Consider the following 144,179-nt stretch of genomic DNA (forward strand, 5'->3'; position numbering starts at 1 on the left):
TTCATTTTACAATAAAGGATGTTAAGGCAAACAGAAATTAAGTGACTTGCCCCGGATTACATAGCTAGTGTCTAAAGCTGGTTTTGAACTCATGTCTTTTTCTTAATTACATGTAAAACCAATTTTTAACATTTCTTTTAAAAGAGTTCCAAATTCTCCCTTCCCTCTCTGCTCCTTAAAGAGATAATTTGATACAGATTATAAACATATATCCATGGAAACTTATTTCCATATTAGCAATATTGCAAAAGACAAGACAAAAAAAAAAACACCCGTAACTGTTTTTGATTTCCATTTAGACTCCATTAATTCTGTGGATAGCGTTTTCATCATTCAGTCCTTGGAATTGTCTTGTATCATTGTATTGCTGAGAAGAACTAAATCATTCACACTGATCATCACACAATATTGCTATTACTATGTGTGCAGTGTTCTACTGCTTTTGCTTACTTTATATCAATTCATATCAAGTCTTAGGTTTTTCTGAAACTATATGCCTCATTATTTATTATTTCTTGTAGCATAATAGTATTTCATCACAATCATATCAACTTTTTCAGCCATTCCCCAATTGATGGGTATTTTCTCAATTTCCAAATTCTTTAAAAACCACAAAAAGAGCTGCCATAATTTTTTGTACATAGGTCCTTTTTTTTTATTTTTTGGGGACACAGATTTAGTGATGGTATTGACTATCAAAGGATATGCAGTTTTATAGACCTTTGGGCATACAAACTCAGTCTTTTTGAGAAGATAGAATTACTGCCTTATCATTGTCCCACCAACTACTTCTGAAGTTCATTTTTGCAGTCTTTCATTTCACCACTGAAAGGGATTATTTATTTTAAATTAAGTTTTTATTGATATTTTCTGTATCTTTTATCACCATAGTGTTCTATGGCCCAGTAAGCCACCTCACATGACACAGTATTTTATAGATAGGAAAAAAAGTGTTAGCACAATTTGATACATTGAAAAAAGTTCCAAAAGTTTGCTTTGTATAACACCTGTGGCTCTCTCATCCCCCAAAGGAGAACAGAGGAGTGTCTGTCTTCCTATTCAAGTAGAAAAATATTTCATCTGTTTGCTAGAACTGAGGCTGGTCACTACAATTGATACACATTCAACTGCCTTTCAGTGTGTGTGTGTTGTGCATCAGTTATATTATTGTACTCCATGTTTCTTATTCTTGAGGTTCTGCTCACTATACATCGGTCATACAAGTCTCCTGTATTTCTCTGAATTTAATAGTTGTTTCTTTTGGCAAAATAGTATTCAATTCTATTCATATTATATTACAATTTCATTTTCCAATTGATGTGGTACATACTTATTTTTTCCCTACCCTAAAATAACCACCATAATTTAAAGATTTAGCTTAAAAATTGAGCCCAAGAGAGATTAAATTGTCCAAAAAAATAAAATATTCTGAAGACATAGAAATTACTCCAGCATTAACCCCTAAGACTATCTTTAAACTAGAATTTCAATTCACATTGCATAGATATAAAACAATTTTAGCTATTTCTATGTTTCAAATGAAGATTTAAAGTGTGCTACACATTATATATGTCTGTGTATGTGTATACACACACACACACACACACACACACACACACACACAGATGTCCTCAAATTCTTAGTGCAGTCCCAGACATAGGCTTTTCCAAAAGTCTGAGACAGCCTGTGTATAATTGTATAATGCATGTGTATGCATATATATGTACATGTCTATGTATACATATATATAATTACTGTACAAACTCTTTATAATTGATCCAATTAAAATTCAGTTTTTTCCATTGTTACGATTTTGCCTCCTGAAAAATGTGTAGTTTTGAGGAGTTTATTACAGGAAAAGATGAAGTTTGTGGTGGATAGTTCTTTTTTTCATTACCATAGGAGATGACTTCTTTACAGAGATGATGCCAGTGAGTTATTAGCCATCTCTCCTGTGCCAAGCCCTGGGATGAGTGCTGGTGACACAGAGACAAAAGGCTGGAAAGATGGAAAGAGCAGACAGCTTCTGGATTCCAAATAGAGCGACTAGAACGCCTGCAGTTCGTCAGGAGGGACAGGATCTAGCTGTACCCTGGTGGCTGGATGGAGGAGGGCCTGACGTTTGAGAACCTACTCTGGTGATGGAGAGTCAGAGGAGAGAGGGGGATTTCAGAGATGCCCAGAGGTGCCCACTGATTGGACCCGGAGAATCAGAGTCAGAACCAAGGACCATTCATCAGACTACTATGCCTTGTGCCCTAGTCCTGGCCTTCAGAGTTTACTCAATGGGAGAAGAGATTCTGCTAACTCTCCCCTGCTGGCCTGGGGCTCCATGGGGCCCTGTGGCATAAGGAATTCTGGGGTCTCCAGGCTCCCAGCCTGGATCCAGTGCCCACTATGCTGCCACCATTGGGCTGAGCCATTAGTCTGGCTGCTCTAGAATTCTAGATGAGGAAATAAGTCAATGGACGTCAGTGACCTATCAAGGGTTGCAGAGCTCCCAAGTATTTGGGACTAAGGCTGCACTGCGATCTTCCTGGCCACAGGCCCAGCCTTGCTGGCTGGGGCCAGGGAGTGGACTGAGGAATGAATCCGGCTTCCAAGTGTGCAGAATGGAAGAAGAAATGTTGGCCATAACCCAAGACCCTGGAAACCTTTGCCTCCTCCAAGAGGAGAATGGGAGCCTCTAAAAACACTCTAGATTTCTAAGCTAGTCCTATGCTGGTTTATCAATGGGGTCACACCATTAAACGTCAAATTATTTTGACCTTCTTTGTAACTGTGGCCACAGGAACAGAGGATAATTGTTAGCAGGCATAGATTCAGCATAACTCTTCTTGGAGATAGCATTTTTCTTTTAATAATTTTTTATTTACCAGATATATGCATGTGTAAATTTTACAACGTTGACAATTGCCAAACACTTTCATATGAGTGGATATAGTTTCAATTTCTTCATCTGAGAATTGTCTGTTCATATCCTTTGACCATTTATCAATTGGAGAATGGTTCGGTTTCTTATAAATTATGGTCAGTTCTCTATATATTTTGAAAATGAGACCTTTGTCAGAACCTTTGTTTTTAAAAATATTTTCCCAATTTGTTACTTCCCTTCTAATCTTGTTTGCATTAGTATTGTTTGTACAGAAACTTTTTAGTTTGATGTAATCAAAATCTTCTATTTTGTGATCAATAATGATCTCTAGTTCTCCTCTGGTCATAAATTCCTTCCTCCTCCACAAGTCTGAGGTGTAGCCTATTCTCTGTTTCTCTAATCTATTTATTATCTCATTTTTTATGCCTAAATCATGGACCCATTTTGATCTTATCTTGGTATATGGTGTTAAGTGTGGATCCATATCTAATTTCTGCCATACTAATTTCCAGTTTTCCTAACAGTTTTTTCCAAATAATGAATTTTTATCCCTAATGTTGGTATCTTTGGGTTTGTCAAACACTAGATTGCTATAGATGTACCCTTTTTTGTCCTTTGTATCTAATCTGTTCCACTGATCTACCGGTCTATTTCTTAGCCAATACCAAATGGTTTTGGTGACTGTTGCTTTATAATATAGCTTTAGATCAGGTACACTTAGACCACCTTCCTCTGACTTTTTTTTTTTCATTAGTTCCCTTGTAATTCTCGACCTTTTATTCTTCCATATGAATTTTGTTATTTTTTCTAGGTCATTAAAATAGTTTCTTGGGAGTCGGATTGGTATAGCACTAAATAAATAGATTAGTTTGGGGAGTATTGTCATCTTTATTATATTCGCTCGGCCTATCCAAGAGCACTGAATGTCTTTCCAATTATTTAAATCTATTTTTGTGGCAAGTGTTTTGTAATTTTGCTCATATAATTCCTGACTATTCTTTGGTAGATGGATTCCCAAATACTTTATACTCTCAACATTTGTTTGGAATGGAATTTCTCTTTGTATCTCTTGCTGTTGCATTTTCTTGGTGATATATAAAAATGCTGAGGATTTATGTGGATTTATTTTGTATCCTGCCACTTTGCTAAAATTCTGAATTATTTCTAATAGCTTTTTAGCAGAGTCTTTGGGGTTCTCTAAGTATACCATCATGTCATCTGCAAAGAGTGATAGTTTGATTTCCTCATTTCCTAATCTAATTCCTTGAATTTCTTTCTCGGCTCTTATTGCCGAGGCTAGCGTTTCTAGTACAATATTGAATAGTAATGGTGATAGTGGGCAACCTTGTTTCACTCCTGATCTTACTGGGAAAGGTTGCAGTTTATTTCTATTGCATATTATGCTTACTGACGGTCATAAATATATGCTCCTGATTATTCTAAGGAATAGTCCATTTATTGCTATACTCTCTAGAGTTTTTAGTAGGAATGGATGTTGGATTTTGTCAAATGCTCTTTCTGCATCTATTGAGATGATCATATGGTTTTTATTAATTTGATTATTAATATGGTCAATTATGCTAATAGTTTTCCTAATATTAAACCAGCCCTGCATTCCTGGTATAAATCCTACTTGATCATAGTGTATTATCCTGGAGATGATTTTTTGAAGTCTTTTTGCTAATATTTTATTTAAGATTTTAGCATCAATATTCATTAAGGAAATTGGTCTATAGTTTTCTTTTTCAGTTTTCGATCGACCTGGTTTAGGTATCAGTACCAAGTCTGTGTCATAAAAGGAGTTTGGTAGGACTCCTTCATCCCCTATTTTTTCAAATAGTTTATATAGCATTGGGGCTAATTGTTCTTTAAATGTTTGGTAGAATTCACATGTAAATCCATCTGGTCCTGGTGATTTTTTCCTGGGGAGTTGATTAATAGCTTGTTCTATTTCTTTTTCTGAAATGGGACTATTTAAGCAATTTATCTCCTCCTTTGTTAATCTAGGAAGCCTATATTTTTGGAGGAAGTCATCCATTTCACAAGTTATCATATTTATTGGCATAAATTTGGGCAAAGTAACTCATTATTTCTCTAATTTCCTCTTCATTGGTGGAAAGATCCCCCTTTTCATTTGTAAGACTAACAATTTGATTTTCCTCTTTTTTCTGATCAGGTTTACCAAAGGTTTATCTATTTTATTGGCTTTTTCATAAAACCAACTCTTGGTTTTATTTATTAATTCAATAGTTTTTTTTTACTTTCAATATTATTGATTTCTCCTTTGATTTTTGTATTTCAAGTTTAATTTTTGGTTGGGGGTTCCTGCTGGTCATTTCTTACAGAGCAATAATATTCCAAAACATTCATATACCAGAGTTTATTCAGCCATTCTCCAATTGATGGGCATCCACTCAGTTTCCAGTTTCTAGCCACTACAAAGAGGGCTGCCACAAACATTCTTGCACATACGGGTCCCTTTCCCTCCTTTAATATGTCTTTGGGATATAAGCCCAGTAGTAGCAGCACTGCTGGATCAAAGGATATGCACAGTTTGATAAATTTTTGAGCATAGTTCCAAATTCTCTCCAGAATGGCTGGATATATTCACAATTCTACCAACAATGCATCAGTGTCCCAAGTTTTCCCACATCCCCTCCAACATTCATTATTATTTTTTCCTGTCATCTTAGCCAATCTGACAGGTGTGTAGTGTATCTCAGAGTTGTCTTAATTTGCATAAATTTGCATTTGTTAGTTCTCTAAGTCCAAGAGGGAGGTTAGAAGAGGGATCCAGCTCCTGATGGAACAAGCACAAAAGTAGCATGAACTAGATAAAGGGAAATTGTAAGAAGTCTTGGAGAGTTGAAAATAAAGTCCAAAAAGAGTCAACACCACAAGGAGGGAAGCTGTTCAAGCTGAACTAGCAATAAGTATTGGGACAGAAGCTAGGTTTCAGAAATCTGGGACTACAGACCATATATGGTGGTAATCATATATTAATTTCTTTTCCTTTTTTAGCTTTCTCATGGGATCCTGAGATATCATGGATAATTCTGGTGGGTTAAGTTGGAATGTTTGTTACCTTTCTTAGCTTTAATTTTTCACTGTCTTTTTAAAAAGGATAATCAGGCAATCTTTAGTTGAATTTGTAATTGTAATTGTAATTATTAGGAATAAAGTTAGAAAGAGGATTCTGGAAAGGTGGTGGAATAGGTCAGAAAAGTATGGAAATAGAGAAAATTAAGGTTCATATTCAGAAGATAGTGAAATTTAAAAAAGCCATTCCTATCTCAAAGAACAATGATTAAAATAGTCACAAGCTCAAGAAGAGTTCTTAGAAGAACTTTAAAAAACTTAAAAAATCAAATAAGAGAAATCCAGGAAAAATTAGGAAAAAGAGCATTCCAAGAAAATCAAGAAATTATGGAAAAAATATGAAAAAAAACCTAGAAATGAGGAGGAAGCTAATAATGTTTAAGACATCAAGAAATAAAGCAAAGCCAAAACCATGGAAAAAATAAGAGCATGAAAACATTAGCAAACAATTGATCTGGAGAACAAAATCAAAGAGAAAATATAAGAATTTGTTGGGACTCCCTGAAAGTTATGATCAAAATCCTAGATTGTTCTCCAAAATGGATGGATTCGTTCACAACTCTACCAGCAATGCATCAGTGTCCCAGTTTCCCTGCATCCCCTGTTATGATCAAAATCAATACAATATTCTAAGAAATTAAGGAACTCTGAAGTTCTAGAACAAGGGTGTAAAGTAAAAATAGAAAATTTCCACTAATTAGTACCTGAAAGAGATCCCAGGATGGAAAATTGTAAGAATATCAGAGCCAAATTTCAAAGTTCCCAGAATAAGGAGAAAATGAATGTTATAAGTAAGCTGTTACAAGAAAAAAAAAATTAAGTACTGCAAATCTACAGTCATACAAAATCTAGCAGCTTCTAACAATAATTAAGACCATAGTCTTGAAACATATTTTGAAGAACAACAGAGCTGGGGAGGCATGTTTAAAGAAGGCTGTGTAGGTTAAGATTTAGGAGACTGGGGAAGAGGAGATAAGGTAAAGTGTTAAGAACTTGTGGGTAGAATAAGGAATAAAGACAAGTGGAGAAGATAAGGAAGGGATTCTTTAAAAGGGTGAATTAGAGGGGAAATGGTTAGAAATTAAGTGAGGAGGGATTGGGCAAAAAAGAGGACAATAGGGAAGAAAAATGGGGTGAGGTGTGAAACCTATGATTCCCCTTCACTAAAAATGTTGACAACCAGGTGCAAGGAAGAAAACTTATGTTAACGCCTGGACCATGGAATCAAACAATATCTTTGATAACATCTTCTGCTGTTACTGTCTAAAGCCCCCATATCACATGTGTAGCTGCAAGGCTTGTGCTCCCCTGTCCCATGCTTAGCAAAATTAGTCTTTTTTTTTTTTTTACAGTAAAGAAGTTGGCATAGTTGTAAGTCACTCACATGTTGTACCATCTAGCCATAATCTTTATATAGATGTTTTATTTAGCTGATCCCTAGGTATCTGATAAACTTATATGTATCTTTGTAGGCTTAAGTTTCAAAAGATTAACTTTAGGTGGTCCCTCAATTGCACTCCAGATAAACCTCCAATCTTTCCCTCTATACATATCTACATCTTTCCAAAAATTCTATAAAAATCCATGGTGGTGTCCACTGGTCAGCCAGCCTTAGCCAGAGCAGACGAGTTAACTTGCTCAATGAGTCTGACTCACTAGCAGGATGGGGAAGCCCACAAGACTCCTCCCAGGAGGAGGGCTAGCTCACTTAATGGGATTATTCCATATCCCTATATCTTGGAGGGTTTCCAGCAGACAACTCCAAACGACTGAGTATCACTCTTGATTGGATCTATGTCATGTTTGACAAGAGAAATACACAAATAGTAATTATAACTTTGAATGCAAATGGGATAAACTCACTCATTAAAATGGAAACATAGTAGAATGATTAAAAATCAGACTGTTTGTAAAAATATCTTTAAAAATGAGATACTAGAGTTAAAATAAAGGGTGGAGGAAAATTTATTATGCTTCAGCTGATGCCAAAAAAGGAAATGGTAGTAATAATAATCTCAAAAGTTAAAGCTAAAACAGATTTAATTAAAAGATAAACAGGGAAACTGCATTATTATAAAATGTTCCATAGACTAGGGCTTTTACATGAACTTGGATTGTATAGGCAGATAAAATTTGTTGTATATAAATGAAACATTGATAAATCATAATTTCACTAACCCCCCCTGCAATTTAGTTATGAAACCATGGAGTTGTGGTGAACTACAGTTTGAGAAGCTGGGCCATACACAATATCAATACTAAAACTATAGGCACCAAATACTAAAATAGTTAAATTTTTGAAAGAAAAGTTGAATTACAAGCAGAAATAGATAGTGAGAAACTTTAATCTTTTTCCTCTCAGAAATAAATCTAAAAAACCAAATGTCAAAGAAGTAAAAAGAATTTTAAATAAGCTAGATATGATAGATTATCTAAGAACTGAATTGCAATAGAAAGGAATCCTTTTTTCTCAGTGGTAAATGATATCTTTTCAGACTGACCATATATTAGGGTTTAAAAATTTTATAGTTAAAAGCAAGAAAACAAATATTAAATTTATTCTTTTCAAATCACAACATGATAAAATTTTTTATTTCACATGTAACCAAGGAAACAAAAACTAATTAGAGCCTAAACAACCTAATTTTAAACACTGAGTAGGGTTTAAGGACAAATCATAAAAACAGTAATTCCATTAAAGAGAAAGAACATATCAAAACTAATGGGATACAGCAAAAGCAGTTAAGTAATCAGAGGAAATTTTATATTTCTAAATCGCACATGTCAATAAAATAGGAAAAGTGCAGAGAACTGAATTGGGTATGCAATAGAAAAGCATAATAAAGTTCCCAGTTGAACACAAAACTGGAAATACTAAAAATTAAAAACGAAAATAATAAAATTGAATATAAAAAACATTGGATTAATATATGAAACTAGGAGCTGGTTTTATATTAAAAAACTAATAAATAAATCATTAGTTAATATGATTTAAAAAAAGAAAACCAAATCACTAGTAAAAATAAAAAGGATGAATATACCACTAATGAAAATGAAATCAAATTAATTTTAAGGAGTTATTTGGTCCAATTTTATGTCAATATATTTAATATATAAGAGTATTTACAAAATATATATTGCTTAAGCAGCATGTATTCTGCCTAAGCAGAAGAGGAAATAGAATATCTAAGACATATTTTAGAAAAATGAGAAAAAAGGATCAGGATCAGATGGATTTATAAATTAATTCTATCAAATATCTAAAGTCCAACTAATTTCAGTATTAAATTATTTGGAAGATAGGCAAAGAGGAGGTCCTACCATAAATACGATATTGATACCTAAATACTAGAATAAAATTCAAAGAAAATTGTAGACCAATTTCATTGATGTGTTTGGATACAAAAATCCTATATTATACTCAGTAGATTCTAATATATTACACAAAGATAGTATATTGTGACCAAGAAAACTTTTATCACTTAACTCAGGAATGGTTTAAAACAAAGGAAAACTAATAAAATTGATTACATAAATAGTAAGTCATATGATAGATGTAGAAAAAGCTTTTGATATAAAATATTAACACTCATTTCTGTTTTTAACATTTTAAAGTATAGGTAGAAATGGATTTTCCCCTTTAAACTGATAAGAAGTATTTACTAAAAAATACCATCAGGAGATAAGCTAGAACCCAGTAAAAATCAAGTGTGAAACAAGGATGTCCACTGTCATCAGTATTCTCAAATATTGTATTGGAAATTCCAGTAATAGTAGTAAGAAATAGAAGAAATCAGAATGAAAGAGTGAGGTGATAAAATTGTCTGTCTTGCAGACACAATGATGATATACTTGGAAAATCTTAAAAGACAACTAAAAAGTTGGAACATTTTTTTTTAGCAAAGTAGTAGGATATAAATGATTTATATACATAAATCATCAGTATTCCTATATATCACTAACAATCCTATATATCACACTTGCAAGAAAAGATAGTTAAGTGATACCCCATTTGAAATATAAGACAAAAAATACCTAGAGTACACTTGCCAAAACAAACCCAGGAACTATATTATAAATTATAAAATATATTAAATATATTAAATTAAATATATTAAAATTATAAAAAACCCAACTTTTTATACAAATAAAATCAGATGTATTATGAAGAAGTATTAATAGCCCATAGTAGGCAGGACCAATCGAATAAAAACGATGAATTTTACTTAAGTTAATCTATACATTCAGTGCCATTCCAATTAAATTAACAAAAGTTTATTTTGCAGAGATATAAAAAAATTACTATTTGGAAGAAGAAAAAGTCAATATCAAATGAACGAACTAGTGAAAAAAGTATTAAGGTATTTTAGCAGAACCAGATCTATAAGACTTAAAAGGCAGATCAGTGGAATATGGAATAGAGGAGATATATAGACAAGTATAAAGATTTTAGTTTTTCAGTAAAGCTGGAAAGCTGTCTGGCAGAAATTGGGCATAGACCACTGTCTTTATTTAACAAAGTCAAAATGGGTACATGACAGATAAAAGGGAAATATTTCAAGAAAATTCGAAGAACATGAAATATATTACCTATTACTTACATTAAAATTAATTACATTAAATTCAATTACTATTAATGAATTAACAGTAAGATCAGAAGGAAAACAGAAAATTGAGGAAAAGTTTTTATATATATTATATTTAGATAAAAGTCTCATCTCAAATTATCAAGAATTTTGTCAAATTTCTAAGAATATAAACTATTCCTCAATAAATGGTCAAAAGATATGAACAGGTAGTTTTTCAATGAAGAAATCAAAACAATTTTGATGTATGATAAAATTATCTAAATTATAGAAATGCAAATTAAAAATAACCTTGAGATATTTTATACCTACAAGATTAGCTAAAATGATAGGGGGAAATGAAAAAATGTTGGAGAGGATGTGAAATAATTGGGACATTAAATTTACCAATTGGTGGAACTGTGAACTAATCAAACAATTTTGGAGAACAATCTGGAAATATGCCCATGCAGTTATTAAACTGTCCTTTCCTTTTGACTCAGCAATACTACTTTTAGGTATGCTTCCCAAGAGGGATGGGGAAAAAGGAAAAGAACCTGCATGTTCTAAAATATTTATAACAGCTCTCTTTTGTGATGGCAAAAGAATGAAAATTGCTGGGATACCCATGAATTGGGGAATAGTTTAACTAAAGAAGTTGTGATATACTTGATAGAACATTATGGTGCTATAAGAAATGAACTTAATTTTAGAAAAACATGAAAAGACTTGCACAAAATAGTGAAGAATAATAATCAAGAGAACTTTGCATATAGTAATAGCAATGCTTTAAGAAACTGAGCAACCAGTCATTTTGACTATTATACCCAAATTAATTACAAAGGGCCATTGGAAGAAGATGCTATCTGCATCCAGACAAATAACTGATGAATAGAAATATGTATGCTTTTTTGTGTCTAATATTAGCCATCTTGGAGGGGGAAAGGGAGAAAAAAAGTTATATTATTACATATTTAAAAGGAAAAGCAAGTTGTACATAAAAGACCTGCAATTTCATGTGTGATCCTTTTATTTCCCCTATTCTATTGCTATGGAAACGCTAGTTTTATTTTTTAAGTTCAGAAAAAAAAAAAAACCAAGAACAAAAGGCAGCAAATCCAGAGGTGGTGAGGTGTTGCAGCTGGAGAAGCCATTCAGAGTCTGGAAAGCCCAAGTTACAATCCATCTGCTCAGACACTGGCAGTGTGACCTTGGGCAGCAAAAATCCCTCAATTATCTTTGCTTGAATCAGTCATATTAAATGCCTACATTGTAGACAATGTGCTAAGGATACAAAAAGAGAATACAAATCTCTTGCCCTCAAGGAGCTCCCAATCTAAGGGGAGAGATGTTAAGCAAACAAAACAGGTTATCAATAAGTTATATATAGGATAAAGAGTAATTAGCAGAAGTAACAAATAGGGGAAAGCCTGTGTACAACATAGAAGCCAGGAAATCTGTAGGCAGAGTTGTAGAGAAAGACCATTCTCTCATCTGGAGAGACAGAAAAGATGCTTGGGGCCAGAGAGATGTGATGTTTCGTTTGTGGAACAGCAGCCAATGTCACCGATCCAAGAGTGCAAACTATAAAGTTGAATAAAAAGACCACCAGAAAGGCAGGAGCTATGTTTTGATGCCTTTTAAATGCCTAGAGGGGTTTTCTATTCTTAACACCTGCAGGCGTTAGAGAGCCAATTGAATTGAGGCTGGGAATGATATGGTAAGACCCGCATTTTTAAAAAGTACTTTAGTGACTGAAGGGAGGATGGATTGTATTGGGAAGAGACTTGAGGCAGGCAGCAGATTATTCCATTAACCCAGTGGTGAGATTCTGAAGACCTGTACTAAAGTGATGGCAGTGTCAGAGAAGGCGACATGTTGAGAAAGTGAAATTGACATGTTGCCAATAGATTAGACATGGGGAGGGGGAAAAAAGAAAGGAGTTGAGAATGGTTTCCAGCTTTTGAGACTTGTAGGATGGTATTATTGATAGTAGTTGATAAGTAGGATGGAGAGAATATAGGAGAAAAGAAATCAATGTAATCAAGAAATCAACTGTAAAATGGGGATAATAATAGCACCTAACTTCCCAGAGTTATTGTGAGGATCAAATGAGATATTTGTAAAGTACTTTAGCAGCACAGTGCTTGACCAATAAAGTACTGTAGAGATATTAAAAACAACAATAAACATGCTCAAAGGAGATAAACTGAAGTGTTTTATAGGAAGTTAAGATTTCTGGCTAGAAGCTTGATACTACTTCCCAGAATGAATAAGTTTTTGTATCATGAAGACCCATCTGGACAAAAGATAAAATCAAGAGGGGTAAATAGGAATGGTTGAACAACTTTGGTTACTACACTGCATGCCTTAATTTTATTTAAAAATACTTATTTCACCTACAATTGCTAAAAATGTGAGGATGGAAATAATCAAGGTTGGAAGGATTGTGTAATGACAGGTACGACAATACACCTGTGGAGCTGTGAAGGGAAATGAGTCAATGCATCTGCAAAGTAATTTGAAATTATGATAAACTGTCTGAAGTATTCATACTTATCAATCTATCATTCATCATATGCCTCAAAGGAGATTAAAGAGAAAGAAGTGTCCTATGTGTGCCAAATATTTGTAGCCCCCTCTTAACAGGTGGAAACAAATATGCCCATCAAATTAAGAGTATAACTAAAAATATTGTGGTGCATTAATATAAAGAAATATTACAGTGGAAAGTCCCATCAAAGTAGAGAAGCTGATTTTTAAATCTTACTCTGATGTCTATGACCTGTGAGACCCCAGCCATGTCATTTAATTTTGCTGGGCTTCAGTTTCCTCATCTGAAAAATGAAGCAGTAAGAGGGACTAAATGGCTTCTCAAGGTCCTTCTAGCTTTAAATCTATGATTCTATTTTGAATATGAAGAATGCATACAAGTATGGAAGACATACGAATTGCTGATAACTGAAGCAGAAGTAGAAATAGAATGTATACACAATCATTACAATCTTGCAAATGGAAGAACTAAAATAAATCCAGATTTAATGCTAAGAAATTTAAGGACCACCCTTTGTCCCAAAGGAATAGATAGGAGATTTTACCTTTTTTCTTTGAGGAGCTAAGGGACTATGCATAGTAGGGAGTGCTGCATATTCTGTCTCTGGGTAGGAGAATCATTGCAGCTTTGTGTTTCAAATATAGTCTCATGAGTTTTGTAATAATGCTTAAAGATTTTTGTCAGCTCTCCCCACATAAAGATACTCTTCCTATGCAGAAAGGAGAAATAGGATTAACGAAGATGGTTCTGATGAGACATTCTTTCCTTTTCTTGTATGATGAATTATTGACTTTTATAACCTGTATCAATGTCATTGGAAACTTGCTATCTAAAATAAAAGTCCATTCCTACTACAGATTTTCTTAAAACTGGTTGGCAAGAACGATGAGGTAAGAGTTACATGACCTCACCTGTAGTTCTAGGAAGAAAGTCTCTTTCCTTTTCTAAAGGTCAGCAAACTGAATTTGACATTTATTACTCTCAAAAATCTGAATACAGAAGTTGATAAGCTGTGTAGTAAGCACAAGACAAAAGTGCTTTTCAGTATTTGAGTGAGTTAAGCTATTCATATAGGATCTAAGTGGAAAACAATGATGCCAAAAATACAATTGTTTCTATTTCAGTTTTTATTGTTCATCAAGGAAATAATTATAATAAAATCTAGTTGTTGATTAAGTGGCACAAAATAATGATTGTAGATTTTTTTCATCTTATATGCACAAGAGTTGCTTTGTGTTATATACCACACAAAAAAAATGAGGGAAGTGTAAACTTTAGGATTGTCAACCTATAGCAACTACTTTGCCAACTGTGAATTTCTATAGCTTTAACTTCATCGTCTTTGACTTAAGATCATTAACAGATGTAGACATAGTAATTTAAAGAGTATTAAGTTTAATGAAGTTATTTAACATTGTTATTTATAAATTCATAATTGACATTCATCATTAAATATTTTAGTCAATAATTAGTTTTTGTCATTTAAATATTTTTAAAAGCAAAATCTTTAGTAATATAATCCCTAGTCTCAGATTATATTAAAATATATCTTTAAAGTTTACAAATTGAAAGATGGAAGATAATGTGGTTAGGGCCCATAAAGAAACATTTTCAGTGATTTAATAATTTCTTCTATGCTTCCCCCTTTTGAATAAGAATGTAATCAGCAATTTTTAAATCTTGTGAGGGTATTCATTCCATGCCCTTGCAGTTATATCAGAAATATAATCTTTTCTTTTAAAATCTCTGCAGAATTAAACTTACTTTTTTTATAACTTTCCCTGGGAAAATATAGGCTGAATATTAATTATAATAAAATAGTCTGAAAATTATAATTACTAAATAGTATAATATACCTTTTATCATTCCCTAATAAACTGAAAACTGGATCCATTTCCATAAGTTTTCTCTTATAGGGCCAGGCCTAGGCAAAATTCTTCCTACTTTCTTCTCCTTTCTCCCTTAATTTGCCTTAATAATCAGTTCTGTTAAACCACAGTTTTATTATATAAATTTACAAATGTAAATTTTATAGTTTACAAACTATAAACTATAGTTTTATAGATGAGGAACCCAATGCTTGGAAATATGACTGTCCCAGTGTCATAGAGATAGTGTTAAAGAGTTCAATGTTACTCTACCAAGGTCTTCTGGATATCTTTGTGTTTTCCATTATGTTAATAGTGAAACTGATAAACTAATTTACACTGTCTTAACATTTAATGAAATATTTTATTTCTTAATTGCCTTGTATTTTTCTCCCCCTCCTCCTAGAAAAATTTTGTTTTTAAGGGCAGGGACTATTTTTGTCTTTGTAAGCTCAGCTCCTGGCACAGTTCCTTGCAACTTGAAAGATTCAATATGTAGAATTGTGTGGCATTGACCATCAGGAGAGGGTACTAATGAGTTTTCAAAAGTTGAAGATAAAACTTTAGTTGTGAGATTTTGGGGAGACTCAAAAAGGAGAGCTGAGGAAGCTCTCTTCAGTTTATTCTCAAAGTTAGTACTTCTTTGAAGAGTTATTTTCCCCCCCAAATGCTGTGTATTTACAGATTCACTGACAATTTCTCCAAAGAAGACTGAGAATCCATTTCCTTAAATTTATTTTTAATGAGTTAATGTGGAAGAAGTTATAACAGAAGAAATTCTAATAAACAGATAATGCAGGACATTATAGAAATCAATAAATTTTGAGATTATGTGAATAGAAAATATATGACAAAAGAGAAAATCTCAGGAATACTATTCTACTTTTCAAAAAAGTTTTTCCATCTAAAGATAACTATGAAGATGTAATATAACACAAATTGATTTGGTTAAATTATTTAAGAGAAGAATTGTTTGAAGGATAGCCATTCTTCAAAGTCAGAGAGATCTAAATTCAGGTCTTCTGATACATACTGGCTGTGTGACCCCAAACAAGTCCCTCAATCTCTCAGTGCTCTGGTCAACTCTCAAAGACTAAAATTGGGGGAAAAGTGCCCATCTGCAAGTAAAAGAGGCTGTCCCTCTACCAGTGATATGTATCAGAGACCCCATTCCTATCCCTTAATTATATATAGGTAGCAAAAACATGAAAAAGATAAAGCTATATAGTTAAGATAATAGTTGCATTTTATGTTCTGATTATAATGAATTATTCTTTGTGACCTAATTATCCAAGTTCATATTTTCTTTACAATGTTTTCTTTTGCTCTCTGTCTTCTGTCCATTTTTATCCTTTTCTAAGCATCTGCAATAAATGTCGAAGAGGAAGAAAAATGAGAAATCGATCACCTTGAACTTGCTACATTAATAGGGCTTGTTAAAGGTGTACTGACACCTAAACTAAACTAAACTAAAATTAGGATTATTTTTTGAAACAATTTGACCATGCCACCAGTCACTATTAAGTTACATATTTGGGAACTGATTGCAATATGGTTTTCTGAAACCTTTTGCCCCTCCCCCCCATAATTGGTGGAACAATGGTAGAAGTAGAAACAAGAGAATGGAGAGTTTGGCTCCTCTACAATCCTGAGGATCTATCTGCTTGTAAATTCTTCAGACTATGGGAATGAATTTCAAAGTATATCCCTAAGTAAGAAACCTCTCTCTATCCTCCCTAACTACTATCCCATAACTCTCTTGCCTTTTGTGACAAAATTACTTGGGCTTTGTCCACAGCTGATACCTCTACTTCCTTTCCTCTAAATCTAAATTCCCCATAGTGTGGTTTCTGACTTTTCATCATCAGAAACTGATCTTTCCAAAGTTAGTAAAGATCTCTTAATTGTCAAATCTAATGGTCTTTCTGAATCCTCATCCTTCTTAAATATAATGTAGCCAAAAGGGGTAATTATCTTTCCCCCTGAACTCTTAATCTAAATCTCTAATGAGGTCATTACCATTCTTCCAGTCTTCCACACCCAAAAACCGGGAGAAACAACTACATATCTGTGTGTATGTCATCCTCAACTTTCTATCTTTGATATCCAATCTATTGCCAAGAGTTTGTCAAGTTCACATTTGTAAGACTTCTCAAATATGCCCCTTTTTAATACTGACTTAAAATGCAGCTCTACTCATGTCACCCCCCACTTAACATATTCCAGTGTCTATATATTGTCATATTCTGTCTATACACCAGTTAGTGTATTACCCCACTGATCAAATATTACATCCTCTATTTGGTGTTGACTTAAGCCACCCTCCTTTCACTTCCCCAGTCTTCTTACATCTACTTACAACATGTATCATATTTCTCTACTCCTGTCATATCCTCTTATTATTCCCTCAATTTCTCAGCTCTGGGCATTTTCACTGCCTGTCCCCCTCCCCCCAGGCTTGGAATGCTCTTCATTTTTGCCTTCAAGCTTCCCTAGCTTCCTTCAAATTTCAGCTAAGATCTTATCTTCTGTGGGAAACATTTCTCAACCCCTCATTTCTAGTATCTTCCCTCTGTTGATGTAGTTTGCTTGTACAAAGTTGTTCTCATCTCTATTATATTGTGAGCTCAAATGTGGGGATTGTCTTTTCCCTTTGTATTTCCAACTCATTATAGTTCCTGGCACACATAATAAATGTTCACTGACTAGTTTGTTGAATACAAAAGAACCTAGCAAAAATTCTTATTTCATATTTGTAATCCCCAGAAAAATTTTAAAAGAATGTGTTCCCTTTCTTTGTATTTCCAACTCAATATAGTTCCTGGCACACATAATAAATGTTCACTGACTAGTTTGTTGAGTACAAAAGAATCTGGCAAAAATTCTTATTTCATATTTGCAATCCCCAGAAAAACTTTTTAAAAGAATGTATAGGGTAACAAGGTCATGACACTTTATGAATAAATTGCTTTTTTCACATTGTAGTGTCTTTTATACTTAAAATTCTGGCTCTTTTTTCTTTCTTTCCTTTCTATTTTCATTCTTGCCTGCCTTCGTTCCACCCATCCTTCCCTTTTCTTCCCCACCCCTTCCTTTTTCCTTTTCCATTTTAAGTGCAACCAAAGCTCCAAATTGCCACCTACTGGTGGCTTGCTTAAATGCAATTGCTTCCTGCAAATTCTTAACAGCAACGCATTGAATTTGGGTGAAAAGATAAAAGAATTTCCCCCCCCCCCCCCAGGCCTATATATATGATTAGATGTTCCATCCACAGAAATGTATTAAACTCGACGAAGTATACCAATTGGTATAATAAAGTTAGATTAGGATTTGAATCCTTATCTTGTGAAATCAATCAGAAAAGATATAAATCCGTATCAAAATATAAAATAGCATTATGCTCTAACTCCATAAATGGAGAAGACATCTGGAAAAAAAAATCCAACTTTGAAGGATAAACGTATAAGGCAACATTTTTTAGTTTTAGTAACAGTAGTAAGTTACGAAGCTTGGTTTTGGTGTCAGATACAGACAGTGAAAATAAAAATGTATACATCTGTTTATATGATGTATAATATATATGTAGAATCATTTTACTTTATACAGGAATTACATATCCATATAATTGTATAGGATCACAGATTATCTAGAGCTAGAAAGAACCTTAGAGATCATCTAATCCAGCCCCCTCATTTTACAGGTGAGGAAACTGAAGCCCCTAGAAAAGACATTCAACGGCCTGAATGAGTTTGTCAAAATATAAGTGAAAAGGCTATATTAAAAGTAAGGGGGGGTACTACCTTGCCTAGTACTACCTTGCCTAAAGGATTGCCTTGTGAGGCTGTTATTAGCATTGTTGCTAACTAATATTGTCTTTGCAAATTACTTGCAAGTGACACATGAGGTCTAATGCATAATGCTGCGACCGCTATTAAGTTGCCCTTGGCTCCATTGCGTTGCTCTTCTCAGGACAACGGTTAAAAACGGATGTTCCCCCCGGCAGGAGTGGGTGTGGCTGCGGGGAGGCCGGGTAGCCTGGTATCGTGGCCGGCTAGCCTGGTATCGCGACCAGGTCCTCCTGGGTCTAGTTTCACGCTGCTCCTATTTGCATGACTCAAAAGTCAACTTCATTGACCTTTCCGAGCCTAAATTCCCTAGTTACCTCACAGTTTTTGTGACGATAGGATGCGGTAATGGACCTTACAAAAGTTTGGGATTAACTACTTCTGCCACAGTCCTCAGGACCTCTTGCGAAATAGTAACAGCTCGTCTGTTTCAGACCTCGCTCTCGTCATTTCCCTTCTATATGTGAATGAAGCGCCTTTCCCTTTCTATATGTGAATGAAGTGCTTTGACTTCAGCCGTTTTCGGGCCTCCCCTCCTCAGCGCCTTTTGCGGAGTCTCACCCTCCCACAGCCTGCAACAAGCGCACGTGCCCAAGCGAGCGTTGAAGTGATATAGCTAACCGTCTCTTTTGTCCGGTTGCTGCTACGCGGGAGCAGTGGCGCGCCTGCGCGCGCGCGCGAGCTCCAAGGCGCGGGATTGGGGACAATCCCCTCCCGCTCTTCCTCCCTCTCTCCCTTCCCCCTCCGTGCCGAAGGTAGAACTGTTTGGCGAGCGCGCGAGAGGACAGTTGGAAGCGGGGAGAAACTGGAGTCGGTTTCCTTATTTTTTCCCCCTCGAAGCAAAGCGGTTGGAATCCTTAATCAGCCGCTGGGTAACTCCGGACAACGGGTCTGGTCCAATCCGAGAGCGGCTGTTCTAATCCTGGAGCGACCGCGCGAAAAGGATGTCTTGTGGTTTTTCTGAGAGCCGGGGAATTGATTGAGTGGATAGGAAATTCAGACAAAAGTCTGCTCTACACATCCCAGCTCCTCTTTTGCAACTCTGACTTTGACTGTCAGGATCCCTGCAGGTCCTCCCCGGGGCTTTCCCTGACTCTTTGTAGACTGCAACTTTCCCGACTCCCTAATCCCATTGCCTCCTAATAGGATATTCGCATCTTGATTGGGAAGCCCACGGGCAGACCGACCCTTCAGGGTTATTCAGGGCAGGATTTTATATATAGATAGTAAAATCTGTTTAAATCTTTAAAGGAAACGAGCACAGGAATGAGAAATGACTTCTCCATCACTGGAGTTAAGAAAATTTACTTTTCAGCAAAGTTGTGTGTATAAGTAATACTAGGTATGGTTACTAATTACAAATTTGCACTTAGAAGTCCGAGTGCCCCAAGGAGAAACATTTGGTTAAATCTCAATCTGATAATTCAAGACAGACATAGGCTAAGAATGTTGTTAAAAGCTAAAAAAAAAATGGAGTAAAAAAATGTAGTTGTTTACATATGTATGTGCCTAGTAATACAACTAATACACTAAGTGTATTTTTAGCATTTGTAAGCCTAGACTTAATTCTCAAGATCCCAAAGATTGTATTTTTGGAGTATCAAATTTGAATTTTCACTCTTTTAATTTTATGGTCTTAGTACCATGATGTTAGATAAAAATAAAAATTAGAAATCAGAAATTTATGTAAATATATAAAAACTATATATTGCGTATTTATAATCCAGACAATAAATCTAAAATTAAATTTAACAATTGGAATTGAAAATCATTAATATTTAAGTTCATTATACTGTTTCATCTTTGAAATAGTTAATAACAATAGTTAGATAACTTTTATACACCTGTAAAATTGCTAATTTACGTTTGCTATTTTATTGGCTAATATTTTGGCTGTTAGTGATGAGATTTTTGTCAGTGTTTCTATTGAAAGGTTTTATTTCAGTTGAAATCAATATTCAGTTGAACCAATGTATTGCAAATAGGATTCTTGTAGGGGTGAAATCTAATTGCTAGTCAAAACCAGCGATTAAGTTGTAGCTCGTTTGACTTTTAGGACAGCCTTACTGTCTCTGTAATGGTTTAAATCTTTACAATGGAGAATTGGGTCAAAGATTTTCTCTTTTCATACATTTAGATACTGTGGATTGTAAATCATCGTTTATTAATGGGGGACTTCTTGGGAACGAATAAAAGATTGACATTTAGAAGGCTTTCATAGACATCCTGTACCAACTCTAACCACGCGCTACATCTTTTTTTCAACATAAATTAAGATTCCATTCCTTTACAGCCTTATTTGGGCGGCCATTTTCAAGTTTTCCAGATAATCTCTTCCCTTAAACACTCCCAATATGAATTCATTTTCGTTTATAATCATGTCCCTTGCTTTTTCGGCTCCTAAGTTCCATCTATCTCTTCCAGTTCTCCTGTACCCGATTCTCCATCACTTTTCTCTCTAAATAGTAATAGACTGCCATAGTTTTGGGGAGAATACGATAATTTATCCAATGGGTCAAAGAACGAAAGATGCTTCCATGATATTCTCCAACAGAGTGGTGGGTTTTGTTGCGGGTGGGAGTAGAGAAGGAAGTAGGCATTTATTAAATGAGGGGGAAAAATCAGAAGACGTTGTCTTGAATCGAGTTTAAGTGATTTTAAAAGTGCAAAAAGGCTTTCCAAAAAATAGAGAAATGGGATTTTTAATATAAAATCTATGGAACCAGTCGCGGAAGCTGTCAGATCCCCCCCAAAAAAACTGTGGCGGAGTATGGGGTCTGTGTTTTGTGTTTTTTTAAGCTGAAGTGATAAGAAACCTTAGGACCCGCTTCTTGTCCCGCCAAACTCCTCGCCTCCTGCTGCTGCAAGAACTTCATTGCACTCAGCGGGTCCCGAAGCCCGCCACTCGTCCCGGCCGCCTTGGCATCCCTGGTCGCGCCTCCACCCCCTTACAATGAAAAGGCGGCGGCTGAGGCGGCAAAGCTAGGCTGGGTTTGGGCTCTCCGCAACCGCAGTCCCGGGTCCCCATATTCCTAAGCAAAAGGGGAATCCCCTCCTGTGCTCACGCGTCACTGGGTGATCAGCCAATGAGATTTCCGAGAGGGGAATTCCCGCTCCGGTTGCCGCTCGCGGCAGTTCTTTAACCCCAGGCGCTTAGCAGCCTCCAGCAAAGCTCAGCAGAAGGCGCTTTGGAGCAGAAACGGCAGCTTGTAATGGGGGAGATCCGGCGGGTTTAAGTGGCGTGTCTGAGAAAGGGGGGGCCCAAGATAATAGTAGCTGGTTGGGCTGGAAAGTCTCCAAGTAGCTTGTGAGTCAGTGGGGATGGAATGGAAACTGGAGCGAGACGGCTTTCGGAGGGTCCCAACCGAAGAAGAGAGATTGTGGGTGAGTGACGTCCCCCTCCGTTCCTTCCCTCGGGCCTCCCAGAAAGGTAGTAGTTAGAAGGTTGCTACGGGATTGGGGGCAGCGCACAGTGCTTGACTCTCATTTTCGAAATTGTTTCTTGAGCTTTATTGCGTGGCAGAGGGCATTTTGGGACATTGGGATTTTGAGATAACCAAAGTGTGATTATAATCCAAATAACTAGCCTTTTATGTTCATATGTTTCAAAGGAGAATATCATGAAGACGTTTGCAAAAGGTATTAAACGGAACAGAAACCAAAGCCTACAGAAAGTTAGCAAGGTAAGTTTCCAATGTTGGGTGTTTGCATTTCTGTGGTTCAGGAAAATAGTTCTTGCATAGTGTATCTATCTGGGACAGGTCGGCAATGTAAGAATCAGGAAATCTAAACTAAGCTGAAAAGATAATAGAATGCCCTGATGTTTCCTTTTTTTTTTTTTTTTTTTTTTTTACTGCTTGCTTTATAAAACAAGTATATTTTAAAGATAAAAATTAAAAAGTGTTAATGGAAAGTAGTTAAAAAAAAATCCTTGGAGTTGAAGAGACTGTAAAGTGTACTGGATAGAGAGCTTGGACTTGGTGTCTGGAACACCAGAATTTGATATCTTATCCAGTACTATTTACAATTATGAACAAGCCATTCAACCTCTCAAAGCCTGTTTTCTTATCTGTAAAATGAGGGCATGATTGACTGGACAAACCATTTGATAGAGGCAATGATACTTGAATTCCCCTCCTCATAAGCTCTTGTGAATAAAATGCGTTCTTTTAGGTAGTATAAATGCAAACTTTCCCTCCTCTCCCCCTCTCCCCCCATTATTCATGGTTATACTCTCTCAACCTTTGAGAGAGTTTTGGACAAACGTTCGTTCCCATGGTCTTTGCCTTTTCTGTGCACTATAACAAAATTATTTCATTTGTTTGTCAGCCTTCTGAGAGAGCTAGGGCAGATACTTTGATTTGCAGACGAGCAAACTGAAGCTAAGAGACTTATCGTGAGAGATGGGTTAATGGCCAGACCTGGGATTAGAATTTTGCCTTCTGATTCCTGGCTGGTCCTTTGCAGTCTTCTCTCTGTAAATGGGTATAGAAGTTTCTGTAAGAAAGATATTTTATTAGAAAAACATTTTTTAACATGGGTATTACCATGGACTGTGGTAGATGGATACAAGGTAAAAATTACATGGTTTCTGTGGTAAAGGAGTCAACATTCTGCTGGGATCAATCAAGTTTATTAGCACTGGAACTGGCTCTGCATCCAATGGACCCCCACCCATAATAACTATAGATTTTCTTGGGTTTCACTTTCTTTGTAAAATGAGGGATTTGGTTTAGATGGCTTCTGAGATCCTTTTCACTTATGACTCTATGAAATGTAGTCTATCCCAGGAAATTTTGGGGAGAAAGTACTTTTTGGAGTGAGAAATGTGCTTGACAATACATGAAAGGATTGGTTGAAGCTGTGTTTGAAGATAAAAAGATTTTGCAAAACACACATGAGGAAGTATACTTTGGGTTTAGGGAATATTAGTGGTTTTGATAGTATAGAGTATAAAGTGGAAGAGTGTGAAATAAGAAAAGTAGGTTGGAATCATAAAGTGGAGGGCTTTTAAGTTAGATTAAGAGTATTTATCCTACTATTCCCAATAAGATCAGGAGTGAAACAAGGTTGCCCACTATCACCATTACTATTCAATATTGTATTAGAAATGCTAGCCTGGGCAATAAGAGTCGAGAAAGAGATTAAAGGAATTAGAGTAGGTAGAGGAAACCAAATTATCACTCTTTGCTGATGATATGATGGTACACTTAGAGAACCCCAGAGATTCTACTAAAACTCTATTAGAAATAATCCATACCTTTAGCAAAGTTGCAGGATACAAAATAAACCCACAAAAGTCATCAGCATTCTTATATATCACTAACAAAATCCAACAGTTAGAGCTACAAAGAGAAAATTCTATTTAAAGTAACTACTGATAGTATAAAGTATTTAGGAATCTTATCTGCCAAAGAAAAAATCAGAAATCATATGAGCAAAACTACAAAACACTTTCCACACAAATTAAGTCTGATCTAACCAATTGAAAAATATTAAATGCTCTTGGATAGGGCAAGCAAATATAATAAAGATGACAATACTACCTAAATTAATCTATTTATTTAGCACTATACCAATCAAACTCCCCCAAAACTATTTTAATGACCTAGAAAAATAACAAAGTTCATATGGAAAAACAAAAGGTCAAGAACCTCATGGGAATTAATGAAAAAAAAAATCAAATGAAGGTGGCCTAGCTGTACCAGATCTAAAATTATATTATAAAGCAGCCACTTGCTATTGGCTAAGACATAGACTAGTTGGTCAGTGGAATAGCTTAGGTTCAAAGGACAAAAAGTATTTATTCTTTGTTATTATGGAAGCTTTGTAGCAGGTGAATGACATGGTCAGATCTATGCTCTGGAAATATTATTTTGGGAGCTGTGGCTCAGATTCAGGGAAAGGAAAAAGTCAAATGTGACTGATTTTGAACTGGGGTGATTGTGAGGTTGGTGATGACATCACCAAAATATGGAAGTATGGAGTGGTGGATTTAATAAGGGAGATCTGAAGTTCAGTTTTGTAAAAGTTTGAGATCATCAGGACATCAAGATACAGATAATATGACAGTTGGAGATGCAGAACTAAAGGTCTATGGATGTGAATCATCTGCATAGGAATAATTTAACCCATAAATATAACCTAGAACAGAGCATAAAGGAGAGATACGGATCCTGGGGATATCCATAGTTCATGGGTAGGACATAATTCAGCAAATAAAGACTAAAGTAGGCAGGCAGGAAGAGAACCAGGGGAGAGCAGTGTCAGTAAAATAGAAGAGAGCATATCTCCAAGAAAGGGATGAAAAATCAAGCAGGATGAGGACTGAAAAGCCATTTGATTTAGCAATTAAGAGATAATCGGCAGTTTTTGAGAGTAATTTCTGTAGAGTACTGGGATTAAAGCAAACTGGAATGGATTCAGGAGGCAATGGAGGCAATGAGAGTGTAAGTATTCTTGGAGTTTAGCCTTGAAAATTTAATGGTATGGCTAGGACAAAGGAAAGCTTTTTTTCAGTATAAGAGAATCCTGAGCTTGTCTGTGAATGTCAGAAAAGGAGCCAGTACACAAATTCATGAACAACTGATAGGGTAAACTTCCCAAGGACATGGCAAGAGATAAAGGATAAAAGTGAATGGATGAGCCCTATTTGTAAACTTGGATAAATTAAGAAAAGGAAATATATTTTGACAAATTTGAAACATTAAATAAAATAATGTAATAATACATGAGTGGAATATATTATTTTTCCTGCCAAGATAGGTGATTTGTGTTGGATTATGACTTTTAGAGAAGCAAAACTATTAATTTTTGGACATCATATACAAAGTATGAGAGGAAAAGCAAAAGTGTGTCAACGGTTCATTGCATTGCTAGGTGATTCACATTCTATAATATGCTTCCTTTATGTGTGGCTTTTACAAATCTGTCTTCTCCCTCCTCCATGTAAGAACCTTCTGGTTATTAGTTTGCTCTTCCTCAAGTGTCTCCTCATTTCAGTCCAGCCTCTATTCAGCTGCTAAAGTGATCTTAAAGTACAGGTCTGACCATGTTACCTCAGGAAATGTCAATATTTCTCTGTCACCTCCTCTGTACAGCCCCTCATAGCTTGGCCCTTTTCTGCTTTTCCAGTCTCTTACTCCTCACCACATAACCCCATGAGGCACTCCTTCCTCTCTGCCATTATAAACCCTCCCTCTTTTGTCTCCTTGCCTATCTTTGCCTTTCACTGACTGTCCCTCATCTCCACCTCCTGGCTCCCTTCAAGACTTGAGCTCAAATTTCTGCTTCTGCAAGAAGCCTTTGCTGGTGTCCCCCACTCCCATTTCTATTGTCTATGCTTTGTTATATACACACATACATGTGTTTTCCCATAGATGTACGAATGCAAGTTTGTGCATTGTCTCATTAAAACCTAAGCTACTTAAGTTCAGGGACTATGTTTTTGCCATTTCCCCCCTTCAATGCTTAGGTCAGTGTCCATTTCATTTACCATCAGAAAAAAAAGTGTATATTCCGCCATCTGGTGGCTCTCTAGGGAAAGCTGTAGAATCCAGGGTTAGAAGTTACCTTCTTCCCTTATCTCAGGTGTTTCCTGGATTGCCATGACAGCAAGCCATTCTGGAAAATTGTGCATCTTTAAAGCGGAAGGGTTTGGATGCATGATTTCTTGTGTCCCTTCCAATCTTTATGTCTATGATTAATTCCAATCCTTTTAAACTTTTCCTTCTAGATTCTAATTTCTGACCCTTTCATTACATTCCTTACATTTCTATGTACCCTTTCTCACTATTCCTGTATTTCTAGCTGTGGAAATGTCCATTACGCTTTATGAAATGTTTGACAATTAAGTAGAATATTAAAAAATTGTATACAAGAAACTTGTGCTCACCTTTAATGAATGAACAGCATGGAGATGGTTTTATCTTACGAACTCTGAATGGAAGCTGAAATGTGCTTGGCATAGAGAAGTAACTTTGAGAAGCTGCCTAGTTATCTTTGTAAAGCAGCATTCTTTCTACTGTACCATGCCACCTTTCCCAATGAAAACCGTGTAAGGGCATGGTCACCATCCAAGGTTATCATATAGTAATGGGTGTTAGAGCTTTGACCCTACTGTCTTAACCACTAGACATTTGAAGGTAAGGTGTTTAATGGAGTTTGTTTTTCATTGTCTTTTTTTGTTTCCTTTCTGCAGAGCCTAAAGTTTGTAGATTCAAAACTCAGAACTCAGTAAGCTCAGAACTTAGAATTACTAGATCCAATATTGGAGAGCTGGGCTACTGATTTTGTGTAACATAGTATTTAATATTTAAAATAAATTACTAATTTTGTGCCAATAAAAAAATAAAACCTTACCACATTGTTGCCTAATTTTCACCTTATGTAGATCACAATTATCCATGGACCTTTTTCCTGGCAGATAAAATGGAAACATTTAGAAAGTCAGAAGAAGTAATTTAAGAAACTAAAATATATTTAGGTGACCTTAAAGGCATCGGTTATATAAGTTATCCAATTCTCATTATCAACATTTTTGATTCTGAGAAGCTAATAGTAAATATTTTGATGGCTTCTTCTGGATATTTTTGATTGTCCAGATGAAGTTTTTTTGATCACTAACAATGTTCAAATACACAAGTTTTGTGTGTTTGTGTGTGTGTATGTGGGTAGACAAGTTTCCTCTCCATTTTCTAACAGTGTTGTTGAGTTATTGGTAAATTTCTTCCCTTTTTATATTGGAAAATCACCATAAGCAACTAAGCTATCTGTAGTAACAATTGTTCCTATTTGTTTAGCAAAAGTTGTCCCCAGATGATAGCCATGTAAATATATAATGCAAATATTACCCCCTTCTTATGGATGAGTTGAGCTCTACAATGGGGAACAGATTTGCCCACAGAGGAAATAGTAGAGTTGGGACTAGAATCAAGGTCTTTTGGCTCTTAAGGTATATGTACTTTCTTCTAGTGGGTTGACCCCATTTCCTGGGTCAGGTAGGCAGTGTGCTGTAAGCTGGCTGCTTGGGTTCAATTGAGCAGTCAGGACTAGCCTGCCACTTGCTCCTGGACTGGTTCATCTTTTTCAGTGAAATCATCAAGAAGACTCTGAAAAGCATTGCTTATCTGGTTGTGACGGGATGGCAGTGTATTGTTAGCTGGTTGAATATCTGAATGCACCAGCTAACATGCAACTGCTGTCCTATTGCATCTGCCACATAGCATAAATTAAATGTCCATGCTTTTAATTGTTTTGTTGTTAGGATGATAAAGGAAAATTATTCTGTGACTTACTGTTTCATTCTTTATTATCATTGATTTGTTTTTGAGGCATTTGGGATTAAGTAACTTACTTGTCACACAGCTGCTAAATACCTGAGGCTGAATTTGAACTCATTTCTTCCTAACTCCAGAGCCAGTGCTATATCCAGTTTCCCACCTAACTATCTCACCTTTTTTTCTCACTATCAAACAATTCTAACAATTATAACTTAGTGGATGATTAGATAGTTGTTATGGAACTTGTTAAATTATTTTTTTTTAAATTAGTATTTTTGACATTGTCTAATATATGAAATAAATTTGCTAGCATTTTTTAAAAATTTAAAAATATTTGAATAGAAAAGCTAAAATATTTCTAGACATTTAAAACCAAGATTGATTACATGTATCAGGTGAAAGAAGCAAACATATATATGAATTTTACATTTTAAAAATACAGGAAATAACTTATTCAACAGATACTTTAAAAAACCTTTTAATTCTGGCAGTCGTAAGAAGGGAAGGAGGTAAAGAAAAAAAGATGGAGAAAGAGAGAAAAGGGGGGATGGAATAGAAGTCAGATAAGTACAAGAACAACAAACAAAAAGGATGAAGTCATATAGAGAGAGGGAGGGAGGCTTAGAATACATTGTTCATAGTTATTTAACTATTTGTAAATCTGAGAGGCTTTACCCAGGGTGAGCTCTCTCACACATGGGGAAGTGGGAGGATGAAAAATCATTTTCTGGATTATAGCAGCTCTGATTCCAGTGACAATACTCCAGAAGCAAGATGAACTCAAATGTAAGGTTGAATCTGGTCTCCTGCTCAGTTTTCCCTGGGTGCTGCATTTTAATGGCTTCCCTTCCTTGCCCTAAGCAAATCTCACTTGAAAAAGATCCTAATCCCCTGAATGTGAGTCATTATGAGTTTGATTCAGATATAGTTGATTCAAAGATGAGTTGAAATTTAGAACAGCATATACGTGTACTTTGGCTACATGTTCATTTTCTTGTTTCTTTTCTTTTCTTTTCTTTTTTTTTTTTTTTTGACCTGAAAAGATTTTTTATTTGAGCTGGCAGAAGAGCTAGTTAACAAAGTCTGGTTTTAGTATATGTGTGTGGTGATTGGGCAGTGTATTGTTAGTTAGCTGTTTTTATTTTCCAGCAACTGCATACACTTCCACATTTCCACATGTTCTGTCACCAGGGTAGGTTTAAGCAATATGACATTTCTTAGTATTTCTTTATAATAGGTTTAATGAAGAAATACTTTTTTTCTTAACCCTGATTAAAAGTACTTTGGTCTTTATTTTGTTCATCTTTTGTCACAGGAGAATTTCAGTTTTGTACAGCATTTCTTGCATAAAGAAAGGAGATAAAACCCATTACAGGATTTCTTCTGAGAGTATCTGGGTGTTCTCCCCTGTATTCAGGCAGTAATGAAGGACATTCAGATAGTTTTCTTGTTTTCCTGAGTGTTGAGAAGGGAGGAATGTTTAAATTAAAAGGGATGTAACGTTTTCTACCTTAAAATCCAGTTGTAAGAGTCCAGTATAATTTGGAAGTGCCCCACAATTTCAATGTTATATACTCTGGTTCAGTATATACAAGTTATAAGGCCCCTCCCTGGAGATGAGGTTTCCTCATTCCCCTCATAAACATGCATAAAAGAATTCTTAATTTGCTTTATAATATGTAGGAATGCTTTTCTTGTGAACAGAATTAACCATTGTCAACCTTCTAATATGTGTGGTAGAAACCAAATAGGGAATAAATAACAAGGTCATTGAAAGGTAGTTTGGAAAAGGATACGAAGAGTTGGGGGCACTGATGGTGACTTATGACTTAAGGGGGGATCTGGAATGAAAGGTGCCGAAGCAAGAGGTGGCGAGCAGCAGGGCTAGTTTGGCTGAGGGTGACCAATGAGGGCCTGAAGTAAGGTGGGGGTGAGGAGAGAGAGTGTGGATGGGAGAGATGGGACTGAGGCTGAAAGGGCAAGTATGGAAATTGGTTAGATCCACGAGTTAGTTATGAACCTTGGAAATGGGAGAAACGGGTGCTTTGGACAGGAATAGGGAAGTTTGGTTGGAAGAGGGAAGGGGTTTTTTTTGTTGGTTTTTTTTTGGTTGATATGTGCTGTTTGAGTTATATGCAGAATATACTTTTTTGAGTGTGCAAAAGGCAATGATGTGGGATTGAGGCTTGGGGAGAGAATGGGAATGGATATATATAGATCTGTTGATCTTTTTGCATAGAAGTAATGATCAAACCCCTGGGAGCTAATGAAATCACCAAAGAGAATACCGGTGGAGAGAGAAGGACACAGAACACTGGGAGCAGAATTAGGGGCTATGAGGAGGACAGAGCAGTGTTTCATAGGTAGGTCTGCTGCTGCTGTTAGTGAATCAGGGAGGGGAGCCCATGACATGCAAGTAACTTGGATTTAAGGGAGGGAGGGCTTTGCAAGGTCACCTGCCTCACTTTCTCTTCCAGAGCCATCTGAATCCCGTGGCAAGATACAGAGCAGGACAGCAGGACCTGGCTGCAGTGGGAGACCTTGGCCTTTTTATGCTAAGGTCTTCAACAGGTCTCAGTTTGAGGAAAAGCTCAGACTAATATAATTTGCATAACAGCATATGTATGACCTTTACTAAACTGCTTGCTTTTTCAATGGGAGGGGAGAGAAGGTGAAACATAATTTGGAACTCAAAATGATAAGAAATGAGTTAAGAACTGTTTTTACATGTAATTGGAAATTAAAGAGAAAAATATATTAGCATTTGATCTCTTATTTTCATGTTTCAAATATTGTCAGATTCATCCAAATGGTCTGGGGCAAGTGGCTTTAGAGAGGATTTGGTCCAAACTCCTTCCTCAATTACAGATGTTAATTGAGATCCAGAAAGGTTAAATGATTTGCTCAGAATTGTATAACAAAATAGCAGAGAGCTGAGAGTGGGATCCAAGTCTCCTGAATTCCTTCGAGAAACAAAGAAAGTCTCTGTCCTTAAGAAACCTATTTAGAATGCTGCTTTAGTTATAATATGTGAATTTTAAGAATTCCAAAGCTTTGATCTTTTATCAAAACTTAAAAAAAATTATTAGGCAAAATTAAACACTGGTGTGTACTTCTGCAAATATTTCTTGCTATGTCCCTTTAAGAACTTTAGTTTCAAAATTGTTTAGAACCTAATTGTGGAATCTTTTCTATCTTCACCTGAATCCAGAGCAATAGCTTCATGGCAGAGTGGCGAGGCTGCCTTCACCTTACCAAGAATCCTCACCAACAGAGCAAAATGAAGCAAAACCAGAAAAACTGGCTCCTTTCCCTCTAATAAGCCAAATTTGAAATGATTCTTTTCACTTGGCTGTTAGTCCTTTGTCTTTCTAGGAAGACATTAGAACACAAAATCAGAAAGGCTTCCTTACAGTTTAGGGGTCGATTACTTGGTTAGAACATGACTATGATGTGACTGACAAAACTCTGAAATTAACGATTTTGGGAAGAAAAAATGTTACATTCAGACTTATAGCTTCTGTAATATAGTTCTCCATGTTTAGTCACTATTAACTAGAGGTTGAGCTCTCCTATTCCCCTACTCCCTGCCATCAAAATGGTCAAGAATCAAGCAGAAATTACTTGCTAAGTAGACAGTTCATCTTTAACAGAAGTGATCAATCTGTGGTTAATTGCTTTGAACAATTATATATTTGAACACAATTTTCAGTTATTTTTCCAAATTCAAGGTAGATAGACTGGACATAACATTCCACTTGTGGAATTAGAGGAATGTTAGGAAATTAGAAGAAATAAGTTTACTAAAATTTAGAAAGTTTCTAAATAGTATGATATGAAAATTGTGACAAATTTGTTAAAATAATAAAACACACTAGAATGCCAGAGTGGGGAAGCTAGGTGGCTCAATGGATAAAGTGACAGTCCAAGTCAGAAACACTCATTTGAGTTCAAATTTGGCCTCAGATTCTGGGCATATCACTTAAGCCTTTTGAGCTGAAGGAAATAGTATCTTTTGCCAAGAAAATCACAAACTGGGTCATGAAGAGCTGGATATGTCTGAACAAAAGATGGCAGAAGAATTCTACTTAAAAATTTTATTTACAAATCTGAAAATGCTTAAGATTGCACGTTTATCTTAGGCCCTATGATACTTCCAGTACCTCTCTTCTGCTTATACAGACCATACAAAATTTTTAGTTATATTGTTCAAATTTAATTGTCCTTTACATAGCAGTGAGGTAGTATGTATTTAATCCATCGATTACAAACATAAAAAGTTTCTTGTTAAATGGATATTGGTGAGCTTTGGTGGTGAAGTATTCTGAATTTTTCACTTTTTTGATGAGGCTACATTTATTTATTTTTTCCTGAGGCTGGGGTTAAGTGACTTGCCCAGTGTCACACAGCTAGGAAGCTAGGCTGGTGCTCTATCCACTGCGCCACCTAGCTGCCCCCGGCTACATTTAATTTTGATTTTATGTCCAGCTTGAAAAATCTTTGGGATGAGGGGCAAGGAGAGAGAGGAACATCTATATCCTGGGCACTTAAAGATAACCATTCTTCCACTTAAGAGATACCATTCTTCTGGATTGTATCTAATTGGGTTCTAGAATTGTTGGAATGATTTAAGATATGACCAAAATGACATGTAGATATTTTGATGCTCACTGCTGCTTTAGATTTATATATTTAATGGCAGTATCAAAGGTCTTCTTTCTTTTTAATGATGATTTGTCTAACTAAAGCTGCCACATCTGGTCTGATGGCTTCCAAGGATTCCTCAGGTCTCCAGAATTTCACAACTTTACCCTCAGGATTGACAAGATATTTCCAAAAATTCCATCTTGGCTCCTTCTTTGATGAATCTAAAAAAAAAAACAAAAACAAAAACAAAAAACAAACAAATTAACATTAAATTTCAGTGTAATTCAAAATCTTAAACTTAATTTTGGGCACCATCTCTCCTGAATTCATTTCAACTCAACAAACCTATGTAAGACATTGTATTGGGTGCTGTGAATAAAAATACAAAAATAAGTGTCCCTAGCCCAAGGAGGTTACATTCTGAGGCATATAAAATAAATATAGGATAATCAGAAGAGACAAGATCCCTAACAACTAAATATTGCTTAAATGAGGATTTAGAAATCAGTTTCCAGAATCTGTAATGTTAATCAAACCCTTTTAGGAAAAAGTCAAAAGGTCCATATCTTGATCTACTAATGATTTTCTACAGATCTGTTGGGGATGGTGTGAAATAGTTAATTTTGGATGAATGTTAGTTTTTATCTTGTTCATTTAATTTTAAAGGATAAAATATAGATGTCTGGTTTAATTTGTATTTAGTATATAGTTGTTTGAAATGTTGAACATAATAGCTACAAAAACTGAAGAATTACATGAATCTTAAGGTAGGAAAGGAATCTTTGCCTTTTAATGCCATTTCATGTCATTTGATGTGCAATTTAAATTTATGGATGAAGATCATTTGAGCCCACCTGATTGACTGATTTAAAGATGCATCATTTAAAGAAACATTTCTAACTAGAAAAAAATATTCCAATTAAACTTAAAACTTAGCTTGAGGAATAGAAATTCCACAATGGAGAAGGTTTCAAAGCATATAACAATTTATGACAAAAAAGTTTTCATTATACGAGGAGATGAGAGTTAAAACGCTGCTTTATCTAGGTCCACCCTGTTCAAAACTTTAAAAAGATCTAATTCTCACTTGCATTTGAAGTTTTTATACTTTAGTCCTAAAATATTGCTTGGCTTCAAAGTAAACCTAGAATCAACATAGCTTTGTAAATTGACTTTTTGAGCAATGGGATTTCAGATATTAACATGGAGAAACTATTGTAATTCTAACAGGTAATTCTAAGGACTGATTTTAAGATTTGGGTTGTGAATCTGCAAATAAAAAATACTGGATTTTTAAGTATTGGTGAATATAGCAAAACAAAACAAAACAAACCCCAGAAAATTGTCAGCATCTGATTAAAGATCTCTTCCATCTATTCCCTCCTTTCCATTGCCCTTAACCTGTCTTTCACTGAATATAGCTTACAAACCGAGGCCAGATTAATATGAGAGATATTTCCACGATTTCGATACTTCCCCATTACCTATGGAATCTATGGAATAATGGAATGAATATAGCTTACAAACCGAGGCCAGATTAATATGAGATATATTTCCACGATTTCGATAGTTCCCCATTATCTATGGAATCTATGGAATAAAATCCATTCTAGTGTACTTTGTTTCAACTTTTAATAATTCTCATGCACTTGATGTTCAGAAAAGCTGAACTATTCCATCATTCCTCAAATCCTATCTTGTCCTAGAATAGTTATTGGAATTCCATTTATCCTCTAAAGTCTAGTTAATTTCAAACGTTTATGAAGCTTGTCTTGATTCCCCAGACCTGATGTAATCGCTTACTTTTCTATGTCTTTCACAGTACATTGTTTAAACCTTTTAATGCTTCACACCTTTAGCTTTCTATTCAGTTTCAATTTAAGGAGAACATGTATTGTGCCTACTACATACTACCCTATCCTAATACCAGTGATCAAAAGATAAAATTGGATGGCACTCAGTCCATGTGCTTCAAGAGTTCATAATCTTGCAGGAGAGAGATCATACATAACTGATAGAAATTAGTACAAGGAGAGGTCCGAGAAGATGCAGTGATCCAATGAGGGATGTGAAGATGGAGAAATTTGGTATTTGGGGAAACTTCCTGCAAGAAGTAGTGCCTAAGGTGGGCCTGAAGGATTTCCATAGGAAGAGGTTAGGGAGAGGAGGGCAGAGCAAGGCGAGAAGAGGGAAAAGGAGCAGGCAACCTGGCTAATAGCGTTTGTGAAGTTTGGAACCAAGGACCACAAGGAAGGAAGGCTTGGGGTTGGGCTGGGGATGGGGGGGACGGCGTCCAAATGCCTAGCTTGAAAACGTGTGTCCAGGGAGGACGGAGAGTAGCATGAAAATAGTGTGCCTGTCGGCTTTGGGAGAGAAGGGATAAATGTTTTTATATTGAGCCCAAGATTTGAGTGGAAAGTGGATACCTGGGATCCATCTTTATGGGGGTGATGAGAATCCTAGAAGTACATGGGTGGACAAAAGAGCAAGCAAAAGACATGGAAGAAAACGACTAGAAGGTCACTGTGCTAATGGAAGATAGAAGATAGTATCAGAGAGGGCAGTCAAGTCACTTCTCGGCTTCTTGAAAAGGATAAATTTGTGGTGGTTCATTCTAAAATGCCTACAGTGCTTTGCTTGGAATGAAAAAAATCAAATCTTAGATTTGTTGAGTCCAGGCGCTCCTTGCCTGGACTATGGTAGTACTTCCTAATTGGTCTTCCCAGAATGTAGCTCCTGGAGGGCAAAGACTTTTATTTTTGTAGCAGTTAGCACAGTGCCCCTCACACAGGGCAGGAAAAAAAAAATGCTTATTGAGTTGGGACATTTCTATTTGAGTAGACGTTGTACCCATATTTGAGAGCTAAGTATTCCCAGCTGCTTCATATAATACAATTAAAAGGGATACATATACAGCATGGAAGAATATAAAGAACTTTTGATTCATAACATGGATCAGTGGTGCTTAAAATTGCAAGGATCCATACTGAGTTATGATATAGAACTGGGTAATTCAAGCATGAAAGCTATTTTACTTTGGTGTTAGCAAGCTTTTGAAGATAGCCAAATATGTTTTTGTAGCTGACAGGAAAATTAATAAATTTCCTTTCTCAATATTTAGGGTTATAGAACAATTAGGTATTTCCCTATTACTTGGTGAAGCTATGCTAAAAATTTGCAAGGTGAAATCTTTTGTGAATTAAGTTGCACAGCTATGGCAATGCTTCTGAATTAAAAACTGCAATTTACATTGGATCAGATCTTGTATTACCAAGAAAATGAAACATTTTGGTGTAACAAAACTTGCTAAGTCTCCATTAAAGTCTTAAAGTGCCTCATCATTGACATGGAGTAGGTGAATAAATGCTAAATAAACGGAAGTAAAACTTAAGAAATTATGCTATGAAGAATTTGCAAGGTGAGATAAACGAAATATATTTCAAAAGTGTGTTTCATTAAAAAGTTTGCCAATAACTCTACAAATTGTAAAGGAACCTAAGTTGAAGATGAACGGTGTTTTTGTCTTAAGATCCAGTAGAATTAAGACTTGAGGTTACTTTCTGGGTCATCAGGTAGTGAATTTAAGAGACCATGGCAATTCATGAATACTGTCTAGTAATGTATGGAAGTATCTACATTTGTCAACAGTTAATTACATAAATGAAGTCAAGGATCCTTAAAATATTTAAGTATAATAAATGAACTCACATTTAAATAGCGCTTTACTGTTTACAAAGTGCTTTTACGGTTTGCAAAGCACATGAGATGATTGTTTTTGTAAGACTTTGTTAATGAAACATTTCTGAAATGAAAAACAGAAAATTAAGGTCTGGGAGCGGAGGGGTTTAATCTCAAAAATGACAGGCAATTAGAAAACGACACAAGTGAAGATATTTACCAATAAGGAATCTAAATGCAGGTTCTCCTTCAGATCCTAGAATCTTAATCTTGTGGAAAATGGGGAAGGTTACGCCATAGTTGGATTTTACAAACGCTTCTATTTCGTGACTGGGGCGGGGCTCGGATTCTCCAAACTGATTGCACGGGAAAGCCAAGACGTTGAAGTGGAACGATCCAAACTCTCGGTGCAGCTCCTGCAGCGCTAAGTAATTTCTGTCTGTGAGCTGGCAGTCACTGGCCACGTTTACAATCAGTGAAGCCTCCGGGAAAAAGAGAAATGCAACCACAGAGTGAAGCCTGGAGTTTTACAGAAAGCGCAAGGTCAAGGAGTAAAAACAATCTCGGAGGTGACGGCATCGGACAAAGCAGTTCCTTTTTGGGATTAATACATTTCTAAATTTTTAATAAAAGATAGCAATGGCACAATTACTGATATTAAGACAACTGGGAGTGCGAAAGAGAAAATTCTAAAGCTTTAGTGATGCAAGTAAAAGTTTTTGTATCTGCATTTTCACGTAATAACTTTTTTTTTTTTTAACAAGTCGCATTCCCATTTCCATCCCACTCTCATCACCGTCCCTTCCCCCTCCCCCAGTTATCCCCTAAATGATCTAAAGCGTTCACACAAAGCTTAGTTTTTAGAAAATAAAACAAAACTTTAGTTGGCTTGTAAAACTTTCCTTAGGGGTTCTATAGTCGTCCCCCCCCATAACGCCTTAAGCTCTATGTGTGCGGAGGTGCTTTAAATTCTTCGACCCCTCCTAACCGAGCCTCACTACAGATACAAGGTTGATTCTGCAAAGCGGGGAGAGAGGGGGAGCATTCGGAAAGGCCCGCAAATGAAAACCGCAAGATGAAACTTACTTTGCCTCTATACTTCTCCAGAGAAACGGTCCTTCCCTTGGAGTCCTTCACCTCGAAAGAATAGAAGTCTTTGATTTTGGGCTTGAGGTACCTCAGCTGCAGCAGGAACAAGGTCACGGAGCACAGGACCATCGACAACAGAACGGCAATCAGCCTGGCCCTGGGGATGGAGTGCTTCAGCGGAGTCCCTGCAAGAGGCTCCATTTTGGAGGCTTCCCGGGGCAGGCTCGGCGGGCCTGGAGGAGGAGCCGGGAAGGGCCAGCCTGGTCTTATGTCATCCCGGGAGAGCGAGGGCGCTGGGGCCTCTCTCGCCCGAGGGCACCGGAGGATGCTGCCGAGCCGGCTGGGGGCTCCACGGGGTGGGGGCTTCACAGTGAACCGGTGAAATCTGGCAGGAAAGAACTTTTATCCAACTTTTAAAATCGTCCTCCTCGTCCTCAAAAGGAGTCAGAAAACGGGTGGCCAGTAGATGGCGCTGCAGCAGCTCGAAAGGACCGCTAAAAGGCTACGATAGCGCCTGACTAGCTCGCGGAACCTGGGGAACCGTCCGAGGCCGAGCAGTGCGCCCCCTCCTTTGTTTTGGGATAAGGAAAAGTATAGTATGTTGGCTTCTAGTCCTAGAATTTAGGAGGGGGAAGGCAGGGTGCTGATAAAACAACCAAAACCATATTCCCCCCCCCCCAAAAAAAAAACCCAACATATATATAACATGGCTCGCCATCACGAGGAGGAGCAAGAGAGAAAATCTGGAATTTCAGAGTTTTAAAAACAAACGTTAAAATGGCCTTTCCAGGTAACTGGAAACTTCTTAAAGAGAAAAACCGGCTAGCGTCTTCTCAGTCTCAGCTTTCCACAGAAGAGCCGGGATCGCCCCTCAGGAGTTGGGCAGACGGGCAGATTTTGGGGGGCCTGCTGCAGGCCTGTGCTGCTCCTTCCCCAGGCTCCCAGGGAGGGGGCGCCACACTGGGGCGGGGCGGAGAGCGAGGCCTCGGCAGCCAAGACTTTCGACAGCCCCCAATTTATGCTGGACCCTTGGCCTGCCCGGGAAAGGTGCATGCAACCATCGCAGGCTTTTGTGTGGCTCCGGCCAGTTTGAGCTGAGCAGGGGAGGACGCACGTATTTTGAAAAAGGAAACAAAACTAATGGTGAGAATGTAGAGGAGGAGTGAGAAGTGTTTCCTGAATGGCTGCTACTATAAACTGGCCAAATCATCCTGGAGATCAGGTAGAATTTTGAAAGGCAAATGGGCCTTTGGCTTGCCCCCTCCCACCCCGTATGCTTCCCTATTTCACTGTACTCTCCCGCTCCCCCCGGGATGCTCTTGCAGACCTGCGGCATCCTCGGTGCTGCTCTGTCGTTCCTGCATCCTGCCGGAAGCATTAGATCGGTGGTGTGAAGCTCTGAGACACCTGCGGTTTTAGGATCTTGTGCTGCTCCACCGTCGGAAAACCGTCACGGCTCGTGTTGTCCTTGGAGGACCAAGGACAACACGAGAGTGACGGTTAGACCTGAGTGAAGCAGAACAAAGCTCCCCCAAAGTCCGGAGGAAGGACAAGATTCCTCCTCCTCCTCGTCCTCGTCCTCCTCCTCCTCCTTCTCCTCCTCCTCCTCGTCTTCCTCCTCCTCCTCCTCGTCTTCCTCCTCCTCCTCCTCCTCCTCGTCTTCCTTCTCCTCCTCCTCCTTCTCCTCCTCCTCCTCCTCCTCCTCCTCGTCCTCCTCCTCCTCCTCTTCCTCCTCCTCGTCCTCCTCGTCCTCCTCCTCCTCTTCTTCCTCCTCCTCGTCCTCCTCCTCCTCGTCCTCGTCCTCCTCCTCGTCCTCCTCCTCCTCCTCCTCCTCCTCCTCCTCCTCCTCCTCCTCCTCCTCCTCCTCCTCCTCCTCCTCCTCCTCCTCCTCCTCCTCCTCCTCTTCAGAAAACTGGAATGATCTACTTTTTGTCCTGCCCAAAAGGCAGGCTTACAAGCTAATAATGCTTATATTACATATTTTTATTTGTTTTGCTAAATATTTCCTAATTACATTTTAATATTGTACTTAGGAGTGTGGGACCATTGGGTTTTACACCTCTATTCTAGTCTCTTTCCCCTTCTCTGAATCAAAAACTGACAGTGTTGTGTCCTATTCCTTTAGCACCTTGCAAGACTGTTATCTGGATTCTTGATGACATCATACATAAACACATCCTCAATCTATGTTTCTCCATCCAAGGGAGTTTGCATTTTGTAAAAAGGAATGAGAATTTCATGTTTCTTCCTCCATTGGATTGTTGTTGGGTAGGTGAGGTTTAAACGTTGACTTTTGTAGGCCAGTTGTGGACGTATTTTTGCATAAGAAGATCTCAAAGAGGAGGAAATAAAATTATTTAGGTAACTGCCAACCCCAGCAGCTCGCCTCTTCAAGGATCCCTGAAAATGGGAAGGAAGGAAGCAAGACAGACATTTTGTTGGCCTGGTGACAGCTGCAGCTTGGATTGTTCTTAATGGTTGCACCTGTGAATGCGATACTTTAATGATTTCTCACTCTCTTTTTGTGTCTAGGCAGAGGGAAATTCTTCAGATATTGCTGTTGTACTGTTAGAAGTAGAATAGAGGTAGCAGTATACAGCCTGGTTTTTAAGAGAGAGGTGTTCAGGTACAACATGGCATGGTAAGGCCAGAATAACTTCTATAATTTACAATCCAAACTATTTCTGATGCTCAGAAACGTTCTGAAATTTAGGAGCTACTTTAGTTTCAAATATACCATTTATCAGAATTGTCATATAAAGTTACATTTTACATGGGTGATGAATAAAGAACAGAGGTCCTTAACTTAGGGTCATGACTCTCTTCCTGCCCCCAAGAAGACCATGAACCTTGGAGGGAAAAGAGCTCTTCTTTATTTCAATCTAGTTTTCTTTGTAATCCTAAAGAGTTTATTTTTTGTAGTTAAAAATTCTCTTTTGCGAAGGGGTCTATAGTTTCATTAGGCTGTCAAAGAGACCTCATGACTCAAAAAAGATTTAGAGTTCCTAATATAGTGTCTGGGGACAGACACTGGGGTTGGATACAGAGATTCAGAGAGGGATAAATACCCAGACTCTTGGTTTTACATGGGCGTAGGAAGAGGCCCGTCTTTATTATGAAATAATTATGAAATTAATTGGCTTTCAATCCTAGGTCTTTGATTCATTTAAAAGCATTATTCTGAGAAGAGAAGAACCCATGTAGAGATCTCACCAGGTCCATGGCACAAAACAGATGAGGACCGTCGGTTCCACAGTGTATCTAGGAGCCAGAACCAAATTGACATATAGGAAGAGAAGCCTCAACAAGAGAATATAGGAGATGCAGTTGTGCAGTCAGATCTCTGAAGATGGACAGTGACGGGAGAGTCAGAATTGAATAGGAGGAGAAGAGATAATTAGATTTTGTTTTAGAAAGTGCACAGTGCTGCCAGTGATCTCAGATTGTCTGAAACAAAAATCCCATCTTTTTAATACAATTAGTTTTCTGGAAATGCTATGTAGCTAGGAATCAGGTAACATTTTATTCTCAGGAATTGAAATTGCAGGTCATCCAAGAGGCAATGGAGGGAAATATGCTGGGAATAAATAAATTGCAACATATTGCCAATGAAATCTTGTATATTAGAAATGACTTAAAAAATCCAAGAAAAGTGTGATTGGAAATGAGAGAAGGTTAATTTTGCAGCTGGAATTGAGGGTTTATGATGGAGAGCTCAAGACCTTCACTGGTACCCACAGAATGCTAAGGAACATAGTGTAAGACCTCTGGGACATTGGTTAAATTCTCTGTGAAGGAGTCATAAGGGAATATGGAACAAGAGCCACACAGGATGAGAAATTGTGGGTGTGTTCCAATTTGTACTTTGGCAAAAGCACTCAAACTGATGAGATCATAGATTTACTAAAGCCAAAGTTTAATAACAAATCTTAGTTAATTCACTTTTTGATGCATGGAGATAAACCAAATAACAAACTAGGGGAAAGAACAAAAAGAAAAATCTTCAAGAACAAAATGTATGCGTAGTATGTAACTTCTGGACTGTGATAAGTTGCTTTAACTCAGTTTCTCAAAGCATTAGTGTTTATAATCCACATCTACATCATTTTGTTACACACACCCCCACAAGTGCCATTATTTTTTGACTCAATGAAAATTTATTTAGAACTGAATCGATGAAAATTTATTTAGAACTGACTGCTTAAGATGCTGTGCTAGGCTCTGGTTCTGGTTACAAAAATGAACAATGGTCTTTTCCCTCTTTTTACCAAAAAAAGGAAAACTAGGATTTGTTTCCACTTGAATCATAAGAAGTTGATAATGGTCATTAGGCTTTCCATCATATCTCAGATTTATTTCTTAGGAATATAGTATTCTACCTTATTCATATCTGGTAATTATTTGGCTACCTTGATACATCTCTCAGGGAGAGTCACCAACCACAACTTAATTCTACACTAACATTTGGCATAGGGTGTGCATAAAGTCATTACTCATACTTTTAAAAAAGTATTTTTCTATCTCTCAGGATGAAATGACCCTTGCTTAATAGCTCTGATATTTTACTTTGATGCTTCATTAAGATATGGAGATGATCTTGAATTTTTAAAGACTCTACCAATAATGGATAAACTCTGGAAGGACCTTCCAAAATGGAAATCCAATTTCGATGGTAAACTTCATGTCCATCATCTGAGTACCTATCTAGAAAAGTTCATTATTGTGAGTCTTCCCATAGTTGTGGGAATTGTGACATAAATCACAACTTCTCCATGTACTAATAAATAGTATGTGTTTATTTTTCATAATTTAATTGTGTTGAGACTCTCTGGCTTTTTTGATGGGGATAAGATACTACCTTAAGTTTTGTTTTAATTTATATTTCTTTTATTATTAAAGAGCTTAATTCAATTTTATAAATTTATTAAGTTCCTATATTTAGTTGCAAACAGTGACTACAATGTAAACACAAACATATATACATATATGCACATATATATTCACACATGCATTTCCTGGTTCTGTTTAGTTTCCACTGAATCAATTCATAGAAAATTCTCACACTTTGAATTCTTGATATCCATTGTTTCATATGAAACAGTTATATTTCGTTATATTTCTTTATATTGATATACTACAATTTGTTTGGTCATTCCCTAGGAAGAATTCATGACTTTAGGTATCTATATATAAATATACAAATTACTGATGATATAGAATATAAAATATAAAAATTTATATAAGGAAGTAAATCTGACCCTATAGATATCATTAATAATAAGTCACAATAAAATGTGATTTATGATTGGAATTTGATTATTAGATATGACAGGTTAGATAAATATATATATATATATATATATATATTTATTGAAGAAATCTGAGAACTAGAGAAATGAAGCAATTAAATGAGGGTAAGTATAGTGAAAAAAGAATACTGTGACAAAAGTAATATGCTAGGCCTGAAGGAGAAAATGGATGATAATTGTGGGAAGCATATGTGCATTTAACACAATGATTTTGGCTGACTTCAACTATCTGGATGGCCAAAAATGACTTTGTCATTGTTGTTCATTTGTTTTAGTTATTTCTGAGTTGTCATGACTTCATTTGCGGTTTTCTTGGCAGAGATACTGGAGTAGTTTGCCATTTCCTTCTCCAGCTCATTTAACAGTTGAGGAAACTGAGGCAGGCAGGGTGAATGACTTGCCTGGGATCACACAGCCAGTGGGTGTCTGAGGCTGGCTTTGAGCTCAAGAAGATCAGTCTTCCTGAGTCCAGGCCTGGCACTTTATTCCACTGCACCACCCAGCTGCCTACTCTAGATTTGGGAGCAGTATATTTTTAAAGAATTCAGATAGTATCTAGGTAGGATCTCCAGGTCAAAATTTTTTACAAGGCTTAAAAGTAATAAAATAATATTCTCAAAGGTAGAACTGGGATGACATAAACAACATTGATTTCAATGATACTCAACTACCAAAACCTTTTGCTTCTTGATTTTCTACCAAAGAGAATAACCTTTTTGCCTGGAAAAGGATAGAATAAAGATTTTTTAACAGAGAATTGAAATCTCAGATAAATAAGAAGCTATTAGGAGAATATGAGTTCAGGTCATTGCCATTTGATATACCATATGACAGGATGCTGAAAAAAAAAAGTGTATGTGTATGTCTGGGTGTTTTCAGCTGTGAATAACAAGAGTGGTAGATTATCCACAATCTAGACTTGGCAATTTAGTTGTTATTCTGGGCAAAATTCTAGAATGAAATGTTAAAGAGATGGTTTTTGAATGCTTAGAAAGAAAATCAATGTCAGGAGTATGTCAAAAATCATATCAACTTTTTGTCAGGATTACTGGGTGAATTTCCATAGATGAAATATGCTTTGGTTTGAGCAAAGAACTTGACAGAATCCAGGTAGACAAGTTATAGTAATTGAGATATAGATATTCTTCAGAATTTCTTAAACTTTTCCCACTTGTGACCCTTTTTTTTGTCTGAGAAATTTTTACTTGCTGATAGGTATATAAAATAGGCATGCAAATCAAACATTTACTGGTAATAAATCATAATTTTGTGACCCTCACATTCATTTGTAAGACCCCATATGAGGTTCTGACCCATAGTTTTAGAAGCTAGGGGCTAAATAGGAAAATTAGTTGGATTTAAAACTGTTTGAATAACTGGATTCAGTAATAATTAACAAATTAATGTCACATTAGAGAGTGGTCTCAAATAGTATGTTTTTGTCAATGGTTTTCATCATGCATGACTTTAATTCAGTGATTTGGAGGAAATTTTAGATGTCATATTATCAAATTTATTGATGGATGAGTGTTTTTTTTATCATGTTGAACTTAAAATATATTAGCAGGATAACACAAGTAGAGATGTCCATCCAATTGATAACTGGAATTTCTGGACTGAACCCAAGAGTTGAAGTCTGGGCAGAGAGAAATACTTTGGAATCATCCGCATTGTAGTGATAATTGAAGTTAATTCATTTTTGTGTTTGCCATAGAAGAAGTTCAGAGAGAAAAGAGAAGACAGCTATGAATATAATCTTTATATAGATTGGCTACATTTGGGAAACAAAAAGAACAAGGGATCAGTAAGATAGTCAAGTTGAAGGAAGATGGGAGAAAGCGATCAACAAATGTTGGTTTATAATGAACTGATAAATTTTAATATGGGCAAATTTTCCTGAGAAGAATGGAAAGATCAGTAGGAGAAAAGTATGGGGTATTCTGTTGAAATGGAAGATATGATTCTGAATTCTAGTATTATGGTAGATCACTGATAAGACCTTTAAGGCGAACAGTTAAAGTATTGGAGGTCAGGTAACATTAGTTCAAGATGGATGCTAATAAGGGAGTAGCTTAAGCACAAAGGGAAAGGATAGATTTTTGGCAATGCTGTAAAGGCAAAAATGATACCATTTCACACTGAATTATGGAAATAGCAAAATCAACAATAACTTGTAAATGAACTTGAAGTTTCTTGCAGAGGAGGGAAAACTGTCAGTATTCCCTATTTTAACCTTCATATTTTAGTTTAAAATGTTTTTGAGACACTTTAGTTTTCTCATTTGAATTTAAGATGATATTGAGATAGTTTAAAATTTCTTGTAGTCAGAGGGCCAAGAGAAAGTTTAGAAATCCAATTATATTCTTTCCAGAAAACTACTTGGTTTCCTTACCACTTATGGAGCTGATTTATTACCTTTTATTCAAACATTTACCTGATTGTGGGAGAGAGAGGAGAGAGAAAAAAATAGACATAAAGAGACACAGAGACACACACACAGACAGAGATGTATTTGCTGGAATGATGATTATTAAATATTTTTATGAACAATGTACCAGATGAATTCCATTATAATGAATCATAAACATTCCCTTCCGGGTATGTTCACAACTTTTGGATGGTGGGCCAGCTGGGAGGCGATAGTGGAGAATGTTTTGGATCATCTCTGTTAATTTTATCTCCACAACATGCTCTCGTGGTTCTAGAAAGACTTTAGCATCACTCTTTTGCCTTTCCTGGCATTTCCAGGTTTTTCCCCCACCCACTGAATATGTGTGCCAGATTATTTATCATCAGATATATTTGTTTCCCAGTTGGTTCATTTTGTTATTTCCTGACCTTATTTTTACCCTCTCTCTAGGTTCCTTTCTATTTATTTTTTGGCCATGGTGCTCCAAATTCCTCCCGATTTAGTGTCAATGTAACGTGAACTTTAAAGGTAAACAAGCCAAACAGATTTGCTTAGGGTATCGAGCCATCCGTCCCTTTTCCCTTCTTTGTCTTGTTTTTCTCATCTTCCTCTTCCTCTCTATTAATAAATACTTGAGTCATTCCAAACTATGCGATAGGCATTTCCTCCAAGGGAGATCCTGCATCCAAAGTGTAAAAACACTGCAGAATGAGATGGTATAATCTAGGGGGAAGGAGTGTCCCTCGAGACACTCTCACAACGTAACGTACACAGTGAAGCTGAACAAGCTTTGCGAATGAATTTGAACTGGGAATCCAACTAGCCGACCCTCAGCTAACTCGCCTCACAAAGTTAAATAGGACAGATGTCAAATGCAACCAAGACTAAACATTACAGGTTGCAAAATTATGTTGTGAGTAATGGGGCCTCTGCTCCAACCTCTCCAGGGCCAGGGAAGGCAACAGAGTCATATCATAGAACTGGGCCCCGTGGCTTTCTGCTCATGATGTCCTGGGCAGGCCGGCCGACTCTCATGCAGCCTGAACTCATGCCAGGGTCCCTTCTGCAATGTCCTAACAAGTGGTCCCCCCCACCAGCTTCAGGTCCTGGGGAGGGGAAATACAGACTTCCCTGAAGCAGCTCCCGGACGTTTCCTTTTTTTGCTTTTTCTCACATCAGGTTGGGACTCTGCAACTTTCATCCGGTAATCCTGGCTCAGTCCTTTGGGGCCAATTAAACAGAGCCATTTTATCTTTGTCCTGCCTGATAAAAAAGCATGAAAACAGCTGTGACAACCGCTTTCCCTCCACAAACTTTCTCTTTTTCAGGCTCAACATCTCCAGTTTCTGCATCTGATCCTCACAGGAAAGTTTCAGAAATCCTAAGTTCTGGTTGCCTTCCTCATGCTTGCCAATGCCCTTCTTAAAATGATACGCCGGGATTGGACATAATGCTCCAGATAAGCTCTGATCCCAGGGTGAACAGTGGTCAGTGATTCTTGACACTCTCTCATCTCACCCATAGCTTAAAAAACGTTAATGTTCTTAAAGTTGGGTTGTGCTGTTTATTCTCTAACCTGTTTGTTCTGTAGCCCCCTCAAATCCTATTCGTCCCCCCATCACTCACTGTTTGTTTTAGTTGAAGCAATTGTATCATAATCTGCACCCTTGGCCATATGGACACCTCCCTTTTGTTCCCATCCAGTTGCAGATCCTTGAACTCTGATTTTCCTGAAATCTTGTTTGTTTTTCCATGAGAACTGGACCTCCCCAATATCTTTCCCAGGCTGGAAGGCCCCTTCCAGTTGCTCACTGGAATGGATACTTTGGTTTGCTGTGGGTGCTCCGTATCTGGGGTCTCACCCAGTGGTACCATACTTAACCACTTCAACCCTACTTCAGCTTGGATCTTGCGAGCTTAATCAGCTTACTTCAGATCAGGGATTGCAGGTGGGGGCCACCATGCCCAGTCTGAGATGTCTATTTTTTTAAAAAACAAATCTTTACTTTTTACATTTTTCTTATTTAGTCCAGATTAGTGCCAAGTGGTTCTTGACACTCATTTCCCCCAATCCCCTCCCCTCATTGCCTGAACCAGCAACACCTTGATTTCAAGAAATGTTTATCATTCCATCTCTCCTCCATCCTTTCTCTGGGGTGCTTCTGTCCCCCCACCAAAGCCCGTTTTCTTCTTGTTCTTTCAAGTAGCTAGACTATCTCCTTTTTGCATCCTGTAAAAACACTGAGACCAAGACCACCTGGCCTTTTCATTCTACGTGTAAGTGTTTATATTTAAGTTTCTTTTATTGTCTAAAACTCTGCTCAACTCTGGCTTTCTCAAGAGGAAGGTGAAAGAAAGCCATTTTGCTGAAGATCCATTTCTTTCGCTTATGCTCAGGTCCAAAAGATAAGTTATCCTAGGATGTAAGCCATTTTCCTTTCCTTTTTGGAATATAATAATATTCAAGCCTTTTATTTCTTCTCATCAAAGAGTGTTATTGTTCAGTCATTTTTCAGTGATTTCTGAGTCTTTGTGACCCTATTTGGGATTTTTCTTGGCAAAGGTACTGACTGGAGTGGTCTGCCATTTTCTTCTCTGGCTCATTTATAGATCTTAATTTATAAATTGAGAAATTGAAACAAACTGGGTAACTTACCCAGGGTCACAGCATCTAGTAAGTGGCCAGATTTGAACTCAGAAAGATGAGTCTTCTTGAATCTAGGCTGCTTTTCATTAAAGAATGGTCCTTAATTATTTGAACTAGTGTTTCCTGAAAAATGAACATCTATTTCCTGGAAATTTGCAAAGCCCTCTCCTTTACTCTAAACCTTTGCAATTATAGTTCTGGGCAAGTTAATTTGCCTTCTCTCTTTAAGTATCCAGTGGAGTCTGTTGATTTCCATTGCCCTTAAATTCTATACTATCAGGACATTGTCTTGTATGATTTCCTGAGATATGACCTTAGGTTTCTTATTTTATCATTTTTCTTGTTAATTTCAATCTTCAAAACCAATAACTTTGTACTGTCTAATAACGGTCTAATGCTTTAATATTTCTTGTGGCATCTTTATATATATATATATATTTTTGTATTCTGTCTTTGCTATTCTCATTTTCAGGATCCACTGATTTATCTATTGATTTTCCCACTATCTGTTTTAAACAACTCACTACCTTATTTGATTTTGCATTTTTTTGTTAAGATTTTGTTCCTTATCATTTCCTTTAACACTTTTATTAAACTTTTCAGCCACTCCAGTTTTTGCCTTTTGAATCAGACTGATGGAGGATGGTTGTAATTAGAATAGTATGATTCTCTTTTGAGAATTCTTTTATGATCTTTTATTCCTTAATATTTCTTTCTATATCATTAGGATTTGTTTAATTGCATATTTCTTCAGTCTCTTTATGATGTTTCTTTATCCTGTGGGTTTTTATTTGTAAGGTTTTCTTCTTTTTTTCTTCATTGTTTGGATGTTTTAAAATTTTGTTTGCTATTGTTGTTATTATTATTTTACTGTTTTGGAGGTAATGTAGGAGATGCATATTTAGACATGATTACTAAGCTGGAACTTACTGGAATTCTTGCAAAAAATATTTCAGTGATCCTGGCTCTTTCCTTTAGAGTCAATGCAACAGAACCATTCTATCTTCTACATTGTAGTTTGGCACTTAAATAAATTCATTTGAACAGGTTTGCTTTTTTCCCCCCAGTTATTCCCTATATGGTTTGGGGTTTCATTTATTCCTTGATTTAAAAAAAATCCTTTCCACTTTGTAGATCATTCTCCTCAGTGAGCAAGAAAAAAGCAAAAAAGAGTCAATTTCCTCAGCTCTCCTCAAAGTCCTTGGGGCTTTATTTATTGATCTCTTGGCCTCATCAATTATCTTTAGGGCAGCAGATGGAGGCAGTGACAGCAGCATTAGAATATGGAACGTGGATTTTATTTCAATGGATATATGGTATTTGCCACAAAATTCATTGATAACATTAAAAAAATTTACCCTCGTCCTATATCATTTTCTTTTACTGTTATTCAGTTGTTTCAGGCATGTTTGACTTTTCAAGGCATTCTAGCCCCTATGCCACTTATTGGTATTTTCTGTTTCTTACATTACTGTAATTATCCCCCTCTCCCTTTTCCCTTTCTTTGCCTATTCTTTTCCTATTCTTTGCCATAATTTCTGTCTAATTTATATGAAGCTCATGGTAATGCAGTAATTTCTACATTTCCACATTTTTATTATCATTTGTCATTACTATTATGTAAAGAACATGTATTTTCAGTACAACAGATATTCTCAATAAATATAAAATAACACATGTTGGGTTTAACGACCACCAAAAGTTGCTCCTTGAATACTTTGTGTTCCTTGCAAGGGAACAGAGGAGGAATCCCTTCAGGATGTATGGTAAAAGAGTATAGGAGAATTATGGCTAAAGAAACATTGTTGAGCTTTATACAATTTAAACGTAGGTCCCTAGAAATAATATAGTTGATATGAGGTGTTTTTGAATTCTGGTCATTTAGGACCAACTAATTTATGTTGTTTCAGACATGCTGATCCTTCTTTTAGAAAACATTCTATTTTTTACTTATTTTTGGCAACAATAGGTCACAACTCTTTGTGGTTATGTTGTTCAATAAACAGATGCTGAATCCAATTGATACTAAATATTCTAACTTTAAAAATGACATCATGAAGAGAGAGACCCCTGAGATGCCTGTTGCCAGTACCCCAATTACCACAAGAGGGCAGCAAGTCTCCACTGGAAATTGTGCAAATCACCTTTTTGGGGAGGACCATTATCTTGATGATGAGATGGATGCTTCTGGATCAGAGCTGGAGAGAACACAGGAGAAAGTAACGATGATTCTTGGTAAGAATAAAATATTAGGGTTTAAAAGACAGAGCATCCTATTACTTTCGACCTTGTGTGACCTTGGATAAGACTTGATTTAGGTGGGTCCAAATTTCCTCATCTGTAAAATGGGAAATATTGAACCAGGGGACCTATATAAACTCTTCTAGTGTTCCTAATTTTATTAATCTGTGTCTTGTGGCTCTGAATTTAATGATGTTTTGTTTTTTTTAATTAAATTTACTTTTTTGTTACATTTTAAATTCCAAAGTATCTCCCTCCCTCCACATTTAATGCTATTTCTGTTCTACCCAAATGTATTTATTTTGTCTTTATCTTTCTGGATTTCTATTTCCCTTCCAAAATAAAAATAATAAAAAGCAATTATTAATATATAATTATATATTATATTATATATTATCACATATACTATAAATGTAAATTTAATTACATGTAATTACATACATGTAATTAATTTCAAACAAACAAATAAATAAATAATAAAAATTTCAGCCTGGTATGCAAGTAGAATATAATTTGTTTTGAAAACTTCTCTTAGACTTTCTTTGATATCTAATTTCTTATAATTTACTGTTTTATAAATCATTTTAAAAGAGATGCTTTCAATTTGTTTTGAAATGAGTTTTATTTTATTGTATTATGAACTTCTAACAAGAAGTTAATTTGCTGGTCCTAGGTGGCTGAAGAAAATTATTGATGTTGGAATAATAATGTATCTGTAATTTCTAGTTTATAATTTCTTGGGATAGGGAAAGGGAAGAAAGTACCTGGAAGGTTCTATTCACCATGACTGAGTTATAATTTAAATTGTCCCTATCTATTATGGGCCCCAGGAGGGAGGATAGTTCAGTAGCAGGAAGTACTTAGCCAGGGGACCCTGGGCCCACCATACTATCCTCAAAAAAATTAGACCCAGTCAGGAGAATGGGAAAGAACACTTTTTTTTTTTGGAGATGTACATTGCAATCTAAGGAAAAGAATAAAAAGGGGGAGAGAGAGAGAATGGGAGGAAGGAAAAGGGGAGGGAGGGAGAGAGAGACAGAGAGAGAAGAGACAAAGACAGAGAGAGAGACAGAATAAGAGAGAGAAAGAGAAAAAGAAAGAGACAGGGAAAAGACACAGAGACAGACACACAAATACACAGAGAGAGACACACACAGAGACAACTCTGCTGTTGGGAATCTAGATCATCCTTCTCACACTTCCAGTAGATGCTAGTCCCTGGCATCCCACGTGTCAAGGCCTGGCAGAACAGCATGGACAATTTGTTCTGATAATCACAGTAATGATGGCATGGCTGTAGAGGAAGATGGATGCCAGGAGAGGGGTATGACCACAGTGGTATTCTTGGGATGTTAGCCCAGGCAAGGAAGAGAAGGATGAGGCTGCAGGAGTGGAGGACCAATGTAGGCATCCTGGGTCAAAGCCAAGGTTGCCCGAAGCTTGTTATGGCTCTTGGCTTAAAAGACAACTAAAAATTAAAAGTTTAAAAAATTAATAAAATTCCATATCATAATGATTTTATTTCATTTTATTTTTATATTTTTAAATAATAGCTTTTTATTTTCAAAATATATGCAAAGGTAGTTTTCAACATTTACCCTTGCAAAATCTTTTGTCCCAAATTAGAGTGTCCACATTTTCCATTACAGTATTTGTCTCAGGATAAAGTTCTCAGAAGGCTGCCTTAAAGAAGGATACAGATGCATAAAGAATTGATCAATAGTTTCACTATATACCACGCCACTGTATTATAGCTTCCAGAAATATGTAGGGGAACAGTATTCTGCCCTCATCAAACTTCATCTAAAGTACTATATTCAGTTTTGAGTACCATGACTTAAGAAAGATAATGATAAATTGGAAAGTGTCCAGAGGAGGACAACCAGAATGACTGCATGATAAATGAAGATGGGCTAAAACAAGTAGGTATGTTAACACAGGATAAAAGAGAATAGAATCGGGGTGGGAAGACAATGAGGCATCTTTAGGCTTGATGTCAGAAAAAACTTCCCAACAATCTGAGCTATCCAATAGCAGAATGAACTGCATTGAGGGTGGCAGGTTTTTCCCTCCCTGGAACTCCTCAGTCAATTGTCTGGTATGTAAAGAGTAAGGATTATGGACTACCAGATGGTCTCTTAGTAGAGGATATAATCCGAACTGGGAACTTGGGTTATGATTTGCATAAGTAATGACTGCCAAACAGCTATTATGAATTTGGGAAAAATATCAAATGACCCCAGAGACTCCAGAATCCCAGTGATAATATAAACAAATTCCATGTAATAATGGAAGTTAAGGCCTAATGATAAGCTTATTCATACTTCTTGTGTTTATAGGCATTTAAGGAACATTTTTATTAGATTTGCTAACAAGTCAGGATTTAGAGTTGTATAATTCTTTGGGTGCAATGAAATATTTAGGAAGAGAAACAAATAGTGTTTTACCAATTTTGAAAGAAAAAAGAAAATAAACAATAACAACATTTAAAACACTTCATTTATATACTACTCTAACTTGGAAAGCATTATTTCATATACATATTATTCTAGAGCTGAATGATCGCTGATCTTCTTGGGATGGACATTTTCTCCATCCAGGCAGATACAGCCCATCCATATTCTGAATTAACCCTAATCTATTTTTCCATAAATCCCTCATAGGAAATCTAGTCAGTGTATTAGAGTAAGAATTCTTTACTCTTTTTTTTTAATGTCCTAGGTACCACAGTATGGTAAAGCCATTCTCCCCCTTTTAATTACACTGAAATACAGCTACCAAAATATTTTTTAAAAACAAGCCCATGTTCCCCTGGTTTAGAACCTCTCCTTTTATTTCTTTTATTGTTAAGTGGCTGCCCTGTGTAGGTTTTTGGAGCTCTTGCTCCCCTTCACTTTTTCTGGTTTGCCAGTAAAAATCAAATCTTGTTTTTAGGATCCCCAGGTAATCAATCTTGGAAGACCTGTGGGGTAGCAAACTTGAGAAGAAAGGCTGCTGCTTTAAGGTGCTGGGAAGCACCAACCATCCAGCAGAGAAACTGGCAGAAAAATGCTGACTTGAAAAGTCAGGTAGGTCAGCCCTGTTGATATTGAAGCTCCTCCCCCTGGGAGGAGGGAAGAAGATGCTGCTATTTGAACTCGGGGAATTAATGGAGATCTTTCTAAGTTCTGCCGATTGGCTCCAATTTCTGAGAATTGTGATTGCTGATGTGTAAATAATGAAAATAAGACGTGCTGTGGGCAGGATACCTCATTCAGTTCTTGCCACCAGACTTGACACTTTGGGGACCTCTTACAGGGAGCTGTTAATACATTGCATTGAAGCATCAAAACTAGCTATGATCTTAATGTGAATAAAATGATCACCCTTGATGTTTCATTTTCAAAACAGAAACTAAGTAGGGTAAAAGATAATTTTTAAGTTAGACAAAAGCCTGAATTTAGAAATGAATTTAGGGTTAGATTTAGAGGTGCGTTCCATTCTTACTTTGGGATAAGCATTCTTGTAAATCATCGGAATAAATGAATGAATGAATAAATGAAATCATCTGAAAATAGATATGAATAGTTTGAAATCACTCAAGAAACATCAGTATCCTAAATCAATTCCTTTGTTGTAAGTTTCATCCATTTCAGCTTTTGTGTTTGTTTGTTTGTTTTTTGGTGGTCAAAGTAACATAGGATTTTTAGTAATGGGAGGAACCTCAAAAAATAATTTAGTGCAATGTCCTTACTTTGGAGGTGAAGAAACTGAGGTGAAAGCTCACATAAACTTGTTAGTGATGGAGCTATGACTCAAGCAGGTACCTAGGAGGTACTCCTTCATGTCTCTTTTTGCCTTTCAAATTTCTCTTTCCCCAAGGCTAACCATTCATGCTTCCCCTGCCTGAAAACATTCTTCCTTTCCAAAATTCTTAATAGTTTGTTGTTTAGATTTCTACCATCTCTGGTTTTGTATTATAATTATCTGTGTAAAAGTTGTATCCCCACCTCTATAACCCAGTGAAAGATTTTTTAAAAAAAATCTTTGATTCTCCAGTGCCTGGGACATGGGTGCTTAATGAATATTTGTTATTTGCCAGCTTTTCTAGCACTCAGTTTAATGCTTGCACTATACCATGCTGCCTAAGGGGGCACTGCTGGCCTTGTGTTAATATCTGATCCTCTTTCATATTTTCTGCAAAAGAATAGACCATTGACAGCCTGGCTGCTCTGGGCTTCCTCGTTCTACTGGATAAAAGGACATGAAATTACTGATAGAACTTGTGCTAAACTGTATGGCGTGTGTGTGTGTGTGTGTGTGTGTGTGTGTGTGTGTGTGTGTGTGAACTGAACTTGGAAATGTGGAGCAGGAAGGAATGATAAAGATCCAGAAAAACGCCTCTTCTAGATTGTTGTGAACACATGTGTGGTCTTTCTCTGGTCCTGAAAGGTTGTTTCCTGGTGTCTCCTACTAGATTTTCCACATAAGAGTCTGTACTTACTTTGGAGTCTGTGAAAATTCTAGCAATCTGATTAGCTCTCTGCCAAATTGCTCTCTTAAATGGATTCATATAAGCCATGAATAAAATGTCTAGGAGGGATGTAGAAGGAAGAAATACATTTTATTCAGCAGTAGTTTAGACACTTTTGTGGTTCTCATGGGAGTCAGAAGAAACAGGATTGTGAAATAAATAGCCGGTTAGAGCAACCCTGAACAGCTGGCCAAGAGTTATCTTCATGAACCTTAGGGATTTATAGATACATTGGGAAAACTTTGAATGCCCAAGAAAAAGCATATGTGGAATTGCTAATTGTTTGCCATGACACAGCCCAGTAAATAACATAGAGATTTAACAGAGGCAACTTTCTGCCCCAAGTCTTCTCTGATATAAACAACTAAAAAAAAGTTGTTTCAGGGTCAGAAAAGACACTAGCAAATGGTTTTATTTGTAATTATTTTATTAATGTATCTATCTACTTTTAATCCAAACCAGAAGTGAAAAGTACAAAAATGTCTGCATATCACACTATTATCAGGGAGACAAAAATTTGTTGTTCAGTACATTCATTCATATCTGACTTTTTGTGATCCGATACCCCATACTACCCAAGGGTTTTCTTGCTGGAATGGTTTGCCAGTTCTTTCTCTGGTGGATTAAAGCAAACTGAGATTAAGTGACTTGCCTAGAGTCAGCTAGTAAGTGTAAGTATATGAGACAGTAGTTGAACTCAGGCCTTCTTCACTTCAACCTCAGCCACCTAGTTGTCCCAAAGCATCAAGCTACATTAAAAACTAAGCTTGCTTTGGGTCTCTTGTCCCTGAAAATAATTTTACAAGCCTCAGCTTCCCCATTCATAGACTCTCAGAAATAAAAAGGATTTCTATGGCAATTAAGAACCTTCTGATGAGGTTTAGAATTGGGGTACCCAAATGAAATGAGGGTTCAATTGAGGTCTAGTGGCAAGTTCGGGGTACAGGGAGTCAAATAGAGCTCCCCTGCAACCCCTTTGGATTCGGCACAAGGATACAGAGTTAAATGAGATCTAGTGGCAGCGCAAGAGTCCCCTGTAAAGGAATTTACAGACCTGAAAACCTAGATTGATAAAAGAGGCTTATTATGTTTATTATGGGGTTTGGAAGTAAAGTTAAAGTCTAGTTAGTAAAAGGTGAAGGTAGAGATAAAAGGGCACCGGAAACAGTGTTCCAATGGGAAGAGATCCTTGGCATGCCAGGTGTAAGGCTGCCATGTTTGGGGCCTCTGCAAAGAGAGGGCTTTTATAATATAATAGTCTGACTACAAGCTGAAGGGGGCTTGTGGATGGAGTCCCAGATTGGCTCCTGGCTGGGTTTCAGCCAGGGTTAAAATTTGAATTGAATTTAATGGGTTTTGGGACTGAGCTGTCCCCATCCAGATAACAAAGATGAAACTGTGTGCTTGGTGAGCAGAGTCAAAGGAGGTTTTCTCCTTTAAGGATTTTTTCAGAGTTTTGGAGTTTCCTCTTCACTTCCATCTACCATTCCAGTCTTTTTTTTTCATATGTAAAATGTAATAGGGATCCTAACAGCTAGTTCCATGCAATGGGATGCTTTTAAATGTTTAACAATAAGCTTCTCTTCCCATCCCCCCAAAAGCATTCAGGACACATTTTTCAATTGAACCTGTATTATTAATATTTTCTCCATCATTTTTTTTTAAACTGAAGCAATCAACAGAATGATGAAGCAAGCCCTCATTGTAGCATTTGCTGATTTCTGAGGTGAAAATACACTAAGCATTTAACAAGCTGCTTGAGTGAGCTGGTTTGAGCTGGATCTAGCACATTTCTAGTTCTATGATCTGTGTGCTGGAGAGGTAAAGAAAAAGAGAGAGGTGAAGGAAAAGAGAGGGAGGTGAAGGAAAAGAGGACGAGGTTAGAGAAAAGAGGAAGAGGCGAAGGAAAAAGGAGAGGTGAGGGAAAAGAGGGGAAGGCGAAAGAAAAGAGGGAGAGGTGAAAGAAAAGATGGGGGAAGGTAAAGTAAAAGAGGGAGAAATGAAGAAAAAGAAAAAATTTGAAGTTCCTTCACTGGGACCTAAGGACTTTGAATCAACCCAAAGCCTGGGCACCTCAGCATTAAGCCCCACAGGTGGCCCGTGGTCCTTAGATGGCTTTGCTCTGCTCCATCTCTATTCTAGTCCCACTGGCCTGCTAGCCCTTTCTTGGTTCCCAGTATCATGTCCTGCCTCCAAATCTTACACAAGTGGTCTTTCATGCCTAGAATACCTTTCCTGCTCTATGCTTGCCTCCAGGCACTTTTCAGGTACTATCACCCTAGGCGATTTATTACACAGATATTAACTCTCTTTAAATTACTTTGAGTGTACTTGTTTTTATACATGTTGAGTTCCCCTGGCTGAGAGCAGAACATGTTAGAGCTCAAGTTCGCATCCAGCCTCAGACTCATATTAGCTGTGAGACCCTGGACAAGTCCCTTAACTCTGTTTACCCCAGTTTCCTCATTTGTAAAATAATCTGGAAAAGGAAATGGCTAACCACTCAAATGGGAAAACAGAAACTTGGACGTGGCTGAAGTGACTGAACAGCAACAACAGAACGCTAGAGACTGCTCGTTGGTCTCCCTGCCTCCAGCCTTTCACTGCCTCAATCCATTTCCACTTGGCTTTCAAAATCATCTCCCAAAAGTACAAATTCAATAAACTCCAATGGCTCTTTATTACTTCTAGGATCAAATAAAAAAAACCAAACCAAACCAAAACAAAAACCTTTTGTTTGGCTTTTACATCCCTTAGTAACCCACCCACGCCCTCCTATCTATCCAGTCTTCTTATATCTAAGTTACTGTCTTCTATCTACACTGCTTCCTCTGAAATCCAGTGATTTTTCTTTGCTATTCCGGGTCTCCTAGCTCCTCCAGCCTCTGCACTGTTACTCTAGGAATGTTCTCTCTCCTCATCCCTGCCTCCAGGCTCCTTAACTTCTCAGTGAAAGCCCTACTTCCTGAAAGAAGGCTTTTCTATCCCTTTCACACTAGTGCCTTCCCTCTCTGGATAACCTCTCATTTATCCTGTCCAAAACTTGTCTGCCTGCAGTTTATTTTTTTTTAATTTATTTTTTTACAATAGTTTTTATTTACCAGATATATGCATGGGTAATTTTACAACATTGACAATTGCCAAATCTTTTGTTTTAACTCCTCCCCTCACCCCAGATGGCAGGTTGACAATACATGCTAAATATGTTAAAGTATAAATTAAATAGAATGTATGTATACATGTCCAAACAGTGTTTTGCTGTACAAAAAGAATCGAACTTTGAAATAGTGTACAATTAGCCTGTGAAGGAAATCCAAAATGCAGGCGGACAAAAATAAGAGGGATTGGGAATTCTATGTAGTGGTTCATAGTCATCTCCCAGAGTTCTTTCGCTGGGTGTAGCTGGTTCAGTTCATTACTGCTCTATTGGAACTGATTTGGTTCATCTCATTGTTGAAAATGGCCACATCCCCTAGGATATACTATAAGATATTTAATATGTATGGAAATGCCTGCCATCTAGGGGAGGGGGTGGAGGGAAGGAGGGGAAAAATTTGGAACAGAAGGGAGTACAAGGGATAATGTTGTAAAAAAAAATTACCTATGAATATGTACTGTCAAAGAAAATGTTATAATTATAAAAATTAATAAAAAAGTATGAATCATCCTAACACTGAAAAAAAAAAGAAAAAAAAAAAAAGAAAATGGCCACATCCATCAGAATTGATCATCATATAGTATTGTTGTTGAAGTATATAATGATCTCCTGGTCCTGCTCATTTCACTCACCATCAGTTCATGTAAGTCTCTCCAGGCCTTTCTGAAACCATCCTGCTAGTCATTTCTTACAGAACAATAAGATTCCATAACATTCATATACCACAGTTTATTCAGCCATTCTCCAACTGATGGACATTCACGTAGTTTTCAGTTTCTGGCCACCACAACGAGGGCTGCCACAAACATTCTTGCACATACAGGTCCCTTTTCCTTCTTTAAGATCTCTTTGGGATATAAGCCCAGTAGCAACACCTGCAGTTTATTTTCAACCTGCTACTCCATTAGATTGCAAGCTCCTTGAGATCAGGCATTATCTTTTGCCTTTCTTTATATCCTTGGAGTTTTACCCAGTGCCTGGCATTTAATAGGTGCTTAATAAATGCTTATTTGCCTATGGAGCTGTGTCAGCTTCTAGGTCAAAGGTAATTTTTCCTATCTGAATTTGAATTTTTTAAAGAGAGATTAACCATAGTAGCCCTTACTTTTAATTTTGTTTGAAACTTGTCTAGATTTCCTTTGCTTCTGTTTACTTTTAGAAGTGTTCCACCCTGTTGCTGAACTGCCCAAAGGAGCTCTGGAACATCAGTGGGGAGATGCAGTCCTGTGAGAGACCCAACTGCCTTTGGAAAGGTGTGTATTGAAAAGAGATGCAAAAATGCAAACAAACAAAGAAACAAAAAAACCCAAAACCCAAAAAGCCAACAAAAAAAACCGTGGGGACCTAAGGAGCTTCTTTCGGTCAAGTTGTGGGAATTCTTTTCTTTTGAGTAAAAAAATGGAAAGAGGACCTGAATGCAAATCCTACCTCTTAATACCTCAGTTTTCTCATCATGGACTGGATAACCTCAAGTTCCTTCTAGATCCAGATCTACAATCTTAGTCTTTTTCCTTCATTTTTCTTTTTCTCTTGTCTTTTTTTACTTAACATTATCCTCACTCCTGACTAGTTGATCTAGAGGAGGGGAATCTATTAAGGTGGAGGTGCCGTAAACATAGAAAATTGCATTTTTTTGAGAAAAGCTTTATTTTCATATTCGTAGCAATTAACTTAATACAGAATAGATGTTTAGTGAATATTTGTTGAGTGAATGAATAATGTACTGTATGTTATCGTCATATACATAAACATACAAATATATAGTCAGGAACTTAATATCTGGATCACTGATCCACCTATGAACTACTTTATTCTGAAACTTGTATTCTCTAATGATAACTATCTTCTAGAATTTCTGAGGTCTAAAACATCTTTCTTTTTCTTTTTCTTTTTTTTACAGGATATGTTTTTTTTTTAAATTTTATAATTATAAATTTTTTTGACAGTATATATGCATGAGTAATTTTTTAAAATAACATTATCCATTGTATTCATTTTTCCAAATTTTCCCCTCCCTCCCTCTATTCCTTCCCCTAGATGACAGGCAATCCCATACATTTTACATGTGTTACAATATAATCTAGATACAATATATGTGTGTAAATACCATTTTTTTGTTGCACAATAAGTATTAGATTCCGAAGGTATAAGTAACCTGGGTAGATAGACAGTAGTGCTAACAATTTACATTCACTTCCCAGTGTTCCTTCTCTGGGTGTAGTTATTTCTGTCCATCATTGATCAACTGGAAGTGAATTGGATCTTCTTTATGTTGAAGACATCCACTTCCATCAGAATACATCCTCATACAGCATTGAAGTGTACAGCGATCTTCTGGTTCTATTCATTTCACTCAGCATCAGTTGATGTAAGTTTCTCCAAGACTTTCTGTATTCCTCCTGCTGGTCATTTCTTACAGAGCAATAATATTCCATAACCTTCATATACCATAATTTACCCAACCATTCTCCAATTGATGGGCATCCATTCATCTTCCAGTTTCTAGCTACAACAAAAAGGGCTGCCACAAACATTTTGGCACATACAGGTCCCTTTCCCTTCTTTAGTATTTCTTTGGGATATAAGCCCAATAGTAGCAATGCTGGATCAAAGGGTATGCACAGTTTGGGCATAATTCCAAATTGCTCTGCAGAATGGTTGGATTCTTTCACAACTCCACCAACAATGTATCAGTGTCCCAGTTTTCCCACATCCCCTCCAACATTCATCATTATTTGTTCCTGTCATCTTAGCCAATCTGACAGGTGTGTAGTGGTATCTCAGAGTTGTCTTAATTTGCATTTCTCTGATCAGTAGAGATTTGGAACACTCTTTCATATGAGTGGATATAGTTTCATTTTCATCATCTGAGAATTGTCTGTTCATATCCTTTGACCATTTATCAATTGGAGAATGGTTTGATTTCTTATAAATCAGGGTCAGTTCTCTATATATTTTGGAAATGAGACCTTTATCAGAACCTTTAACTGTAAAAATGTTTTCCCAATTTGTTACTTCCCTTCTAATCTTGTTTGCATTAGTATTGTTTGTACAGAAACTTTTTAGTTTGATGTAATCAAAATCTTCTATTTTGTGATCAATAATGATCTCTAGTTCTCTGGTCATAAATTCCTTCCTCCTCCACAGGTCTGAGAGGTAGACTATTCTCTGTTCCTCTAATCTATTTATGATCTCATTCTTTATGCCTAAATCATGGACCCATTTTGATCTTATCTTGGTATAAGGTGTTAAGTGTGGATCCATATCTAATTTTTGCCATACTAATTTCCAGTTTTCCCAACAGTTTTTTTCAAATAATGAATTTTTATCCCTAATGTTGGTATCTTTGGGTTTGTCAAACACTAGATTGCTATAGATGTACCCTTTTTTGTCCTTTGTAACTAATCAGTTCCACTGGTCGACTGGTCTATTTCTTAGCCAATACCAAATGGCTAAAACATCTTTCTTAAGTGTACAAGAGAATGAGGTTTTGTGAATGCAGATGCATGGAGAAGGAAGGCCACAGCTCTCCCTAAACATGCTTGATATGGCATAGGAATGACAAAGGGGCTGACTTATAATTAGAAACTTTAAGCCTTATGCAAAATTTCAGTTGAAGTCAGTTTCCCTCTTTAGCTGTAAAATAAAGAAGTCTAAGACTTTCTTCAGATCTAGGGCTAGTTGTTAGTAGTTAAACCTATAGGAAAAGGAAAAAGCACTTTTTTTTTTTTCACAAGACCCAGAGGTCATTCTAATAATTCTATTGCATTCTAGTAATGACCTCTCAAGTGTCAGAGTGGCTGAATCTCAGCAACTTCTCAAAGTCTGCCCTAGAGATTACACACAGAAAGGCATTGTGCTGCTTCCCAGGGGCTGAGCCTTGGAGACCTCTGGAGCATCCTTGTGACTTTTAGTTTGTCTTTTGAGCCCAGAGTTTGCTTGTAGTCAGGAAATCTGGAAGCTGACCATGTCAGATTGGTCCTTCAGGCCACATGAGGTTCCACCAAAGATTTCATAGATGGGACTCACATCTGGAGGAGATGGTCAGTGAGCAACCTTGTCTTTGGATGGAAACAGCATTGGGAGAACTAGCTGTTCCTTTCCTGAATGTCTAGGAAAGATGCCAGATAGATTTCCTTCTGGAATAAGTGTCTAGGTTGTTTTGGAAGGGTCACCATTAAATATGCTCAGAATTGATTGAAGTCAAAAGCTCTGAATTCTAAATTGTAATTCTACTCTGTGGCCTCCTTCTAGAGACTTTTATGCAATCACTCATTCTCCCTTCCTCAGTTTTTCCAGATACCAGATGGGGACAAGAAGGATAGCCAGCTATACATGAGAATGGAGACATTAGCTTCAGACATTCTATATATTCTTTTGGGTGGATGGATGGATGTAAAGTCAGGAAAATGGGAAAGCCAGGGCTGGACTTTTGAGATGTTTGATTTTAGAATGACTCTATGGTTAAGAACAAACGTCCTGGACTTTGGGGACATGAGTGGGTGAAAAGAAGAGGGAAAATGTCTCCTCTACCTCCTCTTTTGATGTGACCAGCAACAAGTTTGTGTTTTAGTAAGATTTTAAATACTTGATTTTGGTCCAAAAATTATGTAGCAGGTTGAGGCAAGGAGGGCCCTATCCTGTGTCTGCATTTTGACATTCTAGGGGATTTTTGGCACAAAGATACATCTGGCCTGAGGATATCTAAGTCTGCAGCTGCGGCCCACATTTGATTACCTCATAAAGAGCCAATTAACCCTACCCCTGGTCCCTTGGCTTCAGAGTTTGCAATCAACACAGCAAAAAGCCAACATTTTTTGGAAAAAAAGCATGGCTTCTTTGCTTCCAAATAAGTAAAAAAAATCTTGCTGGAATTCTTTTTTATGGTTTTAATACAAGAGTTCTTAACCTGGGGATTACATCCCTAAGTTTCTTGAGGTTCTTGAACTTGGATGGGGAAAAAAAATTACATCTTTATTTTCACTGACCTCTAGCCAGAAGTTACCATAACTTCAATCATTTAGAAGTATTATTATGTAGAGTCCCTAGGTTTCATCAGTCTGTCACAAGCATTTATCTCTCTCTCTCTCTTTCTCTCTCTCTCTCTCTCTCTCTCACACACACACACACACACACACACACACACACACACACACACACACACACAGCTAAGAACACTGATTCTAATCACTCTTCAGAAACCTGGACTCAGTTTGAGTGTTCCAGTTTAACAAAAGGAATTTGCAGGATTTGTAGTGGAGTGATGGAGAGCTGAGAAGACTTCTAGGAATGGTGCTAGTTAACTTCCTTTGGTCTTCTCGGTAATGGCCCATGAACAGAACGGTGGGGTTTCTGGCTGTCCCACGGTGTGCTGACAGAGACGGCTTCTTACATGTGGTCAGGTAGTTTCTTGCTACACCTTTCAGGGCTCCCTTGTGGGATCGTCTCAGCTGTGTCTTTAGCCACTCTACCACAGGACCCCTGGGCTTACTGCTTAGCCTGTGCAGAAGGCAAAGAATCGGAAGCCGCTGTCCTGTGGGTTTTGCCTTTTGGTCAGAACTTGATGCTGACAACATTTTAAAGACTATCTTGAACGTAGAAAGAATTAGCATTCTACTCGTTGACTCTCATAGGCAAAAAGAACTGGAAACGGGATGTCCAGATGCCTTGATACAGAGATAATGGAGCACAGAACTGTATCAGTCAGTCAACAGATATTTACTAAATGCTTTGTGAAGTTTTCACCCAAGAGGGTTTCACTTTCCCAGGTGAATTTCAACATGCTGCTGATATTAATATGCAAAGATCAGTATGCATTTAGGGATTCAAATAACAGCCAAAGCAGGCTCTTGCCCAGTGATATTGCTTATACTTTATATCTCTGGACATACAATATGTGCATTGTTTGTTTTGAGGCCGTACGAATAAAGTTTTGGAATCCAATCAATCAATCACAAATCTAGAATAAAAAAGATCTGAGTTCAAATCTTGCTTCTCACACTTTGTCTATGGGCGGCACAAGGACAATTTCCATTTCTGTTCCTCAGACAATTCCCTAAGCCTTTTTATACTAAGTTATAATCTGCATGTGTCAGTCAGGCAAACTGGGACTCAAGTATTTATTAGAGCATTCTTACCAGGTGCGGGCCCCGGGCTAAATCTAGGGATGTAAAGAAAGGCTAACGGCAGTCTCTGTCCGGAGGAGCTCCCCGCCTAACGGAGAGCACCCCCCCCCCCCCCCACGTGCATCCTTTACATCAGAAAACGCCTATTTATGGCCAAAAAGAATACCCGCGCCTCGGATCTCCTGCTCTCTCCCCCTCTCCCTTCCCTGAGGCGCACGCTCCCCGCGTCCGCGGCACTTTGTATCCCCTGGGGAACGTTCGCGGAACCGAGTGGGCCGCGGGACGTGCTCCTCTCTCATTGCTCCTTTGTTTGCAGGCTGCGGGGATGGAGGTCCGGGAGAGGCTGCGGCGCCCCCTCAGCGGCTCGGGGACGGAGAGCGGCCCGCGCCGCGGCCAGAGCGGAGGACGCATCTCACGGGCCTGCGGGATGACTACTGTGAGCTGGCCCCTCCCTTCTAACTTCCAGCGGGCTGACTGAAGGCTAGGAGCGGGCAGCGGCTCCGGGTGCGGACGCGGCGGCCCATGGGCGGAGGAGGCCGGAGCGCTGCCTTCTCTTCCGGCCTCTGGCCCCGGCGCGCCCCGGGAGCCCGGAAAGTAACTCAGTCTGGCCACGTTTCCAAAATGGCGCCAAATTAAAAAGGGATTCATATGGTGGCTGTCCTGTTTCTAACTTCAGGGCTGGGGGAACGGACCAGTGCTTTTATCCTCTGTCTCTTTCTGCGTATGTCTCTCTGTTTCTGTCTCTCTCTGTCTGTCTGTCTCTGTCTGTGTCTGTTTCTGTGTCTGTGTCTCTGTCTGTCTCTCTGTCTCTTTTTCTTTCTTTTTTTTTTTTTTTTTTTTTTTTTTTTGGTTTTGGTAGTTGGGTTAAGTGACTTGCCCGGGGTCACACAGCTGGATGTGTGAGGGTCCTCCAGACTCCGGGGCCCCTGCTCTATCCATTGCTCCCTCTCGCGGCCCCATCTGTCTTTTGTTTCTCAAATTATCAATCAACCGACATTTATTGAATGCTTTGTGAAAAGCATTCGCAAAGCAGGGCTTTGTTCTGTCTCAGAGACAGAGAGAGACAAAGAGAAATGGAAAGAGAGAGAAAGGGAGAGAGAAATTGGACATGTTTTGGCTAATTACTATTTTCTTTAAATCCATAAATCTCTATCGATAAATATAAATGTAACCGTTACACTAAAGCTCTCCTGTGAGAGTGATTTAAGTTTTGCATTCTTAGAGATTAAGTGCTATTATTATATCCATTTTACAGATTAGGAAACAGACCATTTAACAGCCTATAATAGCTATGACAACAGGATATTTTCTAAAATCACTATATAAGTGCTAACTATAATAACAAATAAAAAATCAAATAAACCACATACACATGTTTTGTCCTTCATTCTTGAGGACCATGATATCAAGGAAGGGATGTCATAGCATGCAAGTGAAATAGATTTAAGTGAGGGAGGGCTAAGCAAGGTTACCTGCCTCACTTTCCCCTCCAGAGCCTTCTGGGTCCAGTGGCCAAATATAGATCAAGAAGACTGGAACCTCATTAAAGAAAAGCCTGTTTTTCTTCATAGAAGCATTTATAGATTTAAAAAAAATATATTGGTCTTATTATTCTTTTAGGTTCCTATAGGGAAAAAGAATCCACAAAACCTCCTTTGGGTATCAAGTCACTCTAAAGACCTTTGCTTGCTTTTACAACAATTATTATAGAATGAGAATTCTTGGGCAGACAATAGTTAAGGGAATACTTTTCTAAAATGGTCCAATGCTCTAACCACTGTGCTAATAAACTTCTTCCTTAGATTGCCATATCTTGACCTGATTTTGAATCTGAACAACATAGATTCATTGCCCAGGTCCCCGCTTTTCAAAGACTGAGGTAGCTGTTTAGTTTAACTAACTTTTGGAGGGTTGAGAGGAAGTACTTTCCTTCCTTCCTTCCCTCCTTCCTTCCCCTTCCTCTCTCTTTTTTTCCCTCCTTCCCATTTAACTTTCTTTGTGCCTTAATTCCTCCTTCTTTTCCTTCCAGATCTAAACATCCTAGACTGGAGTTCTGAAGGTCTTCTTGCTCTTGCCCTTGGGTCTACTGTACACATCTGGAATGGCGAAAGCCATGATGGAATGGGAAGCATAGACTTGAGCCTCTATTGCAACTACATCTCCTCAATTTCCTGGATAAAGGAGGGAGGCTACCTGGCTATTGGCACCAGTGAGGGAGAAGTACAAGTATTGGATTTTTATTCTTATATACTTTTTTGGTCAGGTTAGACCAATACTTTTTACATCTTTCAAAACTCTTTCATTGGTTAATGTGAAATGTAAACTCTTGAATAAGAGAAAGACTAGGCTACTGTGTATTAAGGAGAGGTGACACTAAAATTCTTTCCTGGTGGATTTAAAAAATCCCTTTTGTTCTTATCTTCCCTCACTTTCTTTTTCTGCTTTCCTCCCCTAGATATGGGTTAAGCTTTCTTCATATGTCCTCCATTTGTTCAAGGAAGAATTGCACAGCATTAAAAGTTTCACTTGTTGTATGGAACAACATTCTGGCTGGGACACCTTAGCTGTAAAAGAAACAAGTATTTGACTTTCTATGGAGAACATGGAAGAGACCAATTGACTTTTATATTCTGCCTGTAGACAAACTGCAGCTGGAGCTACAAGTTTACTAACTCCCTTAATAATAGTCACAGAACCCTGTGGTCAAAGGTTAATGATATCATTGACCATCAGCCAAACACACACCAGCCTCCTCAAAATTGACTGACCCATTAATAGTCAGGCCTGCAGAGACTGAATTGGGATTGTAGAACACTGTTGTAATTATAATCCTATTTATTTCTTTTCTAACCCCAGTTATGGGATGTCGTGACTAAAAAGAGGCTGAGAAATATGGTTGGTCATATTTCAGTAGTTGGGGCTTTGAGCTGGAATCATTGTGTTCTCAGCAGGTGAGAAATCCATTGTTGGAGTCAATGATATTTAAACTTCATGCAAGTGTGTGTGTGTGTGTGTGTGTGTGTGTGTGTGTGTGTAGTTGTAATTGAATAATAGGGCTGGTTTAGTACATCTGATCAATTTTTTAAAAAGATTGATGAGCCAAAAATCATTGTATTTTTATATCTTCAGGTATTTTGTTATAGAAAATGTCATGTGCTTTCTGTAAATATTATTCTTTAAACCTGTGAGCTCAGTATTCAGGATTATGTTGTTTAAATATAAAACCCTTTCCAAATAAAAGTTTTCTGTTACTGGGCTTTTCTCCTATATACACTAGTTGGTAGTTCTACTGGATATCATGTGATTATTGGTATGATTTCCATTATTTTAGTTTTATGGAATATTGTTCTATTTTTCAACCTAGAATTTTTAATTCTGTCACATAAATCAGTTTATCTCTGAAAAGGAAATTTCAGGCAGACGTTTCACTTCTTAATTATTCAAAGGATTTCCAAATGGCTCAGAAGTGACCAAGAGCATCTATTATTTTTTAAAACAATTTTTTCATTAATGCCTATTATGTTTATGTGACATTCATTTCCCCCATCTTCCTGATTGAACCATTCCTTTTTACAATATATTTGACTATATTTGACAATAGTTGCAAAATTTTATCCTAGTAGTTCCTTATCTCTCTGCTAAGAGATAGAAGATATGCTTCATTAGCTTTTTTTTAGGATCTTCATTTTTTCTTCTGTTAGTCATAGTTCAATTTTGAGTTTCTTTTAAGTGTTTTAAAAATTTATATCCTTTTACTCACTGTGTATATTGTTCTTTAGCTTCTTTTTATTTTTTTCTGTACTAATGCATATAGATCTAATTCCTCATAGTCATCACTTTTTGCTCCATGATAATATTTAATTATATTCTTTATTACACTATGAGTTTATTTTAATTCTTTACATATGTGCATCTAACAATAAGGCTATAATAATGGCAGGATGCCATAGTTTGCTCCTATTACCCCTAGATAAATCTAAACTAAAAAATGAACAAGAAGAAAGAATTTTGGAAAAAAAATTATCTATGATCGACCTTTAGCAATTCTTTAAATGGAAATAGGAGTATACATACATACATATTTTATGGTATGTTGTCTTGGCACAAAAATGCAGGGCACAAATGCAGAAAAGCAGAAATCTATACATATCCTTTATTGATTATAATGCAACAAAATCATATTGAAGAGTTGTTTAAAAGTATTAAAAATCAATGAGATACTTACTAAATAGCAATTCCAAAAAATTATTGGGTCAATGAAGAAATTATAGAAGCAATAGAAAATTTCATTAGATAATGACCTAAATGAGAAAATGTTCTAAAGTTTTGTAATATAATAAAAGTAGTTCTTGGGGGAACTTTTGTTAACAAAAAAAGAGAAAGAATAAGTCAATGATTGTGAATACAATTAAAAATACAAAAAAAATCAATGAATTAAAAACTACTGAATATATTCAAATAATAAACCATCTAACCATTTCCTGATTTTTTTTGCTAGTACAAGGAGTCAGTAGCATCTATTCTTGCTAAAGACCATTATAGGGATCTTTGTATAATTTTATCAATGATTTACTGGAATTCCCTTCTCAATATTTTCCTGATAGTCTCGGAACTCTTGTATAGGGTATATAGTTGAATATAACTTGGGAAAAAATGGTCAACCATGCTTCTTTTCTTCCTACATAGTGGTTCAAGATTGGGCCATATTCATCATTATGATGTTCGAGTAGCTCAGTATCACATTGGAACACTTGGCCATAAGCGAGCTATATGTGCCCTGAAGTGGTCACCAAGTGGTAAGCTGCTTTCCAGTGGTTGTACTGATGGGTTATTGAATATATGGCCATATGATCCTGGTGTAAAATCCTGTCAACCACTAAAAGTCCTCCATCATTCTACATCAGTCAAGGTAAGGAAATCAAAAGTTATTTTGGTTAAAGTGTGTTCACTTCAGCAATTTGAGGGCTACCAGATGGTATGGTGAATAGAGTGCCAGGCCTGGAGTTAGGAAGATTCACCTGCACAAGTATAAATCTGGCTCAGGCATTTACTAGTTGTGTGGCCCTGGGCAAGTCACTCTACCCTGTATCCCTCAATTTCCTTACCTATAAAATGAGCTGGAGGATGGTAGAACACTCTGAGAAAACCCTCAAAGGAATTATGAAGAGTCAGACATAGCTGAATTATGACTAAACAACAACTTCAATAAATACAATTTAATTAATGTTTATTAAGCACTTATAATGTATCAGGCACTTAGGGTACAAAAATAGATGGCAGCCTCAAAGGAGCGTGTTCACACTGTCTTCTCATTCCTGCTTGCTTACAAATAATAATAGCTGATATTTACATAGAAATTCAAGGTTTGCAAAGTCCTTTACATACATTGACTCATTTATTTCTCCCAATAGCCCTGTGAGGTCAGTGCTAAAGACATTATTAGGGAGAGTTTTCGTTCCTAAGAGGGATTTGGGGTGATCTCAGCCAAGCCTTGTCTTATCATGGCCACCTCTGTTAGCACCGTACACATGGCCTCTCTGGGCCAGCTGCATTGTTCATTGCAGTGACAGGTACAATAGTCACAGCTACAGCTGAGTTTTTGTATGAAATATCAGAGGAGTAAAAATAGAATACCAGCTATGTAGTGCTTTTCTGGGGAAAAAATCCACACGGTACCAAGACTGAAGAGAAACTCTCAAATTCTCACTTACCTTGCTTCTCTTCCGGAACCTTTCCCCAGAAATCTCTGTGAAAGGCATATAAGCCCCAGTCTTAAATTTCAGTGCTGGGGGCTTCTGGGGAAGCACCTTTCACTTCTCATCTCCATACTGAGGTGGATGAAGGGTTACTTTAGGAAGATTATTTTTGGCAACTGTGGGAAGAAGGCTAGAATGATGACTGGAGAGACTGAGGGCCACTCTAGGACCACGGATAAGTCCCATAATCTCTCTGATCTTTTCTCAGCTGTAAAGTCAGGAGGTGGGATGAAGCATTGTTTAGCGTCTCTTATTAGGTGCAAACTGGGATCTTGCTGGCTCCAAGGCTGGCTTTCTGTGCACTGTACCATGGACAGAGTAGAAACATGGAATTAGAGAGAGTGGAGTGGTTAGGGCTGAAGAATGAATGAGAGGTGAGAGCAGAAGCAAGAATCATAGACAACACTTTCTGGACTATTACAAGTGAAATCAGGGATCACCTTTGAGGGTTTTTTGTTTGTTTTAGGATTAACTGTTGTTTGTTGCCATGCCTTGACATGCAAGTGAACTGGATTGAAGTAAGGGAGGGCTGTTCAAAATTACCTGCCAAACTTGGGCCTGTTTATAGAAAGTAGAGAAGGATCCAGGAGAGAGGGAGAGATTGAAGGCAAGAAATAATTGATGGAGTAAGAGTCTCAGAGAAGATAAAAGGCTATGGGATCAAAAGCATCATATTAAGGAGCAGTTTGTTTGTTTGTCCATCCTTAGTCTCCAAGAGGACCAATGACCTCAGGAAGTGAGGACTTGACGTGCAAGTGAGTTGGATTTAAGTGAGGGAGAGCTGTGCAAAGTCACTAGCCCTCAGGTCCAGTGTATTAGCTTTGGCAAGGAAACAGACTGCTTTACTGGTTGAGGACAAAGAAAAGGAAGGGTGAAGATATAGATTTGGAGGAGAAGAAGAAGGGAAGGGATGAGGAAAACTCATGACAGATGGCTTTGTTCTTCTCAGGAAAGCAGCAGACAAGATTGTGGTGGGAAAGGATGATGGGTTTGGGCCCCAGGGCTGGAGGAGAGAGAGAAATTTGGAATAACAGCTATGGGAATTTGTCAGGTGTGTGTGTGTGTGTGTGTGTGTGTGTGTGTGTGTGTGTGTGTGTTTCAGTATGTGATGTCCTCTTCACTTTTGGCTCCATATTTCTGAGATTACCCCCACCATTTACATCGTATAAATACACTTCATGGGGGCAAGGACTGCATTTTTGCTTTTCTTTATATACCCAGTGCATAGCCTAATGTTTGGTACATAGTAATTGCTCAAAAAAATCCCTGTTGATGATTGATTAATAATTGTTATTGTTGAATAATTTGATAGTTTGATAATTGCTGTTGATTGATAATTAGCTTGAATAGAGATTGATCTTTAGATACTGACTTAACTAACATTGACCTACTGACCTAATTGATGTATCTACTATTTCATAGGATTCTCAGTTCTTGTAGAGGGGAAGGATTTCTTTAATACCTGTGAACAGTTTTTGAACTTACAAAATAAAAACTTATCTACACTTTAAGGCCATGAACTGGTGTCCTTGGGAGTCTGAAATCCTTGCTGTTGGAGGAGGAATGAAAGATGGACGTTTACATGTCTGGGATATAAACAGAGAGAACAGTATCCAAAGTCCATGTACAAAATCACAGGTAAACTCATGAAATAGAGTTGAATTTCTTTTGAATTCACTTCATTTTAGTTCTTCCAGTATTTTAAGTAACATTTTGTGATAAGTGCAGGGTCCAAATCGCACCTTTCTTTACTCATTGATTAGTAACTTGCCAAAATTCCTTTTCTGTATAGTTCTTTCATCTAGTAACGCTATTTTTCATTTATTTAACTTGTCTTTTTTCATTCAACTCCTCCTCACTTTTTACCATTGCTTTGCCAGAGGAAATTGGATAAAAGACCAATTCCTGGCGAATTTCAGCTCAGTGCCTCTGGCACCGTACTCATGGGTACGAGGGGCATCCTTGTTCTGCAGTGGTTTGGAGTGAGTAGGACTAGAACAGCATTTTTTCCCTATAGAAAAACTATCCTGCTTTTTCAGATTATATTTTAGACTTATTTAGACTATATTTCAGACAGTGTTTATGATTGAAACAAAAATAGCTTCAATATTATAATTATTTGCATTTTCATCAGATTTGTTCCCTGATCTGGTTACCTAAGACAAAAGAGATTGCCACTGGCCATGGTACTCCTAGAAATGAAGTGACTCTATGGAGATGCCCTGTTCTGACCCAATCTGGTAGATTTTTTGGTAAGTAAGTGGGTGAATCAAATGAGTTGTCTTATATAGTCAATAAATATTTATGAAGCACCTACTATGTGCCAGATGTGCCCTACTATGTGTTAAGCACTGGAGATACAAATACAAAAAAGATAGTTCCTGCTCTCAAAGAACTTAGAGTTTACTGGGGGAAGACAACATTCCAAAGGAAGCTGAAAAGCAGTGGTGAGGGGATTCGAGGAAATAAGTTACTCTTCCTTGACACAAAACCTAGGGTGGACAGGGAATAACTTTACTGCAGTTTGACTGAGGTTGGTTGGTTCTATTTTAAATGCCTTCCCTTAGTTATGGATGGCGTAGCGACAATATTAGGCAAATGATCTCCAGTTTTGAGCCCCCTTAGTGCCTTGTGTCACAACCCACCTCACCTCACATCAAGTACAAAATTGCTGCCTGGAAGGTGGGAGTCGTGGCACCCACCATGAAAGGGACAGATTTCCAGGGATGAAACTTTGGTCTCTCAGAGCTGGATGTGATGGAACCCCAAGCCTGCTTCCTGTTTGCTCAGGACCTGCTCGTGGAAGGAAGACCAGCAATGAGAACCTCTCAGAGGAGGTTCTTAGCCCTGCTCGAGAGGGCCCTTGGGAGTGGAAGATGAATGGCTGCTGGGGCACAGAGCGGGTTGGATGGTGGCCTGGAACCAACTGGCAGCCAGCTGGGCTGTAGCTTCCCTGGGACCTTTGTCTCCCCAGCCTCCACTTTCCCTGTCTGTGGCAGGAGGGAATGAGGCGTGGTGATCCTCAAGGTCCTTCTCAGGCCAGAATCTCTGATCTCCGGAGTAGACATTGTCCACATTAAACGTGCATGCGGGCGCGTGGAGTAGGTGATTTACAATTGCTCACTAGAAATAGATCTGTAAAAGATCCATGGATTTTTTTTTTTAATGGTAAGGCTTGATTTACCATTTTGTTGATTGCTTAGATTTAAGAAAGTGATGGAAAAAAATGTTAGTAATGCAGTTCAAACTTAAAAGAATGTCCTGACACCTCACCCCCTATCCCCAGAGCCAGTTCTTAAACATGTACCAGAATAATACACTCCTAACAAGGAAGCAGACGACAATCCATCCATGTCTGCCCGCTTTTTTGTCTTCAGATAAGTTACCCCCCTTAGGGGCCTTGGCCACTTGGTAGGGGACGTCCCAGAAGTTCTCCTGAAGTGGGGATACAGTGGAACAGGCATCCACAAGTCATCCCTCTCATCTTGCCAGTCCACCTTTGTTATCACTTGTCTATCTTATACTGAAAGTCTATCTATATACGTGTCTATGCAATCTTTAACATACATTGGTCTTATACCCTCCCGAGGTCTTAGTTGTTAACGGACTGCAGGCTGTTCATACCCCCCCTCGTCCCTCCCTGTGCGTCTCTGGGGGACGCACAGTTGAATTCTCTGGGACCGTTGTGTTGCATGCACAATTAGTTTCCATGAGTTTTCACTGTGGCCCAAGAATGGCGTCTGGGCAGCTCTGCATGCTGCGTGCTGGGGTAGCACTCACTTCACCACGCCCAGCCAGCTACAGTCAAGCTCCGAGCTATAGCAGTGGATCTTTCCTCAGCTCCTGTTAGTGCTGCTATTTTTTTTTTTTTAATTTCAAGGGAATACCATGTTCATATTTGTAACCACAAGACTGGGGAGCTTCAGTTGAAAGGTACCCACCTCACAGCTAAAATTAACCACAAAACAGAAACTGAAAACAAATTCTTTTTAAAAATTAAACCTTTTTGTTTTCAAAACTTTTTCAACAAAACCTCGTATTCCAAATTTCTTCTCTTCCCCCACCTCCTCCCCTAAATGTCAAGTAAGCCAATATATGTTAAACATGTTAAAAATATATGTTAAATCCATTATATTATTTATGTAATTATCTTGCTGCACCAAAAAATCGGATCAAGAAGGAAAAAAATGATGAAGAAAATAAAATGCAAGCGAACAACAACAAAAAGCATGAAAATGGTATGTTGTGATCCTCACTCAGTCCCCACAAGCCTCTCTCTGGTAGCAGACAGCTGTCTTCATCAAAAAATCATTGGAACTGGTCTGAATCACCTCATTGCTGAAGAGGGCCCCGTCTGTCAGAATCATTATATATTCTTGATGTTGCTGTGTACAACGATCTCCTGGTGCTGCTCACTTCACTCAGCATCAGTTCACATAGACCTCTCCAAGCCTCTCTGAAATCGTCCTGCTGATCATGAAAACTAATGCTTAAGGTTGTTTTATTTCTGAGCTCTAACAGAAGCATAAGGAACCGTTCTGTGGTCAGATCTCACCCTTGCTTCATCCTCTCATGAGACTGTGTCCCTTTAAAATATTTATTTATCATCTACTAAATGCCGGGAACTGTGCTTAGTGCTTTACAGGCTATTTTATTTAATCTTTATAATAAACCTGAGCAGTAATGTGCCATCATTATTTCCATTTTCCATTGAAGAATTGAGATAGAGAGATTAAATGACTTGCAAAGAGTCACACAGCTAATAAGTGTCTTGAATCAGGCCATTTTGGTCCTGGGCAGGTTTATGATTGGGATGAAATGAGACACTCATAGATGGGCCCGACATGTGGCCGACAAGTATGAAAAGGAAACTCACTCAGCCTTGGCACTTGGACTACTGGGAAGCTGTGTTAATGGTTCAACCTGAACCAACTAAGTTTTGAGAGATTTTAGGAAAAGCTAGCCTCATAACATGGCTGGGACCCTGTCAGACGCCACTTCCACAGAGCCTCAGCTTATGCACCTGGCCTCCCTTTTCCAGCAGCCTGCCCTAGTGCCACCTTTCCTTTCCACCTGGTTTTGAAATTCTCATTTATTAACCACTAATGAGTTAGACGACAAAGAAAAGGGGCATTACTTAAGAAGAACCAGTTAAAATGCACATATTTTCTGGTAGAATTCTTTCATTTTTTTCTATTAATTAATTAATTAGTTGAATTGGATCCTGTTGAAATAGAAATATGGAAAAAATGATTTTTTTATGGGAATGGGAAAACATCCTGAAATGATAATTTCAGGGTCGCAAGAAGGGTATGAAAGCCAAAGACAATGGAGTATCTGGAGTAGGCCCTAGGGAAAGGTACTGAGGGACACAAACTTCCATTACCTCTTAATTTTGCCCATTACTAGCCCTAGTTCTATGCATTTTAACAGAGTTTGGATGACATTCAATTGGAGGTTGAGGTCTTGGTTAGGGATGAGGGTTGTTAGTGTACATTGTATCTTGGGTCAAGATAACTGGATCATTGGCCCACATAGACTTTTATTTTTTAGGTCTTATTTTTATCCCCTGAAATTTACAACATGAATTTGTGTCTTTTCTTCTACAGACCACAGAGGCAGAGTATTGCACCTGGCCCTGAGTCCAGATCAGAGTAAGATTTTTTCGGTAGCAGCTGATGGAACAGCCTGTATGTGGAAATGCTGTTAATCCAGTCAAAGGAGACAGGGATTGATGGAATCTCTACCTTTGGGGCTCTGTCATAGCTGCCTATGGCAGACACACTCCAGTTCTGTTGGATTCAAGGGACAGGCAACAACACAGCCTGGGAGCATACTTTGTGTCACAGATGAGTTGCCTTTACTGGTGTCCCAGTTTTCACTCACACCTCTAGAAAGAAAAGACGTGATGGGAAACCCACCCTCCACTTCCTTAGATACCCAACCATTTGCACAGATTGCCTCTCTCTTGTTTTTGAAACCACCTGAAACTGTTTCTCTGTTCCTATAAAATGATGTAGTCAATTCAGTTGGCTTTCTGACTCCTCTGTTATGTGGCGTGTATAACCTGAAGGACATGTCTTGTACTGCATGGAAGGTTCCTAATGATGACTGAACACTAGCTGGGTCCTAGTTGCTGAGAAGCTTTTGGGAGAACTCTGCTAAGAGCACTTAAAAAAACCCCAAATGATTAACTTTAGATGCTGTCCTATTTATAGCCCACCAGTGCTTTTGTCCATTAAAAGCAATTTCCTCTCAGATCTCTCTTTCTTTGGTTCTCCTCCTGAATGCTCATGATCCATAACGTTCAGTCATTAGCCTTGCTTTTTCCTCTTTATGCTTCTTCAGGGATAATAACAATAGCTGACCTTTTGCCATCTACCCCGCTGCAGGCCTAGTTCTCTCCACCTAGACTAGAAATGATGTCTCTGGTACCTGGGCAGTCATCCATTTGGCTTTAGAACTTCTGACCTGGGATTGAGCTGTTTTGATGGGTGTGTGAGTAAAAACTGTCCGTAGCCCACATATTGAACTGGTCTTTGACCACATCATTCTTCACATGTCCAACCAGACTTTCACTTTCTTCTATCTTCTCTGAACAGTAATCAAATCAATATCACCGTTGCTTCTGGGTAGGTGTGTCAGCCATCCTGTGGGTATCCTCACCATTCCTGGGACTAGATTTCCTTTGTGAAATCCTGCTCTCCTTGTATGTCCCTTGTATGATAAATGTGTCATTTAACATACAAGGGTATGGACTATTTGCTTTTATATTTGTGTTTCCAACAGTATAGACATGAGCACATAGAGCTCAATAAAATCTTCTCATTCATCTATCCATATTGTGAAAAATAGTGACTTATTTCATATTCATATTGAGATTGGCTACCAAATGATTTATTTTTTTTTAGTTACAACAACTCATGACCAATACCTGTTAAGATGGAAAATATTGTGATCAATATGGATGGAGGATGTATCTACAATGAGGAAATCATGGACTTTGGAAAGAAATTCAGTACTCTTTCAATATTCATATTGCCTTATCTAATCTGACAGTTTTGTAAGGTGAATACTGCAAGCATTATTCCCATTTTACAGGCCTTAAGGAATCAGTAAGACTTTATCTGTCCCTATAGCTCCCCCATGCTACTGTATCTCATGTGGTTCCATGTTGGGCTTTGGGGCAGGGAGTAGTAGGCTATGCAGAGGTTTCCATTCTAATGGCTTCAGTGATCCCCTCTGTTTGTTGCCAGGTCTTGCTTCTCACCCAAACCCCAGCTGGCTTTTCTTTTTATGTATAGAATATTTTCTTGTTCAGTGCCCGGTCTCCCGTTGTCCCCTCCAAAGTGTAAAACTGATGTCATGATCTTTTCCACCCTAAAATCGCCTCCAGATTCCAGCCTTCTCATTTCTGTTCAGGCCATTATCAGTGAAATCTTGGTGTCACTTTTGAATCTCCTTTCTCTGTCATTTACCACAGCCAGTGTCCCCTTGTTGTTGTTCAGTTGTGTCTGGCTCTTTGTGACTCCATTTGGGAATATCTTGGCAAAAATACTGGGGTGATTTGCTATGTCCTTTTCCAGCCCATTTTATAGATGAGGAAACTGAGGCAAACAAAATTAAATGACTTGCCTAGGGTCACAGCTAATAATTGTCTGAGGCTGGATTTGAATTCAGAAAGATGAGTCTTCCTGACTCTAGTTCTGATGTCCTAACCAATCCATCTACCCTAAAGTACTTTCTATCTTGTTTTCCCTTCTCAGTTTCATCCTCTTAGTGACAATTTAACTCTACACCATATTACTCTTTACATATCTTGTTCCCTTTGCTGCTGTGACTCATGCTTTGCTAACCCTCTACCCTGAATTTATCCCTACCACCCACTCCCTATCATATTTATGAAATATTACAAATACCCTTATTGAGCATTTAAAGCTGTTCAAAAACTGGGACTTTTTTATACCTCCAGAATTACATACTTTTTAATCCGTCCTAATGGCCCACTTGCTATTCCTTACACACAATGCCTCACCTATTCCTGTGCCCTAATCTTGGTTATTGACCATCTCTGAAATACATTTCCTCTCATCTCATTTCCTTCTACCTTCTAGCCATCCCATATATCTAATCAATTACCCAATAATGTCACTTTTCTTTTCTGCCATTTACATAGCCACTCTTTTATCTCCTAGAACAGTAGTGTACAAATTTTTTTGATCACACACTCATCAGTAAAAAAATTAACAACCTCAAAGACAAAATAAAAAACCCAAACCTTTTGAACGTGCCCTTTTTGTTTTACTCATGTATTTAATTAATTCCATTCATATATCAACTATTATAATATGAAACTGCCCTAAGAGTTTTGGGACACCCAAACTTAGTACGTGCTTAAAAAGTGGCAGTTGGTTGATTGCCTGTCAGATAGATGATGTGAGATATGAATGAGTATTGAACTGGTAACATAGAAACGAATATGAATCTATCAGCCCTAAAACCACTTTCTCATGACTTTACAAGGTTTACAAGCTTTTAAGAAATCACGTGAACATAGTGTAGTTATACTGAGAGCATTTTTTCTACTTTTCTCAGAAGAAACATCTTATGTATTATAATAACCACAAGAGTCATCTGCTGATGTGTATGTACGTATGTGTATGTGTGTGTGAAGCCTGGGGCTAAGAAAAATAACATCTACATCAATGACTCCAAAATATGCAAATCCAGCCCTAATAATCTCCCTGAAGCTGTCATGACCAAATTGTTAACTACTTGCTGGATATTTCCTCCTGTGTGTCTTCTTATGCTGCCCCAAATGGAGCTCATTTCCTTCTCTTAATAAGACTATTTCTCTATTTTGGCTGAGTGCTCTACCATTCTCCCTCTTGCCCACATTTATGATTGCTGAGTCACCAATGGCTTTCCCATTTCTTCCATCCCATACATCCAATCAGTTGTCCAATATTGTTACTTCTCTTTTTTTCCATTTACATAGCCACCTTTTTATCTCCTAGAACAGTGGAAAGTTTTTTGATCACACACCCATGGATAAAAAAAATTAATAACCTTAAGGACAAAACCAAAAAACCAGACATTTTGAGCATATGCCCTTTTTGTTTTACTTGGATATTTAGTTAATTATATGCATATAATGTCAGCTATTAGAATATAAAATTGCCCTAAGAGTTTTGGGACACCCAATATTTTCATGGACAAAAAAATAAATGAGATGAAAATAACATTGAAAACAATGTTACAGTGTATAAGTAGTAAAAAACTACTTTTTGCTCCAATAAGATAATTTTTGGATGAATTATTATTAAAAATATGTTTAATGGGAAGTGATTGAATATGCTTCCATGTTTTTGAAAATCTTGGCTTAATACTTTGTTAAATCAAATGATTTGAGAGTTTGTTTCTAAGTTCATTTTCTAAGTTCTAAGTCTATACTTGGTTTTGATGATTGTAATAACTGAAAAAAATATTTTGGAAACAGAATAAATGGATCCAAAATGAAAGAAGTACATCAGTAGATATATATCCTAACTCTTGATGTTTATCTCTCAATTCCAGTTCACCAATTAGGCAAAGGTTTTTGTTGAAAAATTTCTAAGGACATTTCTAATTTTTTATCCTAATCAGTGGTTCTTGCAAACCAATCATTTAAATCATTTAAAAATGGATTCAAAACCTAGTGAAAGTCTTCATTTGATTTTTGATGCAGATTAGAAAATTATGTTTCTAAATTCAGCTATGTAGTTATGCAAGTTTTCATAAGTGGTACAACTTTTTTTTTAAAATAACAGCTTTTTATTTTCAAAATATATGTAAAAATAGCTTTAAACATTAACCCCTGCAAAACGTTATGTCCCAATTTTTTTCTCCTTTCCTTTCCCCTATCTCCTCCCCTAGACAACAAATAATCCAATATATGTTGAACATATGCAATTCTTCTATACATATTTCCACAATTATCATGCTGCACAAGAAAAATCAAATCAAAAAGGGAAAAAAGAAAGAAAACAAAAAGTAAGCAAACAACAACAAAGGTGAAAAAACTATATTGTCGTCCACATTCAGTCTCCACAGTCCTCTCTCTGGATGCTGATGGCTCTCTCCTTCAACAAGTCTATTGGAATTGGCCTGAATCACCTCAAAAGAGCCACAACCATCAGAATTGATCCATTGTATAATCCTGTTGTTGCATTGTTGAAAAGAGCCACATCCATCAGACTTTTCTGACAACAGAAGTTTGATTTTTAAAATTCTTCCTAATTGTGTTAGTTTCACATTATCATTGGCTAGTATCTTAGGGCAAAATGTAGATAAGATAAGGGCCATCATTAATGATAGCAAATGTCAATGTATTTAAAATGATCTTAATTTTGAAAATTTTGTCAACTTTTTGGTAGATCTGATTAGACATTTTTTTAATAACCACAAAAAAATGACTGATAGAACATTCCTACTAGGAGTAGAAGAATCTGTCATTTTATTGTTGAATTGTGCTTGCATTATTAGTTTCATCTTTACTCTGGGGTTTCGTTACAGGAATTTTTCGAAAGTCACTTGTTCATTTAGTGAGAATTAGTTGAAGCTATAAAACATAGTTCCTGAATCTACTTAACCTGGTATGTGTAGACTGCAATACATTGCAATATGTTAATAGCAAAAAACAAGAGAAGACACCATTGTCAACCCCAACTGGAACTCCTGATCTTCCCTTAGGAAGCAGAAGACACATGTGACTGCCTGACAGGCACCAAATGTATGTGTTAATCTATCTAATAAATGTTCACATGGCTTAATTCTAATTTTATATGTAAGTAGTACTTATATATGTAATGTTTTATTTTATATATAACTCTCTCTCTCTCTTTGTCCTAATTTCTTTCTTTACAACCCAATGGATCTTTTCCAGAACCCTAGGGGTTTATGCACCTCACTTTGAAGACTACTATCCTAGACTTCTACAAGACTTTCTAAAATACAATACCCTCTACAATATTTTTACAATTAAGTCTTTGTGCTTCTGAGTTCTCTCATTCCTGCCCAGCTTCCAGAAGGTGCAATTCACTCCCAGTGTCCACATCTTTTTTAGACAAAGATATGATCCTTTTACTCTCTTCCTCAAAAATTTTAATGGCTCTCTCTTGCCTCCAAAATAAACTAGAATCTCTTCAATTCAGCATTTTAAGACTCTCTATGGTCTGGTTCCCACCTTAACTTTTACAATCTTATTTCATTCTATATCCCTTGACATAACATGTTTAAGCCGGTTGCTAGTGGCTCCCAAGTTTAGGACTCCATCTTCCATACCGTGTTGCCTCCATTCCTGCCTCCTCATAATTTTTGCCCTTTTTTTCCAAAATTCAGATGAAGTGAATCTTCTCTGTGAAACATTTCCTAATCCCTCAATTAATAGTGCTCTCCCCTTCTTCAGTTTTATTTGTTTGTGTTGTATTTTTATCTACCCAGTAGAATGTGAAATTATTGAGAATAATTGTCATTGTTTTTTAGCATCTTGTTTAATATACAAGTGTATAATTTGGTGATTTGAATTAAAATGTAGGTAGTTTGTTAAAAAATGATACTTTTGTTATAGCCAAATGTTCACCTAATTTGAAAGGTAATATGACATCAACAGGAGAAACGTATCACATTACAGAAAGAACAATGGCTCACAAATGAGTTGTTAACTATGAAGTTTTATAAAACAAAATGTAATAGACCAGATTGGTATCTCATGGTCAAAACTGGAATGAAATGAGACACTTGGATTCCATCTGACAGCAAAAGGAGATTTATTTAGTGAAGCATACATAGCAAAGCAAGGCTATAAAGAGGAGGGGAGGTTTATTCATAAAGAACATAGCCACTGGTAGGCTGGAGCCAGCTCACACCAGTTTATAGGGGCCATGAGCATCTACATTTTGGAAATCTGCAAAGTACAAATTAGGGCTTCATTTATTGTCTGTTGATTGTCTAGTCTTAAGAAAGTGGTGAATAAAATGTTAGTAATGTAGATTAAATGTAAAAGGGTGTCTTACATACATCCCCCCACCCCTGCCCCAGAGAGGCAGTTGTCACCAGCACCCTCCTGGGCAGAACCTTGAGCCAGCTCTCTTGTGCTGGTTATGCTTTTGGTTTGCATTCAGATTTGGGAGACTAGGGACAATATCCTGGTTCTTTCAGGAAGCTAAATACAACACTCTTTCTATTACACAGTGATTACTCTTGCCATGACCATGTTTTCTATATTCCAATCTAGTCTTGGGACTAACCAGGCTAATATTGAAGGTTAGCACTAGAAGCAGGTGAGTTAGACTGAGGAAATACAATATATAGGAAGCTTAGTTTAATTGACACTAGTTTAATGCCACAGAAATACCGTCACTGGTGCTTCTAAACCACAGTTCCATATTTACAAGGCTGTGATGGAGCTAGGTGGTATGGTGGATAAAGCACCGGGTCTAGAATCAGGAATAGCTGAATTCAAATCTGGCCTTTCCTGCTCCCTCTGTGATACCGGGCAACTCTTATTCTCTGTTTCCTTAACTGTAAAATGTTGATAATAACATCCACCTTTTCAATGTTGTTTGAGGATCAAGTGAGAATTCATTCGATGTTTAGCACAGTGCCAGGCACATAATAGGTGCTTTAAAATGTGCAATTCCTTTTTCTAACTAACTTCTGTTTTAAAAAGCTATGGTGCATTAGAATAGTGAATCTGAAGTTGGGGACTGCTAAAATAAATATAAATAGCTTGATGATCAGACTTCATGTGAACAACCAGCCTTTTAGTTTAAATGATATCCCAAATTGTTCTGTTAGCAAATACTACCCTTCTGATAGGGTTGTGAAGAGAATGCTTTGTGAGCTATACTTAAGGAATTGGTCTCATATCTTTTGTATTTCTCACATGGTGGGGGGGCAGATCACCATTGGTCAGTTTATTAAAACAGTTATCTGAATAAATCAGGCAAAATCCCACTTTTAACTTAACACCTACTTTAAAAATATTTTTGAGTTATCTAAATTACTCAGTTCTTAGCTTCATTTTGCCGGTAGACACTTGTCTTAAATTTACTTATACTTCAGTTTGATTATTTCTCTTAGGTCCCAATTATTGAGTGCAGCATGAAGGAATCACTGAATCAAAAGTGGGCTAAACCACTCCCTTGATGGTTCGCTTTATCCAGGTGAGGTACTTTGATGTAAGAAAAGTGTAGATCCCAGGTCCTTGGGGAACACCACATTTTCCAGGAAGACCAAAGGAAGTAATTCCTATAAAAGTGCCTTGGCATATCAAAGGGCCACCAGAATCCCCCTGGAAAATAATCAGAAATGTTGGATGGGAAGGAAATCAGCATTAACTTTGGTTGAAATAAAAAAAATAAAATCTAAGAGATTTAAAAAAATGATTTGGTTTCAGTTTATATTTAGGTCAAATGATAATGCTTAATAAATACTATTGTATTTATTAGGTGATATTTGAAAAATCCTAAATTTTCTTTTTCAGCTTCTTTCTGAATCAGTGAAATCAGGAGCTAAAAACTAGCTAACAACAGCAGCTAAATATTTTTTTTTTATGTTTTTATCTGAAATTAATCAGAATTTTTTCTTTTTGAAAAGAGAAAACTTCTGGAAATGGCAAATTTAATAATTGAATTAAAAGCATTGTTTTTACATCAAAGGGCAAATTAGTCAAATATATTTGAGATATGAAACCGAAGTCCAAAAAATAAAAGATGTCTTGCTGATTTAAGTTCTATATAGATTGTTTAGTCATTTCGGTTGCATCTGACTCCTATGATTCCATTTGGGGTTTTCTTGGCAAAGATACTGGAGTGATTTGCCATTTCCTTCTCCAGCTCATTTTACAGAGGAGGAAACCAAGGCAAGTAGGGTTAAGTCTCACAGCCAAGTATTTGAGGCTGGATTTAAAATCAGAAGTTTTAATTTAGTCACTCTGGACTCTAAGCCTGGAGCTTTATCCAATGTCCCCTCAGTGCTGCTCTTTATGCATTGTCCCTCACCAAAAATCAAATAAAAAAACCAAAAAATCCCCCAAAACTCCAAATCCCAAACCAAAGCAGATCTAGCTCCAAACCCAATAACAAACCAAACAAAATCTCAGAGCAGGCCTCTCCTCTTAGGTTTCATCTGGATTAGAAAATCCTTAGCTAGAGTCTGAGGGCCTCAATCCAAATCACATATTACCTGGGCCATGCCCGAGTCACCCAACCTTTGCCTGTGTCAGTTTTCTCTACTATAAAATGGGCATGATAACACCTACCTGCTAGGGTTGCTGTAAGGATCAGATGGGATATCCGGAAAACACTTAGCACAGTATGTGGCACGTGGGAAAACTATGCAAATGCACACACACATGTATACATATATACATATACACATATATAAAATATGCATATGTATATACTTATTACTATAGCACCTGGTACATAGGCTCTGTATAGATGCTAGCTATTATTATATTATATATGCATATATATTGTATAATATAATATAAAATAAATTATAACATATTATATATTATTTTATATATACATATATGTGTATGTATATATATATATATGTGTGTGTGTGTGTATATATATATGTGTGTGTGTATATGTATATATATATGTGTGTGTATATATATATATATATGTGTGTGTGTATATGTATATATATATGTGTGTGTGTGTATATATGTATATATATACACACATATATATATGCACTCTGAATTGAAGCCAAAAATCTTCCTGGCTCCAGAGGAATCTGTGGGTTGATGGGCAGGATCCCCGAAGGCCTAGCTGTAGCCCTCCAACAAAAGTGAGTTACTATTTGGGGGCACAGTTAAGCAGGGCTAGCGAGCCATTGGGAAGGTGCAGGAGGAAAGCCACCAGCGTGGGCCCATCTGAGAGGCGGGATCCAGCACATCTCCTCTGCGGCCTTGTCATGGCACTGAGAATTCCCAACAATAACTTGTATTCACTAAGAAGAAAGGAGGCAGGTGGCGCAGTGGGAAGAGCCAGGTTAGGATCCTGCCCCTGGTGTTAGCTCCTGTGACTCCCTGGTCTTTGGCTTCCTTAGCAGCAGAGCCATAGGGCTGGACTGGGGTCCTGGACTGTTTTGTGTGGAGCTGGTTCCGGCACTCGCCGGCTCAAGCATTAGGACGAAGAATAGACCTTTGGTGAGTTGGCAGAGAGTTTTAAACAGATGTTGGGGAAAAGGAGGGAAGGGAGGTCCTGCCCCCTCAGAGGGTCACCTGTGACTTGCACATGGGGAGAATAGAATGCTAAAAGGTGGGGCTGCCCAACTTCGTCTACTCCCTCTGGGCCCCAGCTACTCTAGTGGGGGGGACCCCCTCTGATCTCCAGGCTCTGTTTCCCCTCCCCAGACTCTTTCTTCCAGTCCCCCACAAGAATCCCCTTCATTTAGAGAGGCAAACCATTCACTCTGTCCATGACTGTTCACCTAACAGCAACACTGACTCCAGCTGTTCTTTTACTTACATGACAGGTGTCTTTCCCACCATATCGATTTCCAGCACAAACCATGTTCGGCCCAATATAAGGGTTAAGGTTGTAGTGATCTTTGTCATTGCAGATCTTCCTGTCGATAACAGTGACATTGACTTCTCTCAGAGTGTCTGTATACCTAGGGGGCCTGTTGGTTATCATTCCCCATCCTGCAGCATGGCAGTGGGTACCCTGTGTGACCGGTTTTTCTTTTTGGGGTAGTCTCAGGACTTTTACAGCCTCGGTAAGCTTCACTTTCCCATTCAGCTGTTGGATAACAAAGGTGAACGGTTATATTATTGGACAGGATAGTAAGGTAAGCCCCATCTTTACTGACAATAAAATATATACAAACCGGAGAGATGCAGAGAAAACTGAGCAGAGACCAGAAACCCAAGGATGCACCTGTTTTGTGTGTCTATGTGAAACCTTCCTTTTCACGTCCTTCCCAACATGGTGTCCCTCCCCCCTACTCAAAGTAGCACCTTCCATCCCAGGTATGGCAGCCATGAGAACCAATGACAGAAGCCTGGGCCATCAGATATGGCAGCGAAAGAGAGCACCCACCTGGCCAATGTTAGGTGAAGGGGAGACTTCTGGAATAATATCAAGAATTCCACAACCAAAAAATCAAGTGCATGAGGCCTGGCCTGGAAGAATGGGCGAGGCCTGAGTCCCAAAGTCGGGGGAACAAAATTTGGCTTTTGCCTTACATGATCCTAGCCTCTGTAGGTCAAGGGTTCTGATGGTACATTCACCAAGGCCACACCCGTAGGTAATACTACAAGACTAGAGGTCGGTATGGGTGCCAGGGGCGGAAAGTGGGAAGAACAATTTAATTGTGATGGACTACTAGAAATTCTTTGTATCTTCTGGATTCTTAGAGAGGTGAATAAAAGTTGTCCTGTAAAAATACATGAAAACCATAAGGCAGCTTATAGAGTGGTAGATCTGTTGGATTTAATGAAAATCCATGAAATTCGTAAAAAGACAGTGAGAGAGTGCATGGCATAGTAGATAGGGCTCTGGGTTTGAAGTCAGGAAGATTGGATTCCAATCTCACCTCTGACACTTGTCAGCTACCTGTCATTTAAACCTCTGAGTGACCAGCTTCTCATCTGTCAAAGAAGGGAATTGGACTTCCAAGGTCCTTCCCAACTGTAAGTCTATGAATCTCCGAGGTCTCTTAAATGGGAGACCTTTAATTATCTAGGGAGTAAAGGAAATCTTTTCTCTCACTACAAGGAAGTTAGCACTTTTACAAATTAAAACACTTTTGCAAATATTATTTCATTGAATCCTTAAAACAACCCTGGGAAGTAGGGTCATATTCAGCATCTATTGTGTTGTATAATTTATAACAGTTCTATATTTAAAAGAAGAAATTATAAATTGCATACCTGAAGAAGTTTAAGATCACCTTCATGTGTCATTCGGTCATAGCATGGATAGGGAAACTCTTTCTTAATAGTCATAGTCTGTTTTTCTGGCTCTCTTTTGCTTTTTGAGTGAGCTCCAAGAATGACTTTGGTACTTCCTTTTCTGAAGCAGATATGATGCCATTAGTATCAGGTAATTCCAATTAGTTGCTGCCTGTGCCATTTTTACTGATCTAGCCATGTTGGATGTAAAGCTGTGTATTGTTTTTGTACTACATTTGCTATAGATCACAGGGATGTGCAAATACTTGGAAAAACTCCAGAATGTTTTACATATCTAAGGTATTATAATTATTCATCTCATTTTTGTCTTTTTTTTGGATAGGGAGAGAGTTCAGGTAGAAATGGTTCCAAGATAAGCAATATTTAATATTCTCTGAACTATTGGACAAGTAATTAAAATATCTTTTTTTATAATTGAATAAGGTATTGGTATATAAGTTAATCTTCTTCTTAGTAGTAGTAATAGTAGTATATATCTGGCTAACACTAATATAATCTATTAGGGGCAGCCAGATGGCGAAGTGGATAGAGTGCCCAGCCTGGAGTCAGGAAGTCAAATCCAGCCTCAGACAATTACAAGTTGAGTGACCCTGGGCAAGTCACTTAATCACTGCTACACTTAGCTGCCCTGATGGAAAGGACCACTTTTTCCCTGCTGTTGACTTTGTAGCATTCTCTGCACTTTACTAATGGTCATGTAATGGCTCATCACACTTGCTGAGGCAGATGCCTCTGCTGACCCTACATTCTGCAGACTGTGTAATCTTAGCTCCAAAGCCCATGTGAATAGGGCCTGTTTGATGGAGATTAAATACTTCAGTGTTCCAAGCCTTCCTGGAGGATAGGAAAAAGGGTTGATAAGAGCTTGGGAGAAGAGGAATCCTGATTTTTCTGATTTCTAGCTTCAGACTTTAATACACAGAAAGACTGAGAAGAAGCTGACATGTAGGCGTGAAGATATAAACATATGTCTTCTTTCTTGAAACTGGAACACAGAAAACTAGGATTTCTCTTCCCTCAAGTTCTTGCTAATTTTATTCATCACGTGGACATAGAACATTGGAATTATTAATCTCCATCATCGAGATCTTCAGCAAATGGGCTTTGAGGAGAGGGATATATTCCCATTTGGACCCTGGACCTGCTCCTTTTTGTCTGGTGCAGTGCAAGTTTATTCATTCATAGGTTTCAGGGTTTTTCTGATAGCAAAGGAAATGGGTGTAAATGGGGAATTCAAAGCCCCTGTTTTGGACATCCCCAGAAAAACCAAATAGACACAATGGAAAATGTTGGGAAATGGGGAAAACCAGACTGGGTGCTCTTGTACATGGACGTTTAACAATGAGGTTGTAAGCCTTGAAAACATCCCCCAGAAAGAAATTTTATATTAGAGGTATTTTTTTTTTAAACTGGGATTCTTTTATTTTCTTTGGAGGATCAGTCTTCATCTCCTATGCCTCCTTTCAACCCCGCCCCAAACAAAAAATTAAACTAATGACTTAATAATTCAAGTTTACAAATTACAACATACATTTATTTTACATAATTCTATCATCTCAAAAGTCCCAATTCATAATCTGAACCCTTAACAGGAACTGTAATAACAACTTATTCAACACTAGGTTCACTTACTTATTATAAGTTTTTCCCTTTATGAGTCAAAACATGTCCCTTTGCTCTTTCTATCTATTGCTTTATTTCCCTATTAATCTGCGTGGAGAATCAGGGCAGTTCAACAAAATTAATTAAAAATTATTTTGAAGGAGGCAAAGTGCTTACATTGTACAGTGAGCTGCAGTTATCACCCAGTCTTCTTGGATCAGAGCTCCTCCACAGAGGGTTTTGCCCTCAGTGATTAAAGCCATGTAGGGTCTTGAATGAGGATATACTTCATTGCCTCCAATTATATCCACACAGGAATCTGTTTGAAAAAAAAAAGAAATAATTTAAATAATAAGCGGTGTCTCTATAACCAATCTTTTCTGGAGAGATTGCATGGAAAAGAACTGTTTTTTCACTCCTTTTGGATATACTTCATTGAAGTTTTCCATCTGGAAAGGATGGCCCACTCCATTTCACCCACAAAGACTATTGATTTTCAGGGTCTTTGCAAAAGGATCCAGGTTAGAGTGGTGACAAATCATTGGTCTAGTAATATCTGGAGAGCCAGGGGGGAAATGGATGACTGGGCCAAAACAAATCTATAGTTGTTTTAGGAGTGTGAATAGTAATTGTATGGAACCGGGGTGCTCAGAGAACCCTGAGTATGATCCTGGGGCATGGGCTAATTTTGAGGAGCAGAGCTCCTTCTCGCCTACAGATCCTGGCAAACTCCCTTAAAGTAATGGACACAAGCAGCCCTTTGGTCACAAGTTCCCTTCCAAGTCTTTGATCTGTAGAGAGATTTCCTTTGGCTACAGGGTTTTGCTTCTTGTAATTTCTCATTTTTGTTGTCATTGTTCAGTTATTTTATTTTGTCCAACTCTTTGTGATCCCATTTAGGGTTTTCTTGGCAAAAGCACTAGAATGCTCTGCTGTTTCCTTCTCCAGTATATCCATTTGTGGGACTAAGTGATTTGCCCAAGTTTATATAACTAGTATGTCAGAGTTGGGATCTACACCCGAGTTTCCTGATTCTAAGTCCTGTATTATCCCCACTATGCTAATCACTCAACAAACATTTGTGTGCCAGGATCTGTGTTAGGCACCAGGGTTATAAATACATAGTATGAAACAATCCCTACTCTTAAGAAGCCTACAATCTAGCTTTTATACATGTACATATATACACAGTACAGAGAAATCCTTGTTGATTAGTAATTTCAGTCATGTCTTTGTGATCCCATTTAAGGTTTTTTTGGCAAAGATGCTAAAGTACTTTGCCATTTTTCTTCTCCAGATCAATTTACAGATGAGGAAACTGAGGTAAACAAGATTAAGTGACTTGATCTGGATCAAACAACTAATTTATAATTTATAATAATTTATATATATATTTAATTATATATTATATATATATTTATTATATATAATTTATAATAAGTTTATCTGAGACCAGGTTTGAGCTCTGAAAAATGAGTCTTCCTGACTCCAGGCCTGGCACTTAACCCCCCTGTACCACCGAGCTGTCCTAGAGAAATCATTGCTTAAATCCTTTATCTCAAACCCCTCAAAAGCTCATTGAGCAGCACAGCAGTGACTCAAAAATTCCCTAAGGCTGTGTAAAACAGAGTTGAAAATCATCAAGGGAGCCTCCCCACTAAGACTCTTATGCCCCTGTAACTAAATTGCTGTGCTGTGCTGAACTCTTACCTTGATCTTTCCAAGGAAAAATACTTCTGCAATTGGAGAGGTATTATAATATAAAAACTACCCCAAAAGGTTTTTCCTATTTTCATCAACTTCCTAATGGAAGTGAAAGAAGCCTGAGGAGCCATTCAGCAGCTTCTGTCCTTCCTCTCTCCTCCCATCATTATGTACTTTCTGATCTTGTCTTTCCAGTTGTGGTCACACTAGGAAAGACATAGGATTAGGTTTGTATTTTTCAGTTCCAGTCCAGAGTGGGAAAGCCTTGATTTAGCCATAGCATGGGACCACAGCTTTCACCTCCTAGGGAAGTGGATGGAATTCTACACAAATAGTCTTTTGCTTTTGTAAAATACCATTTGGGGCAACAGTTGGGAAATGTGTGAAGATATTTGCCTATGAGAATGGAGATGATACATACCGACAAGGATTTACTAGAGTTAGCTTGAACTAACTTATAAAGCAACTCATTAAATGTTCAGTGTGAACATTTATACTTTGGAAATCTGCAAAATCTACTAAACAAGGCTTGGCTTTTTTCTCTTCTAATTGTTTATATTTAAAGGAAAGAATGTTAAAAATCTAGACTTAACTTATAAGTGTGCTGTGGTTCTATTTTGTTTATTATTATTATTATTATTATTTTTGGAGAGCTTGTTATCAAAATATTTGCCCAGCATACCTCTATATATAGAGCTGTCATAACAGGTATGTGTAATTAGCCCATAACTTTGGTTGTACAGTTTCAGAGATTATTAAAGCCTACTGCCAATTCTCCAAAAATATTTCTTCATGCCTACTGGATAATCCTTATGAGAGTTTTTTAGTTAATAAATTTTACCCTCATTATCCCCAAATAAACTGCAATGCTGATTTTATAGGTCATATGACGTGGCCCAAATAACATCGAGCCAGGAACTTGACTGATGAATGAATGGATATAGGGATCTCCCTTTACCACTCTCTTGTCATCTTCTCTACAACTTAATAGTCTCAGAACATTGCCTATAACTAGTTTTCAACACTGTCCTTATTGGCAAAATGAAATCTTAAAGCTGACCTTGATACCCTTTTGTATTTTTCTAAGTTATCTGAGAAGATAATGCCAGTGACTGCAATATCTTTTTTTTTTTTTCAGATAGTATGATGAAAAAATTTTCCTTCTAAAATAGAAACATGTATTTAGTTGTCATGAAAAAATGCTAAAAATGTAAAGGTTCTGCAAGCTATGATAACTTCTCTCTCTTTGGCAGAAATAATATCAAGGTTTCCTCCTGCACATTAAGTACTGGAACAGAAATAGGCAGAAACAGTCTTACCTCCAGGAATTAGCAGTAGGAATGTAACGCCAGAGAGCAAAGACACAAAGGAAATCAAAGGCACGTCCATTTTTGCTGGCACTCACCTACCCCCAGCACTCTTTTTGAGCACTGATGCTCTCTAATATATACCAAAAAAATAAAAGGAGGATGTGGTTTTCTTTCACACATCTTCTCCCTCATATTTCCCCCCTCCTGAAGATTAGTATTAGGAAACAAAGCATGGGTGACCACCAAATGACAACCACAGATGACCAATCTTAGCAGCTATGAAATGTTTCTTCAGCCTTGAATAAATTTACCAGTAATGGGAAATAACACAGAGACTTGGAATAGGGGGGAGGGAAAGACCCCCTTTGAGTCAGAATACTTCTGAAATTGTTCATTAGCATTGCTGATGTGACTTTTTTAAAGGTAAGATACTGAGTGTTTTGGATATTTCAAGGAATATGATTTTAATTGGGAAAAGAAGATATTTTGAGATCCAATAAGTGTAGTATAGAAAAATTATATGAACAATCCTGAATCAGATTTTTCTTATAAGCCATTTCTAAGAAATGTAAACATGGATCGATTTGTTAGCTCTGAGTGGAAGGATATTCCTACCCATCTGCAGGCTCAGAGTCCTGGTCTCTTGATTGCTTTCCCCTTTCTGGAGAATGAGTTAGCTCTATTCTTGTCTGGAAGTATTGGGGGAAATAAATGGATTAGATCTGGGATCCTTAACCTGTTTTTTTTTGTTTTTTTTTTTTATTGATTTCTTTGGTATTCTGGTGAAGAACTTAGTGTAATCAAGTCTTCAAGTCTGAGGTGTTTTGTATCTTATACATGATTCTGCTTGGTGGAAAGAAGGATAACTCAGGGTTGCCAGACTGGGAAAGCTTTGGAAAAGAGAGGTGCTCATCATGTCAGGCTTCAAGAAGGGATATACATGAATCCAGACTCTGTTTGGGACCAATTATGGAGGGCAGGAGAAAAAAAGACTTTGGGAAGTTACAGATGTATCAAAGAGGCCATATTTCAAAATGTCCCTGATTTTCAGTTTACCTCCAGAGAGATTTTGGGAAATTTCCCCTTGGGCAAGACGGGGACCCATTTCTTGGCTGAATTATCAATATCTACAGAAGATCTTTGATTTCTGTTTTTTTTAAAGTGGGATAAGTGAGTTTACTAGTTTTTCACTATTGGTGATAGTCTTTCATGTAACTCATAATTGGTGGAAAGGAATTAAGCCAGCGGATGTAAGATTAGTGTAAGTAATCTCTGTAAAGGATAATGGCCAGAAATGTGGCTTGAATGTTTAAAAAAATCATGCCTTTAGACCAGCAATATCTGGAAGGGGAGATAGATATTATTTTATTCTAGTATTTTCCCTCTCAGGGGAGACCAGAATGCTCTTCCTTTTCTTGATGCTCTCTCCAGGTAGGAATTATGTGTCCTTTGGAGAAGAGTGGACAAGATCTTATATCTAGTGATCTATATTTACATCTATGTCATTTATATCTAAATACAAAACTTCCTGCAATCTGTTTTTAGACAACCCATGAACATAAACACATTAAACATATGCCCTACATTAGAATAATATTTTTAAGTGATGATGAGGTTAGTGGCAATGAGAGAGTTGTTAAAAATCCTCTTTTAATTGGTTGTAGGTTTAAAATGAAAGAATTCACTTACTCCTAAATTATTAATTACAAAATGAAAGTTTATTGTAGGATAGAAACCAATTTGCTAAGAGACTGACTTCTATAGTAGCAGAGTCCTATTAGGGAAATGGAATCTTATGCTGAGAATGCTTAGTGTGCAGGATCCTAGCAAATTGCATAGCCCTCTGCAAGGAACTGAGCTGAAAGAAGCTTGTTATATGGGTATCTTGGTGGGAGACTGGGACAGCCTGAACTGATCAGACCAGGATTTCTCAATTGAATGAGAAGTTAGAATTTCAAAAAGATCAACGGGACTTGATTTGCCTTGAATAGTGTTACTTCTCTCATTTTGGGAAGATGGGCCTTGTCTCTAGATTCCTTGGAGCCTGGAAGATCCTGATCTCTGAGATCATGAAAGGGACACAATATAAAGGGAACACAGCTTCAGAGTGATAATCTTAAAGGGAACACAGCTTCAGTAAAGGGAACAGTTTCTCTCCCCCTTCAGTAGGATTGTTGAGAAACAAATTTTACTGATATATATTTATTAAAGTATCAAAAAACAAATTCATAAAGTTTTAAGACAATATAAATTCACGAAGACCTTTGAATTTGTATTTTTTAAAAATAATATTTCTGAGGCTGCAAAAATTTCTTAGACTGTTGCAAAACTTAAATATCTTGGAATTTTTTTCTCTCAAGGAAGGAATGTTTAACTGGAAAGAAGAAGCCAAATTTTGCCACTTCTATTCAAATTGGGGAAAACATTTTTCTAAGAGTACTGGCTTCAGCTTTTGAGGAAACATTAGTTTCTAGTCTTTTAGAAACAAATTTATTTTTTATACCTGACAGGGAAATAAATATTAAACAGCTACTTCTATGACTCATTCAGTGATGAATTTACAAGGCTCACCATTAACAGGCTGCTGGCCTCAAACTTTTAGCTATTTCTTGTAAATCATGATCGAAACCTTCAAATGCAACTGGTCTGAGATCATTCTTTCTTCTTTTCCCACAACTTAGACAAATGTCATAGGTTTCAGAAATGGAGATCTTTGTTGCTAGTTTTGGTGGGGAGCCTGGTGAGTAATTGATAATGTAGATTGAAACAACAAAAAAAAAGACTGGTTTAACACATAATGATTGAAAAACCCTCAAAGGAAGTGTTAATTCTTTTGCTTCTTTTACCATTACTGTGGTTGCTATGGTTGATTTTATGACAGTTAAAAAAATATGATGCTGCTGCTGGACCCACAAGCACTGAGTTACTATATTCATTCCATGTCCTGTACCCAGGCATGTGGTTTACACAGGGTAAAGTCTTAGGGAATCTTTCCTTTAATGAGAAAGGGGTAGGCTCTATTACATACAGGCACTCATGCATTTGAAAGGCACCAACTTAAAATAGGATTCAATAATTTTACTTGTAATAACTGTTACAACTGATGGGAAGATGATACTTAACCTTATAAAACTATAAAGTAGATTTTAGGACTTCTCATTAGGCCTCATATTTTACCTCAGTGAAGGGACCAAACTGGCACATGACTGCAGGTAAAATGGTTAAGACTGACAAAATGAATAAAAACCATTTATTTAAGCACCTATTATTTGATGAGCATTCTGTAAAGCCCTGGGGATACAAGTATAAGCAAATAAGATTTTCTCTGCCCTTTATAATTTAATTTAATCAGCTAAAACAATATATAGAGGGATCTATGGTGTGTTTTGGAGAAAGAAATAAGAGATAATGACCAATTGGTTTGGCAACTGGAAGGGCAATTGTTTGAGATATCCTATCCAGGAATGGTAGTATTAATTTTTATTACTGCTCTAGTTAGAACTGTTAGGGAGGGGTGGGGAATGAAAGCAGCAATAATGCACAGAGATGTCTGGGTAGTGTCATGGTAACCTGAAACTGAGCAGCGCTTTAGGGGTGTGATTTTTAGTTCCAGAAAGGAGGTTGGAGAGCAGCTCTTATGAGGAACAGTTCTCTCAATATAGAAGCTTCCCCTTTTATTATCTAGCTCAAACTCATTTGGAGCCAGGACACTGAAACCTCTCAAGTCACAAGGTCACTTTGAAGCCTACACATTTTATTTTTATTGTTTAGTCATTTTCAGTCCAACTTTTATGACCCACTAGGGGTTTTCTTGGCAAAGATACTGGAATGGTTCGACATTTCCTTCTCCAGCTCTACATTCTACAGCTCAAGGAAGCTGAGGCAAATTGGGTGAAGTGACTTGACCAGAATCACACAGTGCGAGGCCGTATTTGAACTGAAGTTTTCCTGCTTCCAAATCTGGTGCTCTTTCCATTGTGCTGCCCCCAAGCCTACACAGATCTATCCCCTAAATAATATTTGATAAGGAAGAGAAACATTAGGAAAAAAGACAGCTAACAAAGTCCAGGTGAAAGTTTGCCTAGTTGAGTCAATTTTTCACTGGAAAGAAGGTGGGAATGGCAGCAGGATGAGAAGAAAGTATTTCCTCTTCCTCTATCTTCTTTCCAAGGGAATCTGGGCATTCTATCTGCCACACAGGGAGCAAGAGGCTGAACTGAAAGACATCTCTTACACCTGCACAGAAGCCCATACCAAGGTTACTGCTAAAGGAGCAGAAAAGAACTAAGGAACTTGGTCTTGCAACATCACATCAAAATGCCAACGGCTCCTTACTAGATCATGTTACTTAATAGCCAATCTTTCTTTGTGATCTATCTTTTCTCTTATTTTGACAGACTCCATATGTGAAGATGAGGCAGTTTCTTTTTTTTTTCAATAATTAGCTTTTTATTTTCAAAATACATGCAAAGATAGTTTTCAACATTCACCTTGAAATATCTTGTGTTCCAGATTTTTTTCCTTTCCTTTTGCCCTCCTTCCTTCCAGCAAATAATCCAATATATGTTAAACGTGCAATTCTTCTATGCATATTTCCACATTTATCATGCTGCATAAGAAAAATCAGATCAAAAAGGGAAAAATGAGAAAAAAAGCAAACAAACAACAACAAAAGGTGAAAATACCATATTGTGATCCATATTCTGTTCCCATGATTTTCTCTCTGGGTAGCTCTCTCCATCACAAGTTTACTGGAATTGGCCTGAATCACCTCATTGTTGAAAGGAGTCATGTCCGTTATAGTTGATCATCATATATGATATATGTGTATAATGATCTCCTGGTTCTACTCACTTCATTTAGCATTAGTTCATGTAAATTTCTCCAGGCCCTTCTGTAATCATCCTGTTGATAATTTTTTATAGAACAATAATACTCTATAACATTCATATACTATAACATATTCAGCCATTCCCACCTGGAGCATCCACTAAGTTTCCAGTTTCTAGCCACTACACAAAGGGCGGCCACAAACATTCTTGCACATGTGGGTCCCTTTCCCTCCTTTAAGATCTCTTTGGTATATAAGCCCAGTAGTAACACTGCTGGGTCAAAGGGTATGCACAGTTTGATAAACTCTTTGGGCATAGTTCCAAACTGTTCTCCAGAATGGATTCATTCACAGTTCCATCAACAATGTCTCAGAGTCCCAGTTTTCCCACATCCTCTTCAATATTTATCATTATTTTTTTCAGTCATCTTTGCCAATCTGAGAGGTGTGCAGTGGTACTGATGAAGCAGTTTCTGAAGATTTAATTAAGGTGATTGCTTCTAGTCCCCAGGCGTCTGCTTACAGCCGTAAGGTCCTCCCCAGAGGGGCTCCCCTGGATGGGGCCTGTGTCCAGTTGTCCTACCCTATGTCTTGCCCCTGAATCCAGAGAGAGTGATGCTGGTGACTTTGCATAGTCCTCCCCCACTTCAATACAATTCACTTGCAATTTGTGGCTTCATCTTCTTGATGTCATGGTCCTTTTCCAGAACTAAGGGATGACTCCAAGGGATGACTCTTATAGCCTGATTTTTTCCTAATTACCTAACAATGAACTAATAGGTAAGATCTGAGAACTCTTAGTCCACCTCCTCACTAAAATATCCATCAATCAGGGTTGCATTATCTTTCCAGGAAATGTCCAAATGACATACTTTTAGGCCCATTGGGACAAAAAGGTACATATAGGGTTAAACGGTGTCCTTGGTCATCATTTTGAGTGGTACAGTGGATAGAGTGCAGGATCTGGAATCAAGTAGACTTACCTTCCTGAATGCAAATCTGGCTTCAGACTCTTACTAGCTACAAGACCCTAAGGAGATCGTCTAAGCCTGCTTGTCTCAGTTTCCTCATCTATAAAATGAGTTGGAGAAGGAAATAGAAAACTGTAGCTTTGCCAAGAAAACCACAAATGGGGTCACAAAGAATTGGGCACAAGAGAAACAATATATGTTTGTGTTTGTGTATGTGTATATATGTGTGTGTATTTGTATGTATATATGTAAATTTAAAATCTAAAATACTTAGGATCCCTCATTCCCATGAGCTGAAATGAATACACAAGTGAATGTTTATTATGTCTTGAAATTAGCAGTAGAAAATTGTGATAAGAAGGAAAGGAAAATTTCTATTGTTTTTAATTATTTACTTATGGTAGATATGAAAAGCTACTAGGTACTGAGTTTATTAATATGAAAACACACACACAGAGGATGTGGTTTTCTTTTCTTTTTTTTACCTGTAAAAGTTTTGACTGATTACTGGACACTGTTCTCCCCCAATTTCAGTTAGAATAGTGATTTTTATCTTATCAGATGATTGTCATATCTGCCTAAGTTAGAATTTCCTAATGCCCAAATGCCACATGCAGATGCTGAGAGTATGAAAAATTGATAAGAAGATGAAAAAAACATAAAAACAATGATGAAGAATAGTTTTCTATCTATATTTATATGTTCCATACTTCTTAAAACTTAAAATGCATTTCACGTTTTTTACTTTTTGTGCTTTCATTTCCAAATATATCACTTTACTAATGTTTTTCTAGAGAATCACCCCTTGTAACAAAGAATAAAAGAGAAAAAGACTATAGAAAATGGTCCAGCAAAACTAACCAAAATGCAAACTAAGTCTAACAAAACATGCTATGTTTCCCCTTAATATCTCCCTCTGCAAAGGGGGGAAATACCTTTTCTTTTTTGAGACAAATCTTAATCGTTATAATTAACATTATTCATTTATTTATTTTTAGTTCTTCCCATTTACCTTGTTGTAGTCCTTGTGTATATTATTTTCCTGGTTCTGCTCAATTCACTCCCTATTAGTTCAGTAGGGTTCCCATATCTCTCTGATTTCTTTATATTCATTGTTTCTTGTGGGGGCAATGATATTCCCTTACATTCTTGAACCACAATTTATTTGACCATTTTCCAAATGATAAGTATCTGACTTTTGTCATTTTTTGCTACTGGAAAAAATAGAGCTATGAAATTATTATTGCTTCTACCTTCATTACACCTCTGGTATATGGCTTCCTTTTTCACCCACATGTCAACTGCTTTATCACAAATATAGCCTCATCTTCTCATACCTAGACCTGCAACGGTCTGCCTTAATTCTCTCTCTCTCCCACCCCCAACTCCATTCTCTCCTCAGCTGCTGAAATGATATTCCTATAGCACAGGTGCCAATAGGACTGTATCGAAGAGAACAGAGGAAGGTGTAAGAATACTGAAAAGGTGAGAGAAAGCTAAATTAGGGAGGGCTTTGGATGCTAAACAGAATGCTTGATATTTGCTCAGGAGGAAAAGGAAGCCATTATAATGTATTGAGTGGGACTGTGACAAAATCGTAATGTCTTCAAAGAATATTAACAAGGTGAACTCAGGAAGAGGAGCCTTTCTGTCTCCATGTGGTAGCACTTAATGCTAATTTGTGGTTTTAAAAGTCGATATGCTGCCTCAACCACCCATTTTTATTTGATTTTGACATTAGACTAGATAACCCCTATGATCCTTTTATAGATCTGTGATCCTATTTAGTATTTGGGAAGGTATTACTGGTATTCAATTGTAATAGTTTCTTTTTATTCTGTTGATTTTGTTACATAGCAGAATCTGCTTGTATTGTGGAATGATATGTGAAAATACCCATTAAATGATCAAAACTACTGTATATTTGTCTTTGCTTCCATGAGTGGGGGCTAACACTACAACAGGTTATATACAAATTCAGTAAAGGCCTGTCCCCATTATTACTCTGATTTCCCTACTGCCAGAATGTATGCCATTGAACATAAAGGTCTGGGGAACTGTACATGATGGTGTATAATACAATCCTTGCTACTTGAATAAGGTTATTGGATCTTTTGAGCTCAGAATCTTGGAAATATAATGATCTAAGCTGATCAAATGTCTACAATAAATCCAGTACCATATGATGAGCTGTTTAGAGTTGGGGGCCAACAAACTTCTAGAGAAAAACTTGGAAGAGATCATGAACTCATGCTCCTTGGGTCTACTACAAATTTGTGTTAAACAATTACAACTGGGCCCTCATGGCTGCAAGGTAATCCTTTTACACTTCCTTACTGACTCATTTCCACTCACCACAGTGAACAAATATGTTTACTTCTCTTCAAAATGCCCTTGATTCCTTTCCTTTCTCAATTAAGAATCTTTCTTCATAGTTCACTGAAGAAAATAGAGACCATTTGCTGAGAGCTCCCTCCTCGTCTCACATACTAAGACATCTTCTATAACTTTTTTCTCTTTTACCCCTGTGGTAAAGAGGTGGCCTTTCTTGCCAAGACTAATATTCTACATTTGTAAATGATTCCTTTCTACTCCATCTTCTCCATCAGATGGCCCACTCCACAATCTCTACTCTCTCACTTATTTTCAAATTTTCCCTGTGTGCTGGCTACTCTCCTGATGTTTGTAGACATGCCCATGTCTCCCCTATGCTCAAAAGATTCTTACTTGATCCATCCATCTTTGTCATTATCCCAAGGGAAAAGTAAAATAGGTGACCTTGCACAGCCCTCACTCATTTTAATCCAATTCACTTGCATGCCATGACATCCCCTCCCTGATGTCATGGTTCTCTTCAAGAATGAAGGACAGACAACAATCTTAACCATGAGAGTTCCCAAGGTTTTGTCCCAAGTCCTCTTTTTTTCTCCCTCTAAACCAGAGCTTTTTAAACTTTTCCCCTTGTGACCTCTTTACACCTGAGAAATTTTTACTCAACCTCAGGTGTATAGGTGTATAAAATAGGTATACAAATCAAACATTTTCTGATGGTAAATTATAATTTCACGATCCCCTATTTAATTACACACATTTTAAGAAGGTTTGCTCTATACTATTTCACTTGGTGATCTCCTTGGCTTTCATCGACTAAATTATCATTTCTGTGCAGATAATTGTTAGATTTGTCCATCCCTAACCTGTCTCCTGATCACCTATCTTGAAATTCTGCCTACCAGACATTTTGAACAGAATATCTTGTAGACATCTTAACTTAACCCAAATTGAACTTATATTATGGTTTCCCAAAGCTTTCTCTTTTTCCTAATTTCCCTATTACTGTGGAGGGTACCACCATTCTCTCAGTCAGCAGGCTCATAATGTAGAGTTCTTGGTCCTCACTCACTCTCCTCTGTCCCTCCCTGTTGTGTCCTGCTTTCTAAAGCCCCCAAGTTGGGGGTGATTAAAATATGCCTTCTTAATGGAGAAGTGATGAGGTGAGACTCCTGAGGATGGTGGAAAAATGGAGTCTGTTTATTTCAAAGGGTTTCCCCTTTCTATAATGTAACAAAAACAACACTGTGTACATGGGACTACACAAATAACTTGCTATTTATTGTATATAGATTGCCACCCGGTATCCCTCTGCTTCAATCACAACATAGGTTGTCACTGTCCCCTGACTTCTCAGTAAGGCCGAGATCCCTTAGGGGAAATGGGAGTTGAACCAGACACTGTTAGCAGGTTCCCTCTGGGCTGAAGGGTCTTATACCTTACCCAGAGTTCCCCCACTGACTGTGACCCTCTACACCTCCCCATCTTCTTTCCTTTGTCCAATCAGTTGCTAATCCTGTTTTTGTTATTTTAGTAATCTTTCACATAATCTCTCCTCTGGCAGTCACTTTTGTGCAAACTCTCATCACCTTATGTCTAAACCATTGCAATAAGCTGCTGATAGATCTGCCTGCCATCTATCCCCACTCTAGCCTATCCTCCACTCAGTTGCCAAAATGATCTTTCTAGAGTGCAGGTCTAATCATGTCACTCCTCCTCCAGCCAATGATTCCCTTCCTTCCGTACACCCCCTTCTTCCCCCCTCAGTAGCTCTCTTTTGTTTTCAGGATTAAATTCAAAAATCATCTTTTTGGCTCTTAAAAGAACTCTTCCATAACCTGGCCCTTTTCTACTTTACAAAGTAGGGTACCTCTTCTGCTAAAGCACTTTGTTACTCCTCCCAACTCTGGGCATTTTCATTGGCTGCTCCAAACCCAGATCACTATTCTTCCTCATCTATGCCTTCTGGCTTCCCTGGTTTTCTCCAAGACTCAGCTAGTCTCATTCTCTGTAAGAATTATTCCCTGGGGGCAGCTAAGTGGCACAGCAGATAGGGCATTGGCCCTGGAGTTAGGAGGATCTGAGTTAAAATGCACTTAGATACTTATTAGCTATGTGACCCCAGATTAGACTTAATTCTGATTGCCTTCAAAAACCCCACAACAAAACTAACCAAACAAGCAAACAAAAAAACAAGCAAAACAAAAAAAAAGCCATTCCATATTTCCCTTTATGTTAGTGCCTTCCTTCTATTAATTATATCTGCTTTATCTCCTATATCTTGTTTGTATCTAGTTACTTATGTATTATCTCCCCCATTAGACTGAGTTCTTTGAGAGCAGGGACTTTTTTTCCCCTATCTCCCTATCCCCAGCCCATAGCAGAGAACCTGACAATTAAAAAAGGCATTTGTTTAAAAATATTGACTAACTGTTTATTGACTAACTGTAATTCTCATGATTCTTGACACTACAATTATGTACAGTAGCATTGTTGTGGTTGTTTGTTACTGTCCATCCTTTGTTTTAGAAGAGGAACTATGACCTCAGGAGGCTGATGTTTTGACTCTGGCGTGAGTTGGCTTTAGGTGAGAAAGAGTTGCACAAAGTTGTCAGTCTCACTTTCTCTCCCAGGACAAAAGCTAAGACAGCTGGCAATGGCCTGGGACACGGTGGATGGCTTTGACATTGGAACAGATTGGTCTCATCCACCCTCTCTGCCACATGCTTAGAGTAAACATACCCCTAACTCATTGGTCTATCAGTTACCTTCCATCTGATTTAGCTTGCCTGCTGAGATGCTACAGATTCTTGGAGTTACTGGTGAGAGTCGGAGAATTCCAAAGGGGAGCAGCCTTGAAAAGGGCTCCCACAAGTTCTCACACCAGAGATGCTGGTCTTCCCTGATTACCCCTACACCCCATAGCCATTTAATAAAGATTGTTAAATGAGTGAATTCATATTACTAGTAGAATAAAGTTTTTCTCTAAGAATAAAATATCTAATCTAATGAAGCCTTGTTTTTCCACCCAGAATAGAGAAAAATATTTTGGACATAATCCATTTTAGATTCAAATGTCCTGGAAATAGTGAAAGTTGGCCCTATGGATTTGACAAAGGAACATGAACTGTCCCTGTGGCAGAGGTCCCATAAAGTAAATCGTTATATTTGCCTCACTTCCATAGAAAACCAAGCTAAACACATAAACACCCAGTTGAGATGATGATCAACATATAAGGTTGATCCTGCCAGTAGCATATGCTTGTCTCAAAGATTAAGCCATGCATGTCTAAGTACACACGGCCGGTACAGTGAAACTGCGAATGGCTCATTAAATCAGTTATGGTTCCTTTGGTCGCTCGCTCCCTCCTACTTGGATAACTGTGGTAATTCTAGAGCTAATACATGCCGACGAGCGCTGATCAAGTCTTATATGTTACAACTCAACTAGAAAGAGAGGTTTTTTTTGCATCATTGATTTAGAATGAGAAGAAACCTCAGAAGTCATCTAGTTCAAACTCCTCATTTTATAGATTAGGAAACTAAAGTTTAGAGAGAAGTAACCAATCCAGCCAGTATGTAGCACAGTTGAGATTTGAACATAAATTTGGGGGCTTGAAATTGAGGAAGAGGTACACTGCACAGCTTTGCATCAAATAGAAAAATATAGAAACCATAAAGGCTGCTCTGATAATTAAACTTTAATTTTAATTAAAATTTATAATATAATGTTATAAAAACATATATAAATAAAAAGAAAATAAGAAAAATCCCCCCAAACCAGTTCACTTTTTAATAAGAGAAACAGCATATAAACAACTGTGCACAAAAAAGATATTTAGAGGACAAAGTGTAGATAAAACACTTTATCCAGAGAGAACTGGAATTAAGTTTGGGGGTGGGGATAGTCTTAAAATATAAGGGAATTGGAAAAGATTTCCTGTAGAGGGTGAGATTTTTTTTTTACTGGAAATTGAAGGAAATCAGTGGAGCCAGAGGCAGAGTTGAAGAGAGAGCATGCTACAAACATGTGGGACAGCCAGTGTAAGTGGGTAAAAGTTGGGAAAAGGAATATTTTGTTCAAGGAATAGCAAGGAGGTCATGTCACTGGATTGAAGAATACATGATAGGATGGGGATGGGAAGAAATTAAAAGTAAAAGACTGGAAAGACATGGGAGAAACAGGGTATGAGGATCTTTGAATATCAAACAGGATTTTCTATTCACCCTTGGAAGTAATAGGGAGCCATTGAAGTTTACTGAATAGAGAGGTGATATGGTGAGACCTGTGCTTTAGGAAGATCATTTTGGCAGCTGAAAGTATTAATTTCCCACTGTAGTAGGGAAGAGAATTGTAGCAGTAAGACCAATCAATGAGCATGAGGTAGTTGCAGTAGCAGAAGAGATATTGTTAATGTAGAAATAAAAAGATGGAAACTGATTGGATATGAAAGGGTAAGAAAAGGCAAAAATCAAGGATGACACCTGGTGCTGGAGAAGATGTTTGAGAGTCTCTTCAAAAACAAGGATATAAAATCAAATAAATGTTAAAGAAATTAATTCAAACTACTCATTGGAAGGGTACACACTGAAGCTGAAATAAATATTTTGATCACCTACTGAGGAGAAAGGATTCATTGGGAAAAAACTTGATGTTGGAAAAGATTGAAGGCAAAAAGAGAAGGCTGAGGCTGAAATGGATAGTGTCATGGTAATAATTCACATGAGCTTGGACAGACTTAGCAAGACAGAGGATAGAAAGGTCTGCTATGCTGTGGTCTATGGGATTATGAAGAGCTGGACATGACTGACTGAAGAAGTTTTATTCAAGGCTCAGATCAAAGTTCTACTTTCTTTATAAAGCCTGTTCCAATTCCCTCAGATTTGAGTATCTTCTCCCCTGAATTATATTCTATCTCTTGTAAAAATATATAAGTGTGTGTGTGTGTGTGTGTGTGTGTATACATTTTGTTTTTATACTTAGCACCTGGCACAATGCCTGGCATATAGTTGTGTTTAATAGGGACAGTTGTTGATTGATAGATTCATCTGATAGCCTTTACTTTTTCAAGTTAGGGAGACAACAGCAACCTTGCCTAGAGGTCAAGTAATGAGTGTGTTTAGGGTAGTCTCAGGGAATGGAGTGCTGGGTTTGGAGTCAGGAAGCACTGAGTTCAAACTTTGTCCCAGATACTTTCTTAGCTGTGTGATAAGTCACTTATCCACTCTACTCTCAATTCCTCATCTATAAAACTGAGGAAACAATTGCCTTTATCTCACAGAATTATTGTGAGGATCCAATGAAATAACATAGGAAAAGATTTTGCAAATCTTAAAGTGTTTTATGAATGCTGGAGGATCATATAGTGTTACTTGTATAATGTTAGCGTCACTTGAGAGATAAGTAGTAACCCATCTAGTAAGTGATAGAGTTTGACCTTGATCTTGGGTCTTCTTACCCATTATACCAAGTTACTGGCTTCATGCTTATCCGCCAAACTCTGGCATTAGAGAACATGACATTTTCCTCTTGGGATTGGGGATGTAGTTTGGAGCTAAAGGTGTCTGTGATTTGATTTCTCAGCAGTGAGAGGTCAGATGAGCTTAATGTGGAGACTGTTTTCCTAACTACCCTCCAAGTATCATGTCTCCTAAAATTCAATATCTCTGAACAAATGTACATATCTCAATGTTTGAGAGCTCAAAACATATACTAGCTATCATTTCTTTACTCTCGTTTTCAATTCCTCTCTTCAATGAATACTCATTTCTGACTTTTTTTTTATATTCTTGCCTGATGCCTTGATCTTTTAAAGCTAAGGTCTTTAACTGATCTTAGTTTGACTGAGGCAACCATCATTCAATAACTATTGTTGTTGTTAGAAATGAGGTAAAAAGTGGCCTATTTAACCTAGTAAAAAAAAGTGAGAAAAAAGTCAATCTGCGAGGTAAAATCTCTCAAAGGTTTTTGGCCAAAACAAAAACAATTAATATTTACATTCCCTCTGAGACAGTCAGTGCTCAAAGACCAAGTGGGGTTGGCTTGGGACCTTTAGTTGGCTAATGTAAAACAGCCAGAGTGATTTGGGCTTCAAGCCTGGCCCTCAAGAAAGAGATCTAGACAAGGACCCCCAAGATATCTTCTGAGGTATCAGCAATCAAAATTTACATTCTTTTAGGGGACAGTATCTGCAGAAAGGATAGGGGAAAAAGAAAAGGAAAAAAGAAAGAAAAGAATAAAGAAAGAAAGGAAGGAAGGAAAGAAAGAAGGAAGAAGGAAGGAAGGAAAGAAAGAAGGAAAGAAATAAAACAAGTAAGAAACAAAGAAAGAAAGAAAAAAGAAAGAAAGAAAGAAAAAGAAAGGAAGAAAGGGAGGGAGAAAGGAGAGAAAGAAAAAAAGAAAAAAAAAAGGAATCAAAAAGCAACCAAAAAAAAAAAAAAGAGCTATGTTGGCTGGCTCTCAGTGGGGCAGCTCCTACTCATAGAGATTGTTGTTTGTCTTTCATTCTCAAAGATGACCAAAACATTAGGGAGATAATACCATGACACAGAAGAGAGGACAAAACCTTGACACAGGCCCCTCCCAAGGCCTTCTTTAAACCTGAACTTCTTTTGAAAAGAATCTTTCACTTTCCAATCCCAAAAGATTTTCTCCAGATTGCAGATCTCTTGTCTTCTCTCAGAATATTCCCCACCCCCATAATAGTTAATTTTTCTTTATTTAGAAGCTTCCCCTGTTACCTACAAACATGTGCTCTTCTTCCTTAAAAAACAACAAACAAACAACCTTCATTTGACCCTGCCATCCCTTCAAGATTCTTATATCTTTTGTTCCTTTCACAGGCAAACACTTGGAAAATTCCATTTACCTCATTTCCTTTACTTCCTCTCCATTCACTTTTAAAAAATGTTTTATTTATCATGAACTTAATAGTCAACTAACACAAACATTTCAGGATATGAAGAATAAGAAACTGAACTTTTTCTATGTACAGTTATATATGTATGTGTATTATATTTATGTATATATTTTAGAATAGGGGATTGACATGTTATTTTGTTAATATAGGGTACTCCAGAATCCATGTGGAAATGCCTTCAAAGCATTTATGTTTGATGATTTGATAGCGTGAGATGATAGAACTTAACTTTGTTTTAAGTTGCTTTTTTTCTTCTTACTAACGACTTGGAACATTTTAAAATGTAGTTGTTTATTTCTTTGAGCACTGAAGGATTTAGCATAATCACAACTTTCTCTGATAGAGTTTCTTCTACTTCTAGGTTTCCTATGCAATAGGACTTAACACATGACAGAAAGGAAACAATCCTGGCTTTGGATCCAAAGCCCCTGGGATTTGAATCTTTGATCGTTGCCATTGACTGTGGTGTGTCCTTGGATAAATAATTTAACTTTAGTAAGCATTAATTTTCTCATCTATAAAACCAGACAATTTTGTTAGATGACCTCTGATTTCTTTTACAGCTCCACTCTTTCCTGATGCTTTTAACGTAAACTCACTATTCTTTTTAGGCTAAGTAGATTTCAGAAAAACCTGGAGAGACTTAATATGAACTGATGCAAAGTGAAATGAGAAGAAGCAATAAAACATTGTACATAGAAACAGGAATATTGTGAGATGATCAACTATGAATGACTTAGTTCTTCTCAGCAATACAATGATATAATTTTAAAGGATTCATAATGGAAAATGCTATCTTTATCCAGAGAAAGAACTGATGGGTTCTTGAATGTAGATGTAAGCATGTTATTTTCACTTTTTTGTTCATGTGTGATTTTTCCCCCTTTTAGTCTGTTTCTTTTTTCACAATATGACTAAGGTGGAAATATGTTTTATGTGATAGCACATATATAACATGTTACCAATTTAGGAAGTGGGGAGGAGGGAGAGAGAAAACTTTGAAATTCAAAATTTAAAAAATGAATTTTGAAAATTGTCTTTGCATGTAATTGGAAAAAATGAAATACTATTAAAAAGGCTTTTGCTTCTATTAGTTAAAAAGAAACAGACATGGATTAATAAAGTATCAAAGCAATAAGGAAAAGTCACAGAGTTAAAAGAATTCTTCAAAAGCCCGTTCTTCACTGGAATGTAAATGAAGTAGATTTAACCTTTCTTGTTTTCTGTCCTCGTTCATTGACATCATCTTTGTTCTTATTGTAAGGGATTTTAAAACTCCTTAACAAAATCTTTTGTCTTTCTTTATATTCTCATGGTTAGTTTTGTCATATAAAAATGCTATCTATAACAATGTGAAATCCATTCTTAACTTTCAGCAAGTTGTACAGAAATATCCAGAGGGTTGGATTTGGTATCTTAAGAGTTCGGAAGAACAGAGGCTCCATATGTTCAGGCACTGTCAAAGAACCAGAACCAAAGCTGGTTCATTTGTTTCTAAGAGAGATCTGATAGAGTAGTTTCACAATCCATAGAAAAGTTCTCCTACGCTATTGCCTAACCTATCTTTCCTTAGGCTTTCATGGACATTTCTGGTAGCAGGGACTGTACTATGGCAGGAAGCTCTGGAGACCAGTGTGTCCCTTTCATTACTATTTGTCGATTTTTAGCAGGATGTTCTTGTTAGTTCCTCTCCATTCTTCTTCCTTTAACAAAATCACTGATCTAGTAATTTGTTTTTAAATTACTTTTTATATTTCTCCTAATCTCTACCTAGGGAGTCGTGTCATAGAGTAGAAAAAAAAATTTCAGAAAAACAACCAATATGTTAATTGAGCCTGACTGTAATAGACTCTTTCCTTTCAAGGTCAAAGCTTCAGGTAAGAGGATTAGTTTTGTCTGAGATATGTTACCCTTCCCCATCTTTGCTTTTTGGACACTAATAAGGAGAGAAGTGGTCCTCTCTAGTGACTTGTTACAGAAAGTGGTCCTTTCTAGTGACTTGTCACAAACATCCACATCTAGAATGGACTCTTGTAAAGATTCTTCCCAGGGAGTTGGGGTTTGGAGTCAAGAACACCAGAATTGAAATTTCATAATTTTTCTTTATTTTCACTAATCTCTAATTGAAATTGATACTATTCTTTATTATTTTGTAGGGGGGTGGATGGGCCTATCTACCTCACACAAGCCCACTATTGATGGGTACAGATGCTTTAACTAACTCCATTTCCAACCTGAGCCATGTGATTCCTTCTTAAGCTCCTAGGGGCTCACCATAGTGGTTATAGTGGAATTAGTTAGGCCATCTGATCAGCTTTGCAGCTCCAAACTTTCATGTTCAAACTATCCAGCATCTTCTGCCTTTCCTAGTAGCACTAATCCTGGTTAGTGCCATTATACCCAGTTTCTTTTTTTCAATTATTTTAATATATTATGATGAGTCCATAGGTTTATCAGACAGACTGCCAAAGGAGAATATGACACAAAAAGGTTAAGAATCCTGGATCTAGTAGTTGAGTGTTTAGTTATGGTGATAGGAAAACCCTTGCTATTGAATGGAGTTGAATGTCTAGTCATGTAAATTTAAATTCCATGCCTTTTCTGAGTCACAAAACTTGTCATTTCTTTTGACCCTTGGCTCCCAATGCGAGGGACTTTGTTCTTAAGATAAAAAAGGGGAGGTGGAGACTTATCTCTAAAAATATTCTTAAAAATACTGGAAGTAACTTATATATCAAGCAGTTGGAAAATAGCAGAATAAATTATGGTATTAATGTAATGAACTATTATTTAAATTGTAACTCATTTGTGCCTTTCCATTTGGTATAACTATTTACCCATCAATTCTCTGCAGAGTGCCTTCAGAGAGTTATAGATTTTTTCTTTTATTTTCTTGACATTGTGTGGATACTAATGGAATATGCCTGCTCTTTGTTCACCAAAAGTAAACTTGTAGTGTGTAGCAGAAAAAGTGGAGGTCAAGAGATGTGACTCCATAGCCATGTGATGTTAGGTAGATCACTTAACCTTCTGAGCTTCAGTTTTCTTATTCAAAAACAAAAGATTTGAACTAGCCAGTCTCTCTAGCTCTAAAGCTCTTTGAGTCTATGAATCTTTTTTAAAGGGTCCCAGGCTTCTTCATTGGAATACTCTTCACCAAACACAAAAAAACACATAAATATAAATGATCTGTGTCTTGGAGGAAAAGCTAGGGAGATAGTGTTACTTTTTGGGACTTTACACCATCTTCATTCTGGCATGAAGGGAGTTTTGGGTGTGGATTGGGTTTAGGGTCAGGATGCGGAACGCTGGATATCTATTGCTGAAATATTTTCATAGAATTGAGATGCTGTTTTTCAAGCATAGAATGTACAATATGCCAGTAGACAGGAAAATGAATGAACATATTTTTGAAAGAAATACACACACAGGTTGTTGTTGTTAAATTGTTTCAGTTGTGTCACTCTTCAGGACCCCATTTTGGGATTTTCTTGGCAGAGATACTAGAATGATTTGTCATTTCCTTCTCTAACTCATTTACAGAAAACTGAGGCAAACAGAGTTAAATGGCTTGGCTGAGATCCATAACTAGCGAGGGTAGATTTGAACTCATAAAGAATTCACTTATACACATATGTATACATGTGTATATCAGATCTCTATTATATTTCTCTATAAATCTATATCTATATCTGAATAGATATATATTTAGCAGATCTTTATAATTTGTTTTATGGAATAATTCAGCATAATATCTATTTCTATATCATTTTTTTTACATATTTTCAGTTTCACATTGATAATTAAAATTATATTTAAAAATTCTATGCTTAGAATTTAAGTTTCTGAATTTTTCATTTTCTTGATAAAATTAAAAATGATATAAGACTCAGAAGGTCACTGTCTGAGGCATCTTGTGGTACAATAGAAAAAGCTCCTTGATTTGAATATTTTCTCTGCCATTTATTACTTGTGTAATTTTGGGCAAGTCACTGAGTTTCTTCATATATAAAATAAAATGATTGGATTAGATAATGTCTAAGTGGCCTTCCAGCTCTAAATCTAATATGATCCCATGAATTTATTCAGCCCCCCATAATAGAGTATAATTAGGGGAGCATGAGAAGTCAAGTGGGAGCCAGTCACAGACTCTGAAAAGCAAATCTTTCTTTGAACTGTTAAGAGTTAAAAAGGGCCCCATTTAAGATAAAGAAATACTTTTTGTTCTTTTAAACTTGCACTCACCCAAGATGAGCTACTTCTCTATGAAGTGGTGGAATCCCACCCAGTTTATGCTTTATTCTTGTGAAGCTGTGGTCTGTCTGGCTGCAGTGGGTGAGCATGTTGACGTGAGTGGAACATTTTGTGTTTGGTATTCTCCTCCCAAAATGGGGCTCTCACTGTAAATGCCAAGAAGGTTGATTTTTTTAAGGCCTCCTAATGGAGGAGGTCTAATGCTATGAAAACATAGTTTAGAATAAGATTTTCTACTATAAATTTTGAAATAAGAATTTATGTGAGAAATGGGAGGGGCATAGGACATGTGATTAATCTTTGTGGAGTCATTCACTGGCACAATGCAAAAGCATAGCAGACTGGCCCGATATCTCTAAATAGAATATGCATTCAAATTAAATATGTGCATAGTGACTTTGTAGGCTAAGCCCTGTGAAGAATCAAGTGAGAGAAATCACTGAAGAGATACCTCCTGGGAGAAGAACATAACTTCCAATTTGGAAATAGTTAAGGTGACTCAGGGGGTAAAATGCTGAATGTGAAATCAGGAATACAGCCTAAGAGATATTTACTAATGATGTGACCCTAAGCAAGTCACCTCTGCCTCAGAATCTACACCTGTAAAATATAGATAATAGCATCTACTTCTTAGAAGTGTTTTGAGAAAAAAAATTGTAATGTGCTTTGCAAACCTGTTTTTCTTTTTTTTTTATTAATTTTATAATTATACATTTTTTGATAGTATATATGCATGAGCAAATTTTTTTATAACATTATCCCTTGTATTCATTTTTCCAGATTTTCTCCTCCCTTCCTCTACTCCCTCCCCTAGATGACAGGCAATCCCATACGTTTTACATGTGTTACAGTATAACCTAGATATAATATATGTGTGTAAATCCAATTTTCTTGTTGCACGTTAAGTATTGGATTCCGAAGGTATAAGTAACCTGGATAGATAGAAAGTAGTGCTAATATTTTACATTCAATTCCCAGTGTTCCTTCTCTGGGTGTAGTTATTTCTGTCCATCATTGATCAGCTGGAAGTGAGTTGGATCTTCTTTATGTTGAAGATTTCCACTTCCATCAGAATATATCTTCACACAGTATTGTTGTTGAAGTGTATAATGATCTTCTGGTTCTGCTCATTTCACTCAGCATCAGTTCATGTAAGTCTCTCCAAACCTCTCTGTATTCCTCCTGCTGGTCATTTCTTACAGAGCAATAATATTCCATAACCTTCATATACCATAATTTACCCAACCATTCTCCAACTGATGGACATCCATTCATCTTCCAGTTTCTAGCCACTATGAAAAGGGCTGCCACAAACATTTTGGCACACACAGGTCCCTTTCCCCTCTTTAGTATTTCTTTAGGATATAAGCCCAATAGTATGTGCTTTGCAAACCTTAAAGCGCTATATAAATATCCACTATTATCATCACCACTATCACCAACCACAATAATGATAAACTTCATAGGAAAGGAAGTTTCACCTGTACCACAAACTGTATAGTAATTAGATAGCATCTCCTGTCCTGATGTTGCTCCCAATCTTCTTAAGAAATCCTTCTCTTAAATTTTATTTGGAAGGTGACTATTGTGGTAATACAGGGGTAATCCTTTATTGGGCCCATATGCTCACCAATCAAATCACCTCGAAAATAGGGAAGTCTTCAATTAATTATATTCAGAAAGGTAGCCAAGTACTTCAGACCAATTATGCTTAATTGTGTACCTATGTAGATGGCATTAACTATGGGAAGGGAGATAAATAAACTTATCCCATACTCTTCTGATTTATTTCTTCCTCCTGCCCTGGCACCAAACTATTTTCCAAGTCTAGAAATATATTAAAACTTTTTGTAGCACCCATTAAAATCCTTCTTATTACTTGGGCCCCAGGAAAGCTGCCTCATGTTTGGGATGCTGTGTGGCTCTTGACTGCTGAATCTTCAATGATGTTTAATTTTTATCCACTAGACAGAAAAGACACTAGTTGAGGCTTTAATTAAGTAGATAAAATGATGGTAAATGATCCATTCTTTCTGGTTATTTTTAATAAGGTAATTGGGTTAAGTGACTTGCCCAGAGTCACACAGTTAGTAAGTATTATGTGTCCAAGGCTGAATTCTTCTGACTCAGGGCTGGTGCTTTATGTCATTCAGCTTCCCTATTCTTCCAGTTTTCTATCATCAGTTACTACTGGAGGAGGATTCACATACAAAAAATACCTGAATAAGTAATATGCCTGGAGGAAAATACTCATAGGGAATACATGTGGGCAGGGACTATGCATGAAAGGTTGCAGACCAGGAATCCATGTGGATTGACACAACCGTCACATCATAGAGAAGTGTGGTAAGGGAACAAGTTATAGATACAAAACTCCTGAAATCATTTGGGAGCATCTCCAAAAGGCTGAACATGTTATTGTTTGGGGAATTTCATCTCCACTCTGCTAGGTACCATTTTATCTGAGTTGGATTGCTCTCTGCTGACATCTACTGGACTTTATCTCTGTAGGACACTACTGATTCTCTTATCAAGGTGCGTTGATTATTGGCTTTCTCTCACAAGGATAGATAGACTCCTTAGTATGGTTAGGCATATGAGACTTCACATCAAGTCAATGACATCTAATAAAAGCCAGTCAATATACTCCCAAGCTTATTAAAAGTATATTCTTTTGACTGTGTTTAGGATTGAGTCAAAGTCTATGGTACTTAACAACCCTCTGACTTAAGGTTAAAAATCCTTGTGGTTTATCTTAAAGCATTTTGGGGGTGCTGTACCCCTAAAATAATTTTGGAGAATTCCACCAAAGACATTGACCAACATAGAAGCTATCTAGAGACTTAGACCACCAAGTCAACTTCTTTCCCAAGATTTGTTCTGATTAGTATACACTAGAAGTCAAACAAGAAAAAAAAAAAAAAACAGCTAAGCAAAAAACTCCCTCACATACCACTACATACTTCTCAGATTGGCTAAGATAACAGGAAAAGATAATGTTGTTGGAGGGGATGTGGGAAAACTGGGACACTGATGCATTGTTGGTGGAGTTGTGAAAGAATCCAACCATTCTGGAGAATAATTTGGAACTATGTCTAAAGGGCTATCAAACTGTGGATATCCTTTGATCCAGCAGTGTTTCTATTGGTCTTCTATCCTATAGAGATCATAAAGGAGAGAAAGTGACCCGCAGGTACACAAATGTTTGCGGCAGCCCTTTTTGTAGTGGCAAGAAACTGAAAAGTGAGTAGATGCCCATCAGTTGGAGAATGGCTGAATAAATTATGGTATATGAATGTTATGGAATATCATTGATCAGCAGGATGATTTCAGAGAGGTCTGGAGAAGCTTATATGAACTGATGCTGAATGAAATGAACAGAACCAGGAGACACCAGGAGTGTATTTTTTTTATTAATAGTTTTTATTTACCACATATATACATGGGTAATTTTACAACATTGACATTTGGCAATTGTCTAATTTTTCCCTCCTTCCCTCTCTCCCCCCGCCAGATGGCAGGTTGACCAATACATGTTAAATATGTTAGAGTATAAATTAAATACAACATATGTATACATGCCCAAACAGTTATTTTGCTGTACAAAAAGAATCGGACTTTGAAATAGTGTACAATTAGCCTGTGAAGGAAATCAGAAATGCAGGCGGACAAAATTAGAGGGACTGGGAATTCTATATAGTGATTCATAATCATCTCCCAGAGTTCTTTCGCTGAGTGTAGCTGGTTCAGTTCATTACTGCTCTGTTGGAACTGATTTGGTTCATCTCATTGTTGAAGAGGGCCTCGTCCACCAGAATTGATCATCATATAGTATTATTGTTGAAGTATACAACGATCCAGGAGTGTATTTTTAAAACACTACTTCTAGATATATAGAAAATCAATCACCAATCAATAAACATTTATTAAGTTCCTACTATATGCTAGATGCTGAAGATAGAAACAAAATTAAATTGTCCTATGTCCTTAAGGAGTTTATATTTTATTGATGGAGACGACATGTACTAATCTAAATATGTAGATGGGCTCTGCCCAGTCTCCTTTAAATAGAGGTACCCATGTGGGAGATATCAGGGACATTCTGCATTGCTGGGAGAGACCTTTTCCCCCTGACTACAGAGTCAGCTCTGCCTGTGTCCTCAAACCCTGACCAAATCCCAGCTGTTTTCTCTGTCCTGTAGCATCCAAGGGTGGAGGACTCATTTGCTGATAGCAGGGACACCATGTAGTCCTGAGATATGAGCTTGGGATTTAGGGCTGTTTCTTTTGTTTTTGAAATTCTAGGTGCCAGGAGAAGAGTCAGATTGTGGAACTCAAGCAACAGACATTTTGGAACCCAAGATTCAGGGCTAGGTTTTAAAGGGGTTTAAATGCCAAGCATAGAGGCATATGTTTATCCTAGTCATAATAGGGAGCCACCTGAATTTCTGAGTAAGAAGTGATATGATCAGACTTAAGTTAAGAAAAAAACCTTTCTGCAGCTGTAATGGCTTGGAAAAGAGAGACTCAACATTTTCTTTTTTCTATGACATGAAAAAATAAGTAGCAATGAAAAGCTCTCCTTAAAGTCAGGAAGAGTTGGGTTGAAGCTCAATGAATTTAATTTTTTGAGAAGCTAAGCAACTAAATCTTTAAGTCACAGAGGAGGTGATGACTTACAATGGTAGAGGGAATTTCCTTACTTGGAACTTATTCATGCTAATTGCTAAGTCCAATCCCTATTCATAATAAGTTATTAAACACTTATTTAGAGTCCATTATATGCCAGACTCTGTATTATGGGCTGGGGAAACAAAAAGAGAAAGAAAAAACAAACTCTGCCATCTAGAAGCTTACAATCTAATAGAAGAGACAACAACTTGGAAAACACACACACACACACACACACACACACACACACAGAGCAAGCTATATAAAGACAGATAGGAAATAATTAAAAGAGGGAAAACACTAGAATAAGGGGATTGGGAAAGACTTCCCAGAGAAGGTAGGATTTTTATTGTCATTTAAAGTAGTCAATAGTCAGAGTGGGGGTGAGAGAACATTCTAGGTATGGAAAACAATAAGAGAAGATGCTGAGAGCCAAGAGAATGGAGCGTCTTATTCTTGGAACATCTAGGAAATCAGTCTCACTGGACTGAAAAGTATGTTTCAGGTATAAGAAGACTGGGAAGGTAGAATTGGTGTGAGTCAAAAGACTTGATTTTAGGTCTAACACATTGTGGAATCTTGGGCAGATCATTTCAACCACCTAAATCTCAATTTCTCCAACTCAAAATGAAGGACTTGAATAAGATCCTCTCTGAGATACTTTCCTGCTTTGAAGTTGTCTAGTTCAATAATGTGACAAGTCATCTGTGATGTCAGGGAACCATTGTGTAAAAAAAATGCAAGAAGGCAAAGAATCTAAAGTTTTAAGTAACCCTAGAGTGTATCTTGATTGTTCTAATGAGGATCATGATGAATCTTTTTATAACTGCCATGGCCTTCTATAAACACTTGTGGATCCAGGGCCAGCCATAATCAATAGGAGGCAAAAAAATATTTAGAAAGTAAAGAGACATTAAGGTTTGCCAGAGGAATTGGCCCCAGGAATTACTAGAGAGAACTACAGAGGACTGAGGATCTCTCTTTTAGTAAGTATTGAGAACAAGAGAATTTTGAAGTGACCTACATCAAATGGGGAATGTTTGATTTTGACTTTCCTCTGTGAACAGGAAACAGCTTTCTATTGTCAAGGTAAGGGCCTCTTTCTTCACTAGAAGAGAAGGTAGAGTGGTTTGAAAGCAGGAGAAACATTATATTTTTATTTAAAGTATTTTATTTTCCCTCCAATTATATGTAAAGACAGTTTTTAGCATTTATTTTTATAAGATTTTGAGTCCCTAATTTTTCTTCTTTCTTTTGAAAATGATAGGCAATTTGATATAGGTTATACGTGTAATAATATGCAAAACATATTTTCATATTAGTCACGGTTGTAAAAGAAGAAACAGAACTGAAGGGAACAAAACCATGAAAAAGTAGAAAGTGAAAAAAAATATGCTTCAAACTGCATTCAGAATTCATCAGTTCTTTATCTGGATGTATAGAACATTTTCCTTCCTGAGTCCTTTGTACTTGTCTTGGATCACTGTGTTCCTGAGAAGGGTTTAGTCATTCATAGTTGCTCATCACATAATGTTGCTGATATGATATACAATGTTTTCCTGAAACATTCTTTAAAACAGGAATTCTTTACCATATGTGCATGTCAATTTTCCCTCTGGCAGTATGGGGGAAGCCAATTGAACCCTTCTGAGAATCATGTCCTTAAATGCATAAAAAAGCATACATAAATTTACAAGAAAATCAATTATATTGAAATATGATTATCAAATTTTAAAATCCCCCAAGTTATGAACTTTAAAACATAGAAGAAAAGCTTCAGCGTAAGATAAGAGGAAAAAACTAGATCTGAAGAGGCAAAGGGAAGATTTGACGTGTCAGGATCTTGGAGAACTGAAGAACTGGATATATCAGAAAAAGGGAAGAAAAACAGTTGAATGTTGGGAACTAATGTTCCAAATCAGAGTAAGACTTTTTCTGCAAAGAAGTGAAGGAAGGAGCTTTCTCTAAGGAGGAAGCAGCTGTTTGCCTATAAGGAAAGAAAATAAGCATCTTTCAGAATAGGTGAGAGAAAGCAAGTAATAATGTTTAGTTATTTCTTTCTTTGATTTTTAGAAATTCTAATTTTGTATTTAATTGAGATTTTTAATTTGTTAATTTTGTTTTGGCTTTTTAGTTGCACACTCAATTCATTGATATATAACTATGTAAAAAATTCCCCTAAGAATTATTTTGATTGCATCCTATAAATTTTGGTATGTTCTTTGATTATTGTCATTCTCTTTGATGAAATTTTTTATTGTTTGTGTGAATTGTTGTTTGACTCATTCTTTAAATTAGATTATTTAGTTTCTAATTAATTTTAATCTATCTTTCTATGGCCCTTGATTACATGTAATTTTTATTGCATCATGATCTGGAAAGGATGCATTTAATGTTTCTGCCTTTCTGCATTTGATTTGAGGTTTTTATGTCCTAATTTTATATTTTTATTTATTTGAGATTTTTGTGTGGGTACCATATACGGCTGAAAAAAGATATAGTCCTTTTTATACCCATTCACTTTACTCTAGGGACCTCTCATATCTAACTTTTTAAAAATTTCATTTACCTCCTTAACTCCTTTCTTATTTATCTTGTAGTTAGAGTTGAGAGGGTGAGGTTGAGGTCCCCCACTAGTATATTTTTGCTTTTTATTTCTTCCTGTAATTCATTTAACTTCTCCTCTAAGAATATGGATGATATATCACTTGGTGAATGTGTGTTTAGAATGTATATCATTTTACTGTCTATAAATAGTATCTTTTAGCAAGATGTAGTTTCCTTCCTTATCCTTTAATTAGAGCTTTATTTTTTGCTTTAGCTTTGTCTGATACCAATATTGTTACCCTGTTTAAAAGTTTTTTTTTTTACTTCAGTTAAAGCACAATACATGCTGCTTCAACTTTTTATTTTTATTCTGTGTATACCTCTCTATTTCAGATGTGTTTCTTGTAAACAATATATATTTTTAGGAATTTGGTTTTTAATTCACTCTGCTATCCACTTCTCTCAATATGTCCTCTCTTCTATTGATACACCCCATCTCACTTTCTTTTCTTTCCTCTTTCTCCTCCTTCTTCCCTAGAGAGCAAGATAAATTTCTATACCCAACTGAATGTGTATGTTATTCCCTCTTTGAGCCAAATTTGATTAGGGTAAGGTTCACACCCTTCCTTCTTTATACTGTAATGGTTGGTTTTTTAAATGATTCTTCATGTGATATAATTTATCCTGTTCTGCCTCTCCCTTTTTTTTTCTCCCAGTACAATCTTTTTTTTTTTCACCCATTATTTTTATATCATTACATCAAATTCAACTTATACCTACACTTTCTGTCTATGTACACTCCTAACTGCCCTAATAGAGACGCAGTTCTTAAGATTTACAAGTACTGTTTTCCTATGTAGGGATGTAAACAATTTAACCTTCTTGAATAACATGATTTTTTTCTTCCATTTAGCTTTTTTTGCTTCTCTTGAGTCTTGTTATTTGAAGATCAAATTTTTTGTTTGGATCCAGTCTTCTTATCTGAAAAGTTTTAAAGTCCCCTGTTTCATTGAATGTCCATCTTTCCCCCTGAAAATTTATGCTCACTTTTGCTAAGTAATGTCTCTGGTCTCCTCATATTATATCTAGAATTTTGTCCTCAGTCCTGGATAACATATTTTAGGAATTCATTGATAAGCTTTTAGAAAGAAATTTGATAGCCCCTTATAATCTCCTATTCCCTAGTCTTTCCCCTGAACTTCAATTAACAAAAAACAACAACAAAAAATAACCCGTTGGATATTTCAAATCAGATGTTCTATAGACATCTCAAAGTCAACACATCTAAAACAAAACTCATTATTTCCTTCCCTACTCCTTTCTTCTAAACTTTTCTATTTCAGTTGAGGGCTTCCATTTCAGCCTTCCAGGTTCATAATCATGGCATTATACTTGAGCCTACAATCTCCTTCACCCTACATGTAGCAAACAGTTGTTATATTTTTGCCATTTCCATCTGCACAATATTTCTTGAATCTGTATCTTTTCTCTGTTATTAACATAGCTATCATCTTAGCTCAGGCCTTTATTTTCTTTCTCTTAGAGTTCCTAGACTAATGTAATGATCTCTTAATTAGTTTATCTGCCTTAAAGTTTTCACCATTTTGGGAATCCTACACATTGTTACAAAAATGATTTTCCTTAATAGCCATATTACTCCCCTCCTCAACACAAATTACTCTTTTTCACTTTTCAAACCCTTTACAACCTGGTCCCAACTTGTCTTGCCAATACACTATGCATTACTCCCCTTTTTGTATTTTTTTGGTTCAGCTAACCTACTTTTTTTCCTCTATTTCTTACACAACACCTGATCTCCCATGCTGATGCTATTATACTGGAATGTGCTCTACCCTTACCACATAGCACATATCCTTATCCTTAGCACACAGAATCCCTCTGTTCCTTCAAGACACACTTCAAATACTTTTTATATAAAGTCTTTCCAGTTGCCCTCAATTGTTGTCTTTCCTAAAAAATTATTAAAGCTTTTTATTTTCTTTTTTTATTAAAGCTTTTTATTTATAAAACATAAGCGTGGGTAATTTTTCAACATTGACCCTTGCAAAGCTTTCTGTTCCAAATTATCCCCTCTTTCCCCCCACTCCTTTCCCTAGATGGCAGGTAGTCCAATACATGTTAAATATGTTGAAATATGTATTATCCTATATATGTTTACATATTTATACAGTTATCTTTCTGCACAAGAAAAATCATATCAAGAAGGAAAAAAACTGAGAAAAAATGAAATGCAAGCAAACAACAACTGTTGTGTCTTTCATTCCTATTTTGTACTTAACTACCTTGTGTTTATTGAATAGATCAGGATTTCTTCAACTTTTTCTACTTTTGATCCCTTTTTGCCTGAGAAATTTTTATGTGTTCTCAGAAATATAGATACATAAAATAGGTATACAATCAAACATTGATTGATGATGAGTCATAAAGAAACGTATTTTAAAACAATTCTTTGGTACACATCTAATTTTATCATTTATTAAAAATGAAAGCAAATTTGCATCTAATGAGATGGATGTGCTTTTTTGTTTTTTACATAAAAAATTACATCTTGGTGGAATATTTGATATTTTTTATTGTTGCCAAATTTTTCACATCCCCCACATTCAATTACATGATCTCATATGGGATCATGACCTAGAGTTTAAAAAAGCTTTGAAATAAATGAATAAATAAATGGAAAAAAAGTATTTATTGAGTCACTTTTTATGTTCCAAACTCTATGCTAAATGCTGAAAACAAAAACAAAAGCCCAGAAGGTACTTTGATTATAATGAGGTAGGCCAAAAATATAAAAGAATGATAACTGGTAGAGTATGTTGATTTATAAAGTCACAAGGGTGTACCTTGGTATATTCTTTCCAGAAATAGTAGTATTATAGCTGATTATGGTTCCAAAATTGGAAAACAGGAGAGGAGGCAAATGGAGTCTATAAACCCAGTGACAAGACAGCTGGGAAGAAGATGGAGAGAGAATAAAATGAAGGACAGCTGACTTGACTGACCAGTCAAGTCTGAAAGGGAGCCAGGCAGGAGTTCAGCAGCTGAAAGGGTTAAGTCTTCTAGGGCAGTGATATCAAACTCAAAAAGAACTGAAGCACTAATCTATTTATAAAGATCCTTGTGAAATATTGACTTAGAAAACCACATATTAATGTTTTTCATATCCTATTGCATTTTTATTTATTTTGTTAAATATTTTCTAATTATATTTTAATTTGGTTTGGGTTATACATGAGAATGTTGTGGACTCAATACCTGCAGGCTCTGCATATGATACCTTTGTTCTGGAGCATGGCCTTTTATCTTGGTTGTGAGGTAGAGGGCAGGAAAATCTCCAGGAGTAAGATGAAACATACTTAGAGCAACCTATATGAACATTTCTCCATTTCTCCAGTCTCCCAGTTTTGTAATTCTGGCATTCTCTCTAGGCTTCCTTCTCTCTCACCCTACATAGCCAATCAATTTCTGCCTCTACACATCCCTTGAATCCATCCCTCTTGATACGGCTAGCCACATGGAGGTGCTGACCAGATGGGCACCTCGGGAAGGAGTTCAATGAGACATCACAAGGAAGAGGAATTAGACTTGTCCTTCTTGACTCCTGGGACAATAGAATAGAAGCTGCGGAGAAATGGGGGAGGAGGGAGGGAGAAGGTACTATCATTTTCCTTATTTTACAATTAAGGAAACTGAGCACACCTGTTAAGTGATATAAAGCTATATATCAAATAAGTGTCTGAGGACTGATTCAAACTCTGGACTTCCAGAGTAGGCATTCTATGCTTTGCCCCACCAGCTACCTTCAGGGGCAGACTGTATTTCTGTGTTAGGAGAAATAGGTGCTATGGGAACAAACTGATCTAGCTTCCTGTCCATTGCCATTTTGACTCTTGAGATAAACTTGAAGCAGTATTGTTTAACTGATACCTTAGACTCAGACACATCGTGTTTGATCTTAACAACTAATCAATGCAAGCTCCCTGGGCTCTGACCTGGCTCACTGATTATTGTGTCAATTTGTAGTATCTGATTCTTTGTGACCCCACCTGAACTTTTCTTGGCAAAGAAAAGGTGGTTTGCCATTTCCTTCTTCACCTCATTTTACAAATAAAGAAATTGAGGCAGAGTTAAGTGACTTGCCCAAGGCCATACAGCTAGTAAGTAGCTAAGACTAGATTTGAACTCTGGTCCTTCTGACTCCAAGCCCAGCATTTTATACACTGTACCACCTAGGGTCCCACTGGTTTCTAGACCCCTGTCTTATTTTGACTTCTAGATGAGATGATAGGGTTCTCAATTTGTTGCTATCCAGTCTTTTAACTGTTTTTTCTAGTCCTATCTACTCCTTCTTACTTGATGTTTAAACTTCAGCTAAAAGCTTACCACTCACTTAAATCCATTTCATACTTAAACCCTTGTGATGTCTGGTCCTTTGCTACTAAAGGAGATTCAGATTGGTTTTGGTTTAAGGCATGATCCTTAAGAAATCTAGCCAGTAAACCCCAAGATATCTTGGGAGCATTAAGAGGTGCAAAGGGGAAAAAAGACGCTTTTAAGGGCATCTGTAGGTAAGGGTATGATACCCTATGTAAACTGAGGGAGATAAGGGAAGGAGGGAAGGAAAGAAGGGAAAAGGAAGACAGGAAGGGAAAAAGAGAGGGAGGGAGGGAGAAATGGAGGAAAGAAGGAAGGGAGGAAGGGAGAGAGAAAAGGAAATCCAATTTACTTGCATGTCATGGTATTACCTCCCTTGTTTTCAAGGTCCTCTTTGAGAAGAAAGAACAAACAACAACAATAACAATCTATTGAATGAAGACAAAAAAAGCAACAACAACAACAAAACTCCATCTCCTTCAAGGAGAAGCTTTCCCCTACTTGCTTTAATGCTAGTGCCTTCCCTATGATTTCTCCTTCCTCCAGTGTATATTTTGTTAGTACATGGTTGTTTGCATGTTGTCTCCCCACTGGGTGTGAGTTTCCTTGGGAAGTAGGAACTGCCTTTTGCCTTTCTTTGTACCAGCAGTATCAATAAGAGGCTTGGCTCAAAGTAAGAGCCTAAATTCTCTTATTTTGAATATGGTGCACTAAGACTACTCATATAAAAACACTATTCATTCATCATTAAGCAGACCAGCCAGAAACTCTGAGAAAACCTTGAAGCTTTTCTCCCCCTTGAGACATGGACCATCGTAACCTAATAAGACTGGAGTCTGTGGTGCTTACCAAGGGGGCCAAGCTGCCATCACATAACCCACACTGGGGGACCAATCATCCCCATATATTCCTATATATTTGCCTACAGCAGTCCTAGTGTCTGAAGGCCAACTGCTTCCCCAAATTACATTTTCTGTCTCTGAAGCCTCACACACTGCTCAAGCCAAAAAACATAAATTCAGACCCAATTTGCAAGTGTGTTCACCGCCCACTTATTCTGGTTGAGCTTTGCAATTTATTTAAATGCCTTTTCCTCCTTGTTACTATCTCTCCATTCTCTATTTTAAGCTTTATGGTCTCATTAACCAGCCTCTAGAGTAGAGAGTTACTTTTACTCTTCCCTAATTGACTATCAGACTCCCTGAAGTCTGTTTCAAACTTTCCCCTTATTCTTTCAATCCTCCAGTACTCCCCTTCCCCCTTCTTCTTGGCAAAGGACCTCAACATCCTTTGCTAAGGTACTAAAGACCATTTGGCAGTGTTCTTCTCTCTCTTTCTATTCTGCTGCTCAGAATCTTTTGATCTCATCTCCTCTTCTCCTTTATTGCAGTCTTTGACAAAGAAGTAATATTTCTCCCTAAGGAAAGCCAGCCTCTCCTTTCCTATTTAAGAAGCATCAGGGTTCCCTCTTTGCTTCTGTGAAAAAGTACAAAGTATGATCTGGATTCAACCTATTCAGACTGATTTCATATCCTCCCCCTCATGTACACTATGTTCCAGGCAAACTGGTCCGTTTGCTGCTTGCTCCCCGAACACTTAATTCCACCTCCCACTGGACCTTTGTGCTGGCTGTCCTCCATGCCTGGAATGTACGGTCTTCTCATCAGCCTCTTAAGAATCTTTCCCTTCCTTCAAGGATCAGCTCCAGTTTCACCTCCTACTTCGAGACCTTTCTGAATCCCCCAGTTGTTAGTGACTTTCTTGTGAAGTTCCTTTCTATGTATATATATTGTACTGACTTATTTGGATACCTATTACTTCCTAGCAACAGAATGAAAGAACCTTGAGGGCCATAACTGCTGTATTTTGCCTATGGATACATATAGACAAATGTAAGTATCCTTAGCACCCATCTCAGTAAATTACAAAGATGGTATTTTTCAATCATGTCCAACTCTTCATGACCCGATTGCCTTGACAAAGACACTGAAGTGATTTGCCATTTCCTTCCCCAGCTCATTTTACAGATGAGACAAATGGGTTAAGTGACTTTTCTGGGCTCATAGAGCTAATAAATATATGAAGCCACATTTGAACTCAGGATGATGAGTCCCCCTGACTCTAGCCTTGTCACTTTAAAACACTGTGCCACCTAGCTGCTGAAGACATAGGTCTTAATACATGCTTGTTAAATGAATAGTCTTGGCTATTATGTGGCTCCAGATGAGGAAATTAAGGTTTCAGAGTCAGGAAAGTCTCTGAAGGTCACATACAATAAGAAGCAGAGCCACAATCTGGACCCAGATCTGCTTATCCCCAAACCACTGGTCTGGCTACCATATTCTGCAGTCTCTTAGTGTTATAATGACTTAAACAGTACTTAACTGTTTCCAATATTTGTATTTACAGGGAGATAGGTCTGAGTCAGAAAAATGAAGCTGCCTTTTCTTTTTAATAATAATAATAACAAATAGTTAGCATTTATATAGCATTTTGAGGTTTGCAAAGTGCTCTACATATGGCATTTTATTTTATCCTCACAATAACTCTTTGAGGTGGGTGCTATTATTTCTCCCATTTTGCAGATGAGATAATTGAGCCTGACTTCCCCGTAATCACATATTATTTTGTAAGTATTTATGGTAGGATTTGAACTGAGGTCTTCTTAACTCCAAGTCTAGTTAGTACTCAACCTCCTGCACGGCTTAGCTGCCACCTGACAAATACAGTTGTCATTATCCCAAGGAAACTTGGAATTAATCATTGAGTAACTAGAAATTAATTCGCTCTAATGAATATGGTGACTTAACAACTAGACCATAGAACAACTCAGCTACGTAAGCCATTTTGGCCCATCCTACTTTGTAAAAAGTAATACATTCTGTAATTTCCACCTGGAAGCTAATCAGAGTTTTGCTTAAGAAATGCCTACATCAGTTCTGTGCTATTCCAAGAGGGCTGCTCAGTATTTATAGTTACTGTATGTTTCAAATTCCAAACTGGGATAACCTGTGTGTGAGAAAGAATGACAGGGAGTTTACCTGTGATTTTATTGATATGGAGGCTGTTGGGCAAAAGAACTTTCTTTAATGGAACTCATGCCTTTCCTGCAATTTATAGTTTTAGAGATGGCAGCTAAGTGGTGTAGTAGTAGGTAAAGCATTGGCCCTGGTGTCAGAAGGACCTGAATTCAAATGTGATCTGGCATACTAACTAGCTGTAAGACTCTGGACAAGTGATTTAACTTGTTTTCCTCATCTGTAAAATGATCTGGAGAAGGAAATTATTCAAGTATATTTGTCAAGAAAACCTCGATGGGATCATAAAAAGTCAGATATGGTTAATTTACACAAAAGCCCCTGACCCCCTTTTTTTCAGAGGCAGCTAGGTGACACGGTGAATAGAGTTGCGGGGCTGATATCAGGAAGATCTGAATTAAAATTTATTAGCTGGGTTAGCTTAGGGTCTCCTGTCCAGTTTTTTTTTTTCAGAGGTGAATCTTGAAAGGAGGTCTTCCTGGCTTTGAGACTCTCTAGCCATTTTACTGAGCTTCCTCTATGAGACATAGGATATTCTGTGAGAAAGAATGTTCCCTTAAAAAAATTTACCAAAAGACCAGGAGTTTTGTCAGAGTGGAAAACTCCTGGTGTGAAAATTCCCTCAAGATTTCAACCCTTTCTTTAGTAAGTGAGCTCTGGGGAACTGCCTTGGGCACTGGGAAGTTGTGCTATCTCCCTGATTCCAGCTCAGTATTCTCTTCACTTACATCATGAAGCCTCTTTATTAGGATTACTAAATTAGAGCAGGAAAGGAACTGAGAGACAATTGATTCTAGCTCCCTCTTCCCACTTTTTCAGATGAGGAATTTGATATACAGAGAGAATGCAACTTGCCAAATGTCACATAATACTAAGTATCAGTGGGATGATTTGAACCCAGGTTTTCCTAATTCTAAGTCTAGCAATATTCTCTAAAAATGATGCCTTTTTATTATAGCTTATTTAATCTTTATTTTATTTTATTTCAAGGTCCAGACTTTTTATTTTATTAATGTAGGGAAATTGCCTCTCTAAAAGCTCTGAGGGAGAGGTTAAGAGCTTATTCAGATCTATGCAGAATTATATCAGATGTGCTAAGGGAAGTGAGTATATGATGATCAATTCTGATGGACATGGCTCTTTTCAACTCTGAGGTGATTCAAGCCAATTCCAATTGTCTTGTGATGAAGACAGCCATTTGGAGAAAGGGCTATGGGGACTGAGTGTGGATCATAACATAGTATTTTCACTTTTTTGTTGTCATTTGCATACTTTTTGTTTTCTTACTCATTTTTTTTCCTTTTTTTGATCTGATTTTTATTGTGCAGCATGATAATTTTGGAAATATGTATAGAAGAATTGCACATGCTTAACATATATTGGAATATTTGCCATCTGGGGGAGAGGATGGGGAGAGGAAGGGAAAAATTGTAATAAAAGCTTTTGCAAGGGCACATGTTAAAAATTATCTATGCATATGTTTTGAAAATAAAACCCTTTAATAAAAAAAGAATTATATCAGATGCTGGACTCAAACTTGGTTTTTCCTGACTAAAAACTGGATTTCTATAAAAGTCACACTGCCTCTGTTGTTAACAGAAAAACTGAGTAAATTTTTATTTGAATAATCAATAGACAGTCAAAAGAAGAAAAAACATTTCCCTCTAGTGCCCAAAGAAAATTTCTTTTCAAAGATTCATTAACATTTTATTTTCTTGAAATTAGGACTGGCTTAGAAGATTCAGGACAACTATCTATTTTATACTTGTAGTACCTTTCTGGTAAGGTTGTTGTGAGGAAAGGGATGAGTAAACTTTAAAATACTATAGAAATGTGAATTAACATTATTACTACTACATAACTTTGCTTTATAGTGTAATTACAAGGCTTTTTTTTTTTTTTTTTTTTTTTTACAAAAATGTAGTGCCAAAGCAGAATTGGCATAAGTTTGAATTCCAGGCTCAATTATATCCAAAAGTATCTTGACTCTTTTCTTCTCTTTTCTTTCCTTTCCCCCTTTCTTTCATTTTCCTCTTTTCCTTTGTTTCTTCCTTCTCTCCCTTCTTCTTCTTCTTCTTTCCCTCTAATCCTTCCTTTACTTCATTTTCTCTTCCTCCTCCTCCTCCTCTCTCTTTATTTCTCACACTCTCTCTTTCTTTCTCTCCTCCCTCTCTTTTATTAGTTCACTCACTCCCTCTTTCCCTTCTCCCTTTTCTCTCCCATTCCTTCCTTCCTTCCTTCCTTCCTTCCTTCCTTCCTTCCTTCCTTCCTTCCTTCCTTCCTTCCTTCCTTCCTTCCTTCCTTCCTTCCTTCCTTCCTTCCTTCCTCCCTCCCTTCCTCCCTTCCTTCCTTCCCTTCCTTCCTTTCTCCCTTCCTTCTTCCCTCCCTCCCTCCATCCCTCCCTTCCTTCCTTCTTTCCTTCCTTCCATCTTCCTTCCTTTCCTCCCCCTCTTTTCCTATTTGTTTCTCTCTTTCAGAAAAGGACTAGTTTAATTTTGTCTATGTATCCCCGGTGGCTAGCATAGGGTCTCACACTGTAGGTGCTTAATAAATGCTGGTCAATTTGATTAATCAAGAATGGATTTGTGATGTACCAAAGAGTCAAGAGCAGTGATATCGAGCAGTTCTTTTGATTTAAGCATCTCCCTTAACAGAAAATCTTTGTGTTTCCAAAATTTTTTACCAGACCACAAAAACTGAATTGACTTCATCATTTCCCCCATTTCAAAGCCACCCCCAACTACTAGCTATCCTAAAAAGTTAATCCATTTAGCAGCATTCTTCTCAAAAGTTATATGAAAATTTTACACACACACACACACACACACACACACACACACACACACACACACAAAGAAGCAAAAGGTTCAATTTCCTTCATGTCCACTGGCTGATTGAATATTGGCCCAGCCTTATTTTGTTTAAAACCTATTAGCTGCTTCCCATCTCCATGGATGCTGTTAAATATTATTAAAGGAAGAAAAACGGTTGCCTATGATTTTTTTTCTGTATGCTCGCCTAATGTAGGACTGAACTGCAGCTGCCAACTGGTGAAAGTGAGACCAGCAGGGAGCAGTATCTTGTGGTTGCTGCCTGCCTTTCTATGCCTCTGTGTCTCACTCTGTCTGGGACAGTGCTAGCCAGCAGCCATTAGTGGCCATGGAATTGGGGAAGCAAAGGCCCCCAGCGAAATTGAAAACTGGGGAGACTGGTATGACAGTGCCATGCCAACAGCTTGAAAGCTGGGAAAATGTAATGTGTGCTTTCAAAAAACTTGGTTGTAAAAGAGAAGTATTTCCAAATCTAGATAAGGTAATTTGGCAGGGACAGGGCGCAGGTTGAGCTTTATGTGTGCATATGAATGAATTTTAGAGAGAGTACTGCATCTTAGAGATTGCATATTTTGACATCTGAAGTAAGAAGGACTTTGCATTTTCCCAAGAAGGGAATTATCCTGACTTCTCATGCTGAGCATGCCCTGAGCTATGTCCACATAGACAATGTGGAATTCCTACAATGAGTTATGGTTAAATGAATCACATCAGTGAAGAAAGTGAATACAGATCTCCAACAATATTCTTTTTTTTTCCTCTCAGTGGCAGAAAAGTTTCTTGTCCCCTTCTCCAAGTTACCACCTTAATTGTTTAGATTTTCTTTTTCACTTTTCTTTTTTTGGTAGAGCCTAAAATTAAGACACTTCTTGAAGAGGAGAGTATCAAAACTGTCTTGAAACTTAACATAAAAATAATACAAAACAAAACAAAGCTAAGATCTTGGCACTTGTTCCCATCATTTCCTGGCAAACAGAGGAAGATGAAATGGAAGCAGTGTCAGATTTTATGTATTTGGACTTAAAGATAAATGACTGCAGCCATGAAATTAAAAGATGGTTGCTCCTTGAAAAGAAAGCTCTGGAAAAATATGAACAGTCTACACTAAGAAGCAGAGACATCACTTTTCTGACAAAGGTTTGTCTAGTCAAAGGGATGATTTTTCCAGTAGCAATGTAGGGCTGTGAAAATTCAACTATACAGAAAGCTGAGCACTAAAGAATTGACATTTTCTCATTGTGGTGGAAAAGACTTTTTGAGAGTCCCTTGGACAGCAAGAGCAAATCAGTCAATACTTAAAGAAATTAATTCGGACTGTTTACTAGAAGGTAGCATATTGAATCTGAAGCTCAAATATTTTGACCACATTAGGAGAAAACAGGATTTATTGGAGAAGACATTGATGCTGGAAAAAATGAAGGCAAAAAGAAGAAGAGGACAGCAGAGAACAAGTTAGATGGATAGCATCATGGAAGCAACAAACATGTACTTGAACAAACTTCTGGAAATAATGAAAGATAGAATAACCTGACATGCTGTGGGTCCATGGAGATTGTGACACAACTGAACAATTGAACAAAAACAAAAATCTTGCTTTGTTGAAAAAACATGGATGAGTCGGGTTGGCAACAAGTGTCCATTATGTATCAGGCAAATAACAGTCTGAACTAGGCAAGATGATGCGTTGATGTTACTCCTAGAAACTTTTACATTTTTTGATTATAGATGGTTGAAGATGCTGTAGTGCATTTATTAAGCATTTATTATATGCTCCAATATTCCTACAGTAGGAGGATCTCTAGCCAAGGAGTCAGGAAGCTTGGGTTCTTTATATGGTTCTTATACACCTCTAGTAAGTGGTGAGACCTTGTGTGGGGTCTCAGTTTCCTCATAAGTAGAGAAAAGAATTAAATGGCCTCTGTGGCCCATTGCAGTTTTCAAATTCTATAATTATGAATGAATTCTCCTTGTCTGACTCTCTAGGCTCCGATGCACTCCCATATCTGAAACCCTCTCTACCCTGTGCTACCTCAGCCAAGTACAAATTCACCATTACTATTAGAGCAAAAAATGACTGGCTTAAGTTCAATCATTAAACTTCCCATGGGCCTATGAGCTTTATAGTGACCAGATTACAACCCATCCCTGCCTGCCTTTGTTGTGTCCTCTTGGGTGTGTCCTCTCATGGGTTCCCCACAGACAGTTCTGTTGTGGTAAATGCTTTCTTTCCTTTCTCTATATGAGAATACCAGTGGAGCACATAGACTCTCTATCATTCCCACATGTGATTGACCCAATTTTTTTTGTTCTTATATTCCTTTGATAATATTATTTATTTTTCTCCTCCTCCATAATTCCTCAGCATCATAGATCTCTAGTTAGAAGGAATCCTAACACCTATCTGATCCCATCCCAACTGCCATTTTACAAAGAAAGACAATGGGGATTGGCCCGGTCACAGGATTTTGTTCTTCAGTCATTTCAGTTTTGTCCGACTCTTCAGGACCCCATTTAGATTTCTTGGCAAGGATACTAGAGTAGTTTGCCATTTCATTCTCCAGTTCATTTTACAGATGAGAAACTGAGGTGGAAAAGGTTAAGTGACTTGGCCAGGGGTTACACTGCTAGTAAGTGTCTGAGGTTAAATTTGAACTCATGAAAATCAGTTCCTGATTTTAAATCCTTTGCTCTATCCACTGCACTACCTGGATGCCTAAGTTAAAAGGCAAATCCTGAATCCAGTTTCTGACTTGAAAGTCATTGCTTTTTAATTTATTTGTTACTATGCTTCCTTGTTTGTTATATGTTACAACCCAACTGCTCACATCCACCATCTGCCTTTTCATTGCCCTCTGGGTGATACTCATTTTCAATTCTTCAGAGACCATAGCACTGCATGACTCATATTCTTATAACAACATAGTAGAATATGGTTATTAAAAAGATGAACTTTTGTTTTAAGGAGAAGTTTGTGGTCACTGAAAGAACTTTGCAGTGTTCCAAAGGCAAAGCAAGTCGCTCAATTCTTTGGGTCTAAATCATATTTCAATATACGTCAAAGATAACAATGAATGCTACCCTCCCAATCATCATCATCTTCATGAAGACAGAAATACCTATTATAGTTACTCTGGAGTCACAAAGTTATTATCAAATTCAAATTAAAAAAAAATTTAAGCGGACCCCAGGAATAGTTTCACTTTTCTACTTTGACAAATTCCATAGAAATTCCTAACCATTTGTTATGGATAAGAAAATGCTTCTCCTAATTAGATATACAACTCAAACAATAATAATATGGCCAATTATAATTTATACTGAATTTTGAGATTTAATGCCAAATCAAACTAAGTTATGTAAACCATGGAATCATAGATTATAGAGTGTCAGAGATGGAAGAGCCCCTAAAAATTTATTTTCTAAGCATGGAGGAAGCTGCTATTTCCGGAAATCATGGACCTGGGAACCATTCTGATGGTCTTTTCTCTTTGGAAATTTTGAGGGTACTGGGGTTATGAGATGACTGTTCTGCAACTTACCTCACCAATTGTCTGAATACAACTTGTTAGCATAATGTGGAACTTTCAGTCCTTCCAGGATGTGTGTGTGTGTGTGTGTGTGTGTGTGTGTGTGTGTGTGTGTGTCTGAATGAGACAGTAAGATGTGGGAAGAAGGGAAAAAAAAACAAAACAGTGTGACATTTAACCGTCATGGGTAATTCCCTGATGACAGGTTAATGGCAGCTCTGAAGGAAACTCCTTACGAAAGCTGTGACAAGAATGCAGGAGTGAAGGAGATTATATATTCTAGTTAGTTTGTGGTTGCCAGTTTGGAGAAAGTGGGATGAATTCTGAGCAAAGGAATAGGGGATTGTGGGCTAGAAAGAGCTATTGGCAATCTTACATAGGGTTTTTAAAGGGGGACTTTTTACATTTTAATAATTTAAAATGGAAGGCCCCAGAATTTAGAATGGTCTTATATGACTGATTCTAAATGAGTGCTAATTAAGTTGAGGAGGCTGAAAAGGTTTCCAGTTTTCAGTGGTTTCTCTTGTGCAAAGTACTTAGTATTTAAATATATTTTGCGGAAATTTTTCTATTGACTCATTTCTCTACATGTCTCCTAGCTAGTGGTTCAGTGGATATAGTATATATCCACTACACTATACTATATTATATAGCTGGGTCTGGACTTAGGAAGACATGAATCCAAATCCAGTTCTCAGACACTTACTAGCTACTTGATCCATGGTAAATCACAATCTCTGTTTGCCTCAGTTTCCTCAGCTGTAAAATGGGGAAAATAATAGCATTTATCTCATAAAGTTATTGTGAGAATCAAATGAGATATTTATTTTTAAAAAAACAACACAAAATGCTTAACATGGTATTTTGGTACATAGATAATGCTTATTCCTCTTCCCCTGATAGAATGTTTCCTGAGGTCAGGGGTTCCTTCCTCCCTTCCTCCCTTCCCTTCTTTCTCTCTTCCTCTCTTTTTTCCTCTTTCTTTCTCTCTCTTTCTTTTTTCTCTCTTTCTCTCCCTTCCTTCCTTCCTTCCTTCCTTCCTTCCTTCCTTCCTTCCTTCCTTCCTTCCTTCCTTCCTTCCTTCCTTCCTTCCTTCCTTCCTTCCTTCCTTCCTTCCTTTCTTTCTTTCTTTCTTTCTTTCTTTCTTTCTTTCTTTCTTTCTTTCTTTCTTTCTTTCTTTCTTTCTTTCTTTCTTTCTTTCTTTCTTTCTTTCTTTCTTTCTTTCTTTCTTTCTTTCTTTCTTTCTCTTTCTTTCTTTCTTTCTTTCTTTCTTTCTTTCTTTCTTTCTTTCTTTCTTTCTTTCTTTCTTTCTTTCTTTCTTTCTTTCTTCTTGTACATAGCACATTCTTGGATGGCTAATGCCTTCTTGTTGAATTGAGGGAGTTATATTACAATCTTTTTTATTAGTTAGGGTTCTGTATTGTCATTATAAGTCAGATGTTTGCTACCATGAATGAGCAAAGATCAAAGGGTCCTTATATACTTTTGAAAAATAGCAATGTGCATTTTTATCAAAAACTGACACATTTGCTCTCCTGCCAAGGCTGTATTCAACGTTCTTTGTTTCACCCTTTTCTCTAGTCTATATACTTGGCCTTTGGAACATTCCCACATCTCTGTTAATTACATGGAACCTTATTCATAGCTCTCCCAACCTATTAATTCATTTGGTTGCCTGCTATACTGCTTGCTATTTTGTTCCCTTTGTATATCTTCATTAATAAATTATCAATCATTTGAAGGGTTACACCAAAATCACAATAGAACTGTTGCATTTTTATCTAAGGACCAAGATTTACTATGGACTGTATCTTGCCAAATCCTAGACTATAAAGTACAAGCTGACCTTGTATAGTGTTGCTTGTATGATCTTTCTACTTTTTATTGTCCAGAACTATGATTTTACTAATCTAAGTGGGGGGTATGCTAGAGCTCCAATGTTATTGTTATTGTTGTTGCTGTTGTTGTTAATCCTTTTTTGAAGGGGATCAGTAACATCATGGGGTGCTATCTTGACACCTGGGTGCATTGGATTTAAATGAAGCAGAGTGGCATAAAGTCATCTGGCTCAGGATAGCTGATTGTTAAATTTTCAGTGTGAGCCTTTACAGTTTAGAAATGGGAAAAGGCTACAAGTAAAGTATTAGTTTATTATTTTGGTGATTTAGATAGATTTAAGAAGGAATGGGGAAAAAGGTTAATAATATAGATTAAACTTAAAAGTGTGTCCCAGGACATTTTTTTGGTTGTTAAATATTTGCCAACATATCTTTGGGTATAGGTAATCTCCAGTGAGAAAAGTCATTCTACAAATTTAGGCGTGCAATTTGTTTGCAATCTGTAGTCTAGGAGAGTTGCCTGGGGATAATGAAGGATTAAATGACTTCCTAGGATGACACTGTCACTGTGTTAGAGGAAGATCTTGAACCTAAGTTATCCCATCATATTACTTCTCTTTTAGGATCTTTATGGTTCTAGATAGAGTTTTTGTTTTAGTATTAATAGTTTAGGGCATATCTTCATGATTATACTGTCTTTACTCTGTGGGGAATAAGCATAAGTATTTTAGATAATTGGTTGGTGGAAAGTTATTGAAAGAGAGTAAGGAGGACCCAGAGTGGCAATAGGATGAGTTGGAGAATGGAAGAGCACAGAAAACCTTGTTCTAGTCATAATTGCACTTTGATCTTATATACAAGGGATGTCTGGCAGCCTAACTTAACAGATACTATAGCTGGTATCCAAAGTGACAACTGTATGGGTTGAGAAAGAAGGTAAAAAACCAGATATATACAAAGCAAAGCCTACCTAATTTTTAGTTCTGGGCTTTCTATAAGTCCTGTTGCCTGCCAAGCTTCCTTGTTAATACTGAATCCTGTCCAGCCCCAAGGCATAGGTGCTTTGTTTCTGATGGTAGCCACTAGAGCAATTTCTTACTTAGCGCACAAATGACTCTTGGCCACAACTCAAAGGTTTCTATGGCAGCTTACATGGGTGACTTCCTCTGAAGGGTATAGAAAGAAAACTAACTAAGGATTAAAAAATAAAAGAAGATGAGAGTGATATGGAGAGAAGTAAAATTGTAGCCCCAAATCATCGAGATTGTGAAATCACACAATAAAACCTGTCTAGATCCCTCTGACATTCAGTTTTATTTACTGATGCAAATGATAATTTTTTTGCTAATACAATTACAAAAAGTTCCATTTGAATATGAAATTCAGTACTTGTAGAAGGTGCATATAAATTATTATTTCTCTGAGAGGCAATATGCTGGAAGTAAACCCTGAGTTTAGAATTGTAAAGCTTGAAGTCAAATGTTCTCTAAATTGCTTATTTTTTGTGATCACAGGCAATTCATATGATTTCTCTAACTCAAGTTCTTATATATAAAATAAGGATTGATTAGCCAACAAACATTTAAATGCCTGGCACGTGACTGTCTTTTGTATTTCTTTGATTGCCCTATGCTTCCCAGGCACAGAGATATAGTAGGTGCTTAATAAATGCTTATAAAGTGACTAATTGAGATGCTATGATATTCAGAGGATATAAAAACAAAAATGAAACAGTCCCTGCCCTCAAGGAACTTATAGTAAAATGGAGTAAATAATATAATGCAAATGAGTACATATAAAAGGAATAATAATAATGATAATAACTAGTATATATGTCTGTACCAATACACACATATGTACATGTGTGTATTCACACACATACACATGAGTGTATACATGCACGTATACACACACAGAATCTGTATAGATACCTAAGTGGCTCACTGGATAGAATTCTGGGACCCAGAGCAAGGACAACAAGTACCAGCTTCAGATACATCCTAGCTGTGTGACCTGGGGCAAGTCACTTAACTCTGCCTCATTTTCCTCATCTGTAAAATGAGCTGGTGAAGGAAATAGCAAACCATTCCAGTATCTTTGCCAATAAAATCCTAAATGGGATCACAAAGAATCAGAATGACTAAAATGACTGAACAACAACAAAGATTTCTCTGTATCATGTAAATATATACAAGTCAACAAATATTTATGTAGTATTTTAATGCTTATACAGCATTTTATAAGCTTTATTTCTTCTTATCTTATAAGGTAGAATAAACAGAAGATAACCTGGGGAGAAGGTAGGCGTTATCATTTGGAGGGGATTCAGGTAAAGAATCATGTAGAAAATGGTATCTGCATTGTTGGTGGAATTGTGAATACATCCAGTCATTCTGGAGAATGATTTGGAACTATGCTCAAAAAGTTGCCAAACTGCATACCCTTTGACCCAGCAGTGTTACTACTGGGCTTATGTCTCAAGGAGATCTTAAAGAAGGGAAAGGGACCTGTACGTGCAAGAATGTTTGTGGCAGCCCTCTTTGTAGTGGCCAAAAACTGGAAACTGAATGGCTGCCCATCAATTGGAGAATGGCTGAATAAATTGTGGTATATGAATATTATGGAATATTATTGTTCTGTAAGAAATGACCAGCAGGATGGTTTCAGAAAGGCCTGGAGAGACTTACATGAACTGATGCTGAGTAAAATGAGCAGGACCAGGAGATCCTTGTATACTTCAACAACAACACTATATGATGATCAATTCTGATGGATGTGGCCTCTTCAACAATGAGATGAACCAAATCAGTTCTAATAGAGCAGTAATAAACTGAACCAGCTACACCCAGCGAAAGAACTCTGGGAAATGAGTATGAACCACTACATAGAATTCCAGTCCCTCTATTTTTGTCCATCTGCATTTTTTATTTCCTTCACAGGCTAATTGTACGCTGTTTCAAAGTCCAATTCTTTTTGTACAGCAAAATAACTGTTTGGATATATATATATATATATATATATATATATATATATATATATATATATATATATAGTATTTAATTTATACTTTAACATATTTACCATGTATTGGTCAACCTGCTATCTGGGGGAGGGAGTGTTAGGAGGGGAAAAACTGGAACAAAAGGTTTGGCAATTGTCAATATTGTAAAATTACCCATGCATATATCTGGTAAATAAAACTATAATAATAAAAAAAGAAAAGAAAATGGTATCTGAATTGAGTTTTGAAGGAAGCTAGATAGGAAGAGACAGGTGAGGAAGTTGTAAATTCCGGCATACTCATGATCACAACAGCTTGCATTTTAAAGTTGGCAAAGTGCTTTGCATACGTTATCTCATTTTCACACTAACCCTGTGAAGTAGATATTATTATATAGGCAGAATATGCTAAGCAATGGAAATAGGAGAGGGAATGCTTTGTGTGCTACACCTCAAGAATGCTAGTGTGGTTGTGGCTGGATTGGAGAGAGCAGGGAAGGCAATAATGTATAATAAATGCAAAGGTATATTGGAGCCAGGTTGTGAAGAGTTTTAAAGGCCAAACAGAGAAATTTGTATTTGATCCTAAGTGCAACAGAAAACCACTGGAGCTTATGGAGCAAGGAAGAAATATGGTCAGTCCTGTGCTTTAGGGAAATCATTAGGAGAATAATATTTGTATCATAGGGTTGTGAGGAAAGTGCTCTGTAAACTTTAAACTGTTATGTCAAGGTAACTCTCTGTAATATTAAAAAAAATGTGTCCTTTAAAAAAATCAATGACTTTGGAGGTTCAGTACTGTCTTTTTCATGCTCTCTCTGTCTGTTTCTCCCTTTCTCTTTCTCTTTGTCTCTCTTTCTTGCCTCTTTTTCACTCTCTCTCTCTCTCCTTATCTTCTCCCTGATTTGATCTCTGTCTCTATCTCTATAGGTCTATCTGTTTGTCGCTCACATATACACACACATATACATATGCACATGAATGAATACTTTTTGGTTGCTAGTGCTGAGTACATAAGAAGGTCTAAAGTACCTATCAGTTCAATTGTGAAGTTATTTAGTGAATATTATAGTTAGATTTGTGAATTGCATAGCTAACCCTAAATTTAAAAGATTTTGCTTCACAAAGTAATTGATTGTCCTTATAAATTGCTGCTTTCAAAAATGAATACAGAATTTTACCTGTTTGCTGTTATTTGGCAGCTCTTCAACTGCACTATGGTAAACACCAAAATTCTCTTTATCAACCCCCTCTCCAAAGTTATAAAACTTCAAAGAATCATTAATACACTTTGAAAAACCACAATGTTTCAAGAAGGATGTCACACTTTGCTTTCAAATGGAGCAGAAGGGATAAACATAGACATTTATAGAAATTGTCTTACCACTCCCTTTTGTGCAGGCTTCTTCAACCTGGTTTGTTACTGTTAATTTGCTCAAATGATACATACTGAACTTTTTTTTTTTAATTTTAAAAGGTACTTTGGCATACTAGCAATAGATTTCTATTTTAATAAGTTCTGAAAATGATGTGACAATTTTTATACTCCTTCAAGTTTAATAAAATGGCATCTCGCTGAGATATTGCTGAAATCAACCCTCATCACATTCCTTTCCTTCCTTTCCTATTCTGCTAATGGCTTATCTTGCCAATCATTCCCTTTGTCATTTTCGTCTTCCATCTCTTCCTACAAGCCATGGTCAGATCTACTCCATTTTAATTTTTATTTAATTTTATATTTTCATAGCATTTGTTTTCCAGGAGTTCTTTAGTGACACATATAAAAAGTAGTGGTCTACTCTATTTTTAGAAAATATTCATTTGAATCTGCCATTCCCTAAATCTCTCTTTTTCACAGCCAGGTCTCTGAAATTGTTGTCCCTACTTCTTTACTACTCATTCATTTCTCAGTCTCTTGGAATTCTAGGTTAAAACTCAACACTATACTGAAATGACTCTTGTCAAGATGAATTATTATAGTTACTTTTTAAAAAGTGGACCTAGGAAGTTATTGGTGTAAGGAACTTTCGATGAAGAAACTCCCTCTACCAAAGCAGAAGTACCCCTGCTCTTTGAGTTTTGAGGAGTGGCCTGGAGACACTAGAAGGTGCAATGATTTGTCCAATGTCATATAACCAGCATGTATCAGAGACAGAACTTGACCACAGGCCTTCCTGACTCTAAGGCTGGTGGTACTTTACTTACTGTGCTACACTCTCACCAAAACTTTCTCAATATCTAAATCTGATGGATTTTTCTAAGACCTTGTCTCCCTTGACATCCTTGGAACTTTTGACCAATTGTTGATCAATATCTCTCTGGACCTTCCTTGATGTTTCTATGCTACTGATCTGTCTAGTTTTCTCCCTACTTGAATAATCACCACTCCTTTTCAGGATCCTTGGTTGGATTATCATTTATATCTTGTCTTCTTCTTTGGGGTTTGCTCCAGGTTTCTGGGTCCTCTCCCCCCCTCATAGATCTCATCAGTTCCTTTAGTCTCAAGTTTCCTCTTTAATTGAATGATTTTCAAACATATATATATATATATATATATATATATATATATATGTAAAGTATATGGAGTTAATCATTGAAAGCCCCGGCAATCACAGAAATGGGGTAAATAAATTAGTATTAAATTAAATGTCAAAAAGGCAGCTATATCAGGTAATTGTCTGTGAAATTTGAATGTATGTGTTTACTATGCATCTTAGTAGGTATCTTTGCTGAGAGATAGTTGTTTTTACATACTATTAATGGGAAGTTTGAGGATTTATATCTTGGATACTAGCAAATGCTACAAATCAGGGCTTGATTTATTGACTTAAGACTTAAGAAAATGATAGGAAAATGTTAATAATGCATATTAAACTTAAAATTATATATTTTTTTTTGTTGGAGAAAGTGAGCACACTCTTGTATTCAGTCCTAATCTCTCTTCTAAACCCTAAGGCATTAATCATCAGCTATTTGCTAGTTATCTACTCCTATATGTTCCACTGGTATCTTAATTACACTTAACATGTTCAAAACTGGAACCATTTGTCTTCTTCCCTAAACCTATCCCTCTTAAAACCTTTTCTATTTGATGGTACTACCATTCTTCCAGTCATTCAATTTTGTAGTTTTACAATCATCTTTCATACTTATTTCTTCCTCACCCCAAAATATAATTTTGGTTTCCAATTCTTAAAGATTTTACTTCCATCATATCTCTCACATCTCCCTCTCTTGTCCGTTCATATACCCATACAAGCCTTTATCATTTCTCATTTGTATTACTATAAAAACATATGAGCTGTTCTTTTTTTGCAGCTAATCTCTTTCTCTCTCATCTATCTTCCAAAATGTACTAAAATAATCTTTCTAGAGTGAAAATTCAATCAAGTTGTTCTCTTGCTTTAAAAAGGGCTTTCACAAAATCAGTCTCGTAGAAATTAGGCTGAAACTAACATCACACACCATATTCCAAGATAAACTCAAAATGGATACATGATTCAGACATAAAGGGTGATATCATAAGCATATTAGAGGATTTGATTAGACATGTGATTAACAAAAAGTAATTTGTCTTCCTTGTGGGTCCATTTAAGAATTTATAGAAGGTCTAGATCTGATTTTTCTTGTGCAGCAAGATAACTGTATAAATATGTTTACATATATTAGATTTAACATATATTTTAACATATTTAACATGTATTGGACTACCTGCCATCTAGGGGAGGGAGTGGGAAGAAAGGGGAAAAATTGGAACAGAAGATTTTGCAAGGGTGAATGTTGAAAAATTACTCATGCATATATTTTGTAAATAAAAAGCTTTAATAAAAAAGAAAAAAAGAATTTATAAAATGAGTGATATTTCTCCTACCTAAATAAAAACAATAAGAATTTATTAAGCACCTACTGTATAACATAAAGTATGCTAGGTGCTGGAGCTACAAAGACAACAATGGGACAGGGCCTGCCTGTTAAGAACTTACGTACTAGGATGTCAAGATAGTGACAGAATCCATCCTTGCAAGACCAGTATTTAACATTGGCTAAATACCCTCAGTGTTCCATTTTTGTGGAAGAATAAAAAATATGCTTAAAATTAATTAAATGATTTATAGTTTTGTAGCCTCTTATTGCTAAAAAAAAAAAAGTTGACGAAGCCACTTTGGTATTTAGAAAACAGTGATGAGGCCAAAACAAGTAACTTTGAAAGTTATCTCCTTCAGGCTGGGCATACTAATTATTTTCATAACCTTTTTTTTTCATTACAAAGCAAGGCCAGTGTTTGAATGAAGATTCATTATGACTTTCAAATAAATAATTCTACTCAGTGTTTATATAGTAATTTTCTTCCAAGGCAAAGTGACCATAATCATTGGATTGGAAGGGTCTTTAAAAGGACAATTAGCCCATCCGCCTACCCATGAGAATTATATATAACCCATCTCAGACAGATAAGTGTTGTCCTATTCTTAAAGTTCCTCAGAAGAGGAGGTTCCGTAGTATGAAGCTTGGTTAACTTTTCTATCTTTGTAATGCTATTACATCTGAAAATTTTAATTTTTTTTTTACTAGTTATCTCCTATGCCTCCGATCCAGAAAATTACTTAAGGATTAAAGCCATTTCTAGTCATATAAAAATTCTCTAAACCATTATTATCTAGAGAAATGCAAATTAAGACAACTCTGAGGTATCATTTCATACCTGTCATATTGATTAAGATGATAGGAAAAGATAATGATAAATGTTGGAGGGGAGGTGGGAACATTGGGACATTAATAAATTGTCGTGAACTGATCCAACCATTCTGGAGAGCAATTTGAAACTATGCTTAAAGGGTTATCAAACTGTGCTTACCCTTTGATCCAGCAGTATCTCCACTGTATTTCAAAATGATCATAAAAAGGGACTCACATGTGCAAAAATGTTTGTAGCAGCCCTTTTTGTAGTGGCAAGGACCTGAAAACTGAATGGATGCCCATCAATTGGGGAATGGCTGAATAAGTTATGCTACATGACTGTTATGGAATATTATTGTTCTATAAGAAAAATCAATAGGATAATTTCAGAAAGACTTGGAGGGACTTATATGAACTAGTGCTAAGTGAAGTGAGTAGAAACAAGAGAATATTGTACACAGCAACAAGAAGATTATGTGATGATCAACTCTGATGGACTTGGCTCTTTTTCATAATGATGTGATTCAGGCCATTTCCAATAGATTTGTGATGGAGAAAGCCATCTGCATCCAGAAAGAGAGGACTATGGAGACTGAATGTATCTCCCTTTTGCTTGTTTTTTCTCATTTCCCCCCTTTTTGATCTGCTTTTTCCTTGTGCAACATGATAAATATGGAAATATGATTAGAAGATGCACATGTTTAATCTATATTGGATTGTTTGCTGTCTAAGAGGAAGATGGGAAAGGAGGGTGAAAAATTTGGAACACAAGGTTTTGCAAGGGTAAATGTTGAAAACTATCTTTGTATATTTTCTGAAAAATAAAAAGCTATTATTATTTAAAAAATAGGAAATAACTTAAGATATGTTTATTTTGTCACTATTATCTTGAAATTAAAGAAACTAAACTCTAAGTATTCAGAGAAGAAATTATTTATGACTGGAGAGGGCCTTAAAGTCTAAGCCACTTCATTTTTTCAATTTACAGATAAAGAACTGGAGACCAAGAATTGCTGAAGTGATTTGACTGTAGTCACCTAGACCAAAGCTGCTTCTTTTTAAAAACATTATTTTAATAGAATATTATTTTTAATTACATGTAAAGATGATTTCAACATTCATTTTTGTAAGATTGTTACAAAATTTTTTCTCCCTCTCTTTTACCTTCCTATGTCCCCAAGACAGCAAGCAATCTGATACAGATTATACATATATAGTTTTTTTTTTAACACATTTTTCACAAGTCATGTTTGGAAAGAAACATCAAAACAAAAGGGAAAAGTCACAAGAAAGAAAAAAAACAAAAAAGTGAAAATACTATGCTTTGATTCACATTCAGTTTTCATAGTTCTTTCTCTGGATAAGAATGACATTTTCCCATCCAAAGTCTATTGGAATTGTTTTGGATCACTGTATTTCTGAAAAAAGCTAAGTCTATCATAGTTGGTCATCACATAATCTTGGTGTTAATGTGTACAAGGTTTTTTTTGGTTCTGCTTACTTCACTGCTCACATCAGTTAATGTAAGTTTTTCCAGACTTTTCTGAAATCAGTCTATTCATCATTTTTTAGAGAAGAATAGTATTCTATTATATCCATATATCCATATCCATTCAGTCATTCCCTAATTGATGGGCATCCACTCAATTTCTAGTTCCTTGCCACTATAAAAATTGCTGCTGTAAACCTTTTTGTATATGGATCCTTTTCTATCTTTTATGATCTCTTTGGGATACAGATCCAGTAGTGAAACTGCTGAATCAAAGGGTATGCACACAGTTTGATAGCACTTTGGACATAGTTCCAAATTGTTTTTCAGTTCATAACTGCATCAACAATGCATTAGTGTTCCAGTTTTCTCATATACCTTCCAACATTTATCGTTATCTTTTCCTGTCATCTTAGCCAATGTGATAGCTATGAGATGATACTTCAGAGTTGTCTTAAGCTTCATATCTTTATTAATAATGATTTAGAACATTTTAAAATGACTATAGATGGCTTTAATTTCTTCATCTTAAAATTGTCTGTTCACATTCTTGGGTCAAAGCTTCTTAAACTGTGGATTGCAATCTCCTATAGGACTGTGTAGCTGAATGTGGGAATTGCAAAAAAAAAATTGGCAACAGTAAAAGGTTTCTGAATGTTCTACATCATGTAATATCAAATATTCTGCCAAAATTTATTTCTTTAAGTAAAAATAAACAAGCAATCCATTTCATTAGTGTGTAAATTTGCTTTCAACTTTAATAAGTGGTAAAATTATATGTATCTTGAAGAATTGTTTTAAAACAAATCCTTTGGTATGCATATATCTTAAGTTGCACAAAGATTTCTTGGGCAAAAAGGGGTCGGGAGTGGGAAAAGTTTAAGAAACCCTGATTTAACTAGCAATTGGAATTGATAAGATCTGAACCCTGTTCCTTTGATTCTACTCCAGTGTTCTTGACATTTTCCCTTCTACACAGAAACTGAGACCATAGATAGACATAAATGCAACTGATTCATACTGGACTAAAACATGAGCTCTATTCAATTTACTTATTCAACTATCCAAAGAATGTGCAGGAGGCTTAGAAATGCCAGTCCCCAGAATATACAGGATGAGAAGATGCCTCCAGGGAGTCAAATGAACTGTATACTTCAAATATTCTCTTATTTGTTTCTCTTAGGTTTGTGGAGAAAAATTGCTGAAAGAACAAACTCTAGGGCAGGTTTATCTGACAGTTTTAAATTCATATTGTAGCAAGGAATTCCTAGGTGCCATCTTGCATCCTTCCTAGTCTCTGGAAATTTTAACTTGATACCAAGACCTGGATTTTACTAATTAATTGATTGATTGTTATGTTCTAGGCAGTGTGCAAGGCACTGATGATGTAAAGACAAAAACAAAACAGTCTTGGATATCAAAGAGGCAGCATTTCACTAGGGGAAACAACATGTACCCAGATTATTAAATAATAATAAAAACAATAATAATAATCAACATTTATCTAGTACTTTTCACTTGTTGGGCACTACACCAAGCATTTTACAAATATTATCTCATTTGACCCCAAATGAGATAAATACAAAATGTAAACAGAATAATTTTATAG

At 37.0% G+C, this 144,179-nt stretch overlaps 3 protein-coding genes and 2 long non-coding RNA genes across 12 annotated transcripts; 2 read left to right on the plus strand and 3 right to left on the minus strand.

Moving 5' to 3' along the window:
• The first annotated feature begins 19,459 nt into the window (after nt 1-19,459).
• CDC20B (cell division cycle 20B) lies at nt 19,460-75,687 on the plus strand. Of its 7 annotated transcripts, none has more exons than XM_074282509.1 (12): nt 19,460-19,678; nt 22,418-22,489; nt 49,874-50,102; nt 53,043-53,176; nt 58,938-59,031; nt 64,220-64,339; nt 65,933-66,129; nt 66,760-66,854; nt 68,590-68,812; nt 71,172-71,297; nt 71,794-71,911; nt 75,269-75,687. In XM_074282509.1, exons 2-12 carry the CDS (start codon nt 22,427-22,429, stop codon nt 75,367-75,369), a joined length of 1,500 nt encoding a protein of 499 aa, XP_074138610.1. In that variant the 5' UTR covers nt 19,460-19,678; nt 22,418-22,426; the 3' UTR covers nt 75,370-75,687. The 7 variants fall into 7 exon arrangements, with proteins under 7 accessions (XP_074138610.1, XP_074138608.1, XP_074138609.1 ...); XM_074282507.1 differs by lacking the exon at nt 19,460-19,678 and adding an exon at nt 19,690-20,148; XM_074282508.1 differs by lacking the exon at nt 19,460-19,678 and adding an exon at nt 19,690-19,876.
• Nucleotides 29,753-30,847, plus strand: LOC141551170 (uncharacterized). The gene is made up of 2 exons (XR_012484796.1): nt 29,753-30,450; nt 30,565-30,847. It is a non-coding gene; the product is annotated as an uncharacterized LOC141551170 (long non-coding RNA).
• GPX8 (glutathione peroxidase 8 (putative)) lies at nt 31,716-37,721 on the minus strand. Of its 2 annotated transcripts, XM_074282513.1 has the most exons (3): nt 37,499-37,721; nt 36,633-36,894; nt 32,173-32,955 (listed from the first exon to the last, which is right to left on the minus strand). In XM_074282513.1, exons 1-3 carry the CDS (start codon nt 37,700-37,702, stop codon nt 32,792-32,794), a joined length of 630 nt encoding a protein of 209 aa, XP_074138614.1. In that variant the 5' UTR covers nt 37,703-37,721; the 3' UTR covers nt 32,173-32,791. The 2 variants fall into 2 exon arrangements, with proteins under 2 accessions (XP_074138615.1, XP_074138614.1); XM_074282514.1 differs by lacking the exon at nt 36,633-36,894 and having other exon boundaries at nt 31,716-32,955; nt 37,499-37,702.
• Nucleotides 75,688-81,449: 5,762 nt separating the features above from the next.
• On the minus strand, nt 81,450-91,399 carry LOC141551172 (granzyme A-like). Its single transcript, XM_074282515.1, has 5 exons — nt 91,260-91,399; nt 88,414-88,555; nt 86,593-86,734; nt 85,187-85,459; nt 81,450-82,992 (listed from the first exon to the last, which is right to left on the minus strand). The coding sequence occupies exons 1-5, from the start codon at nt 91,327-91,329 to the stop codon at nt 82,831-82,833; spliced, it is 789 nt and encodes a 262-aa protein (XP_074138616.1). The 5' UTR covers nt 91,330-91,399; the 3' UTR covers nt 81,450-82,830.
• Nucleotides 91,400-95,045: 3,646 nt separating this feature from the next.
• Nucleotides 95,046-97,209, minus strand: LOC141555506 (uncharacterized). The gene is made up of 3 exons (XR_012486210.1): nt 97,065-97,209; nt 95,741-95,859; nt 95,046-95,259 (listed from the first exon to the last, which is right to left on the minus strand). It is a non-coding gene; the product is annotated as an uncharacterized LOC141555506 (long non-coding RNA).
• Between the last annotated feature and the right edge of the window lie 46,970 nt (nt 97,210-144,179).

Source organism: Sminthopsis crassicaudata, chromosome 1 (genome assembly GCF_048593235.1).
Source record: "Sminthopsis crassicaudata isolate SCR6 chromosome 1, ASM4859323v1, whole genome shotgun sequence".
In the NCBI taxonomy this organism is placed as follows: Eukaryota; Metazoa; Chordata; class Mammalia; order Dasyuromorphia; family Dasyuridae; genus Sminthopsis; species Sminthopsis crassicaudata.

Excerpts from the sequence above, each read along its gene's own strand:
- CDC20B (XM_074282506.1), top strand. The coding sequence starts at position 22,128 with ATGGAATGGAAACTGGAGCGAGACGGCTTTCGGAGGGTCCCAACCGAA. Across the intron at positions 22,490-49,873 it reads GCCTACAGAAAGTTAGCAAG|ATGCTGAATCCAATTGATAC; the intron begins GTAAGTTTCCAA and ends TTCAATAAACAG. Across the intron at positions 59,032-64,219 it reads ACCCAACTGCCTTTGGAAAG|GCTGCGGGGATGGAGGTCCG; the intron begins GTGTGTATTGAA and ends CTTTGTTTGCAG.
- GPX8 (XM_074282513.1), bottom strand. The coding sequence starts at position 37,702 with ATGGAGCCTCTTGCAGGGACTCCGCTGAAGCACTCCATCCCCAGGGCC. Across the intron at positions 36,895-37,498 it reads TGGAGAAGTATAGAGGCAAA|GCTTCACTGATTGTAAACGT; the intron begins GTAAGTTTCATC and ends TTTTTCCCGGAG. Across the intron at positions 32,956-36,632 it reads TGCATTTAGATTCCTTATTG|ATTCATCAAAGAAGGAGCCA; the intron begins GTAAATATCTTC and ends TTTTTTTTTTAG.
- LOC141551172 (XM_074282515.1), bottom strand. The coding sequence starts at position 91,329 with ATGGACGTGCCTTTGATTTCCTTTGTGTCTTTGCTCTCTGGCGTTACA. Across the intron at positions 86,735-88,413 it reads ACTGCAGCTCACTGTACAAT|AAAAGGAAGTACCAAAGTCA; the intron begins GTAAGCACTTTG and ends TATCTGCTTCAG. Across the intron at positions 85,460-86,592 it reads GTGATCTTAAACTTCTTCAG|CTGAATGGGAAAGTGAAGCT; the intron begins GTATGCAATTTA and ends GTTATCCAACAG.